A 123,942-nucleotide genomic window follows, 5' to 3' on the forward strand; every position below is an offset into this window, starting at 1 on the left:
GGAAACTTCAACACGAGGGGGGGGGTACCGATACCCCCTCCCCGATAACATTATTTTCCCATGTATATGTATGTCGCGCCGTTGTCGATATAACCCCCTCCCGGATAACTTCGACATGAGGGGCGGTCAATATATATACCCCCTCTCGACCGTGATAACTTATACCACGGCAATACCCCCCTCGGCCCTCTCGCTCGACCAAAACTCTCGAGGACACCCAATCCCTAGACAAAAAACAATGTTGGTCTCCTACCCCCTCCCGCCGTGCCCCTACCTGACAAATTCTCTCGAGGCCACCCAAATTTACCAATCTAAAAGAGCGTTGTCGTCGAGGCCACCCCAAACCCTTGAAGCGTTGTGTCGAGGCCACCCCAAACCCTTGAAGCGTTGTCTAGGCCACCCCAAACCCTAGAGAAGCAGCGTCGAGGCCACTAACATGATTCCTTATTGTGATTAGCTAGCTAGTTCTACGTTTGCCACTAATATATATCCATCTGTACCATGTTTGAATAATAATTGACATGTTGTAAATATTTGCAGAAACTATGGAGCACTCCCAAGACGAAGCAACAGAAACGATGTTGGGGGACATAATCGCACAAGGAAGTGATGTCGTTGCGCCATTTCTCAACGACACCGATGGTCAGGAAGGACTGGGTGAAGAAGAGGGCCATGTTCATGATGGCTCCGGCCCATTAATGCCGGTACAATAAGAGGGCTATGTTCATGATGGCTCCGGTGACCCAATGGAGGTAGAAGAAGGAGACCGTGCTGACTGCTCCGTTGACCGAACCGAGTCCTGCCAGGTATATATATATATATATTAGTTAAGCCCATGCTGACTAGTTAATTGATGCATTCATTGTTTTGGTATATGTACACATATTAATTAACTCTCGTCTTTCTTCCTTTTTCTAGCCCTACGGATCGAGCACAACTTAGGTAAGGAGACGAGGCCCGAAGAAAAAGTTGAGCTCGGATGAAAAGTTTGAGATCACAGCAATCACGCCCGACGGCGAACCGACACTAGTAGAAAAAGGGTCAAATGTGAGACACATTAGTCTCGGTTTGTAACAGAACCGGCACTAATGTGTCCATTAGTGCCGGTTCCAATGGCAAGGCGGGAGGAGCTCTTTAGTACCGGTTCATGGCGAACCTTTAGCACCGGTTTGTGCCACGAACCGGTACTAAAGGAAGTGGTGGCAGGATGTTGTCAGAGTGGGGCCCTTCCAGCACCTTTAGTACCAGTTCGTGGCATGAACCGGTACTAAAGGTCGTCCTATATAAACCCTTCGTCCACCCGCACTCTGTTCTTCCCCCTTTCCCCTCTCCCTCTCCTCTGTTCTTCCCTTCTTCCTCTCGAGTTCATCACAAAATTTGCCCCAAATTTGTCAAGATTTGCAGGCCCTCATCCATTCAAATGATCACCAAGGTTAGCAACTTTGTCCTTTCATCTCTCATTGCTAGATTAGCTCTTGCATTGGTTTATATAGTGATTAATTGTGGGATTTAGTAATTTGGGAGGAATTATATGTGGTAGTATTTGATTTATATGCAATTTGAGGTCAAAATAACACTTAGTTTGCATATGTAGGTGTGGCTTACCTAGTGCCTTCTAAATCTCCGTCGTAACCACCGTCGATCGCCCACACCGTCCCGTCGCCGGCACCACCTTGTGGTAGCCTCTTGTTCATGAAATTTTATATAAAAAATTGATGTTTGTGTGATTTGGATATATAGTTACTCGTATAATAATTATCTTACCCGTATGTTGTTTGTTATACATAGTGCCATGGTTTTGGTATCCGTCCCCGTCGGCCCTCGTCCTTGTTATGATTCGGATGTGGTATATTCTCTTTTAAAACTATTTGTTGCATTTCATGTTTATGACAAATTATGCCCATCAAGTTGACATAGATATTTTTATCTAGGAGGTATGTGAACCGGAAATTCCAACCGACCCTATTGTCGAGAGGTTAAATTTAGTTGAAAGAGAAAACGAGTACTTGAAAGTAAAATTGAAAAGAATTGAGGGGGAGAAGATGGAATTGGAGTTGCATGTTGCCGATGTCGTCGATGATCACAAGATCAAGATGGAGAAAATGCGCTTGAAGATTAGAAAGATTAGAAAATATGCCATCGATAGTGAGGCTTGGTATCATTATGCTGTTGGATCAATTGTTACCTTAGTTGCGATCTTGATCGCATTTGTTGTTGCATTTAAATGCTTTAGCTAGAGAGTTATTTGTTTGTTGCATTTAAGTGTTGTATGAACTTTATGTATGAACTTGTATTAATTTGGTCTATTCGGTGTTGTGTAACGAAGATGAGCCGGCAATGGATGTACGATGACTGATGCTCTCCCCAGTTTGTTGAGGGCGTGCATACTTTTCTGCTTGCGGCTGAGGCAAACAAGCGGGCGGATGGTTTTATGCCTTGTCCATGTGCTGGCTGTAAGAATGGTCGCAATTACTCTACGTCAAGAACCATTCACGTCCACCTGTTTGAGTCCGGTTTCATGCCCCACTATAATGTTTGGACCAAGCACGGAGAAAGAGGGGTTAATATGGAAGACAATGAAGAAGAAGAGGACGATGACAGCTATCCTGGCCATGGATTCCCTGAATACGATGATACAACAATGGGGGAAGAAACTGAGCCGGTAATGCGAGAAGAAGCTGAGCCGGCAATGCGGGAAGAAGCTGAAGAAGAGGCATCAGATGAGCCCGTTGATGATCTAGGTCGGGCCATTGCCGATGCAAAGAGAAACTGCGCAAGTGATTTGGAGAAGAAGAAGTTGCAGTGCATGTTAGAGGATCACAAAAAATTGTTGTATCCGAATTGCGTAGGTGACAAGAAAAAGCTGGGCACCACACTGGAATTGCTGCAATGGAAGGCACAGAATGGTGTATCTGACAAGGGATTTGGAAAGTTGCTGGTAATGATAAAGGATATGCTTCCAAAGGACAACGAATTGCCCGAGAGTACATACAAAGCAAAGAAGGCTGTCTGCCCTCTAGGGTTAGAGGTGAAGAAGATACATGCATGCCCTAATGATTGCATCCTCTACCGCGGTGAGTACGAGGATTTGAACGCTTGCCCGGTATGTGGTGCATTGCGCTATAAGATCAGCCGCGATGAGCATGGTGATGTTGAGGGCGAGCGCCCCAGGAAGAAGATTCCTGCCAAGGTGATGTGGTATTCTCCTATAATACCACGGTTGAAACATTTGTTCCAAAACAAAGAGCATGCCAAGGCGATGCGATGGCACAGAGAAGACTGTAAGAAAGATGGAAAGTTGAGAGTACCCGCTGACAGGTCGCAGTGGAGAAAATCGAAAGAAAGTACGGGAAGGAGTTTGCAGATGACGCAAGGAGCGTATGGTTTGGTGTAAGCACAGATGGCATTAATCCTTTTGGGGAGCAGAGCAGCAACCATAGCACCTGGCCTGTGACTCTATGTTTGTATAACCTTCCTCCTTGGTTGTGCATGAAGCGGAAGTTCATTATGATGCCAGTGCTCATCCAAGGCCCTAAGCAACCCGGCAACGACATTGATGTGTACCTAAGGCCATTAGTTGAAGAACTCTTACAACTGTGGAGTGGAATAGGTGTACGTGCATGGGATGAGCACATGGGGGAAGAATTTGACCTAAAGGCGTTGCTGTTCATGACCATCAATGATTGGCCTGCTCTCGGTAACCTTTCAGGACAGACAAACAAGGGATACCGCGGATGCACGCACTGTTTGGATGATACCGACAGTATATATTTGAATAGTTGTAAGAAGAATGTGTACCTGGGACATCGTCGATTTCTTCCGAGAAGGCATCCCGTAAGAAAGAAAGGCAAGCATTTCAAAGGTGAGGCGGATCACCGGACGAAGCCTCGCCACCGTACTGGTGCTGATGTACATGATATGGTCAAGGATTTGAAGGTGATATTTGGAAAGGGTCCTGGCGGACAACCTGTTCCGAAGGACGCTGACGGACGCGCACCCATGTGGAAGAAGAAATCTATATTTTGGGACCTGCCATATTGGAAAGACCTAGAGGTCCGCTCTGCAATCGACGTGATGCACGTGACGAAGAATCTTTGCATCACCCTGCTTGGCTTCTTGGGCGTGTATGGGAAGACAAAAGATACACCTGAGGCATGGGAGGGCCAGCAACGTATGCACGGAGAAGACGACATACATCAGGGTCATGCAAGCTACGCTCTTACCAAAGAAGAGAAGGAAATCTTCTTTGAATGCCTGCTCAGTATTAAGGTACTGTATGGCTTCTCGTCGAATATAAAGGGAATAATAAACATGGCAGAGAAAAAGTTCCAAAACCTAAAATCTCATGACTGCCACGTGATTATGACGCAACTGCTTCCGGTTGCATTAAGGGGGCTTCTACCGGAAAACGTTCGATTAGCCATTGTGAACCTATGTGCATTTCTCAATGCAATCTCTCAGAAGGTAATCGATCCAGAAATCATACCAAGGTTACAGAATGATTTGGTGCAATGTCTTGTCAGTTTCGAGTTGGTGTTCCCACCATCCTTCTTCAACATCATGACGCACGTCCTAGTTCACCTATGCGAAGAGATTAACGTTTTGGGTCCTGTATTTCTACACAATATGTTCCCCTTTGAGAGGTTCATGGGAGTCTTAAAGAAATATGTTCATAACCGTGCTAGGCCAGAAGGAAGCATCTCCAAGGGCCATCAAAATGAGGAGGTCATTGAGTTTTGTATTGACTTTATTCCTGACCTTAAGCCGATTGGTGTTCCTGAATCGCGGCATAAGGGCAGACTAGATGGAAAAGGCACGCTAGGAGGGGAACAAATAATATGTATGGACGGACATTCTCTCACTGAAGCACACTACACAGTCCTACAGAATTCCGCCTTGGTGGCTCCGTATATGGATGAACACAAGAATTTGCTACGCTCCAAACACCCGGAGCGGTCTGATGACTGGATTACACGTGAACAAACCAGGAGTTTTGCCAGCTGGTTGCAGACACGTACCATGCATGACACCTCTATTGAAGATGACATGTACTTGCTGTCCCAGTTACCATCTTCGAATATAATGACTTTCAAAGGGTACGAGATAAATGGTAATACATTTTACACGATCGCCCAAGATAAGAAGAGCACCAACCAAAACAGTGGTGTCCGCTTTGATGCAGAAACCAAGATGGGAAAGGAAACATATTATGGTTATATACAGGACATATGGGAACTTGACTATTGACGTGGTTTAAAGGTCCCTTTGTTTCGGTGCAAATGGGTCAATATGACACGAGGCGGGGTAACGGAAGACCCGCAGTACGGAATGACAATAGTGGATCTCAATAATCTTGCGTATGCAGACGAACCATTCGTCCTAGCCAATGATGTGGCGCAGGTTTTCTATGTTAAGGACATGTCTACCAAGCCAAGAAAAAGAAAAGATAAGGAAGCGAATGCATCATACGATGAGCCAAAGCGGCACATAGTTCTTTCTGGGAAGAGAAACATCGTGGGAGTGGATGACAAGACAGACAAGTCAGAAGATTATGAAAATTTTGATGAAATTGCTCGATTCACAGTGAATATTGACCCGAGCATCCTGTTAAATGATGAAGATTTTCCATGGTTACGGCGCAAAGGGACACACGCGAAGAAAAAGTTTCACACCGAAAGATCTGGGATGTGATCGGCTTCACTATCATCACTTTCTTCTGTGTTTCACACCTAGAGGGGAATCTCTGTAATAGTTAGGGTAGTTATGTGTTTTGGCATTTGAAACGCGAAGAAATTTTATGTGCAAACAAATTCTTTCATGCCTTTACTGATTTTTAAAGTTAAGTTATTCACAAACTAGTGATTCACATTAATTTCAAATAATTCAAAATTTAAACTATTCAAATTTGAAAACTACGGGAACTAACAGAAAGTTTGTAATATTTTGTACCTAAAGCAAAAATATTCACAAAGAAACTCTAAATACACAAAAAACAACACAAAAATAAATAAAGCAGAAAAAATAAAAAATAAAGCCCGCCTACTAGGCCAGAGCGGCCTGCATACGACTAGAAACCCAACCTGTTGTTGGGCCAGGATGTAGGCCCGCAAAGGCCAAGTGGGCCCACAGGGCAGCAAAGAACACGTAGGCCCAGTAGGCCTGCTTTGGAGAGGAGCTCGAGAGAGCGACCGCAAGGGGGTTTATAAACCAGTGCGGTCGCCCCTCGGCTAGCTAGGTCGGACTAAACTTGCCGCACCGCACCTGCGCCAGCGCACCCCCTTTAGTACCGGGTCGTGGCGAAGGGTCAAATGTGAAGCACAATAGTGCCGGTTGGAATTTCAGCCGGCACTAATGTGTACACTAGTGCCGGTTCGTGGCGGCGATCAATAGCACCGGTTCGTGGCAAACCTTTAGTACCGGTTCATGCCACGAACCGGTACTAAAGAGGCTGTGTAAGCCTCCGGTCAGGCTATGGCCCCAACATCACCATTTAGTGCCGGTTCGTACCACGAACCGGTACTAATGAGGTTGTGTCAGGTAAGGCTGGGGCCCCACGAGCACCTTTAGTACCGGTTCATGGATGAACCAGACGTAAGCTGTTTTTTAGTCCCACCTCGTGAAGTGAGAGGGACTAGGAGCGGTTTATAAGCCCTGAGTGCAGAGACGATGAAGAAGAGGCTCAATGCTCACGTTGCTTAGCTTCAAGCCTTCAGGAATACGGTAGACTGCACGGAGCTATGTGCAATGCAGTTTACACTATTCCAAAAGGCTTGAAGCAAATTAACGAGCATTGCACCTATTTTTTATTTTTAATAACTTATTACAACTCCGGACTTCTTCTGTTATGGCAAAAACTAATTGCACGTCGACATTTCTTTTTTTTAAGTTATAACTCCAGACTTTGACCATCAAGTTTTGCAGAAAAGAAAAATAGCAGAGAAGAAGAAAAACTATAGCTGAAAAGAAAAAAACTATATAAAAACTACTCAAAAATAAATAGAAGAAAATAAATATAGCAGAAAAGAAAAAACTACTCAAAAATAAAAAGAAGAAAAATAAAGTAGAAAAGAAAAAAAAATATTTTCTATTTTTCAATCGTTTACAAAATGACCGTGAAATTGAAAATCACTACAAAATGAACTCTGAAAATGTTGAATTTTGGCAAACTAGATGAAAAACTACTCACAAATAAATAGAAGAAAATAAATATAACAAAAAAGAAAAAACTATACAAAAAACTACGCAAAAATAAATAGAAGAAAATAAAGCAGAAAAGAAAAAAACTATAAAAAAAAATTGGGGCGCTGCCCTGTGGGCCTGATAGGCCACAGGTGTGTAATTATAGGCCTTAAAGGCCCAGCAGACTCACAGGGCAGCGCGCAGAGTTTAGGCCCACAAGCCTGCTATATAGAGGAGTTCGAAGTGGTAGCTGCGGCTGGGTTTATAAACCAGTGCGGCTGCCCTTGCCCGGCGAGGTGGGACTAAACTTTGGGATGGCAGTGCGAGGCCTTTACTACCAGTTGGAACCACCAACCGGTACTAAAGGGGGGGCCTTTAGTACCGGTTTGTGCCACCACCCGGTAATAAAGGGGGTCGCTTCCCGCCACTTGGGCTGGCCAAAACAGGCCTTTAGTACCGGTTGGTGGCTCCAACCGGTACTAAAGGTGCCTTCTATATATACAACACTTCAAAAAATTTCGTTCTCCCTCTGTTTCTTCCTCTGTTTCCCCATTGAAGCACCGCCCGCCCTGATCGATCGACGTCGTCACCGACCCCGTCGCCGTCGTCGCCCCCGTCCCCGTCGCCGCCCCCGTCCCCGTCGCTGCCCCGGGCCCGTCCCCGTCGCGCCGTCCCTGCGTCGCCGCCCCCGCATCACGCCCCGGCCCGTTGCTGCCCCCGGCCATCGCCTCGCCGTCGCCGTCGCCCCGCTGTGAGCTCTCCCCCTCTAACCCCTCTCCCTCGCCCTCGGCGGCCACCATGGGCGCCGCCCCTCCCCGAGCCCATACACACACACAAGCATGATGAACACACACACACACACACACACACGTATATATGTATGAATGCATGTATATATTAGTATATACGTATTTTGTATGTTTAATTAGATTAGATTATTTAGATTATTATTTTTTCACTATTATATATGTATGAATGCATGTTAGATGGATATAATTAGTGTTTAATTAGTATGGAATTTTTTTACATAATGTTGTTTTTCAGTTTTTTAATGGATGTATAGAAGTTGTGTTTTCTGTTTTTAGTGTTAGATGCTTAATTAGTATGAAATAGTATATAGATTTTTGACATATGCAATGATAGTATAATTAGTGTTATATAGAAATGTTAGAAATTTTAGTTATCAAAATCCAATCATTAAAAAAATGTTAATTTTTGCGGGCATATAGCTAGTATTTGTTCTCGACGATGCCCGGCCGCATCCTCGCCGTCGACCCGTCCGCGACGACGTCCGGCTGACCCATGTCCGGGACTGGGCTCCGCCGGGTTGGCACTGGGAGGTGCTTCCTGGAGGGGCGCGCCGCTTGATGAGGAACCCGGCCCCGGGTCCCGTCGTCGACCCTGATCTCATTTGGTGGCGTTCGCGTGGGCCAGTTTTGGTGCGGAGGGACCCGGCCCCGGCGGAGGTCGTACATCGCCGTGTCAGGGAGGAGGACGAGCACGTCCATCGCTACATGGTTGCGTTAGAAGGCGGCAGGTTCTCCAATACCTGGCAGTTTCTTCGGGGATCTCACTTCAGCTATGATCCTGTGAGGGTTCCTTCTCTTTGGGTGTCCACCGCCCGCGCCGCAGGAACCGCGAGTGTCCTAGATTCTTCTATAGTATTCGATGTTTAATTAGCTACCTAGCTAGTGATGTACTATTCAATATTATATATTATTCGAGACGATGTATTCGAGATTATATCTATTATTCTAGAAGATGTATTCGAGATTATATCTATTATTCAAGACGATGTAATTTGAATACTAAATTGTTTTATATTTCTTTTGGATTAGTTAAATAAAAGCTATGGCAGACAATACCGACAGAGAGGGAGAACAGACCATGTTCGATATGATACGCGGGCCAGATGATGATCAGAATGAAGAAGAAGATTATGACGGCTCCGAATTTCTAAACAACACCGGAGAGGGTGATATGATATTCGATCGCGACGACCGAATTGATGAAGTCATGAACTATGATTATGACGATGACGAAGAACATGTTGATCCTGAAACAACAAAGACCGGCGAGGTATATTTATATAAGCAGGCATCTGGTGATCATCGCATGTTTTAAATGACTTGAAGATATATTAACGAATTGATCTTTGTTCTTTCAGCCATCCGGATCGAGCAAATCTTTAGGCAAAAGGACGAAACGAGGCCCGAACAAAAAGTTGAAGGAGGGCGTAAAGTACAATATCGAGGCAGTCAGACCTAATGGCGAACCATTAGCGCCTAAGAAGATTGCGGACAAGTTCATTCATTAGTGCGGAGTTCTTGTGAAGGACCAACTCCCGATCAAACTTCAAGAATGGAGAGAGCCAGCAAAGCCACGTCCAGATGTTACTTTTGTCGACAAGAGTCAAAAAGATCTGCTTTTGAAATGAGCCGACGATGCGATACTTGTTGCAATAGAAGAGGCATGATCGGGGGTGTTCCAGCCCAACAGAGAGAACGACGAGCTTACGCGTGCCCTGGGAAATCCTGAACACCCGGGAAGAACACGAGGCAAGGGCTCTATTCCGTGGTATGAGGGGTTTTCAGACTGGAACACCGACTATAGAACCCGTGCGAGAAAGAAGATTGTGGAGGAGAAGAAGAGGAAGATGGAGGAGGAGCAGAGGAAGCGGGACTATGAACGCCTTCAAGGCCTAGAAGCAGGTCAAGCGGAATTGGCAGTCAAATTCCAGCGACAGCAGGAGCAGATCGACTCACTTACCCAGCAAAGGGGGTCTCAACAGCTGCAGCTTCTAGCGGATGATCCAGCATTGGATAGCACCGCCCCATCCATGCCGAGAAGTAGCATGGGTTCCGCCCCGGATGACGCAATGCTGGGTAGATACCCCGTGGATGACATCACGGAGAACACTAACTGCGAGCTACACGTCAAAATAATGAACATATCCATGAAGGTGGCGGACGCCGTTGCTTTTACAAATCCCCCCGAGGTAACCTTTCATTGCAATCCGATTCCAGCGGGCTATGCTCGTGTCTTGGTTGATGAGGTGGTGGACCCACCATATTTGGAGCTACAGCTTGACATTCCTGGAGGTGACGATGAGCGCTTTCTCGGAGAGGCCAAACATCGTATCATCCTATGGAAAAAGGATTGCATCATCTTTCGAAGGCCACCGACACCGCGTCAGCCGACTCCTCGTCGAAGTCCGCCACCGAGTCAGCAGACTCCCGCTCCTGCAAGTCCACCAAGTCCGGCAAAGTGTCAGGCCACTCCTCCTCCAAGTACGGCAAAGTGTTAGGCCACTCCTCCTCCTCCAAGTCCGCCACAGCGTCAGACGTCCACTCCTCCTCCAAGTCCGGCACAACCTCAGGCCACTCCTCCAAGTCCGGCACATCTTCAGGCCACTCCTCCTCGTCCAACTCAGCCCCGTCAGCCGTCTCCGCCACCTCAGCAATCACAGAAGAGACACCCCGCAGCTATGGTGCGTAGCGGTACGAGTCGAGGTAGTACAGGAAGTACAGGCGGAGGCAAGCGATATAAATATGGTCCAAGCCTCACGCCTCTTCCGCAGAGGGCTTATGACAAGTCCGAGGAGGAAAACACAGCCATATCGAAGGCCGAGGTGGAAGCCCATTTTGCACCGAAACCGCCACCGCCGCCAAGGGAGAAAGTGCCTGAGGAAACGATTGACCACTTCATTAGTATGGCTCAACCACCAGCTCCCAAGCCTGTTGACACAGACTATGAGCGCCACATCAGGAAGTTAAATTGAGCACGTCTACGTAAGGAGGCGAGCTCGGGATCGAGCAAACAACAAGCAGCTGTCAAAAAATGCGGGAAAACCGTTCCCCAGCTGGGAGAACAGGCGGCGCAATCGATCCCCTCACTTGTTGTGCCAACAACACGTGACAGTACGCGCGCCCAATATTATTGTGGGCAAACAGTTTACGTTCCCGAGGTGGGCAATGTGGTAATAACCAAGGACCATATAATGCAGGTTGAAGTTCTCAACATCACTGTTGGACAACTCCTCGAGATCGAGCCCATGCCTGTGCTTAGAGAGGATGAAATAAAATGGAAATATGTCCGGGGCCAACCTTTGGTCGAGCCAGACAAGGTCAAGAACCTCCCAACGAGAATGTATGAATTGCATCAATGGTACATGAACATTACCAAGATTTCAGATCGATTGTCCCTCATGGTGAATGTCAAGGAGGAGCATTACTTCCATGAGAAAGCTCTGTCCGTTGAGTATTCTGAACTGTTTTAGTTATACAATCAAGACGCACTCGACAAATCTATCGTCAGTTGCTATTGTCTGTAAGTGATTTCTTTCTGTAATTTAAGTCTCAAGCTAGCTGTAGTGATCCTTTTGATCAATCATTACCTGTAATTATCCTCACTATATTCTTTTCTGTGGTATTATGCAGGATGAAAATGTATGAAATGAGAAAAGGTGGACGCTATGGGATTGGGTTCATTGACCCAAACACCGTTAATGAATACACATGGAGGATAAATCCACATCATCAAAAGGACGTAGAGGACAACATGCTAGAGTTCTTGAAGCGCCTCAAATACAATGAAGATATACTACTTCCTTACAACTTCCAGTGAGTCACACTGTCTTGTACTACAAATTCTCTGTTTTTGCCTACTAGCTAGCTACATGTTTTTGCTTACATATGCCCGCTTAATTAAGACATGCAAACGTGTGTGCATGCAGATTTCACTGGGTCTTGTGTATCATTAAAGTTGACACCGGAATAGTTGAAATACTGGACTCACTACTCAACGTTAAAGCTGACTAAAACATCTTGTTTGGGATAGTCAACAGGTAATTTCAATCATTATTAACTATATATCTCGGCCTATTTAGTTCGTCATTTCATGATATGAACTATTTAATAACCCCTTTATTCATTTTCTTTGTCGGCGGGCAGGGCTTGGGCAAGGTTCATCAGCGTCACGGATGGCGAATGGAAAAAAAAGCTTCAATGGTTTCGACCCAAGGTAAGTAATTAAGTAGTACTAGCTAGCTAGCTAGCTGCCATCTCTTTAATTATCATGCTTGATTAATTATTATCTGATCAAATTCCATTCTCGTAAAGGCCCTGAAGCAGGCGCAGGGGACTGATCTGTGTGCATTCTGCGTTTGCGAGAACATTCGCATGATGGCGTCCGAAAGGAGCAGATCTCAAAGACAGGAATGGGTACGCTTGTCAGAACACTATTCACAATTTTTACACCATTATCGATATCTAGTCACACAACTAATACACATGCATATTGATCTCCTTCTTAACAGTTCAGAGAGGTGCGGGAGAAGCTCCTAGAAACGGAGCGCGTAGAAGCACTTCAAGAGGAAATAGCGGGATTTTTGCTCGACCAGGTCATAAATCCGAAGGGAGAATACTATTACCCGCTACCGCCCCCATGAAAACCACTTCCAATTGTCATCATGCTCTGAAGGCACCAATTAGGCTAATGCCACTGGCTCCGAAGGCAACATGCATATGTAGGAGAAATTGTATATAGCTATACATTTGTGTATGTTTGAATTAATTAATATGGTGGTTTGTGAGACATTGATGATATATATATGCATGATTGGTTCTACTAGAAATTCTATTTATATATATATATATATATATATATATATATATATATATATATATATGCATAACGTGTACAATGTGTAGTATCGTAAAATACCAGCAAACGAAAAAGAATTAAAATGGAAACACAAAATTAAATGAAAAAGAAATCATAAAACTAAAAAAACCAAACCTTATAGTACCAGTTGGTATTACCAACCGGTACTAAAGGGCTCCAGGCCCCCGGAGCTGGCTCATGCCACGTGGTTGCCCTTTACCACCGGTTCGTGATGAACCGGTACTAAAGGGGGGGGGCCTTTAGTGCCCACACTTTAGTGCCGGTTATGGAACCGGCACTAAAGGGCCTTACGAACCGGTGCTATTGCCCGGTTCTGCACTAGTGCGATTGAACTCATCCGGACAAAGAACGCATTTTCTGCTCAGTGCGGGGTTCTTGTTAGGGATAAGATCCCGATCAGCATCCACCAATGGTATAAGCCTAAGGAGGAAGACCCTGAGGTGTCTTATGTCAATGATATGCTGAAAGATGATCTTTGGACTGAGCTGAAGGCAAATTTCACCCTACCGCCAGAGGAGGATCCGGAGAAGCCAGTTAAAGAGCAATTAATCAAGTCTTGTGCTCTTAAGAAGATGGCAAGCCTTTTCAGGAGGTGGAGGAAAGAGCTGAACAAGTTTGTCGACAAAGAAGAGACACCAGAATTCATCGGCAAATATGAGAAGATCAAAGATCACTGGCCCACATTTGTGGCCCACAAGACATCGGAAAAGAGTAAGAAGATGTCAGAGACAAACAAGCAAAATGCTGCGAAGAAGAAGTTTTACCATCACACGGGGTCAGGTGGCTACCTCAAAGCCTGGCCTAAGTGGTCCAAGGCTGAGAATGATCTGCTTGATAAAGGGATCGAACCAGAGACAATGAACTGGCCAGACCATTGCCAGACTTGGTTATTCGGGGCTGTCGGAACCTTGGACCCTGTATCAGGGAAGTGCCGTTGGACGGACGAGCAACTCAAAATACCAGTCAACAAGCTTCGGCACTATATCGATGCAGCGCAACAAGGGACGTTCGTTCCAGACAGGGAGAAGGACAAGCTCATAATGGCCCTCGGGAATCCTGAGCACCTTGGACGGACACGAGGCACGCCAGGCTCCATTCCATGGAAGGTTGGTTTTCCGGACACAGGGGGTTACAAAACCCAGGAGAGGAGGGAGAAACTGGAGCAGAGCCAACTGCATGCGCTGCACGAAAGGGTAATGGGGCTAGAGGAACAAGAAGCAGATCGCAGCAAACAACCTGCCGAAGCTTCCCCCGAAGCTACCCTGCCATCTCAGCGAAGAAGCAGCGTGGCTTCCACCGAGCTGCTTCAACCGGAGCATGTCTTGACGGCTCCTGCCAGCTATCCCGTGGATGCTATCACGGAATCTCAAAATTGCCACATTATGACGCAATGGATGAATTTGAAGGTCAAGGCGGCTGTTGGCTCTGTTTATCCTACTGAACCCGGCGCAACTTTTCACTGCCGGCCGATTCCAGAAGGATATGCTAGGGTGATGGTGGATGAAATAACGGAGGGATTTGAGGACCTCCAGCTTGACCACCCTACCGGTGAAGGGGAGACTAGGCTGGGTTCTGCTCTGAAGACTCCATGCCTATGGCGGAAGGAGCTCATCAACCTTCCGAACTGGACGCCTCCGCCTCCTCCTCCTCCTCCTCCGGCGAGTCAAGGCACTCTACCTCCTGCACCGCCTCCTCCTCCGATGAGTGACGATCAGGGCACTGGGCCTCCTTCTCCGGCGCGTGGCGGCACTCCGCCTCCTTCTCCACCTGCGCCGGTGCACCCAAGCATCCAGCAGCCTCCTCCTTCTCCGCCTCGCCAGCAAGGGCGAAAGAGACCCACCACCGCCGCGGCTGCTCCGGCGCGTCGTAGTCCTTCTCCTCCGCCTCGTAAGCAAGCACGAAAGAAGACAGACACCGCAGCCGCTCCGTCTTCTCCGACGTCTAGCAGTACAGCCAGAGGCGGGAGGCAATACAGATACGGTCCTTCTCTCAAGCCTCTAGAGAAGTTACCATACGAGAGGACCGAGGAGGAAAACGCGAAGATCGTGCGGGCCGAAGTGGACGACTTCTTTGAAGGGTTGAAAGCAAAGAGACATCCACCTCAGAGAAGGTAGATCCGGTGAAAGCAAAGCGCACTCTCGATGCCCTGAGGAAACCAGCAAAGTCTCCACCGAGAACCAACTATGAGCGCATTACTGAACATACATATCTCCAAGCGGAGCGGTCGGGAAGTACTGTCAGACATCAAAGGTCAAAAGAACGAGCAGCTGCGAAAAAATTGCCCAGCTCGGCGAACAAGAAAATCAATCGTGCCCCCCGCTCAATGTGTCTAGCGGCGACATCGTCGCTAATGCTCTGGGGACAGTGGCTGGTTATGGCAATCTTGCAGATTACCTGCCTGACGATCAACTTCCTATTTTCATGGAGGTGGACGAACACAGATACGAGTACGGGAAGCCTCTCGTCAAAGATGAAAAACTCTAACAACGATGATGCGAAGATTCCATAATTGGTACATGAAAACCTGTAGAGAGTCTGGGGGACGAATAGTTTGTATCTGAGAATTAAACAGGAGCACGACCTCGTTGGAATTGATCTGTTGCCTGTTCCATTTGAGGAGTTCTTCGCGTTCTTCAATCAAAAGGCCCACGATAAATTAACGGTCTTTTGCTACTGTCTGTAAGTACTATTTCTGTCATTAAGTCTCTATATATAGCTCGGCTCTTTCATTGCATGTATTTATAATTAATTATCCTAAATATATTATGCAGATTGAAGATCGTCGAGTGCAGAAAACAAGAAATGTATGATATTGGGTTCATTAACACAAATATCATAGATGAAATTCAGGTTAAAAAGCATGCCGAAGAGGCCGAGGCCAACTTGCTAGAATCGTTGATCAAGAATCAAAACAAAGATACCACACTCTTTCCTTACAACTTCGAGTGAGTATAACTGTCGTGTGCATATTCGGTTTCCTTTATTACTCGAGCGAGGTTATAGTAATGTAATTGATGAGTTATGCATGCGTGCGCAGCTTCCACTATGTTCTTCTGGAGATTAAACTTGAGTGGGGACTAGTAACCGTCTTAGACTCGAGACGTCCCAAAACCTATGCGAACATGACTAAATTGATCAACAAGTAAGTTCAATCGATCATTATCGCACCATATCGGCAAATTTTCGTTCATTTCCTGATATCTCAAGTAATAATAATTATTTTCTTTGTCTTGCAGGGTTTGGAAACAGTTCACCGCAGAAGCTGCGGGACTACCGAAGGAGCTGCGATATACATCCCCGAAAGTAAGTACTACTGGCTAGCTAGTTTCGCGCATCTCCTGTTGATTCTATAGCTATACTTTCATCAATGCCATTTATAATGCTTCATTATCAGTTTGATTGACCTCTATTTCTCGTAAAGTGCTTGTGGCAGGAACAAGGGAATGATTTCTGTGGATACTACGTGTGCGAGTTCATCTACAACGCGACTTTGAAAACTAAGCGGGGCTAATCTAAAAGACAATATGAAGCGCGTAAGCAATAATATTCACAATTTCATTTTATTACACCATCATTTCTGTTGAGTTTCATTCATATATATTTATTAATTAACCCCCTTCTTCAAATTAGACGTGGCAGATGCAGAATGAACTCCTAGAACAAGATCGCATGAAATCAATTCAAGAGGAATTGGCGGGATTCTTTCTTGACCACGACATCAATAAAGCCGGAGAATACCATGTGGAAGTTGATTTCAATTGCTAGGGGATTGTAATTAAGAGATCTTACATATTGTATATGTATGTAGCCAGTAGCGTCAGATAGATAATACGAAAACTTGTTGTTTGACCAATCTCTCGGAGAAGGAGAGGTTGATCGATCACTTCTCTCGGTATGCATGATGAACTTCTGTACTTAATGGTTCCCTTCATTTTCTTACTAGCTAGCGTGTCGAGGGCCTCTCTATGTATAGTACGTAGCGTCGACCAAGCACGGACATAAAAGAGGACACTTCTCTCTATTAATTAGCTAGCTAACACAATATATGAAACACCTAAATTAACCCCCAACCCCCCTCCCTTTCAAAAAAAACCCCAGCCACTGAAATGCTCACGCGTGGATGCCTTTTGGTCCCGGTTGGTGCCACCAACCGGGACCAAAGGCCCTCTTGCCTGAGCTCGGCGCACCGGCCACGTGGAGGCCCATCTGTCTCGGTTCGTGTTAGAACCGGGACTAAAGGTCTAGGGCATTAGTAACGACCCTTTAGTCCCGGTTCAAGAACCGGGACAAAAGGCCCTCACCAACCGGGACTAATAGGTGTTTTTCTACTAGTGTAGGGGCTTCCAATCACTGTAAGCTCAACAACAGAAGGAAAGCTCTCAAGGTAGCTCAGGTGCTGGGCATATTCTATGTATAATATTTTCAAAGCTCTTGCATTTAAGGCAAGGCCTGTCAGAACATGCCTTAGTTTGAATTTGCTGACAACAAGCTCCTCCAATGGGGGCGTGGCTTATACTTCCTCCTCCCACTCCCAGTCATCCCATCGCACCATTTCTAATAAGGCCATCTCATTTAACCTCGAAAATGGAGCCGCCACCGCCTGTAAGAATCCATTTCCAACGTGCCTGATGCATGGAGTGCCATTTACCTGAAGCAACTGCAGGCAGGAGAGCTGACATAAGCAATTAGGAAAATTGTGTGCAACAAGCCATGTTAGAAAACGATAGATACTTCAAGTTGTTGAGGTGCACCGTTGACGTGGACATCATCAAACTCAAAAGTTGCCAGCCAAAATACGCATCAACCTTAAAGATTTTCTACACTAGGCAGAGGCCAGAGCTCATCGAACACCTTCTCGATTCGTCGATGCTATTCCTGAGAGACACCTTTCTCCTTGCCCAACCCATCATCTCCTAGTCTACTAGTGCAGTATAACAATAGGTTGGTTAGATGCATCTTATCATTGAGTCTAGTGTTAGCAGCCGATGAGGCAACATATACATTCTCAAGTTGATCTAATTGTAGCATTCTGAGTTGGGGAAAGAGTCTCCAACTCGTCAAAACTACACCAATCACCATCCATGTGTGCTTAAAACCCAACTACTTCCCTCATACTTGTTAGACATCAAGCCCTCAGGTATCATGCAAATGTTGGGTAGATAAAGTAACCTCATATTCCAAGCTTCACAATGGTACCAGCAAGACTAGCCAAATTTACACATCAAGAAATTGTAATAACTTCACCTTGCCAATGTTCCTTGGAAGTAAAGATATATCACTGATTACTAACATCAGATACCTCAAGTGCTTGAGTTTATGCAATGATTCAACCAAATGAACCACATCTACTGATTTTATATAGAGTCTGTGGACTACAAAAGATAGCCAATGAATCCCCATGCTTCATCACTGACTGCTGCTCCTATAAATATTTCCACTCAAGTTCGCTTGATTGCAATATGTTTGCTTCTATAGAAAACTGAAGAAACTTTTAGGAGTGAAGTTTAGCTAGAATATCGGTGTCTCTGTCGTGAGCTACGAGTGCTTCGTCTTTAGTTATATACTGAGCAAATGAGCGAACAACATCATGCATGTTGCAACGCGGTTGAGTAACATAGGATTTATCTAGCTTTATAAGATTCCTAGATATCAGCTCATTGTAGTAATTTTCTCCCAATTCCTATAAACCATTAGAGTTTTCATGAATAAATCCTTCGCTAATCCACATGGAAACGACTTTATATAAAATAAACTTTCTATTTTAGGAAGAAGAGAGTAGTATAGAAAGGACCACTTGAGAAAAGGAGGCATATCTTCATAGCTCAAGTATACTGCATAGTTGAGCGCTTGGGGCCCTTTAGTAATTGACCATTTGAAATCATTCAAAATCTGCTCCTAATTACGCCGTAGCTCCCCTCTTTTATGCAAGAGCCCTCCATCACTTTAATTGCAAGTGGCAACCCACCACATTTTTTCTAAGTTTTAATCCAATTCTTTTAGCTTATTGATGTGGTCTTCATTTATCTCACTTGAGAGCTGAGAGTGCCTGCAAACATGCACTTCAAAGGACCTATTACGTTAATTAAAAATGGAGTACTTGCAGCTGTTTCAAACAAAGGAAAAAAAGGAGGCTCAGGGTAAGTGGCAGCCGCCAATGTCTGGAATGATTAAAGTTAATTTGGATGGAGCCTACACGCATGGAGATTCCTTTGTTTCACGGGGGGTAGTAATCCGGGATGAAGCCGGGGATGTTATGCTGTCTCGAGCAGGAAAGAGGGATCAGGTCACAGACCCGTTTGGCGCCGAGGTCATAGCAATGAATGAAGCCATAGCTACAGCAGCAGACGTTGGGGCTCTTTGTGTGGTGTTTGAGACAGACTCCAAGTTATTGCAAGAAGCCCTCGATTTCACTAGAGCTGACTCCTCGCCGTATGCTGCTGTTATAGAGGATTGCAAATTTCAGCTCGAGTTGTGGTTCTCAAAGCAAAGTGTTGCTTTATGTCGCCGAAGTGCCAATTATGTAGCTCATGAACTAGCTAAGTTAGGTCGTTTATTGTTTGCCTAATGACAGCGAAAGCTGGAACACTTCTGTACCGTCCCAAGTGGTTGTCCGTGTTTCGGGTAATTTACCCGAGCACCGTTAAGTTATAAAAGCTTGGCTTTGCCTTTAAAAAAATGAACGCGCTCTTGTTAAGACGCTGAAATTTCTCCACTTAAGAGTGTCCGCAAACATGCAGTTTAAAGGGCCTTGTGTCACATTAAATCAATTTATGTCACCAAAAATGATCTGGTGACAGTTTTCGGCCGTCACCCTATGGACAATGAAGTGTCATCACAAAAATAAAATCTTGACAGCTACCACTCTTTTCTATCACATAAGATCGTGTCTTATGTGACGGTTCTTGGATATTTTTAAGGAAGGGTTCAGGGAAATTGAAAATAGAAAAGAAATATTGTGCTAGCTGCTAGGTGGTGGACACGTGCCACCTTGACCCATGTGTCACAGCCTCCTCTGCTTCCTCTGTTCGTCTCTCCCTTCACTCCACTAGAGCCGCCACCCGCTTGAGGAAGCACAACCGAGGGCGAAGCCTGCGACGGCGCTGTGCTGCTGCGTGGAGGCGACCGTGCCCCAGCCGCCGCCCCTTCATCATCTTCTCCGGAACTCCCCTTCACCTGCGGCGCGAAGGAAGAGAGTGCTTCCGGTCACCGGCGAGTCTGTGAGGCAAAGCCTACATTTTTTTCACCGCTTGGTGCTAGATTCCCTTTTTCCTTGCATAGAGAGACGTGATTCACCGATTTAGTGATGCTACATTCGACCTAGGGTTTTTCAACCGATTTGGTGATGCTCGTCTCTTTCCCCTCCTGCAGAAGGGTTTCCCACAACCTGTTCGACGAAATGCCCGCCATTGCTGCTGTCAGCGACAGGGATCACTTTGGCGACCTCACCGACGACCTCCTCAGCCATGTGCTATCCTTTCTGCCGTCGGACGACGCCCTGCAGACTTGCGTGCTCGACACCCGTTGGCGCGACCTCTGGAGGCGCACCACCAGCCTGCACTTCAATGTTGATGATTGCGAACTGTTCCGGCGGTTGGTGAAGCTCATCATCCAACTCCGCGGAAAGTCACCTCTCGTAAAGTGCGACATAATTACATGCCCTGATGATTATGCGGTGTTTGGCAAGTGGCAATACATGAACACTAAGCTGTTGATCGAGTTCGCTCTCATGTGCCAAGTTAAGGAGCTCACACTCAGCACTGTGGACTTTCATGCCATTGATCCACCAGTATTCGACGTGCCTTTCATCTCCCATCATTTGAAGACCATAAACCTTCATCGGGTTAAGCTAAAATGCCCCGCTCTGAATTTCTCTGGCTGCCCAATCTTAGAGGAACTAAAGATGCAAAATTGTAACATTTGTGCACGGAAGATATCATCCAAATCACTAAAGCATCTCTGCATCTCCGATTCATGTGTGATCCCTGTGGATTTCCGCATTCGGATTTTTGCCCCGGACCTTATCTCACTGCTAGTTGCTGATTTTTGTGGTGCGACCCCTTTCCTCGAGGACATGCCATTTCTAGTGACAGCCTCTGTTGGGCTTGACGATTCATGTTACGATTTGTGTAGCAGTGCGCAAAGGGGTTGTGGATTTGACTGTTGTTGTAATAATTATCCTACAGAGGGGGGTGTGCTTCTCAATGGTTTGTCCAATGCTGTTAATTTGGAGTTGATTTTGACAGCTGACCCTGTAAATGTACGTTTGCACTACTACCTTTTTACCCTCAGTGCCATTTTCCACCTCCAGTTTCTTTTGTGATATCCATCGTTAGACCTGCATATAAGCAGCTTGCTTTTTTTCATTATTTACCACAGTTCAGTAGTTTTATCTATACCAATGGCTCTCCAGTTAACGATTTATAAGATGTAGCGTATTAATTGGATAGATTGATATTTCCGGTGCTTGAGGTGAAGTTTTGTCTTTTTGTAGTTACTTTCAAAATAAGAAGTATCAACCTGAAGTTCCTACAAAGTAAAATTATTTTGTCTTGAGTCTGAGACTTCTTTTTTGTTCATTTGCAATCTGCGCAGTTTATCTACAGATGGGATTTAGAATGGTGCCCAATTTTCAGCAAATTAAAGACTCTGTTACTCAATGAGTGGTTCACAGCTATTGACCTAGCTTGCATTCTGCAACACTCTCCAATTCTTGAGATGCTCACTCTTCAGCTTGGTAATACGAAGGTATATTCTGTGTATAAGGTATTGTCATATATGTGCTATTGTCATACTGAATGTTTTCTATCATGTAGAGCCTCACAAGAGCAACGGCGGCCCAAGAAACAATAGATCAATCATTCGTGTGTGCGCACCTAAAGGTTGTCAACATTGAATCTGATGAGGTTCATGAGGAAATTCACAAAATTGTGAATATCTTGAGGACTTGTGGCATACTTCGTGATCACATTAGCATCAAGGCTCGATCATCACCCTCATGCTGTAAGTTAGCTGTTGTCATTCTTCATGCTTCATATGTTTGAGCAATCATCCTATTTTGTCCTAGCACATCTGCTGTAACTACACATCAGCTTTACAAATCGATTCATGTTCAGTACCCATTATCCTTCAATATTGATTGGATTCCTCGCTGGTGGGGTTCAGAATGTCCGTTAAATCCCAACAAATTTAGTTACTCTGTAAATGCTGCTTGGACTACATAAGCTAGGAAACATCATCATTCTTCCTATAATTTAGTATCATCCATGCAAAATCAGTTGTGTCGGTTTTCTTCTCTTTGCACTGTTTATTTACTTATGAAGATAGTAGTTGTTTTGTCTTAATAAAATGCAGTTTACTTTTGCTGTTGTGCCAGCTGATAGATTCAGTTTGATTGAGAATCTCCGGCTGATAGGGGATATAATCCTAGAATGTAGCGTTCCGTGTGCATCTAGCAAAGACAAACTGCATTTGCCTTCTTGTTTCCGCTGTTGCTGTCCATCCCTCACAAGGCTGAAGTCCTTGTTGATAAAGAAATTATAGTGTGTTAGGCAAGCTATTCTCCTCCCGTGTATGTCAACTGAGAACACCTTGCCATCTTGGTACCGAGCTTATTGCGCACCGTTATGCTCTGTGCAGGTTTCAGTTTCCAGAAGGATCCGCGGTCGCTGCTCCCTCCTCCTGCCGCACTGCGCCCTGCAGCTTCCACCACCGATGATGGCAACTAGGATGATCGCTCTGTCGTAATGTAAGGGTGGTCCTGCGTGGCCTGTTATCACTACATTGTCAGTTCCTATGTTTTGGTCCTTTTGCAGGAGATCTGGTTGCGTTGGTTCATCGGTGCGACTCACCAAAAACAGTTGCATTCAAGTTGGTTGACGTAGTGAAACTGTCATGGTTGGTCAGAAGACTGTTGTGTCTATGTGTTATCACCAGGACTGGAAATCAGGCCAGGACTTGGCTATGTTGAATGCAAACCGGGTCCAGGTGGTGCCCTGTTTGACTGCATATGTTTCTTTTGCAAGAGAGCCTCGCTTCATTTAATCTTAGCAGAGAACGTCTAGATGGTGGACACTGTCTAGGATGAGTTGCTGGTTCAAGGAGTCAAAAACTAGTCTCTGTTATGCATCTTTTTTTCTTCCAATCCATTGCAGTGATCAACCTTGTTTGTCCATCGGATCGCACCATCCAGAAATCCTGGCCGTCCTCCCATCTACGCACAGGAGGGAAAGAGAGATTGCTGGAGAAAAACAAAAGTAGATGGTCTGGTGAGCTAGCGGCGTCAGTGCCCGTTTGATATGCAGATCGACTTTGGCTTGGAAGTCAGTATGCATCTGCCGAGTCTTGGTGAAAAACTGAATGACATGATGCTTTTACTAATCATCAGGCAGAAACGGATGGAATGGACTGCCCACCGATCAATGGCCGCATGAGAGTTGCTGACGGTTTAATTAAGGACGCCGATAACTGCCACAGTGTGGTATATTTGACATGCGCCCACACACCGTGTGTGGTGTGAGCAGGAGGCAGCCCACACGAGCTGTGTGTGGGCGGACATTAGAATTGCCCACACGTGTGGGCGCAGCTACTTCGTGCCACACGCCAAGCAAAAATGCCCACACGTCCTGACGCAGCTACCTTAGGTACATGGGATGACGATTTAGTTGCCATCCTGGTTGGCAGATGTAGTTATGCGGGATGATAAATGTAGTTGTAAAAGTATGGCAACTCTATCTGTTTTGGTTAACTATATAGTTGCCATGTCTAAATTACGGTAGTTGCCGCGTGTAATTAAACCGTAGTTGCCGTGTGTGATTAACTACTTGCCACATATGGTCAAACAACAGTTGCCATGTGTGTTTTTCTAGTTGTCACGTGTGGTCCAACCATAGTTGCCATGTATTGTTAATCACAGTTGCCATGTTTGTTTATCTGGTTGCCACGTACGCGCAACTGCAGTTGCCATCTAGCAAAAAATCACAGTTGCCATGTGTGTTTACCTAGTTGCCACGTTCGCTTAACTGCAGTTGCCATCCACAACATAGGAGTGTGTGTGGGCGAAAAATAGTTCGCCCACACACGCATGAAGTATGTGGCTGACTGTGTGGGCAAAAACTAGTTCGCCCACACAACGCAGCTGGCAAACAGCATGGTGCGAGCGTGTGGGCAAACTCTCCAATGCCCACACACCAGCCCCATCCTATGTGGCACACCAAATTCACATTTTCGTGTCAAGATTCGTGCAAAAAGCACTGGACAACGATTGACGCGTGTGGGCGAGTTGGGGAACAACCACACGTGTGAGCGTTACTGTTTCCGTTAATTAAACTGCTGACGGCGGTGGGAAATGGGGCGATCAGTTGGCATGGTATGGTCAGGTCAACCCCTAGTTTTTGTGCATATATCATATGCATCTTCTTCCCTTTCCCGTTGAAGTGTCTTCGTCCGTTCGCCCGATCACACTGTCCACGGGTGAATGTGTGTACGCCAGTGAACGTATATTGCAGGTTTACAGGAAGGAAATACTCCTCCGTTTTAAAATAAGTGTCTCAAACTTAGTATAATTTTATACTAAACCTAATACAAAGTTGAGACAACTTATTTCGGACTGAGGGAGTAGTTTACTGTAGTAAATAACACCCATATAACATGAAGGTCCAGATACAAACCAACTGTCCAGTCGGAGAGGAACTTTTGGTCTATGGGTGTATATGCACCTTATATGAAAAAAATTAATAATTAAATAAAAAGTTAAAAATTCTAAAAATATTTTTAAAATAAACTTAACCTTTCATTGTTTGTAGAAACATTCCACAAAAATAAAATCCCCCGTTGACTTCTTTTAGAGAAAAATAAAGGTTTCTGCCAAAATAGTGTGAATAGTAATCTATAATAGCAATTATTATTTTTTGCCATGAAGTCAACGCTGATTTTTTATTCCTGAAAATTTACATACTAGAGCAAAAGAAAGTCAAGTTTATTCTAAAAAACTTCTAAACCTTTTTGCTTTCATTTTATTTATTTTTTCTCATATGAGGTGTATATATATACACCCAGGAACCAAAGCGTATTTCCCCTGTTCAGTGTTAAAAAAAAACCTGCTGCCCAAACGGTCCTGTGAGCCAGCGACGTCAGCTCCCTCGTCGTATACCGGCGTTGACAAGGATAGGGTTGTTTCTCTTGATCACAAGCTGACCTACTGATGTCCCGGCAGTCGGTTTGACAAAGTTGCACCTCATTGGTGATGATGTAGAGAGATTTTGACCTGTGGGATTATTCAGTGTACACATTTCTAGGAGCCCGCTGAATCACTGATCACAATGTATATCTGCCCATCTACCCTACCAGTCGACGAAAGATGCTCTCGTCTGCATGGCATCTCCTGCAAGTGGTTCTTCCCCCCCTTTTCGTGCGCGTGATTCTGACGCGATCAAACTTTGGACCTCTTGATACGGCGCTAAAAGAAGCGTTACCATGCGTGCAGATTCAGCAAGATAATAATAAGCTGGAAGTGCTTGAGATTGCAGCAAGCTTCGCATCATCTGCACATAAAGCCAGGCGACCCGTTCACATGCAAAATCGCGTTGACATTTTGTATGGGGGGACGAAATACCAGGGAACTTGAGAATGCTAACCGTTCTTATGCGGAGTGGGAGACAAGGGTTATAATCTTTTAAGTACAGTTTTCACAAAAAAAGGAGTAAAGGACTCTTTTTTTTGCGAGGAAACTTCCAATCTATTCGATCACGGTACAATTGCTGCCACGCTGCTTCCTCCTTTCTTAACACCAGCACTGAGAGGGCATGGACATCAATCCAACACACCTACAATAGCCGTCGCCATCTTTGGCTTTGAGTACCGCGAAAAGTATTCCTTCCGGAAGGAAGAGAACTCAAGTCATCCGACCGGTCCAGCACCGCGGCCGGGCCATCCGTCCGAACAAAGCAGGATCTCTCACCAGCATCAGTGCAGAGGAAGGAGAAGAACAACAGTAGCAAATCATACCGACAAGGAAGAAGAAGGGTCTTCGTCTCCCTGCATCCATCGCCCATCTGAGGACCCAAACGGCTAGTGTTGATGGACCTCCAGCCACCATAGCCCGTGACCTCGATGAGATCCGGGGATCCCCCACCCCGCTGGCTCCTAGACGAAGGCAGCAGCCTCGCCTGACCGCAAACAGAGCCAGGAGAAACTTATTCCGACGCGACACCACCGCAACGACCTCGGCAGCGTCTCCCTCAACCCTAACCCTACCACACACCCACCTAGCGAATAGACCCGAGGTTCCCCCTCCCTCCCGCCGCCGGAGCGGCCGACAGAGATAGAGGGAACCGGCGTCGCCACCGGCGGCGCGCAAGGGAACCCTCTCGCCTCCCTAGATCGCCTCGTGCGATCCTGTTGCTAAAAGTACGATACTTGTTTGTTAGAATAAAATTAGGGGAGATATTATGTTCTGCAAACCCGACTGAGCATATTCCTTTGAGGCGGACGGGCGTCGGAGCCTAATGGATAGTCCCACTAAGGCCTTGTACAATGCAAGATGCTTAGGGAAGGTGCTTAGAGAAATAAACCACGTTATTCTTAACACCGGTGCTTATTTGTACATGATAGACGTTTAACTAAGCGTCTCTCCGGTAGAAATAGGCACCGGTGCTTCATAAAACTCGGTTTATTTTTCTAAGCACCTCCCTAAGCATCTCCCATTGTACAAGGCCTAATCATGGGCTCATGGCACCTATGGCTGAAGTTGAAAACAACTACTCCATTTCAAAATATAGTATAAGCCACTTTGTGGTAAGCCAATCTTTATAACAATTATTTTGTACACAAAAATGCCAAAGGTCATACATTAAAGTCAACCAACCTTTACAGGGTTATTCTTATGAACATTAAAAAAATGCATATCGGTCCTGATGGAAATCGATGTTGTCTTCCTCCCACACTCATCAACGGCTAGCCAGACGTTGTTGATGGCAGGCAAAAAGTCATCAAAGTCAAGGCCCTACTGAGCCAATGCGCTGGAAAGGAAACTATCAAAAACGACGCAATCAAAAGATCACAAACCCAAGATTCCAACCTTCAAAGAGCTCATGTGCCTCCCGCTAGCAACGAAGGCCGCACCGATGTAACAGGGAGGAGGCTACAGGACAAACCTACAAAGTGATGTTGTTGTCGCCGCCACACCGACAAACTTTGAAATCATAGTTAGCAAGTCTAGACATGTATAAAAGATTGTAGCCAAACGATTCAACAAGCATGAAATTTTGAATGGAGCTATCATTGGATATGGCCATCTTACTAAAGCCAAGTAACTTACTCTTGGAGTTGTCTCCAAAAGTCACATACTTATGTGGACCATCATTTTTAGCAAGATCACGAAACATGTCTCTATCTCCGGTTATGTGCCCGGTGCATCCGCTATCGAGAACCCATTCCTTTCCTCCGGACATGTAATCTCGAAGATTTTCCATGAGACTAAGATTCGTCATAGTCTTCTCATATTCGATGTCGAATTCTTCACCCTCATCGAAATAGCCATGTTCAATATTGTCATCATCAATTGGTGTATGATCATCACCTAGGGCAACGAATTCATTAGTTCCATGATGATCACGACATTGTTCAAGCGAGTGAATTCGAATGGCTTCTATAATGATATTGACTGGTTCTAAGATCACCTTTAGCACGCATGAGATCACGAAGTTTAAAGAAACAATCATCAAATTTTGGATCACTAGGCTTCATCTTACGAAAAGCAATGGTTTTATGAAGAATCTCATCAAGATTCTTTAGAGAATAATTAGGATAGCATTTTTCTAAATCTTTCCATAAAGTATATGCGCACTCAAAGTTTTGCATACGAACAGGCGCAACTTTAGGTAATCATCTAATGATAAGATTTATGGCTTGAAGATTATGGAGCATGTCAATTACCTCTTCATTAGTGGGGTGCAAGGGATCAATAGGAGGCACATAGGGGCTATGAATATACTTGCTCAAATTAAATTCATCAAAGATATCAAGCATTTCATCTCTCCAAAAGTTATAGTACTCTCCATTGAGAATGAGCACTCTACATCTAAGACCCCCCAAAGTAGACACATCCATCTTCCTCCAATGGTGATTAAACCAAAACTCTGATACCAATTTAGGATCAAGGAGATGGCCCCTAGAGGCGGGGGGGGGGGGGGTGAATAGACACTTAACAAGGCAAAGGTGCACTTTCTAGTTTTCTTGATAGTTAGGCAGAGTTTAGCACTAGTTAAGTTACAACCAGTACTTTCTACAAATGCATATTTAGAGATGGGGTAGCGGAATAATAACAACATGCAAGTGCAAAAAATTAAAGAGGGTGGGGATAGGAAGATCAAACGCAATGAAGATATGGTGGTTTTTGGCGTGGTTCCAGTAGGTGGTGCTATCGTACATCCATGTTGATGAAGACTTCAACCCACAAAGGATAACAGCTGTGCGAGTCCACAGGCGGCTCCACCCACGAAGGGTCCACGACGAAGCAACCTTGTCTATTCCACAATGGCTTACGCCCACGAAGGACTAGCCTCACTCGGGGTAGATCTTCACGAAGTAGGTGGTCTACTTACCCTTACAAACTCCTTGGTTCAACTCCACATGATCTTGGAGGCTCCCAAGTGACACATAACCAATCTAGGAGACACTACTCTCCAAAAGGTAATAGATGTTGTTGATGATGAATCCTTGCTCTTGTGCTTCAGAAGATAGTCTCCTCAACACTCAATCACTCTCTCACAGGTTTGCCTTGGGTAGAAAAAGGATTGGAGTGAAAAGCAACTTGGGGAGGCTAGAAATCAAGGTTCAAATGGTTGGATTGGAATGCCTTGATCTCAACACTACAAGTGTAGGTGGTTCTCTCTCGAAAATGGATATGAGAAGTGTAGTTTTGTCCTGATTGCTCTCTCTAAGAGCGAGCGGTGGTGGAGGGATATATATAGCCATTACCAAAAATCTAATCATTACAAACTTTATGCACAACTCGATGACACCGAAAAGAATTCTCGGTGAGACCGAATGGTGTAAAAGATTCATACGTTAGGCTTTTCGATGAGACCGAACGAATCCACTCGGTGAGAGCGATTCACCTAAGTAGACTCCTCATCTCGGTAATACCGATCGGTTCAACTCGATAGTTATGTGAGGTCGATGGGTTATAGAAACTTGGTCACTGCACTTCAGTGAGACCGAATGGCATCTTGGTTGTACCGAGTTTCCAGGGTTTGGATTATGGCTTTGTCTTGGCTAACTCGGTGGGTCCAGATGTAAGTGTTTTAGTGGGACAAAGTTTGACTTTAGGGTTTTGACAAATGGAGAATGAGAATGTGGTTGAGGTTTTTTGGAGCAATATCTTCAAGCACTTTGAGCAATTGAGTCATGATCAAAACCTCATCCCCTTTTAATAGTATTGAATTTCCTACGAACTCAATGTGATCTTGGATCACTTAACCAAGAATGTAGAATCTTCAAGCTTTTGCCAATGTGTTTCCTTAGCATTTCGAAGGATCCACAATCACATGTCCTTGCCATGTCAATGTTGAACTTTCCTGAAATATACTAGATAAGAGTGTTAGTCCAACAACATGTGTGTTAACATAAATTACCAAAACCACCAAGGGAACAAATATGCTTTTAGCACTAAACATAGCTGGGGACTGCGCCACGACCAAAGTACAGCCTCCCAGCTGGAGCTGTCCTCTGACGGCGGAGTGGCTGAGTGACGACGACAGACCGGTGCCACTGACTATTGTAGAAGAAGAAGACGAGATAAGCTACAAGGAGAGATGGGAAAATGCTATGTGGACTTGCCGGCCATGAGGGTTTATATAGCATTCCGGTAAGCATTGGGGTTTCGAAAGATTTCGCCGAGTCGGGCGGAAAGCTTGAGCGGTTGCGCACGAGAACCTATGCGGTTGCACAGGAACAGGCTCACTGACAATTCACTAGCGCATCTCCCAACTGAAGCGTGGCCAAATGAAACGCTTGTGCGGTGCTCAAGCTTGCACTCGAATCCTCCGGTGGCAACGCGGTGACAAGACATGTGAGAGCAGGACGAAATGACACATACACAAACGGTTAATAAAAAACATTTGTGATTTAATTACCTATCAAACAGTTGTTCTCTACGCAGTGTCACGAACATTGTTCGCCCATGATGTGATGTGATACACGATGTCGTTTCACATCATGCCGCCAGCCGGCTTATTAACGACCATTCCCTGCGTGTTCAACTGCTCTATGTGTGTGATTGCTTGCGGTTGAGGTGGCCGCGGTGTGCTTTTCTCGTGTCACCCCACGCACGCTCTGCTCGCTCGTGTCCCTTCACGCGCTCTCCCCACATCCCTCTGCGCTCACTCTGCCGTGTCGCACCCCGCCGTGTGCGGTTTTCTTGCATCCTCCGTGTGCACTGGCAATGGTTGGGGCTAGCGCACGATTACGTATGTTCGATACGCCATATGCATACGGTTGCGCTGGGCGAGGCACCACGACGCATTTTACATGCGCCACCATGCAGTTACGCGCTGCAAAACTGCCATGCGGATGTGACAAGATTCCAGGCCTCCGCCCCCATTTATTTCTGCGGCCATTTACCTTAACCTCTCATGCCCCACAACACAATAAGCACACCCACGACAATACATATAGAGAGGATATCTAGCGGCGCTCCAATGGCGCTCCCAGCAGCTGACGACGACGATGAGCAGCAGTTCACCTTTTGTCGCGTAGTGGGCACCCACGTGAGGGAGAAGGACCTCTCGGTGCTTGCTGAGGTCAAGTACTAAGTGGTCGGCTTTGGCCTCGAGTACACCGACGATCGTGCTGGGTACCAGAAGGTTGTCGTTGCCCAGTTGTGCATGAGCCATCAAGTCCTCGTCTACCACTACTTCTTGGCCACAAGGCTTTGCGCGCGCTTCGCCAGCTTTGTCAACAACCCCGACTACAGGTTCTCTATGGTCGACGCCATGAACGATCTAAAGGTGCTCGAGGCTCGGCTTAGACTGCTAGAAGCTTGTCAACATCCAAGGCCAGTACAAGGTCTGGGGTAGCATGAAGGAGAAGGGCCACCTGTTTTACCTCGTCACGGACAATCGACCCCTACTACATGAACATGAAGGATGAGTGCAAGAAGAACAGGACTACCTAGCACAGGCCTGAGTGCAGAGATTGGATGAAGAACACGTCAAGTATGCGGCCAAGCACGCGTACACAACCTACAAGATGTACAGACGGATTGTTGACATAAGGAAGTGCCTTTGTCCTTCCCCAGGCAAGGGATCGAGCGACAAGCAGAGCAGTGGCGGCAAACGTCACAAGAAGTAGATAATCTGATGATCGTGTCTCCTAGTTTAGTATGCATGTAATTATTTATTGAGGTGTGTGTAAATGTTTTCTCTAGTCAGTTATGTAACTGAATTTTTATTTTGGTTATACAATCATGTTATTTTTCTGTAGATAATATAGATGTTGTGCAGACAAAGCAAATCACATCACATAAGGATTAAACTATGGAACCCGTTGGTGATGATTTCATCAATCACTGACAGTTTTTTATCAGCAAGCATTTGCCCACAACACACATAAAACTTATTAGTAGGAATCGTTTGTGTTATTATCGGTCATCCCACACAATCTAATGACTGACCTGTTTGTCGGGTATCGCACACATCTTGTAAGTCGAATCGTTTGTGTTCTTTTCTAGATCATCGTAAACAGTTCATCCGAGTGACCTATATGTCGTCTATCGCACACATCTTGTTAAGCCGAATTGTTTGTGTTCTTCTGGGTCATCACAAATAGTTCATCCAAGTGACATGTATGTCATCTATCGCAGACATCTTGTCCTAGTTAATCGTTTGTGTTCTTATGGCTCATCGTAAATAGTTCGTATGGATCAACTATGTACCATGATTCGCACACGCAATCCTAATTTGAATCGTTCTTGATGGACCGGCCATCGCACATAGTTCATTTTATTGGTGACGGTTTTATTACCATACCATTGGTGATTCATGGGTCGCACACAGTTTGGTCGATTTGTCTCTTATACATGTGTCGTGTTAGGACCTTGTAGTAGTGATATATGTGATGTTTTTTGAACATTTTGATATTTTCCATTTTTCTTAGTTAGTACGAATTTTTTATGAAGATTTCAAAGTGACAGTCAAACAGTCAAAGAGCAAAAGCATAAGACGAGCAAAGTGCTTTGGGCAGGAACAAGTGTTTTGGAAACTAGGGGTAAAATTGTCGAGTGTGACCCAACTAGGGGCATAAAACTAATTATCCCTTTAAAAATTATAATGGGAAAGTGAATATGATTAGCTGTCTGGACGACTGTCTGGCCTGCCCTCGCGACCTTAGCCGGATAACCTATTATATTTAATTAACACTCCAACGTCATCGGTAACACAGTCATAATAACGACAACTTACACGTTTATTGGAAAGTGTGAAAAGGGGCAAGATAGCTCAAGAATGGGATTTTCTCCTCCGAGGATGGAGAAATATTCTTAGGGCCTTCTCGGTGTGACGACATTCATCATCGTCTGGCCAGCCATTGGTGACTTACTCACATGGATGCTAGAACATGATAATGAGAAAGAAGAACAAAATCGATAGCGACGAGACCGGTATAATGAGATGAGAATGACTCAAGAGGATACCGCCTTATCTCACCTAGTGTTTTGTAAAGTACCATGAAGCAAAGGGAACAACATATGGTAACCATATGTTCATTCGGATATCATTTGTGTGAGTATAGGGGTCAATATGGATGTCCATGGTTCTGCAGTTGATCACTGAACGAAAGGAAGTTTTGTTCATATCTACATCTCACCAAACTTGCAGGGTCATGCACTTAAAATGAATTTGATCTTTTGAGTAGTAACTAACTTCAGAGTAATGAAGAATGCCACTGGAAATTTTTTGGGGACAACTAATATTGTTTCAAGAGAGAGCCAGATGTGTTTTGAGAAAACGGGAAACGTTTAGAGAAAGACGAGTTAACCGGATAGGTGGAAATAGTGTCAGAGGACCTAATATATATTTAGGAGGGCTCCGATATTAACCGGGAGCCCCCGGAGCATATGTAGGGGCCATGGGCTACCCAGTATAGGCTAGGCCTATTGGAGTGGCAGCCACATGGGCCTTTGGGCCCATGTAGGTGGCGACATACCTACCTTGCCTTCCCTCCAAGTGGAGGGTGCAACTAGGGTTGGGAGGAGTCCCACCTCCCTTGGTGGCCGCACCTAGGGGGGAGACCCTCCTCAAGACAGGATGCCTCCCTTCCACCTATAAATACCCACCAGGGCGCCCTCCTTTGTACACAACTTCCCTATAGAGCCTCAGGTCCCCTAGATCAAAGGATTCCTATGTGTGGAACCCGATAGAGGAGCCGTACGTTCGGTTCTAGTTTGAGGGATTAGTATGCGGGACGACGAGAACACGATATTCACCAACTTTTCTTCCACTGCAACTCGATAGTCCGTAAGACCATATCTAACCTTGTAAGCACGTTCTTCATAGTGATCCTAGGATATGCTAGGTAGGTCGATTTTTTTCTACTATGTTTCCCAACAGATCTAGCCCTCCGTCAGCCGGTGCTGCTCGAGGAGGAAGTGGTTGTACCATTGTTCCTCCTGCGTTTGTCGGAGCGCTGACACCAGCAGCGGCATCGGCTACTGCTCTGTCATGGCGCCGACTGTTGGGAAACGTAGTATGCAATTTCAAAAAAATTCCTACGCTCACGCAAGATCTATCTAGGAGATGCATAGCAACGAGGGGGAGAGTGTGTCTACGTACCCTCGTAGACCGTAAGCGGAAGCGTTTCACAACGCGGTTGATATAGTCCAACTTTCTTCGCGATCCACCGATCGAGTACTGAACGTACGACACCTCTGAGTTATGCACACGTTTAGCTCGGTGAGGTCCCTCTCCTTCTTGATCCAGCAAGTTGTCGAGGTAGTAGATGAGTTCTGTCAGCACGATGGTGTGGTGACGGTGATGGTGAAGTGATCCGCGCAGGGCTTTGCCTAAGCACTACGAAAATATGACCGGAGGCGTAAACTGTGGAGGGGAGCGCCGCACACGGCTAACAATTGATGATGTGTGCTTATGAGTCGCCTCCTCCCCACATATATATAGGTGGGAGGGGAAGGGAGGCAGCCAGGGTGCCCTAGGGCTTGGCCGCCGCCCCCTAGGGGCCCTGCCATGCCCCGCGCCCCCTTTCCTTGTATATGGAAGGGGGAGGAAGGAGGGGAGAGGTGGAAGAGGAAGGGGGAATCATATTCCCTCTCTTTCCTTTCCTCCTCCCCTTTCCTTCTCCACTTAGGCCGGCCCATAGTGGGGGCACACCAGCCCCTTGTGGCTGGTGCATTTCCCCTCTTGGCCCATAAGGACAATATCTTTTGCCGGGGGTGCCCGAAACTCCTTCCGGTGACCCGATGAGTACCCAATGTACTCCAGAACACTTCAGGTGTCCGAATACCATCGTCCTATATATCAATCTTTACCTCTCCACCATGTAGAGACTCCTCGTCATGTCCGTGATCTCATCCAGGACTCCAAACAGCATTCGGTCACCAAATCATATAACTCATATAATACTATATCGACAATGAACGTTAAGCGTGCAGACCCTACGGGTTCGAGAACTATGTAGATATGACCGAGACACATCTCCGGTCAATAACCAATAGCGTAACCTGGATGCCCATATTGGCTCCTACATATTCTACGAAGATCTTTATCGGTCGAACCGTTATGACAACATACATAGTTCTGTTTGTCCATCGGTATGTTACTTGCCCGAGATTCGATCCTCGGTATCTTCATACCTAGTTTAATCTCGTTACCGTCAAGTCTCTTTACTTGTTCCATAATACATCATCCTGCAACTAACTCATTAGTCACTTTGCTTGCAAGGCTTCTTATGATGTGTATTATCGAGACGGCCCAGAGATACCTCTCCGATACTTGGAGTGACAAATCCTAATCTCGATCTATGCCAACCAGTGGCGGAGGTAGAGGGTGGCCAGGGTGGGCCATGGCCCACCCTGAGATTTGGAAATAGGTTCTATACCATAGGAGAAATGCTAATTTTTCTTTTTAAAAATCAATGTATATGTACAGTAGTATTGCTGGCCCACCCTGGTTCAGTCCCCTAGCTCCGCCACTGATGCCAACCCAACAAACACCTTCGGAGAACCTGTAGAGCATCTTTATAATCACCCAGTTATGTTGTGACGTTTGATAGCACAAGGCATTCCTCCGGTATCCGGGAGTTGCATAATCTCATAGTCGAAGGAATATGTGTTTGACATGAAGAAAGCAATAGCAATAAAACTGAACGATCAATTGCGATGCTAACGGATGGCTCTTGTCCGTCACATCATTTTCCTAATGATGTAATCCCGTTCATCAAATGACAACACATGTCTATGGTTACGAAACTTAACCATCTTTGATTAACGAGATAGCCTAGTAGAGGCTTACTAGGGACACAGTGTTTTATCTATGTATCCACACATGTATGAAGTTTCCTGTTAATACAATTCTAGCATGAATAATAAATATTTATCATGATATAAGGAAATATAAAATAACAACTTTAATATTGCCTCTAGGGCATATTTCCTTCACCGACTACTCATTCTCACCACATCACCGTCCCGCTCCATGGTCAAGATGGCATGGAACGACGCGGGCAGGACTTCAGACTCATCGCCGAAGGCTGCCTTCATCGTCGGAGACCTTCCGCGAGCAGGCCGAAAGGCCGACCTCTATCCGCCCCGTATGGCGGCCTTGCTACTCCGTCGCAAGGGTGACCACCTCGTGCTTCTGCTCGTCAAGAGGCTGTCCCACAACATGCTAGAGCTCGCGGTCATGGTGGAGGTGGAGGAGGATGTGAAGCGGGATGGTGATGTGGTGCGGTTTGTGCCAGGTGTGGCCTCGTATATATATCGGATGCCGGTCGGGCCAAGCGGCAGGGTGTGTCAATGCCAATGCCAGAGTCGATTTATCCGCTGCGTGCATGTTTAATGCCGGCAGGTGGATGGACAGGCTGCCCATTTGAATGCACTAGATACTTGTCCTGTCCTCTCATGTCACTCTGACATTGAACATGCGCCTCGGCCAGAGCGACCTAAGAGGTCGCATCCGCTCTGGGACGACATGAATGCGGCACTGGCGCTCTTGAGCGGCATGAATGCACGGCAACCACTTCACGCAGGAGAGGGTTTGGACGCGGGAGAGGATTTTGAGTGGGTCTCAGGTGTCGGACATGTGTGTGTGACAGCAGTCTGGACTCCCACAAAGCCCCTCCCCTGTTTACTTTCGATTTGTGGAAAAATAGACTCTGGACCTACCAGGGGACGGATGGGATACCGCATCGAACGGCAAAACACATCCAGAAAGCTTGGTCCAGACGAATGCGGACGCTTGGAGATAGGGATGTAAGTGGCAAAATAAATTGCGTCCGCAATCCCGTTTAGTTAGTTTTTGCTACTATGATAGTTCATTTTTCTCAAACAAACAAAAAACCTTTTTGAACTATCGTATCATAAGTGGACTTTAAACGAGATTAAACAGGACCCACTTGACATCCCTAGTTGGAGATGCGCTAATCCCGTGAGATGTGCTAGTCCATACGTATAGGATTGCGTCTAATCGTCTCTATAATAGAGCAGATGCAGAACTAGTTGACGTATAGGATTGCGCCTGATCGTCTCTATAATAGAGCAGATGCAGAACTAGTGGACGACTCCCATCTTAGTACACAGTTAGCTAGTCACCCAAATGGTTAGGCTAAGTGTGCCTGTGGCTGTGGTCATGCCTTGGTTAGCTCTCCTGCTCATGGCCGTGCTAGCTGCCCGGCTGATCCATTTGCTATTGATGAGATGGAACAGCAGTAGCCCATACAAGGTAGCAGGGGCGGCAGCTGCAAGGCTGCCGCCGGGGTCGAGGGGCTTCCCCGTCATTGGCGACACGCTCGAGTTCTTCAGCCAAAGCCCATCGCTCGAGCTGGTCCCCTTCTTCAAGCGACGTCTTGAGCGGTACTCCCAAAATCATGCTTCGGACACTGCTTTAGTCGAACTTGATTCTTTTTTTCTTATGCTTGTATTACATGTATTTGACCGCTTGCCCCGTTTGGATGCAAAGCAATTTAAGAGTTTCTCTACATTACATATAATTTCAAAAGAATATTTTTCGTTTTTGGTGCTAATCAAGATTTCCTAAGGGGAATATAAGATTATAATTCAATTTTTTTAACTACTGTATTAATTAAGAAGAAAAAGTTATTACAATCTCAATTGATCAGGATATTGAAACTGTTCGTGTGTGTTTATAAATGGCCGTCCTATATTTGTATCACCTAATATGTATACAAATATTGACCGTGTATTCATATGAAAAAATCATTGTGTATTATGAAATGTTCATCGTGCATTTTTTAATTTTCATGGCATATATAAAATGTTCATTGCGTATTTCAATAAATACTCATCATGTGTATAAGAAAATGTTCATCGCGTATTTAAATAACTATTCATAATGAAGATATGAAAATGCCCATCACGTATTTAAAATATTAATGTATTAAAAGTAAAAACATGGAAAAATAATGAAGGAAAAAAAGTAAAACAATGAGACGTCCTCAATGTGCAGGCCCCTCCTAGTGGCAAGTTTGCCGCCGTCGCACCCTTGACAAACACCACAGAGTTGCAGGTCGGTGACACTTGCAGTTACATGCCTAGTGACAGGCATGCAATTGTCCCTTCCGACCAAACACCACAGAGTTGTAGTCGAGCGCGACAAACTATAGTTTCGCGCGTAGTGATAGACATGCAATTGTCCCCTCCACCAACAAAACACCATAGAGTTGCAGCGGCGTTGAAGACATGCGGTTGTAGAAGGCTGCGACAATTGCAGTTGCATGCTTATTGATAAACGTGCAAGACAAAACACCGGTTGATTGTGGTTGTGGGCGACACTTGCAATTGCGTATCTAGTGGCAGACATGCAACTGCCCCTCCCCGACAAAATACGACTAAGTTGCATGTGTGTTGAAGACATGTAGTTGCAGTTGGAGACAAAATATGCAGTTACATGCCTAGTGGTAGACACGTAATTGACCCCTCCCCTAACAAAACACCATTAAAATTACAGTCATATTGAAGGCATGCAGTCACAAATGTATGCCTAGTGGCAGATATGTAACAACCCCATCCCCTCCCCCAACCCTGAAAAAACACCACCAAATTATAGTCGTATTTAAGACATGAAGTTGCAGTTGGGCGACAAATATAGTCGTGCCGCTTGTCGTTGCATACGTGGTGCATCATATGTAGTTGCATGTGTGAGACGAACGCTCAAGTGGTTGCACATTTTCCAAAAGAAAAAACATAAACACTCATATTTTTAAAATAAATAAAAAGTAAAGACAAAACACAAAAGAAAATTATAAAAGGATTGAAAAGAAATATAGATAAATGAAAATCTTTAAAAATAAAAAAGTGAACCCAACAAACAAAAAATAAAATAAAAATAAGAACAAAATATATGTAAAAAATAGAAACAAAACAATTTAAATAAAAAATATGTCTACCGGTCTGCCGCACACACTCGACATCTGGTGACGCCCAGTTGGGTGCACGTTGTGCCGCTTGCAGTTGAATTCGCAGCGCAACAGATACAATTGCATGTGGGTGGCATGCAACTCAGGTCCGTCTTTGCAAAAAATGACACCTTATTTATAGTAGGAAAAAACAACCGAGGAACACAAAAAATATAAAATAAACAAAAATAGAAAAGAAAGAATATATAAACAATGATAACCACAACTACCGCACACCCCCTAGTTTCACACATCGCCTGTTTGGTACATGTCAGGTATCATACATGCAGTTTGCACATTGTGATGGCATGCAACCAAAGTGGCACGTTTGAAAAATAATAATCAAAACACCTCTATTGAAAAAATTAAATAAAAAATTAAATTAGTTTTTAATAATAAAACCACATAATAGGCCGTTCGTGCAATTAGCTGACTATACCCCCTAATTACAGGCAAACAAGAATAATCGAAATCACTAATTAAGGAGTACTCCTTGCGAAGATCACTCCAACTTCCCCAGGTTGCGACAAGTGGCGCGCTGTCTGTGCGCCACTTGTCGCAATCTGGGAGTTTTCCCTTTTTTCGTAGATCCGTTTATTTAAAATGTTTTATCTCTTAAACCGTGCGTCTAAATCTCGAACCGCTTTCGCCATTGGATTCCTCGCGTCGAGATCTTCAAAACTAGATCCCATGTTGATAGGTTTTGACGAACTTTTTTTTCACGAAAAAACCGGACGAAAAAAACCGACGAAAAAAACAAACCGGGAACACGGGTTTTTTCCCTTTCCGAAAGAGGCACGCCCGTGCCTCTCGCGAAAGCACAACCGTGCCTCTGGCGGAACCAAAACCGTGCCTCTCGCGAAAGAAAAAAAAACAGAAAATGCATTTTTTTCCCTTTCCGAAAAAGGCATGCCCGTGCCTCTCGCGAAAGCACAACCGTGCCTCTAAGCAAAACCGTGCCTCTCGCGAAAGAAAAAAAAAACAGAAAATGCATTTTTTCCTTTCCGAAAGAGGCACGCCCGTGCCTCTCGCGAAAGCACAACCGTGCCTCTGGAGGAAGCAAAACCGTGCCTCTCGCGAAAGAAAAAAACAGAAAACGCGCCATTTTTTCCTTTCAGAAAGAGGCACGTCCGTGCCTCTCGCGAAAGCACAACCGTGCCTCTGGAGGAAGCAAAACCGTGCCTCTCGCGAAAGAAAAAAAAATAAAAAACGCATTTTTTCCCTTTCCGAAAGAGGCACGCCCGTGCCTCTCGCGAAAGTACAACCATGCCTCTCGCGAAAACAAAATCGTGACTCTCGCGAAAAAAAATTTGCATTTTTTTGCGCAAAAAAGTTATTTTTTTTGAAAAAAAAATTTGGTCGAAAAGCTAGGGAAGACCGCTAGAAAACCAAAACGTTAAAAAACCGAAAAAAAAACTTTTAAAAAGCCGAAAACGCGTGCGTAAAAATTAAAAAAACAAAATCCGGAGGGAGTGCCCAGAGCGCGACACGTGGCGAATGGCTGTGAGTGCGTCAAGTGGCGTTGATCGTTGCGAGGCTCCCGAAGGAGCGCTCGTTAATTAGTTGTTCCGAAGAATAATGCTCTGCAAAAAATACAACCGTTTGAAGCAAAGCCCAGAAAGTCATAACACACGGAAAAAGGCCCATCTTGCACCTGCTCAACAAAAAGGAAGGGTGCTCCTGTTCGGCGCTCCTGTGCTGGCGCTCGCACGCGGTGCCTAGTGGGCCGGCCCGACAACATGCTGAAAAGAAAACGGGAAGAAAAAATTATGTCAGAAGGAGGAACCGAACTCAGCACCACACTGTCGAGTGATGCCCTGCCGTGGTTACTGGTAACCCTTTAAGTACTGCACATAACATATACTCCCTCCATAAAGAAATATAAGAGCATTTAGATCATCATAGTAGTGATTTATTTTTTGCGGGAAACTTCATATCTATCCATCTTCAATCATGGTATTACAACAAACTATAAAAATAATAAAAACTACAACCAGATCCCTAGAGCACCTAGAGACGACTACAAGCACTGAAGCTAGCCGAGGGTGTTTCGCTGTCATCGCCCCTCCCTCGTCGGAGCCGGGCAAAACATGTTGTAGTAGACAGTCGGGAAATCAAAATTTATACTCCCTCTGTTCCATCATATATTTCATACAGAATTTTTAGGAAGTCAAACTTTATAAACTTTAACCAAATTTATAGAGAAAACTATTTATATCAATAATATCAAATATATACAATGTGAAAGTACGTCTTTTGATGTATCTAAGGATATGGATTTGGTATTCTAGATGAATATGTTCTCCTTTACAATCTTCGTCAAAGTTTAAGATTTTAACATTTCAAATAATCTATACGCGCTACAATGTGGAACAAAGGGAGTATTTTCTTTACGGATGGAGTACTATATAACCAGTATAAATTAATTAAAAAGAGAAAGTTTAAATTTCAAAAAGAATTAATAAAAATGAAAACCACGAATTTAAAAAGTTCATTGATTTCGAAAAAAAAGTTTATGAATATGGAAAAAATGATCACAAATTGGAAAAGAGTTCTTCTATTTTGGAAAATTTTCAAAAAAATGTGAAAATGTTCATCGATTTTTCAAAAAAGTTAATTGAATTTGACAAAAGTTCATCGAAAAAATTCACCAAATTTCAAAGAGTTCATCGAATTCAAAGAAAAGGTTCATTGAATCTGAAAAAAGTTCATTAATTGTAAAAAGAGTTCATCGATATTGAAGAAAAGTTCATCAGTTTGGACAAAAAGTTCAGGCATTTAGCAAAAAAGATGAAATGAAAAGATAAAAAGGAAAAGGAAAAAGGAAAAAAGGTAGAAAGAAGAAAAGAAGGAAAAGATAAAATTAATCATGTGAGGTTGTGTGCCGGATGGTTAGTGCATCGTATTTCAAAAAAGGAGGTGGCCAGTTAGATTCTGAGCACACACGCACAATTATCGTGTTTTAAAAGAAAAGATACATGGGCCTGCCCAGCTTGCAAGAGAAGTGTGCCCTTCAAGCACCCGTTTGCAAAATGGCATATAACAGGCGCCTGAAGCGCCAAATTGAAAGCACCACAAAACAAACACGAAAAAAAAGAAACGGCATGTGTGTCACGAGAAGTTAGCACTCATGTTGGCTTCAACAAGAAACAAAAAAAACATACTATGCCTCTTTGCTTGGTTAGTTGGTATAATGCTCAAAGTACCAGCATAAAAAATACTCAAGCCCATGTTCAGAAGTCCAAGCGCATATTCATCTCCATCTTGGGTATAGCATGTTCCCAAAATAGCAAAACAAATGTGATAATGCCCATATGACATACCCCGTCTGCCATGGTTGTTTCTTACCCACGGGTTTTGCTCTTATTTTTCGAGCTTACTCAGTTTTATCATTACCCTTTTTATAGGGTCGCTCGAATGCACTTCCGTCACGGTTCCCTCTTTTCAGCGTCGTTTTTTCCAGTGTCAGACGTTGGTTTTGGATGGTTTTGCCCTCCTTACATGTGGTACACATCAAATAAAAAAAGAAAAAGAAAAACTCTGTTTATAAAACTGGAAGGTAACCGGCCCAAGCCCAATTAGTAGCCAACAGGCCCAAGTCCACCTCACGTTTCTTCCTCCTCGCGCAAGTACAACCGCCGCGTCTCTGGTGCTCGCAGCCAGCAGCCTCCCTATGCCTAGAAGTAATGTCGGGGAGGTCCACCACGCCTCCCTCGTTCACCCTGACTAGTCCATGGGCGCCGATAATCCCCCAACTAAGCCTACCGTCACCGTCAACCACAACTCCACCCCACCGGCCGCCCGCCCGATTCGTCGCCGTTGTCGCGCTCCGGCTTCCCTTATCTTCTTCCTAACGCCCATTAGGTACTCCTGAATCCCCTGGGCAAGACCTTGTCGAGTCGGATGTCCCTTCTCCCCCTCCTCGCGAACTCCGAGCTCGGCCACTCACTGCCGTCGTCGGAGACGTTGCTCCCAAACTGCAGTCGCCTCTCCGACCTCAGATCCGTGCTCTAGATAATCTCCTCCTCCCTTTTCCCCTCTTTCCCGAGCCTCTCGTGCCTTCTGTCGTCGTTGCACCTTGCGCCGCCCGTTTCCCCCACTAGAGCTCGTCGTCGACGAGCCGTCTGGACTCGGGACACCCGCACTTCGTCCCGTAGCCATGCGCTCGTCTGGACTCGGGACACCCGCACTTCGTCCCGTAGCCATGCGTTTGGCAGCTCAGTATTTTTCAAGTTTTACAAGGATACCATGGTTTTGAGAAAAAACACTGGTTTTAAATATTTTGACATGTTTGGCATAAGTTAATACTTCAGTTTTATATAAACCGTAGTATGTTTGATAATGTGGTTTTTTTTGCGGTATTTGGAAAAGAGGTCTTGACCTCTTTTTTCGTAAACACAGAAACGCTTGCTTGACTTTTTCTTCATGTCGTCATTTATCCGCCATTGCTCCATCTTCCCTGCAGCCATCCTGGGAAGAAAAGTACGTGCTTTTCTACATTGACTACTCTGCCATTCCAACGACCTACCTCCACTTGACGACTCCGCCGTTGATTTATTTAATCCGTTGCCTATTGTTCCATTGCAACAAGGGCAGCCCGTAGAACGATTAGAGTATCTACAGCTGGACCTTTTATACCCGTCTCAAACGTCCGGACAGGTCATTCGGTCATTGACCGGTCAAAAAAATCAATCCAAGCGGACCTCTCAAACCGTGGACAAACGTCCGGATTGACTAGCACCCCTCATATTCAGCTCAAATATAGGACGGATATCGGGCGGCCCAGTCACGTCCGCAGGCCCGGCCCATCATCGACCCCACAAAAAGCCCCAATCCGGGTGGCGAGCTCAAACCCTAGCTCACTCTGTCCCTCTCTCTCACTCCATCCACTCCTCTCCCTCTCCCTTCCCGATCCCATCCACCACGATGAGCAGCTCCGGCAGCTACTCCAACTCGGAGCTCGACTACGAGGAGGAGAAGGCCCTCCGCATCAGTGGCAGATCCAGGATTTGAAGTTACCTGGGGCGGACTTTTGAAGGGAAAAAAATGAAGCCATGATACAATCAAATAAGACAATCAAGAAAATTAATTGGCCAATAGTCTGCATTTAGGCAAGATGATCAACACAATGAAATGTTCAATGTAGTCTCATTCTAAAGAACTAGGCAAAAAATATATATTACTTCCTCCGAACAAATTTTAACTAAACCATGACACTTATTTTGGGATGTAGGAAGTACAAACAATCGTATAATGTCTAACTTGGAATCCTCTTGGCTGAATCTTAACATCAAATTTGTAATTAATATCAATATTCAACTTTTAAGAATTAGGTCTACATGGGAACAAATAAAAAAATGATAGAACGGAAGATTAGGGGAGAGCAAAAGGACATGCTCGTTGCTGTCTCAGTTGACTGCTGGCTTGCAGTTTGAAGGAAGACACCAGGTCGTGGCCTTGGCGATCGTGCCTCCTGTACGGATGCACGAAGAACAAGTGGACCCCCTTTCTCTCCATCGGACGCCATGGGTTGGAAGCGCCGCCGCGCAGCAGCCATGGAGATCGGTTTCGATCGATAGGAAATTGGGAACGTCCAAGGCTGCTTATAGAAAACGGAGTGGGTTGCGTAAAAAAAAGAATGGTTCATCTCAGGTTATATTGGGCCTTCCTTATTGGCCCATGTCCTTAGCGAAGCGTTTTCTTCTCTTCTCGTCTTCGTACTCGAAGCGTTTTCTTTCTTCTCTGTAGCATGCATATAGAGAACCTACAGAAGGAAGCTCCTCTCGTCTCCCATGGTGCCCAAGACTGGCCAAAGCAAAAGAGGGCTATATTAGTTCCCAGAATTTACCTGGGGCGGCCGCCCCTACAGGACCCTACACTGGATCCGCCCCTGCTCCGCATTGCACTGGAGCGGTCCAAGGTGGAGACCGGTGGCAACTCCGGATCTGGAGCATCGCCGCAGCTCTCGGCCGGGGCAGCGCGGACGCCGGAGCTGGACCCTCCAGGCCCGCCGCAGCGACACAAGGACAACACAGTCCGCGTCGGCCCCGCACCATCTCCTTCCCCCGCCAGCCGCTCTTCCACGCGCGGCCAGCGCTGGGTGCTTGTACCCGCACCTCCGGCCCGCATGCACACTCTGGAGTCGAACTTGTCCGGGGACGAACTATGATCTTTTGGATGGTGGTGAAGTATGTTAATGTCCGTTTGCACCCGATCTTTTGTTCCTCTGCAGTCGATTTTTATTGTCCGTCATTTGATCACGTAGGATAGATCAACGTCTGCGTCTCTAGTATGAATATAAGGCGCCGAATATGAGATACACAGATGCAAAGTGGCAAATAGGAGAGGTGCCCGGTCAGTGCCCACAGACGCTTGAGGGTCCGTATTTGTCCGGCTTTAGATGCTCTTAGAATGGGAAGTTGATTGATTGATCCTGACTTCCCGATACAAGGCGTACTAAGCTAGCTAGCCAATTGATTGTGTGAATGGCCCTACACACAGCCCGATTGATCATTGTAACTCCTTGTCCTTCAGCGCAGCTGTGTTCAATTCAGCTCGACGATGAATGCACAGTTAAACCAGGAAAAGTGAGGAATACTGCATTTGCCAAACATCTTCATAGTTTTGCTAAAACTGAGAAAAACTGTGGTTTCTAAAAACTGAAGTATCCATTGCCCACGCATTTGAATACTGAGGTTTTCACTTACTACGGTTTTGGAAAAACTGTGTATTTGTACGTGTATGTCCACCTCTAGCCGGATAGAGCGATCGATAGCTATCGATTTATGTATCACATGGGTTGATGGCCAGAAGATGGACACAGAGGCCAAGCAGCCATCGTTTCTCGGTTTTAGAAAAAAGAGGTCAGGACCTCTTTTTTATATACTACAAAAATACCACAGTTTTAGAGATACCACGATTTGTTAAACTGAGTATTGTTCTCATCCAAACGACTCAAAGTATTGAATACCAAGGTTTTTTCAGAAACCACGGTATTTCTAAAAAACTACAGAAATACTTTGGCTCCCAAACGCACCCTAAAAGATAATGGATTTGGGTGATTTGTATCTGAAAAAATCCTATCATAGAATTTCACATCAAGAGCCCATGCACTACTTGAGTGCTCTAAGCGCTCCTACAGAGCATTTACCGCACATACCTTAACTATGAAGCATACATGTATGTCTAATTATGAGGAATCAAGAACCTTGTTAAAAATATTACGTGTTCCTATGTCCGAATGGGGTTGTGGGTTTAATAATAGGTGATGAATGTATAGAAGACTAAATTATTATCAGTTGGTTCGTCTAATCACAAGATGGTACTTTTTTTAGGGCCAAACATGCTTGACTTTATTGATCAACGCTAATAGTTACAGAAATGTTTACAGCTCCATTGAGATTGAGATAAAGGGGCCACACATGAAGGCCTTCAGCTAACCCGGAGTATATTTAGCTAGGCCATCTGCCTGCTCATTTGAGGATCTTTCCTCAATGATGGTAGAACAATCTTGGAATTCATGCGGTCATAATCTTGATCTCAGGAGATGAGACAAATCAACATCGAGATCTAACTAAATCATCGGCTTGTGTCCATAAGGTCGATTATATCTAGTATTCCCTCGGTTCCTAAATATAAGTCTTTCTAGAGATTCCACTGTGGGCTACACACGGATGTATACAGACATGTTTTAGAGTATAGATTCACTCATTTTACTTCGTATGTAGTCCGTAGTGAAATCTCTAAAAAGACTTATATTTAGAAACGGAGGTAGTAATACCTGTTTGATAATTATTAGTGTTACCACGTTAAAAGATAATAGTGTGCTTTTCTCCACCACTGATTTGCAGCAAAAGCCGTAAAGTTTTCAAAGAGGAGGGTGCACAAAAACATGTCTTTAAAAGTTTTTTAGATTGTCACACACCAATTCACAAATCGGTGATTGCGCAGCCAGCCAAGGAACCACACTGGCATCGCCTGACATACTTGATAATCAAAAGACAGACCTATACTAAAAAAGAGGCTTACAAAGCCATTGTGGCTTGTTTATTACAGCACCGCGATAGTTTGCATTATGGTAAAGTTTAACAGTAGCGGAAGACAAACTAGGGGCAGCACGTACGTACTTGGAGCTACACCACTTCCATAGGGAACTGGCTGGAAAAATCTCCTAGCAAATGAACACTTGGACTTCACGCTAGTGGAAGATGTCTCCTTACCTGAATATGGCCAAAACAACGAGCAAGTGAGTACTTTAATACTCGCAAGATAATGAAAATAATATATAACACTAAATAAAGTAGTGTATGACATGTCACATAATCATATAAATTATACTCCCTCCGTCCGAAAATACTTGTCATCAAAATGGACAAAAAGAGATGTATCTCGAACTAAAATACATCTAGATACATCTCCTTTTATCCATTTTGGTGATAAATATTTTCGGACGGAGGGAGTAGCTATCATGGCATAGGCGCATAGCCAACTTTATCTAGCAAGTATAATGAATATATAGCATATAGATATAAATGTATAATGATTCAATTAGTTCTCATGACCATTCCAATATCATAAAAAAAATTCTCATGGTCTTCGATACCCACATTTCCACAGCCCTTTCATGGCTCACACCTTCATTTCTTAACATCACATAACCGACAATCCAACTGTCATTTCAGTACAATACATGCACTTCCCAACATCACAGATCATCTTTGTCACCTGCTCACAATACCTTTCTTGATTTAATTTACATGATGTGTTTTTATTTACGATTTAACCTCCAAGTTTGGCAAGGACCAAATAGTGTGACTTATCCTGACTCGTCCATGACCAAGGACACAACTACTCAAATAGTTTAACTTAGTAGATGTCGCACACTGTACCCATATATACGACGAAGCATCTCTTATGGGGACACCCACCAAGATCGTCTCAAGTCATACATTTTGTTGGGATTGTATTAATGAAATCTATCGGCTGGGAATTATCTTAAAATTTGTTAGAATCAAAGGTCTGATGTTTCTAATTTATGTGGGATTTTCTAGCATATTTTTTATGAGACCGTACATTACTTTTAGTATATAAGAGATAGATAATACAGTAGAAGATTTCATATGTTATAGAATAGCCTGACAAGTACTCCCTCCATCCCATAATATAAGACATTATGCATATAATAGCGGACGCGGATTTGTAGCACCTGGGTGCTCCACAACACTATACAAACATTAAATTCAAAAAACAAATACCAAGATATTTGAAAAAAATCTGAGATTTTGGGATATCAAACCTGGATTTCCGATCTACTCCCGTGTGAAATTTCTTGAAAAAAAATACTAGGAAACATATTCGTGGCAAAAAGACAAAAAAATTTCCTATGTATGGATAAAAATTGTTTGGATAGATTTTTGTGTGGATAGTATTTCCTTCGCCACAGATACGTTTCATGGTATTTTTTCATGAAAATTCACACCGGAGTAGATTGAGAACCCAGGTTTGATATCCCCAAATTTCAAATTTTTTACTTTTCTGGTATTTTTTATGTTTAATATTCATATAGGGGTGTGGAGCACCCATGAGATCATGTGTATTTTATTATAATAACGTCTTATATTAGGGGATGGAGGATGTAGTAGATAAAAAGAAGATTGTAAACAAATAGCAGTTTAACGTGTAAAACTCTTGTAGAAATAACTGCATACTCATGAAAGAGTTAGGTTACGTGTGACAGCACAATTGTTTTTAGAGTATTGGGAGAATTTTGGATGCAACAAAAAATATCCATCCAAACATAACAAAATGGAAACTTGCTTCGATGCTCGTGTTAAGACAAACTTAACAGTGAAGATTAGTTGTTTGTAATATAAATCATTTTAAATTTTAAGATATCGAATCAATGATGGTGATATCAGCATGCAAGCATCCCATGTATTAGTTAGAATAAAATTAACGAATGGTTCAAATTTCAGGTATGGTCCAATTTTTAGGACAAGTTTGTTTGGTGAAGACCTCATAGTTTCCATGGACAAAGAGCTGAACAACTTGGTGTTCCAGCGAGAGGAGAAGCTATTCCAAATCTGGTACCCGGAGTCGGTCATGAGAATCTTTGGAGCCGACAGCATCATCTCAAAACTTGGGTCCTTCCACAGGCACATGAGGAGTCTAGTCCTTAGGCTCTTTGGCCCTAAAAATCTCAGGCTAGTCATGCTCCATGATGCTCAGCGAACGGTCCAGACCAGCCTGCTCTTGTGGCTCAATCAACCCAGCATTGAACTGAAAGAGGCAACTGCAAGTGTATGTCACTGTTAGCTTCTTCCTAAAATAATCATGTTGTGAGAAAAATGAGCAAATTAAATCTAAGTTATGAGCACCTTGTCATCTGACTTCTCTCTGTAATGCAACAATTTCTTATCGTAGATGATATTCAGCATCACATCAAAGAGGTTAATCAGCTATGACTCCTCAAACTCAGATGGGAAGCTCTGGAAGCAATTCGATGCATTCTTTCAGGGAATGCTAGCATTTCCACTCTACATCCCTGGCACGGCATTCTACAAATGTATGCAGGTAATTGACAAGTATACAATAGCAAATTCTTTTAAGGAAAAAGGAATGCAACGAGGGGGCAACCTTGTCGTGGGGTTAACACGGCAAGTTTCCTCATAGGAGAACTTAGTTGTGAGGCCATGGCTGTGAGGTGAAGCCTTGGATGGGGTTGATTGAAAACGAGAGACACAAGTTTACCCAGGTTTAACCCCTCTACTAATGGTAAAACCTACTCCTACTAGATTGCTTACTGAATATGCTGGTCTCGATTACAATGATGCTATTCTTTCTACCTCTCTCGAGAGAGCTAAAAATCTTGTCTATTTGCACGACCCAGAAACCCTCTTTATATAATAGCCGGGTCCCTGGGGTTACAAGAGATTCCAGGTTTCACCCACAATCAGAGTCCTACTCTAAGCCCTCTAGGTCCTTCGTGTACTGTCTTCCAAGTTGGGGGTCTCCATCTTGTATTTGGACTCCTTCACAGAACCTCGCCTAGGTTCAGGTCCTTCAGGCTGGGTCTTTCTTCAGTCCGGGTCCATGTAGCAGACCGGGTCCTTTCCAGGTCGGGTCTTTCTTCAGGCCGGATCCTTCCCAGGCCGGGTCTAGCTGGGGCCTGTAGCAGGCCAAATTCTTCAGGGTCCTCGTCCAGTGTAGGTCCTTCAGGGACCTGCTGGTTTCTCTTCGTCTTATTGGCCTACCTGGTTGGGTATTCCCCATCACAACCCTCAGACCGATCATTTAATTAGACTAATATGCATCCTTAGCTGTCTTAGTATATCTTATAGATTATTCTAAGATACTTCTACACAAGTACTCCCTCCGTCCGAAAATACTTGTCATCAAAATGGACAAAAAGAGATGTATCTAAAACTAAAATACATCTAGATATACCCCCTTTTATTCAATTTGATGACAAGTATTTCCGGACGGAGGGAGTAGTATGAAAAAAGATCACCACGTCCTAAGTTTTTTTGTATATGGATTCAAATTATTATTATTATTATTATTATTATTATTATTATTATTATTATTATTATTATTATTATTATTATCTCTTTAGGGTCTCTAGTAATAACTAATGAAATATAATTTAGAGTATTCGCCTATGTGGTATACGAGGGACGCAAGTAAAAACTCTTAGGAGCATGTAATCATGTCTCTATATGTATACATCCTATATAAGTATAATCCATGTTTTAGTTTCACACTATGCATATATAACAATTTCAATGCCAGGGACGAAAGTATGTCATGGCGACTTTGAGGAAGATGCTAGATGAGAGGATGAGGGCATCACATCAAGAGAGCGCCGACTTTCTCGATCTACTGATCGATGATTTGAAAGAGGAGAAGCATTTAATGAATGAGAAAATTGCGTTGGATTTGCTCTTCTTGTTGCTCTTCGCCGGCTTTGAGACCACGTCATCCGCGATAACTGCCACAGTCAAACTCCTAACAGACAATCCGAAAGCGCTACAGGAACTTACAGTAAGTGAAGAAAAGGCTAAGGAAGTGGACTTCAGTGTTTTGATTTTCAGTCTAAAAAACCCTTCCTTTCATAGTACACTCTCACCTACCTACCACACATGAACTTACAAATAGCACTTTAGTCTATAATAATTGAACAACATATACTACTAGAAGTCTATGTATAGTTGGATAAGTTATAATCATGTTGAACATGTTACCCAATCAATCAGTGTGATGGTTCCAGGAGGAGCACGAGAACATCCGGAAAAGAAGGGTTGACCCTGACTCCGAAATCACATGGGAGGAATACAAGTCCATGAAATTTACGTCTCATGTATGTCTCGTTTACACCATTCATCGACCATGCAAACTTCTAAATTGGTTCATGATTATTATCATAAGCATCCACCTCTACAATGTGCATTTATCTTCTCCACTGTTGATTTCTAGGTCATACACGAAGCATTAAGGCTGATTAACATTGCTCCGATAATGTTTAGAAAAGCTACAGAGGATGTTCATGTAAAAGGTAAAGTTTCTTGTAAGGAAAACGATACATGTAGGATTAACCTTTTGTTCATTGTTTTTGAGATAGCTAACCACACGCATGCCAAGTGGTCATGTAGGACTAACATGTTATATACATGGACACAATTATAGCTGTGGCAAGTTAACTATATGAGATCCTAGCTATATATATGCCCTAATTAGTATTGATATGTATGGTCGTGATCTGTGCAGGTTACATTATACCAAAAGGATCAAAGATCATGATTAACCCTTCTATTGTTCATCTGGATCCTACAATTTACGAGGACCCCAATGCATTCAATCCATGGAGGTGGAAGGTATGTGAAATTTAAAGCAAAATAACATATGCACATATTTTAAAGAGTAAAGGACGAAAGAAGATTCTAGGTTAGATCTCGCAAATAGAGAATAGCCTGGCCCTCACATCCCCTCTCTCGGGTGACATGGGGGAACACCACCGCCAGCGCCACCACTACCCTCCCTCCCATCCTCATCTCGTCTTGCCACCGTCAGAGAAGCACACCGACAAAGCTAATTCCTAGGAAGGTGGCAGTGGGGAATCTCGTGAGGGTGTCATGCATCTGTCCCATCCATTGGGTGATGTCTTGGTGGCTGCTCTTTGTGCCATTGTGGTGGTGACTCTGGTTCGGCGGGGGTCCTGAGCATTGAGGCGTGGTCTGATGCGATGACAGCGGTGCCCGAGGATGCCATTTTTTCTCCATGGAGACGTTTGTTAGATCTGCTTCTACCGCCACGATGTCATGTGTCTCCCGGGCGAAAGCCCTAACTGAGGTGGGCAGCGATGGAGCCATCGGTGTCATACCCTTCTTGACGGCACCGCCTTGGGAGATAGTTGGCTGGTGGACACCATTAGGTTGGTTTTGGCGGCGATTCGGATCTGGAGGTGGTGCGATGTGGCATCTACCGCGTCGGCCATGACGGGTCTCGGCGGCGTGGCGCAAAAGGGTCTCAGCGTTGGGCGTCTGTTGATGGACGCGTGCAGAGTGGTGACGTTGACATGCATCATGGTGGTGTCTACGGTAGTTAGGCTTAACAAGGTCAATGCGTTGATCTCCTCTGAAGTTGAGACGTCGGAAGATGACGGTGGCGGATTCCGGAGCGTGCGGATGCATTGTACGCTAAGGGTATGCTAGACTGGTTGGTGCCAGCTTGGTGAGGCCACATATTAGATGTTGTGCGTTGGTGCAAGATCAAGGCACATCATTAAACTAATAGGTGTAGCGAGTCAGGAAGCTGGCTTTGAGTTGATCCATGTATTAATTTTGTCAGATGGTTGTGTGCATGGGCTTATCCTCCTTTTTTAAAGGGCCAAAACAGGCCGGTGGATAGAAAAGGCTTCCAGAATAGATGATACTATATTGTATCTTTATTTTTCCTATATTAATACGGTTGAACTTCATGTCATGAAAGGAGAAAATTAGCTCAAGAGCTTCCATAGAAAAATAGAAAGTAGCTCATGCATGATGTGTAGCATCCTAACTAAGTGAAGTTTGAATTATTAAAGACGAATTATTTATGCAGGCAGTAGTGATGTACAATGTTTTCTTTTAAAGAAAAATATAGAAGAATCAAAAGTTAATTAACATGTTCATTCATTTTACCCCTATGATTTTTCAAGTCGCGGAAAAGGCTAAGGGATCTAGCTATATTTTAATGCAAGGGAGTAATATTAATTGTTGCACAAACATAGTACTTATCTCCCTGAAACCTAGTTACAACCTGCGTGTACAGGGTACTGCTGAACCAGTTAGTGGTGCCCCCAAGGAATTCATGGCTTTTGGAGGCGGGCTGCGGTTATGTGTTGGTTCAGACTTTGCTAAGCTACAGGTGGCTATCTTCCTTCATTGCTTAGTTACTAAATACAGGTAAAGTTATATTTCTTGTATCTGAAGTATTTTGATAAATAATAATTACTCTAGCAACAAACACATATTGGAGCGAGGGTGCTACTAGCGTACTTATATATTTCCTTTGGTATATAAAAAAAACACCTCTATAAGTAAAATTGTCCGATCGTACCTCTCCTGTCTCCTGAAACAAATGTCTTTCTAGTCATCGGTCCACATCGAAACTGATGTCCAACAGGTGGTTAGAATGTGGGACTAACGAGTTCCATAGGTCGGAGATCGGTGGGATCTTGAATGAGGTTAAGGAGTTGAGTGCCAACTTCTCCTTGTTCAAATTGTGCTGTATAGGAAGGGGCGCTAAGAGCATCTCCAGCCGCGCCCCTAACACAACCTCCCCAAGCAATTTTTTCGTGCCGGTGCCGAAAAAATGGCTCAGTCGCGTCCCCAGGAGCCCGTTTTTCGCCGGCTTGGGACGAAATCAGCGCCGGCGGACCCAGGCCGAACCCGACGCGCTGGGGGGCGCCGGGGCGAGTGTTTTGGCGCGAAACAGCCGCGGGCCCGCCGAGTCAGCGAGACAGCCGCTTCGTCGCCCTCATCGCCTCGGTTCCCACGGGAATCAATGCCAAGGCTGCAGCGCTGCCGCGCCGGTCAGCCTCCATTGATGCCTCACGGGTGGCGCAGTGAAGACGCCGCCGACGCGCGTCCCGCCCGCTCCCGCCACGCGTCCTCCCGCATGCCGCCTCCCCACCGCCCCGGTTCGGCTATAAAAGGCGCCACTGCCCGCCGGTGAGCGCCACAGCCTCCCCCTCTCCCTCTCGCAAAAGCCTTCTCCCCGCAGGCGAGCTCCCCCACCACCCCCTTCCCGCCGACGAGCAAAGCATGGCCGAGAGATTCCCAGGCGACGGCGCAGCGGCGAACGGCTTTGGCCGCCGACACCTCCAAGAGCCGGAGGCGCGCCTTCTGTACGGCCGAGTACCCAGCGCCCCCCGACATGCGCGTGCCGGGGGCGTGGAGAATGAGCGCCGGCGGCGTCCCGGTGCCGCCGGTGCCCGAATGAGCGCCGGCGGCGTCCCGGTGTCAGGACCCCGACTCAATGCCACATCGATCTAGCATGTAACACCTCATATCACTTTGCGGCCTCACGCACGGTATTCCACGGGTGTCGCCTTACCTTAGCCCGGGACCGTTTGCGCCTTTTGGCACACGTATATGACAGTGTCGCTAGCATCCATATGATAAAGAGCCCGGGCTGACATGGCTAGTCGTAAACCCAAAGTGGCACAGACTTACAGGGACAGGCATCCATGACCCAGCATCGAACGTGTCGGTCATCAGCGAGTGAAACCAGGCTGTAGCACTGGGCTAGCAGGACTCCGGTGAACCGGGCTGTAGCGGGCTAACAGGACTCCGGTATTCATCGCGTGACATTTCCCCGAAGGGACAGACACAGGAACGAAGAAGGACACATGCCGGCCAGCCTAAGTGTTCCAGAGCAGTAGCAAGCTACCATGGCTCAGCGGTAACACTAGGAGACATTTCCCGGTAAGAGAGGCTACTAAAGATAAACAACTAGATAGTCAGATCCCACACATACCAAGCATTTCAATCACACACACAATATGCTCGATATGTGCAAATACAACGAAGCATCACAACATGACTCTACGACACAAGTACTTTATTCATTAGGCTCCGAGGAGCGAGATATTACAAACATGGGTCTCATGACCCAATACTCAGAGCATACAAGTCAAAGCACAAGCGGAAGCTATCATGTCTGAGTACAGACATCTATAAATGAAAAAGGCTGAGAAGCCTGACTATCTATCAGATCCTGCCGGGGCACAAGATCGTAGCTGAGGTATCAAGCTAAACGTCGAAGTCCACGTGAAACTACTAGCGAGACCGAAGTCTCTCTGCAAAAACATAAAATAGGCAAACGTGAGTACAAATGTACCCAGCAAGACTTACATCAGAACTATCTACATATGCATCATTATCAACAAAGGGGTGGTGGGTTTTAACTGCAGCAAGCCAGCTTTGACTCGGTGGCTATCCTAATCTACGACTGCAATGTAACTCTTTTGAGGTGGCGCACACGAGTCCACATATTCACCATATCAATACACCACTATGGATCCGCTCCCGTCTCCCTACGAGAACGCCATCCATAGCACTCACGCTTATCTTGCGTATTTTAGAGTATCCACTTTCACTTGTCTATGAACTGATATAAGCAACCCAGAAGTCCTTTACCGTGGACACGGCTATTCGAATAGATTAGGTTAACCCTGCAGGGGTGTACTTCTTCACACACGCTCTCACCACTTACCGCCGTTTACACGACATGTACTCGGCAACCTTCAAGCGGAAGCCCAACGTGGGTGTCGGCCACGGCCTGCCTAAACACTCAAGTCTCTAGTCCAGGTTTATCGCCTATTCGGGTTCCATCCATGAGGAGATCCGGCCGGAGTTTCGCTCACAGCCCCAAACGATGTGTACAGGGTTCCGTGACACCAAACGGGTGCCCGGTTTACCCGGCCACGTGCCTACCGCATCACAGCCCACCCCTACGGTCAGCGCTGCGCACGGCCTCCAGCATACTACAAACACCAGAAACTACTTGCAACTCCTGGACAGAGGACAAGGGTGATTAAGAAGCCGAGAGGGTCCATTGGTTTCGGGCCCAATGCGTGGTAGTAGCTGAATCATGGATCACAAACACAGAACTCAGTTCCTGAGGACGGCTGCAATGAGACAACCCACCATGTACTCCTACATGGCCTCTCACCGCTACCTTTACCAAATCGTATTCACACACTTAGCTCACACACAGTAGGACATGTTCACACACCTCTGATTCATCCCGGATGAATCAGACCTGACTCGACTCTAAGCAGTAGCAGGCATGACAAACAAGCATGAATGAGTAGGCACAACAGGGCTCAAGCAACTCCTACTCATGCTAGTGGGTTTCATCTATTTACTGTGGCAATGACAGGTCATGCAAAGGATAAAGGGGTTCAGCTACCGCAGCAAGTAACAGATGAATCGGTGTTGTCCTAATGCATTAAAAGAGAGCAGGAGCGAGAGAGTAGGATTGTATCGGAATGAACAAGGGGGTTTTGCTTGCCTGGCACTTCTGAAGATAACATTGAGTCTTCATCAGTGTCAACGATCACATCATCGGTATCACGTCTATCGAGAGGGGACAAATACCGGCAACACAGAAGGAAACACAATCAATGCAATGCACAATATGATGCATGATCATGACATAGCAAAATGAATGTGTTTTGGGCTAATGCATCTAGCAACAAGTTAAATGAAGTTGGTTTGAATCCCAGATTCAAATTCAAACTCCATATGTGGTTATTTAAATGTCATTCACTTCATTTGCCCTAAACAGTAGTGATAAGTTGTTCTAACATGCATGAAAATGGTACAGATGGATTCCTTGAATTTTTCTGATAATTTTTCATATATAAATTATTTAATTTGGAGTTACGGTTAATTTTCTATGATTTATTGAAGTTTTAGCTATTTTCTGGAATTAATAAATCATTTAAGAATTATTTAAATTCCAGAAAACATTTACTACGTCATCAGTGCGTCGCCGTGACGTCAGCAGGTCAATAGACGCTGCTGCTGGTCAAACCTGACGTGTGGGGGCCACACGTCAGTGACACAGGGTTGTTTTAACTCACTGACAGGTGGGACCGGTCAACGGCCACGTCAGCTAGGTCAATTCCGACGCGTGGGGCCACTGTGGTTAACTTAAACTAAACAGGGGGTTAACCGTGGTTAGTTAAGGGCGTGGGGCCCACAGTCAGTGGCCAAGGCCTGGGTTAGCGGGGGTGGTTAGGCCCTAATGACCGGCCACATCAGCTCTCGCCGGAGTGTAGCCGGCGACGACCACAGAGCACGGCGGGGGACGCCGGACTTGCGCTAGGGGCATCGGATCGACGCGCCAAGGGCACCAGGAGGTAGCCCGCGCCCGTGCGCATCTAGGGGGACCAACGGGAGGTGCGGGGGTGGCCGGAATCAGCAACGGCGGCGAGCGAGGCGGCGGCCGGAGCTCGGGCGAGGTCGGGTTTGGCGTTCGGGGGCACGGGAGGGAAGCTAGTGGCGGCTACGGGCTCCTGGAGACGTGTTGGGTGCGGTGGTGTGCTCGGCTTCGAGCTGCAACGACTCCAGCCACGGTGGTGACGAGGCACGGCGGCGGCGAGCTCTCGGGTCCGGCGGAAGCAATGGCTAGAGCGGCCCAACGGCATGGGAAGAAGAGGGGAACGGTTCAGTGGCTCACCGCGATTCTTCTGGTGCTGCTGGCGAGGCAGGGGAGGCTCGGGGTCCGGCGAATCGACGGAGGGGAGCTTCGGTGGCCGGCGACGGAACGGCGATGGTGGCGGCGTTGCAGGGCTTCCGGAGGGCCGTGGGTCGGTGGGGAGGAAGGAGGGGGTCGAGGCGGAGCTCGTGGGTGTGTCGGAGAGGCTAGGGGTGGCCGGTGGCCACGAGAGAGCTCGTCGGCGGCGGCGGGTGTGTTCGGTGGCTGCGCGCGAGAGAGCCAGAGGAGGAGAGGAGCTCGGGGAGAGAGTGAGAGGCCTGGGGGGGTGCGTGGCGTCGCGGACGGGGTCCAGGGCAACGAGAGGAAGCAGGAGGTGGCTAGGGGGGAAGCAGGAGGTGGCCGAGGCAGCGTCGGCGAGCGCCACGCCTCGCCTCTGTTCGTCCTCCTGGCAGAGGAGGAAGAGGACAAGGGAGGAGGAGGTGGGCTGGGCCGGCTGGGGAAGCTGGGCCGGCTCTGGTGGGCTGCACGGTGAGGCCAGGTAAGCTCTGTTCTTTTTATTTTTTTCCTGTTCTGTTTGTTTTATTTAATATCTTTTGCCACTGTTTTCAATTCCAAAATAATTTCATACAGTGCCAAAACATTCTGAAATATTTTATGTTACCTCTCTGGACTATTCCAAAAGTACATAAAACATTTCAAAGCATTTGAAAATATATTCATTATATATTATGAATATATCCCCAAATTCAAATAGATTATTGATTTAAATTCAGAGACCAAATAATTCCTTAAAAATATTCCAGAATTTTGGTTTGATATATAACTCTTGCCAAAATTCACAAAACTATTTTTAGGGCATTTTGGATTCACAGAATGCAATTTAAAGGGTGCTTTCCCTTCTTTTAATTAGGGTTTTGAGGCTTCTGAATTCCTCAGTTCAAATTTCATTTGAATTTAAACATGATGCAGCAACCAAGCTAGTCCATGGCCAGGGTAAAGCTAGGGATGTGACAACTCACCCCCACTAAACAAGAATCTCGTCTCGAGATTCAAGCGTAGGGTAAGGTGAAGGGTAACGCGGACTAGTATAATCTTCACGATCCAGGGTGCACTTCATAGAAACGTTGATTCGAACACCATCTTTGTCTTGTCGTCTTGCTCTGAGAACTCCAGCTAATCATGAAAAGAAGAGGAAAGGAAAACTCTAGAACAATCGATCTTCGAGAAGACCGAACAACTTAGGATCAACTCATGGGATGAGATATAGCAACATCTCTTGAGCTGAGAGACGAAGCACAGATCTGAAGAAATGGAGTAAGACAAATGACGAGGGTTCGCTAAGTAGACAACAATTCCAGACTTAAGAATGTGGCGATCGGTTGTCAACGTAGCGAGGAGTTGGATTGCCATGATACCATAACGATGCACCTTAGGGAAGGTGACTCGTAGAAATATCCCCTTAAGTGGCAAAAAGAATTACCTTTGATTCAGAGATCATTGAGACTCTTTAAGCCAGCCTAAGACAATTCACAACGATCGTTTGGAGGGGGTCGGTAGAATGGCATACTCGGACTTGGATGATGTGGATTACCTTGTTGAAGACAACGTAATGGATGATTTTACTTATCACCGGAAATGGAAGAGACCCATGGTAGAATGGCACATTGGTGGTGCAAGCTGGGAACAAAATGCAAATGCTGGGAATGATTCTGGTAACTGGGGGAGAACCCAACAATAGAGGGTGAATTCACTGTTTGAAAAGGTCATAGCATTGCCGAGGAAATCTGAGAGCAAACCCAGTTAGTGCCGATGATAACACGTAGCGCTTGTGCGTGCTCTCAAGAACTTGAGCATTTCCATATCCATCAAGATTTTACCAACATCCGTGTCAAGGATCCTGGCAACACAACTTGCTACCATGACGAGTGATGATGGATGATGCAGATGCAAAGGAAGATAACACTTTCTCAGATTACACCTTAGCGAAGCCAAGGAACAAAATCTGGATGATCGACCGAGAGACATTTAGCACTCCGCTTATAATGTTCTCCTTGATGTGCTAGTGTAACCCACCCATAGATATGGTTTGATATCTAGAACATCAAGTAAAAAGGTCGGACTTCGGAAACACAAAGATCCATAGGGGCAACTAGAGAGTAAATCCTACGAAATCCCTATGGGGAGGTGGCCAATTCCATCAAATAAGATACTATAATAATAGGTCTACCGGATGGGTGTGTTGGCCACGACATCCACCTTGCCGGTTATTGAGAGACCAATATTATAATTCTTGGGAAATGTTCCAACCATCACATCTGCCTGAGATTCAGATCTGGTTGGTGTCAGGATATCCCAGACTCATCAAGTCTAGAAAGAAAAATGAAAGTTTGCAACACAAATCGACGAGATGACGTTGCGAGATTCTCGGGAAATGAACTATGATAGTAAGCTCCAAAACATGAGCTGGTTCTGCTACAAACATGTGAACACGTTGTCCCAGACAAGCATGACCACAAAGTAGTCTTATAATAAAACACTACCGAGTTCAGGAGGGGGAACCATCAGCGAGGATATCGAAGTTTTGTACGAATCCGTCTGGTACCTTCGGGACTAGCACTTAGAACTTATTAATCTTGAACAAATCAATCAGTGGCTTGGTGTGCTAGGGACCCATATAGAATGGAGGTTGCAAGTCTCCGAACCACAGAATACTTCGCACGTATGCATGACTGATTTGGGATGATTCCAAAGGAAACAACATTGACTTTCTCGAATCCACGGCGGCAACTTGCAGCAAATGCACATGGACTGGAGGAAGTCACTTCTTACATTCGAACATATGCTTCATGAACTAGCATGAAGAAATGCTTTCAAAAGTTTTCAACACTAACTTAATGTTCAACAAATCATGGAGGGAATAAGGATGTTGTCAATGGGCTCAACAACAATTCATCTAGGTTTCCTTTTAAAAGGAATTCCATAGTTGAGTGAACACGGTGATAGCATTGGTCAGACCAAAGATGTAATGGTGTATGCTCGAGGGATCAACCACGAATAAGACAACATTACGAGCATCGTTGGTACTGATTTGATTTGACGATAGCCCACACTCAAATCAAAGGATTGATAAGACAATAGGTCCAACAACTGATCACAAGGACCAATCGATGAAGATATCATCTTTCTTCAACACACACTACACAAGAATATCCCTTTGGAACGAACTAAGTCAGGCAAGCTTTTATCTTCCAACTCTCTCCAAGTTGTTGTCTAGCTTAACCAACTAGCTCAGGGATATCTAACACCGATTCTTGGAGAGAAGGTGGTTCACAAGAAACCAACTTGATCACGAGCTCAAGATAACAGTCAGGTGACAGCCTGGTGATACTTTCGAGAAGATATTCGGAAAATCACGAACCACCGATATGTTACTAAGCTCGAGAACAATCTTGCTTTTCAGGGCAAGATGATATGATCAAATGAGCGAGGACTTGACAAAATCCTAACTCATCAATCAAAGAGTGCACCAGGAAATAAGGACTAGGTAGCACGATCAATCTTAGAATGATGATTCAATAAACAACACGCTAAGAATGAAATTATTGTCCTTTAGCTACCAAGCAACAAGGTTGCTAGGAGTATTGATTTCACACATCACGATTCACTTGTCGGCATTCCGGTTACAATAATACAGGAACCGAGGAATGAACAATGATGGCAAGAAGTATCACTGTACCAAGAGTGCATAGGATGGTGTGCAATTCCTATAACAATCTCGATATAAAATATGTAATACTCCAAGGTAGAGCAGAACAAAAGCTGGATTAGCAATTTGATCTGCGGAGCACAACTTCTTTGACCCAATCCTGGATAGGGAAGAGGTACTGGAGTTTGTTTCTCCTAGTCATTCTGCGATAGAATGGCTTGACGGACCACAAGAGTAATAGGTATCGATGAACGATTGCACGCATACTCTTGACTATCAATTGATAGGCGAGGGTCGGAAACAACTAAGATGGGACAACTCAAAAGAACATATGATTTTCTGAGTTGTGGATGCATGGATTAGCATGTCGAACGAATTCCACATGTTTCTTCCGGATAACCCATGCAGAAAAGTAGAACTGGCAGAGTCGCAATATATAACGGAGAACTCATCAAGAATAATCCTGTTGTGATATTTCAGTTCAACGAGGAACTTCTGCCATAAGTAGTTCATGGTATTTGGAAGAAGAAGATACCACGGACTTCAAGGACTATCGCAAAGGTTACTAATATCCTAAAGGCACTAGCAATTACTATCAACATGAAGTAGGTAGAGTGAATCTCGGGTTCAGAACCCAGGAGTAGAATACCTACTACTAAGTAGCATCACGGGATGCTTTCGAGAATAAAAGCCAGAATCATCACACTGGGACACAAAACATTGCTAGATTACTAGGTGATCCCCTAAGACACCTAGGGTTATAATAATATCTCCAACATATATGTCAAGGTAACGGAGTACCTCAACTCACTGATTAGTGTGGTTAAGCTGGCATAAAGGAACATCGAAACGGGAAGAAAGGATTTGCAAATGCATCAGACTACTTAGAAACCTGGGATGACTCGGACAGCATAACGGCTGTAAATGCTCAGAAAAGATTTGAGACATTCACAAAAATGGTGGCATAACCACTCAGAAGCACAATATCAAGGTCTCGAGATCAATAATTAACATACAGAAGTACTAGGAGCTGAAACGAGGCTTAAGTCCAACAATCTATAAGTCTACGGTTTAGTAACACGTGATCCTGATAGAAAGAAGAGATAGCCTAGTTCTTAATCCCCGTAGAAGAGAAGATGATGACTCAGATCAGAAGGCCATGAGGTATAAGGAGTAAAAAGAGCCTTACGTTCCATCCCACAATCAATTCCCTTATATAACTAAAGAATTTCTAGACTCAACTTTGACCAGTTTGGCTCGGTAATCCTACAGGCAGTCAAGCTCTGATACCAACGCTGTCAGGACCCCGACTCAATGCCACATCGATCTAGCATGTAACACCTCATATCACTTTGCGGCCTCACGCACGGTATTCCACGGGTGTCGCCTTACCTTAGCCCGGGACCGTTTGCGCCTTTTGGCACACGTATATGACAGTGTCGCTAGCATCCATATGATAAAGAGCCCGGGCTGACATGGCTAGTCGTAAACCCAAAGTGGCACAGACTTACAGGGACAGGCATCCATGACCCAGCATCGAACGTGTCGGTCATCAGCGAGTGAAACCAGGCTGTAGCACTGGGCTAGCAGGACTCCGGTGAACCGGGCTGTAGCGGGCTAACAGGACTCCGGTATTCATCGCGTGACATTTCCCCGAAGGGACAGACACAGGAACGAAGAAGGACACATGCCGGCCAGCCTAAGTGTTCCAGAGCAGTAGCAAGCTACCATGGCTCAGCGGTAACACTAGGAGACATTTCCCGGTAAGAGAGGCTACTAAAGATAAACAACTAGATAGTCAGATCCCACACATACCAAGCATTTCAATCACACACACAATATGCTCGATATGTGCAAATACAACGAAGCATCACAACATGACTCTACGACACAAGTACTTTATTCATTAGGCTCCGAGGAGCGAGATATTACAAACATGGGTCTCATGACCCAACACTCAGAGCATACAAGTCAAAGCACAAGCGGAAGCTATCATGTCTGAGTACAGACATCTATAAATGAAAAAGGCTGAGAAGCCTGACTATCTATCAGATCCTGCCGGGGCACAAGATCGTAGCTGAGGTATCAAGCTAAACGTCGAAGTCCACGTGAAACTACTAGCGAGACCGAAGTCTCTCTGCAAAAACATAAAATAGGCAAACGTGAGTACAAATGTACCCAGCAAGACTTACATCAGAACTATCTACATATGCATCATTATCAACAAAGGGGTGGTGGGTTTTAACTGCAGCAAGCCAGCTTTGACTCGGTGGCTATCCTAATCTACGACTGCAATGTAACTCTTTTGAGGTGGCGCACACGAGTCCACATATTCACCATATCAATACACCACTATGGATCCGCTCCCGTCTCCCTACGAGAACGCCATCCATAGCACTCACGCTTATCTTGCGTATTTTAGAGTATCCACTTTCACTTGTCTATGAACTGATATAAGCAACCCAGAAGTCCTTTACCGTGGACACGGCTATTCGAATAGATTAGGTTAACCCTGCAGGGGTGTACTTCTTCACACACGCTCTCACCACTTACCGCCGTTTACACGACATGTACTCGGCAACCTTCAAGCGGAAGCCCAACGTGGGTGTCGGCCACGGCCTGCCTAAACACTCAAGTCTCTAGTCCAGGTTTATCGCCTATTCGGGTTCCATCCATGAGGAGATCCGGCCGGAGTTTCGCTCACAGCCCCAAACGATGTGTACAGGGTTCCGTGACACCAAACGGGTGCCCAGTTTACCCGGCCACGTGCCTACCGCATCACAGCCCACCCCTACGGTCAGCGCTGCGCACGGCCTCCAGCATACTACAAACACCAGAAACTACTTGCAACTCCTAGACAGAGGACAAGGGTGATTAAGAAGCCGAGAGGGTCCATTGGTTTCGGGCCCAATGCGTGGTAGTAGCTGAATCATGGATCACAAACACAGAACTCAGTTCCTGAGGACGGCTGCAATGAGACAACCCACCATGTACTCCTACATGGCCTCTCACCGCTACCTTTACCAAATCGTATTCACACACTTAGCTCACACACAGTAGGACATGTTCACACACCTCTGATTCATCCCGGATGAATCAGACCTGACTCGACTCTAAGCAGTAGCAGGCATGACAAACAAGCATGAATGAGTAGGCACAACAGGGCTCAAGCAACTCCTACTCATGCTAGTGGGTTTCATCTATTTACTGTGGCAATGACAGGTCATGCAAAGGATAAAGGGGTTCAGCTACCGCAGCAAGTAACAGATGAATCGGTGTTGTCCTAATGCATTAAAAGAGAGCAGGAGCGAGAGAGTAGGATTGTATCGGAATGAACAAGGGGGTTTTGCTTGCCTGGCACTTCTGAAGATAACATTGAGTCTTCATCAGTGTCAACGATCACATCATCGGTATCACGTCTATCGAGAGGGGACAAATACCGGCAACACAGAAGGAAACACAATCAATGCAATGCACAATATGATGCATGATCATGACATAGCAAAATGAATGTGTTTTGGGCTAATGCATCTAGCAACAAGTTAAATGAAGTTGGTTTGAATCCCAGATTCAAATTCAAACTCCATATGTGGTTATTTAAATGTCATTCACTTCATTTGCCCTAAACAGTAGTGATAAGTTGTTCTAACATGCATGAAAATGGTACAGATGGATTCCTTGAATTTTTCTGATAATTTTTCATATATAAATTATTTAATTTGGAGTTACGGTTAATTTTCTATGATTTATTGAAGTTTTAGCTATTTTCTGGAATTAATAAATCATTTAAGAATTATTTAAATTCCAGAAAACATTTACTACGTCATCAGTGCGTCGCCGTGACGTCAGCAGGTCAATAGACGCTGCTGCTGGTCAAACCTGACGTGTGGGGGCCACACGTCAGTGACACAGGGTTGTTTTAACTCACTGACAGGTGGGACCGGTCAACGGCCACGTCAGCTAGGTCAATTCCGACGCGTGGGGCCACTGTGGTTAACTTAAACTAAACAGGGGGTTAACCGTGGTTAGTTAAGGGCGTGGGGCCCACAGTCAGTGGCCAAGGCCTGGGTTAGCAGGGGTGGTTAGGCCCTAATGACCGGCCACATCAGCTCTCGCCGGAGTGTAGCCGGCGACGACCACAGAGCACGGCGGGGGACGCCGGACTTGCGCTAGGGGCATCGGATCGACGCGCCAAGGGCACCAGGAGGTAGCCCGCGCCCGTGCGCATCTAGGGGGACCAACGGGAGGTGCGGGGGTGGCCGGAATCAGCAACGGCGGCGAGCGAGGCGGCGGCCGGAGCTCGGGCGAGGTCGGGTTTGGCGTTCGGGGGCACGGGAGGGAAGCTAGTGGCGGCTACGGGCTCCTGGAGACGTGTTGGGTGCGGTGGTGTGCTCGGCTTCGAGCTGCAACGACTCCAGCCACGGTGGTGACGAGGCACGGCGGCGGCGAGCTCTCGGGTCCGGCGGAAGCAATGGCTAGAGCGGCCCAACGGCATGGGAAGAAGAGGGGAACGGTTCAGTGGCTCACCGCGATTCTTCTGGTGCTGCTGGCGAGGCAGGGGAGGCTCGGGGTCCGGCGAATCGACGGAGGGGAGCTTCGGTGGCCGGCGACGGAACGGCGATGGTGGCGGCGTTGCAGGGCTTCCGGAGGGCCGTGGGTCGGTGGGGAGGAAGGAGGGGGTCGAGGCGGAGCTCGTGGGTGTGTCGGAGAGGCTAGGGGTGGCCGGTGGCCACGAGAGAGCTCGTCGGCGGCGGCGGGTGTGTTCGGTGGCTGCGCGCGAGAGAGCCAGAGGAGGAGAGGAGCTCGGGGAGAGAGTGAGAGGCCTGGGGGGGTGCGTGGCGTCGCGGACGGGGTCCAGGGCAACGAGAGGAAGCAGGAGGTGGCTAGGGGGGAAGCAGGAGGTGGCCGAGGCAGCGTCGGCGAGCGCCACGCCTCGCCTCTGTTCGTCCTCCTGGCAGAGGAGGAAGAGGACAAGGGAGGAGGAGGTGGGCTGGGCCGGCTGGGGAAGCTGGGCCGGCTCTGGTGGGCTGCACGGTGAGGCCAGGTAAGCTCTGTTCTTTTTATTTTTTTCCTGTTCTGTTTGTTTTATTTAATATCTTTTGCCACTGTTTTCAATTCCAAAATAATTTCATACAGTGCCAAAACATTCTGAAATATTTTATGTTACCTCTCTGGACTATTCCAAAAGTACATAAAACATTTCAAAGCATTTGAAAATATATTCATTATATATTATGAATATATCCCCAAATTCAAATAGATTATTGATTTAAATTCAGAGACCAAATAATTCCTTAAAAATATTCCAGAATTTTGGTTTGATATATAACTCTTGCCAAAATTCACAAAACTATTTTTAGGGCATTTTGGATTCACAGAATGCAATTTAAAGGGTGCTTGCCCTTCTTTTAATTAGGGTTTTGAGGCTTCTGAATTCCTCAGTTCAAATTTCATTTGAATTTAAACATGATGCAGCAACCAAGCTAGTCCATGGCCAGGGTAAAGCTAGGGATGTGACACCCGGTGCCGCCTGTGCCCGAAGGAGCGGCACGGTGGGCGGAGATCGCTCGCATCCGCTCCTCGCTGATGAAGGAGCAGCGGAACCAGCCGAGGTACGCGCCCGACAGCGAAACGCTATGGACGTTGTACTTCCAGCGCCGCCGCGAGGAGCAGATCGCCTCCGTCAACGGCATCATCCCCCGCGGCCGCCTCAACTCCGAAGGACGGCGCGAGTGGCGAGTGGTGGGGCGTCCCCGGCCGCACAGTCGATGTCGTCCTCGACCACATCGAGACCGACAACGTGTCGCGGCTGGAGTACCCGACGCGGTCCTCCTTCTCTCGCCGTCGCGACAGTTCCTGGATGCTGCGGCGAATGGAGCCGGGGTCGTCCTCGTCGTTGGGCTCCGGCTCGCCGGCCCTCCGCCCCATCAAGCCCAAGCCGGAGGGGACACCGCTCGGGCGTCGCGCTCGCAGCGGCGCCCTCGTCATCAACGAGCCCTCACCATCTGCGACGGCGCCAGCGAGGCGCTCCCTGCGCCTGGTCTGGCCGAAGCCCGAGCCGAGCTTGCTCCCCATGAAGCCCGAGCACACCGACATGGTGGCCCCCCGACGACGAGTCCGCCCTCAAATGGGCGAAGGAGGACTATGTCCGCCAGCAGGTGCGCCGCCAGCGTCAGGCGTACCTGGAGACCCAGGCCCGTCGCCGCGCCGTGGAGGACGATGTTATCGTCATCGATAGCGACAACGAGGGCGAGGCCGGGCCGTCAAGCGCCCCACCACGTGTCGGCAACCCCGGCCAGGGCTGCAGCAGGGACGCCGCAGGCGAGGCGCGCGACGACAGCGACGACGACGGCGACGACGACGACTACACATGCTTCTACAGGCTTCTCAGCATGTAGACGACGGCGGCGGCGACCGTGACGGCGGCGGCTAGGCTTTTTAGTTTGTTTTTTAAGTTATTAGGTGTAGTTCTTGCATGTTTTAAGTTTTTGTACAAATTTCGACGAAGCATGGCCGTGTTCCTGCAAAAGTCGCCGAGTTTGCAAAAAATTGAAACGAACTTCGTCGAACCCGTGGCGACCGTGGGCCTATGACTGGGAGCGAACCGAACCCCAGGGGCCAATTTAGCGCTTGTTCGCCCCAGGCCGCTTTGTTTCAGCGCCGTGGGGGGCCGAACGCTGGAGATGCTCTAACACGGCAGCTCATTGGTGTGCAAAGCGAGCTAGTGAGGCTAGACGTAGGTGTTTATGGTTGAACTATGTTCGCCCCTCCTTGTTGAAGTGCTTTAGCATGATTGTAATCCTATGGAGTAATCAATAAAGTTCATTTAGTCACACATACACAAAGAAAGATCCCTTGTAGTACCTTCAAGAAAATAGATATGGTGTCCAACAAAAGGAAAATCGTTAAAAAACTTCAGTGCTACAATATGTCGTGCAAGACGTGACTAAATTTAACATTTTTCAATGGAAACAAACCAAAAATTGTTTCATAAAAGTGAAAAATATAGTATGCAAGAAACGCAAACAAGGAATGAAACATGCGACAAATCCTACAAAAAGGTTTGCCGTAAAAAACATGGGAAAACATTTCATACACTTTATGAATCAACCAGATGAAATTCATGCAAACACAGCCGGATTTCATATAGACATGACGGATTTTATACAAACATGACAAAAATGGTTACATTTTAAACATATTTTAACTAAAAAGGGAAAACTATGTGCACATACACGATCGCGCGCGGAACTCCACTCCCATGACACGGATTAGTCTACGACCGGCTGCGGTGGATCCCTTTGTATTTTCCATGTCTGGAAGCCCGCTCACCGGACTGCCGGGAGCCCCGGAGGTATATTTTTCCACCGTATCTTCCCTATGTCTGGTTGTGCTGCTCATCAGAGTGGCAAAGAGGGTGATTCAGCAGGAGGGGAAGGGGGGACTCCTCCATTTCGGTGGAGCCCAGACGGGGGACGAGGATGGTCTGACATAAAGATCCGGACATGCCATCGGATGTACAAGCCGGTGACGTGCCGACGATGGCCTTACTGGGACCCAAGCTGCGGCAGCCTCCCATGTTCTACTTTTCCCTCGACGTTGGCGGTGGACGCGCTGGCCGCCGACCCGTCAATCTTCGCGCAGCTGGCTTCTTTCTCTGCCAGCAGGGCACGGTTACACGCGCGTTGACGGTGGTACGACGCGATGTCGTCCACGGAAGCGACGATGCCCGTGTCGCCGTGCTCCCCCTCGCCCCATGTGCCGGCTTGGAGCGGCGAGTTGCTGAAGCACGCACCGGCTTGGGGCGGTACTTGCTCCATTTGACTAGGCGAGGAAGGTGGAGCAGCGAGATGCGTCGCTCGTATCCTACAGCCTCCGCGGGCCTCCCAGCAGGCTTTTATGCCGGAGAACTGCTCTTCCTTTTCGTCGGATGCCATCAAAAGGGTGGAGGAAATGGTGAAAGAAGGAGATGGGGAGCGGCGGAGTGGTGCGATTCTTGCCCAGCATTTGGCCTCCTTTAAATAGCAGGCGGACAGAAGGAGCTTGTCTGACGTTGTGTTTAATACCAGCCTGCTTGTGAACGGACGTGTGGCCGAAGTAGATTTCTCAGCTTCCATGTGGGTTTAATAGAGGCGTTTAAATGCGGCGACGAGGTGTGTTCAGCCGGGCGTGCAGCGGGCGACGCCCTCGGCCGGCGCGTCGCTTCAATGGCGGAGGCAGTGAGAGGTCGTGTCTGCCCTGAGCTGTCTTCAATATGGAGCGGCCCACTCTATAGCGGCATGAATGCAGACAGCTGGCACCGAGCGGGAACGCGCGCGAGCGAGGGATGAGTGGGTTTGGGTGGGCCAGGGTGGTATGCATCAACGTGTGGTTGCTGCCCGGATGCCCACACCCCCCTCGCCCCACGTTTATATCTGGTTTGCGGGAGAAAGTACGCCCAAACCGCGCCACTGGCCGACATTAGATGCCCGCATTGGATGGCTTTCGCGGTCCGGACAGCACGGTCGGACGTATGCGGGCGATTTGAGTGTCGGTGTACATGTGCTCAGTAGAAGAAAGGAAAATAGAATATGATATAGCTTCAATGCAAAACATGAGACTGTAAATAAAAGAATTGTGAGCTCTTTTGAGTCGTAGGATTATGCATACTTTTTTTTACAACATTGTACATAAATCCTGACAAACTAAACTTTAAACTTCTGCCTAGCGCAGATGGAATGTGATCAAGGGAGGAACCATGGTGCTTTCTCCTGGACTACAATTTCCTGGTGGTTTTCACATCCAACTTCTCCCAAAAGCTTGACTCGTGGTGTTGATTTCTGCAATATGGACGATGTTTCTATGCATGGCACCAGAGGATATGCAATGTTGTCATGTTACTATTATGTGGCTAGTAATTGACTTATGGAACGCAAGATTGATAATAAGCCCTTTTTTGAGTTGTTAATAAGCTTCTCCTATGTAGCATAAACTAGACTCAATTTGTTTCTGCTTCCCATATTTGGTATATGCCGGAAAAATGTATTTGTGGTTTGTTTGATGCAACTTGGCAAGACGTTTTCCACTTTTTCAGGAATCTGCCGGGAATCTAAATGATGGTTAGAACGTCGCTATGTTTCTGCCGGTAATCAAAATGATGCTTGCATACATATTTTGTAGATCATCAATACATTACCAGTATTGTAAATGCATCTCTTAGACTAGCCACAATGGGTAGTAACATAGACTAGTAACATGCCTATGTTACTAGTCTGCTAGATCGGAAACGCGCCTTGGCGCGCATTGTCCGTCCAAGCGTCGTGACCCGGCATGTATAAATCTTGTACATCCAAAGGAAATTACAGCACTCTTTCAGGACTAATGAGTTTACTATAGATCACAAACAGTAGAGATATACCAAAAACATGGTAAACTGAGAATACTAAGTCAATAGGGTAATTAATTTGCAAGCACATGACAAAATTTGTTCCAAAAAGACTGAGTGGCAGTGCCAGATAAGACAAACTGGTTTGCATCAAGTTTAGTACAAAGCAAAAAGGTTCAAAATATCAAAAGCCTAAATGTTAATCTCCAAATTCAAGAACCATGCATCATCGACAACATAATATAATCAAAATAGGAAAACTTTATATATAGATCATTTCATTATTACTTATAAGAGATACACAGAATAGGTAGTCCCATATCAGAACATTCAGTAGCATGACAAAATAAAAGTTGATTCATGTAGATATTAGAACCGAGATTCTCCAAATGTCATGTCTCGGTCATGAAATATATTCTTTATCAGATTTGAAGTACCACAATGGGCTAACAATCACTGTCAATGTAATGTACTGTATGCCTTTCTTCTGCTTCATATGAACTGGATTTCTGTATTAATTTGATGCATCGGTTTTCTCTTCACTTTGTCACAGTAGAGAATTGCCCCGTTTTGATTTTAAAACTCCGCTGCACAAGTTAATATAATGAAAATATAAGTGCCAAAGATAATGAAAATGTTTGCTTCCTATAAACTTATAAACATAGGAGTGACAACTTAAACATGCGGTGCCCTGAGTGTATTCTATCTTTAGGCTTGCAAAGATAGGATGGCTTGCATGAGAATATCAATGCCAAAATCATCTGCGACTCACAAAAATGACAGATCATAGATAAAGTAAAGTGCCTTGGTGCAAAGCTATATACATTCATGCATTTCGTTGTTATAATTATGGGCAAACTATTAACAAAAGAACATAGGAAGGTGTAGCGGATGCCGATGCTACTGAAGCTCATACCAAGTAGGCAACTTCCCATGCAGAGTATATGTCCTGGCAAGAAGAGAAAAGGAGGTGGAGCACCACAATACATAATTTATTAGACTAAAGAGCACTACAATATCCCAATAATTGGAAGGAGCAATTGTATGCTTGATCATGGTCTCAACAGATGTGACTTTGGTACATGTATTTCTTTGATCATATCATTTGAATAATCACGATCTTGAATTATGATGGTTCATATTGATTATAATCAAAGAAATCAACCAGCTATGTAAGCATGATAGTTATCAATAGAGCCACATCACACCAGTTCTAAATTTCATGATAGGTGCTTACTATATTTTCTAAGATTGCCATGCATCTTGTTAGAATCAAGAAATACATCTATACGCCAGCAGCTAGTGCTCCCAAGGGAACTGAATTATGCTTGTGCAGCGCCATGAATATTGAATATATATGATGGATTACTTGGTTTTCAGCTGTCATGGTCAAAGTTCTAAATCATACTTATATTCTACGAAAATATTTACCTGACGTGATCCAGTGTGTTGTTACAAATACAAATATATATTTTTAATCAATTATTTGTACATCTCTAACCTCTACGCTCTAGCCATGATTACATTGTATCTATGAAGTTCTTAACTTTCTCTTCATTTATAATTAGAACACAACACACTACCTTGATATATCCCCTTATTGACAGAGATCCTAAAAAACATCAGGCACATAAGCCTAAAACAAAACAGTGGTGATTACCTTGGAAAAAGATCACTTTGACCCCTGTCTTTCTACATTAATCAATGAACCAAATTCTACTCTAGATGGCCACATCTTGCCCATTCATATTTTTTATAAGGTGTGTTGACTGGGTAACCGACTTTTAGTTCTATTAGGTACTATAAGCATTAGTTGATGCAACACCAATGAGAAAAAATGGTTCCTTAAATAGATAGGCTTTTTGGAAAATTCACATGGAGAAAGCAAGGAATCTCATCATGCTGCCGAGGTAAAGCATCTGATAACCCAAAAGGGACAACATAATAATCATGAAGGAGAAATGCCAAATGAGACCATAGAAAAGGAATGCAGAAAGAGAAACCAATCAACTTAAGAGGAGAGGCAGGTCTCGCCTTGGCGTACATTGCCCGGTCCATCCCGTTAAGCGGTGAGGCGGAGGACCACAATACATAATTTATTAGACTACAGAGAACTACAATATTGCAATAATTTGAAGAAGCAATTGTATGCCTAATCATTATCTCAACAGATGTGACTTTGGTACATGTATTTCTTTGATCATTTTTTATCTGAATAATCACAATCTTAATATTATGATGTTTTAGTTTGATTATAATCAAATAAATCAACCAGCTATGCAAGCATCATAGTTATCAACGAAGAGCCACATCATGCCAGTTTTAAATTTCATGATAGGTGCTTACTATATTTTCTAAGATTAGCTGCATCTTATTAGAATCAAGAAATACATGTAAAAGCCAGCAGCTAGTGCTCCCAGGGGAACTGAACTATGCTTATGCAATGCCATGAATATCTATGAATATCTAAATATATATTATACTGACTATATATCATGGATTTACTTTGGTTTTTCAGCTGTCGTCATCAAAAATTCTAAACCTGACTTATATTCTACAAAAATATTTACCTGACGTGATCTAGTGTGTTGTTGCAAATACAAATATATATTTCCAATCAATCATTTGTACATCTCTAACTTCTACGATCTAGTCATGATTACTATGTATACTATACCGAAGCCATAAATATGAACAATTTCAGAATTGAGCGAGTGCACTTATGCTCTAGTTATCAATGTATAGAAAGCTGGATCCTGGTTAAAATGTTTTCGAAAAGATCTAATTTATGCAGGACACAATTGAGCTACTCCCTTTGGACTAAACGGAAGCACTAAACATGGCTATAACACACACACAGACACACACACACATACACACACACACAGAGAGAGAGAGAGAGAGAGAGAGAAAGAGAGAGAGCAGCATCCATAGATAAAAATATGGGCAGAGGGGGGTAGTAAGTCACAAATGGATCTTTTAGAATGATTTATAGAAAAGGCATTTGGGCATGACTGAGTAAAATGAAAGTGGATCTTGAAGAATAATATACTAAGAAAAGAACTCTTGAGAGACTAAATATCAAAATGGTTGAGCGATTTACATTTGTACCTTGGGTCTAGCTGCTTGCTCGGGTGTATTTCCTTACTTGGTAATCCCTCTTTAATTCTGCCCACCAATCATCTGAAAGAAGAGACAAGTAACACTTTTGAGTAAAACATATATAGCAAACATCCACAAGATTTCTTACAGTCCAGGAACGCAAAAAGCAGAGAAAAGCATGGCCCATCAAGGGTCTACAGCAAACAAGTAAACATCAGCGGCTTTGCCTATCTAGCTAAACAATTTTTCTTTGTTCTTTTCTTTTTGCTCAATTTTGTAAAAGAACAATCAATTAAAAAAATAAGTCACCAACATAAAGAGTACACTTACAAAAAAGAACTCAACCATACTGAAATAGTTCCAAAACAACAGCAAAGAATATGTGATGGCATGCTTTGGCTAATGCAAGGAAATTGAGTTTCAGTTTGATATGGATGTCTCATGGAGTGGCAACTGGGGTTTGTGGTGATTCTTCAGCATGCTCTTGAAGGCGATCCTAAGAAACCAATATGAATAACTTCCAAGTACATATCATGATAAGTAAATGAGATATAGACATGAGCTACCTCAGGTGATGGTGTGTTTGGCATTGTCGTCGTCATCCGAAAGCAGCATTGGTGCATTATAGCACATGGTTCCTAACCAAGACAGAAAATAATAGCAAATATAAACCCATCCGACAACAGCAAACATAAACCCATCCGACAACAGCAATGGAGAGACTTATGTATCCAGTAAGGCAATGGACAGGGCTGGTTCATAATACATACATGCACACAAGCTTAGATTTCAGTGTAAGCTACAAACAAGAAGTAAATCATTGTGCAATGTTAAAATTAGATAGAGAGAAGGGAAAAGATTGATTAGTAAATATATATATAGCTGCACACAAATTTAATTGGATTGTTGGCTGAACAATTTCTCTAATGTACATCTTTAAAAATACATTACAGTAACCTGGCCTAAAACTTAGATTCTGTGTGATGTTGCTTTGTTCATTAGTGAACTTTTGGGATGCTTGCCTGAATAAATTGGGATTGCATAGGACCATAAGTATGCAGTTCTTGAGAGCTAAAATTGATCCATAATTCCATGTCTACGGATGCAACAATTCAGCTTAGACATTCAATTGTAGTCAGGTTCAGGTTCAGTCTATTTCATATAGTTAGCAAAAGCAAGACAGGAGTATAAGGTGCAGGTTTCTGTACACCTCACACTTTATGCATATTAATCTTTGCCGCACCCCACCCGCCCCCGCAATATTCAACCTGGTATGAGACATTTTTTTTATTTCATACATTTATACAATGAAAAGCAATGGTGCAAATGTTCAGTATGTTACAACAAAAGTGCAAAGGTTCAGTAGTTCACAATAATACATTCAGCTATCTAAGCATAGTTCTCACGAAGAATACTTGTGTGGGATAAGGGAAGCTAATGATGCATGTGAGGCCGCAAATTCAAGCACTCGCCTACAATGAACCCCATTCAAATCCACTGAAGCATCCAATTGCTGCAATAGACCAAGAGGAAAATACCAAATTAGCTCACCGGCTCACCAAAAGGTAAAAAGAAAAACAATAAAATAAAATCCAAGAACACGAACCTACACTACCATGGGTGAGTAGATAACGAATAAATTATCTCATATTTTTAGTATAACTAACAATTACTTTTACACATAGTAATCAATAGAGTATTTGTAACCAAATGCATCTTTATTCTCGTATGTAGTGCAATGGACATAAAGCAAAATGTTAGAACTCTTTTCAGTTCCTAGACATTCTCATTTGCTAGGCAAATTGTTATGTACATACTTTCACGTTGCTGCTACAATTCACCTTCTCTGCCACATCACCGATGTTTTTGCACAAATAAGAATCTCAAAGAACTGAAAGTACCAACACAAAAGCAATAAATAGGCATTGCTTCAGAGAGAGAAAAGTTACATTGGGCTTGGGCTCATTTCTTCCATGTCCGGCGGCCTTCCGCTTGAGTTCCTTCCAATATCATCCCAGGAGTCTTCAAAAAGAGCATTGTATATTTATACAAATTTCTTTCGCGTAGAGTGTCCACGACCACGTGCACAACTTTGTTCGGTACCGTCGCATGGGCATGGTTCCCCTGCAAAAAATATAGCAATACGAGAGATTACATAATCATGTAGATATAATATTGTAGAAAAGGACCTAGCATCAATGCATACCTTTTGGGAACGGGACTAAAAGGCAATGATATATAACAATTGCAAGGGCACAATTCCTCCTATGAAAGGTACATGTGCCTAAGGTAGCTTCTACAATTTTCTAAAGCTAACAACATAGAAAAGGGCCAGCCACCACTTGCGTGTTACCACTGAATAAGTCTATAATTTTGTAACATAAAAGGATCAGGCACCCTTTCCCACATCAGTTTGGCCATATTAACCAGGGCTGCTAGAATCAAGCGGGCCTTTTTCTTTCTTTCAGCAATGCTAACACTAACATGAATGCAGGTGGATATTTTATTACCTTAAATGGAAAAGAACATTTAGTAACACAGGATCTAGCAGCACCCAGGATCAAGAGATTCGATACTGTACTTCCCCTAAGCTGGTACTGAAGGCATATAATATATTCTTCAAATTTAGGTATTCTGTGATGGCCAGGTTATCAATGTAGATGATTTACAAATGTGTCAAAAGTGTTCTGTCTCAATGTAGATGCAGTAACATATATGTATTCTGCACATGCAATATTCTTCATATATTCTGCAGATACATCAACCCTATTCTTATTATAAAGATGGCCAGGTTATCAGTATTCTTGTTTTAACACAAGTTCAGTCAAATGAGTACAGATAGACGTGAGCTACTAAAACATGGTGGTGGCATCTCACCTTTAGAACAACACAGAGCATGTTGGACTGCCATCCCCACTGGGATCTGGGCGACCACCATGAGTGCCGGGAGGATCTCCTCTTCCTCCTTCCTCACCCTCTCTTCTTACCACCCCATCTCCCTCTCTGCCTCCTACTCTGACACAACAAGAAGTTAACAACATCAACACTGCAGAATCCAACCAATATATCTGCATCGTCAAACAAACATCCTACCAAAAATTTTAACTGTCAGTCGGCTAGTTCAGTAAATAAATCATGAACCATAACTTTCTATTAATTACCTTCCATTAGTAAGAAAAATGGCCCAGTTACCATCATAAGAACGGTAGGCTTGAGCCCCAAAAAATTTCAAGCTTGACCAAAGAGTGCCACCAAATAACAGGTTCCTAGTACTACAGCAAAAACTAACTTCAGTCGAGGACAACAATGAGAAGCAGCACCAATTGAGACACACAACCACACAGATTCTTGTAAGCCGGAAACGACAACACTGAACCTCACAAGCTTATGCAGAGAACGCCCTGTAAAATGAGCAACGATTACCGCTACAACACTGAACCTCACACGCGTATGCACGGAACAATATACAGAATGAGCAAGCGCTACTACACACTGATTTGTACAATTTCCATCCACACTTGGCCTCAATGCCAAAATTCATGGCTGGAAAGAACTGAGCCTGGCACTACTCCCCTGAGCCGGAAACAACAACACCGAACCTCGCAGGCTAATGCAGAGAACAAGCTTGGCACACCCAAGCCGAATTCCCGGTCTACAGAGCTCAAATCAAGCAAGAAAAATTAGCAAGAGGGGGGAAATCAACCTTCTGGTCACCACCTCCCGTGGCGAAGCGGAGGCCGCTCGGCTGGATGTTGATGGAGAAGATCTGCAGGCCGTCATGGTGAACCCAGCTGGGCTTCTCCGTCAGCATCTCCGTGCCCTCGAGGTAGGGAAGAGGAGGAGTCTTGTCTACACGGGTGACGGACGCGTGCCGTTCTCGGTGAAGACACAGATGCGGCGGCCGGTGTCACTGGAGAGCACGTAGCGCGCCCGGCCAGCATGGTGCGCCTCGAGGTGGAGCACGGGGGCGCCGTCGAGGCCGCGGACGAGGAGCCGGGAGGAAGCCGCGGTGAGGCACGGGCGGGAGGAAGAGGAGAGGGGGCGACGGTGGCGGCGCGAGTGCGGGCGGGTGCCTGGGCGAGCGACGGCCGCGGCCGGCGGGGCAGGGAGGCGGGCGAGCGGCTGGGAAGGGGAGAGAAGACGGCGAGCGGGATGGGCGAGGCGGGACGGCGGGGCGGGGTGGGCGAGGCGGCGGGGCGGGGAAAGGCGGGCGAGCGGGGCGGGTCGGGCGAGGGAGGGGGCGCGAGTGCGGGGAGAGGAGGAGGTTAGGGTTCACCAGGGAGCCGGCCCTTTTATACCCCCACCACGCGAAATTACCAAAATGCCCTGGTGAGGGCATGTTATTTACAATATGTTGCCATTACTATTCATTCCAGCAGTGTTTCTTCCAGATCCGACGGCCCAGATCCTCCCACCTCTCGATCCAACGGACGAAAACGCATCAAGGGAACCGATCCAACGGCCCAGAGTCGCGATCGCTGAGGAGGCTCTGTGATCCATCCTTCTCTTATTTCTGGATGTTACTACCTCTATAGTGGAGAGTAACATATGTGTGGTAACATGCAACACTTTATTTATTAGGCTATAGACTCATCTTGCCTTGATATGTGTGATGTTACTCATATTAGTAGTAACTAGCTATGTTACCATTTTTCTCTCTTCATTTATTGTTTGCCACATCATCTATTTTATCTAGATATGTGTGATGTTACTACCTACGTTACCCCCACTATGGGTAGTCTTATGTCCCCGTGCGTCATCAGTATATACCTGAGTTGTACATGCATCAGAAATCCTCGGTGTCCAAGTGATAATCCTGCAAAAATGGTACACCTACGGGGACTATTTTGGTTGATAGTGGCCACACATTTTTCTTGGGGTGTTAAAATGAAATAGCAGTTTTCACGTCTTGAAATGGAACTCGTGTCTGCTATCTGATCGTAGATTCCATTTCACTGAGAATCTTGAACTGATGGGAGCAAAGGAGAAACTGCCTTGGCCTCATTGTTTGCAGTTTCATTGTTGTTCATAGCCTGCTCTCAGTTTGATTAATAGAGATAGATGGCGCATGCCACACTACTGAGCTTGAAGGCCTCTTGAGTCTTGAGGCGTCTAAATGGTCATATAAATCTTGCTCTCACATGGCTAAACTCCGTGTTAACGAAGAAATTTGCTCAAGGACACTTTAAGTAAAACAAATCAGTAATTTGGTCATGGTCACTCTTTAAGTAATTTTTATTTAGAAATTTGGTCAAGTTAGATGATAGTTCATCTACATCAAATTGCTACCCAAGCTATTCTCCTCTTGAAACCGAACTTATTGGAATTGTCGTCGTTTGTGCAGATTTCTGTTTCCAGAAGCCTCCACATAACTGCTGCTGTGGCCCTAGTTGCTGCCTCCATTGACAGTGCCTTAGATGCCTGCTCGCTTAAAGCCTTTTGTGTTTCTCAGAACTAGTCTGTTATGGTGGTCCTGTGTTAGCCTTTATGTTTGCATTAGTTTCTTGTTTTCTATCTTTTGGTCCTGTGCTGGAAATTAGCTTTGTTTGTTGTTTGGTGCAATTCGGCAAACGGTCCATTGAACTCGTGACGTGTCATGGTTGGTCGGAACATGACTACGCCTACGTTAGCAAGAAATGGCGAAATGGGGATTGGGCTGGAGAATTGATAAGTTTGAATTGGAGCTACCATTTTTCTTATGCGGGACGGTTTGAGAGACGCTGATGGAGTTTTTTTTAGACAGAACAGTGCCGACTGGACTAGAATAGAAAATGAAATATATGATCATGGTCAGAGCATTGATATGTCCCGTAGTCGATATTAATGGAATTCGCACTACTAGAAAAAGGCCTGCTAGTGGCGCACCTGTTTTCGCTACTAATGGCACACTACAGGTGCACCACTAGAATTTTTTTTTATTTTTTTCGTCTTTTTCTTAATCTCGGGTCACTATGGCTTAATCTCGGGTCAATAAATCACACTCCGTGGTCAAACTTCCCGAAAGGTCACCCATCCTCATGGTCAGAGCATTGATATGTTCTGTAGTCGATATTAATGGAATTCACACTACTAGAAAAAGGCCTGCTAGTGGCGCACCTGTTTTCGCTACTAATGGCGCACTACAGGTGCGCCACTAGCATCTTTTTTTATTTTTTTCCGTCTTTTTCTTAATCTCGGGTCACTATGGCTTAATCTCGGGTCAATAAATCACACTCCGTGGTCAAACTTCCGGAAAGGTCATCCATCCTCACACTACTCCAGCCCAAGCACGCTTAACTTCAGAGTTCTATCCAACCCCAGCACCAGCTCACTTCACAGGCACTTGTTGATATATCTAGCATACTGATCCTATTAAACCTTGTTGATGTTTAGGACTTTGTTCATGTTCATGAGTGTGATGAAATTTTTCAAAATTATTTCAAACTTCCGTTCATAGTACGTATCATATTCTGAAAAAAAATTCCTGAAAAAATTTTCGAAACTAATTTTTTTTCTATTACTAGTGGCTCACCTAGCAAACGGTGCGCCACTAGTAAGTTTGAAATTTTTTGAATTTTTTTGCCTCCAGATCTTAAAAGCCCGTAACTTTTTTTCTGTTAGGTTTTTGAGGATTTTGAAAATTTTAATGGGGTTCCCCCTGTTAAATTTGGATATAACTTTTCAAGTAGATGATTTTTCATATAAAAACGTTTTCATCCGAGTTAGTATGCAAAAGTTATGCCCATTTTACAAATTCTCGAGAGATTTTGCAAATAAAGTCAAAATTCATATTTGCAAATTTTCCCAACAACTAGACCACATATCACATGGAAAACTTATTTTCTTTTATTTTTTTGACATTTCCATCATTTTCTTTTATTTTTTTAAAACTGAAAAGGCGGTCCAGTGGGGGGTGCATTCGGGGGAATTTTGGGTCAAAATTAGTAATGGCGCACCGTGGGTGTGGTACGCCATTACTAGTAAAACTAGTAATGGCGCACCACACCCACGGTGCGCCATTACTAACTTTGAAAAAAATAAAGAAAATAAAATAAATTGTTAGTAATGGCGCACCGTGGGTGTGGTGCGCCATTACTAGTTTTAACTAGTAATGGTGGTGCGCCATTACTAGTTTTAACTAGTAATGGCGCACCACACCCACGATGCGCAATTACTAACTTTGAAAAAATAAGTTTGAAAAAAAATAGTAGTTGCGCACGGTGGATGTGGTGCGTCATTACTAGTTTAACTAGTAATGACGCACTATCCCCTGGTGCGCCATTACTAGTTTTGAAAATAATAATAATAAAAAATTGTTACTAATGGTGCACCGTGGATGTGTGGTGCGCCATTTCGTGTGCCATTAGTGTTCATATCATCTATAGCCCTTTTTCTAGTAGTGTCAGGTCCGTGTGCCTGGTTTGACTGCATGAGTTTCTCACTTTCTCTTGCGTGGAGTGTGACACCCTTTATGAATGTGTTAAATATTCGGTTTCCATTATCCTTCAGTATAACTGGACTGCATGTTGTTGTAGTCCAAAACAACTGTTTAACGACACTCTTTTGCAAAGAAAAGAAAACAATTAATTTTGCCGTTTGGCAAGCTATTCTTCTGTGTATATCAATCGAGGGCATCTTGGTACCAAACTTATTGTGCATTGTCATGTTTTGTGCAGTTTTCAATTTCCAGAAGGACCCACAGCCAGTGCTTTCTTTGTAGGCGCTGCACCAGACCCTGCTGCTTATACCACTCCAGGCAACTAAGATGTGGGCTCGGTCGTATTGTAGGCGTAAAGCCTTTTGTTAGTCTGTAAGGTTGGTCCTTTGCTGGCCGTTATTGCTACATTTAGTTTTCTCACTTTCTACCTTCCGTTCCTTTTCCTGAAAAAATATGGACGTGTTGGATGAGATGCTGGACCTGAACCCCGTTCCTAGTTTTTGTGAGTATGCATCTTGTTCTTTTTCCTGTCGTCGTGTGTTTGTCCGTCTGATCACACGGTCCACACATCCTAGGATGTTTATGTACCCAACTAAATAAATGTTGCAGGTAATATCCTGGTAGTTGTCTTCGATCGATTTTCAATTAATGTTTCAACTATGAACATAGGAAACGTCTGACGACGAAAAGATTTCGGTACTTGCAAATACTGCGAAGACGAGCGCGACCTGTGCGACGGAATCTTTCTAGATGATGATAGGCGCTTCAGCATCAAGCTGGACGAGAACTTCGAAGTGGATACAGTAAGTCACAATGACAAGTTCTTTTTCGTAATTAAGCATGACATCTGCTTCATTTGCTTCAACTTATAATTTATTTATTTTTACTATTCTACTAGCGTATCCCCTGCCATGCAAGAGTTTTTGTATTGGATAAGATAGGTTTCAGTCGTACTATGGAGGTAAAAAAAGTTTACTTGAAGACCGAGCATGGTTATATTTTCCACGCAAAATGATACAATTCAGACGACTACACCTATTTTGGATGCAAAACATGGCGAGCACTATGCAAGACTTATGCATTTGAGCCTGATATGGTTATCACCTTTGATATTCGTCCGGGAGATGATATTGAAGGTAATACCGACATCTGGGTCGATGTGCAGACGCCTCCAGTTATACCATTATGTAAGTTTCTCAACCATATTTATGTCTTTGACATTGTTTATTCAAAAATATTTGACAACTAATTTATATTGTCAGCTTATTTCGGTGCAAGCAAACATGTCCAGCGCTTTGTAGACATGACCTACTACTGTATTGGGGTTGAACTCAATTGCGAGGAACTCAGTCATTATGTTTCATGACTTGCGGATCTTGATACTGTCAAGACAAATTTTCTTCCTGCATTTAGAAATGTTAGTACTGAAAACGTGCGACCAATAGTGTTCGTAATGAACTACGGTCCCATCTATTTAGGAAGGATGGTAAGATTTTTACTATTTGTTCTCAGTGCATCTTTTCCATACATTATTTTTGAAGCTAAACTTCATTGCTAAGTATGTTACCATATGATGTTCTTCAACAGGGACTCCCGATGAATGTTGTGCCTTATGGGATCGAGACTAAAGGTACCATGAGTATTGTTAGCTTACGGCCAAGATATCCTACAGATTACTTTAGTGCATTCAGGATTAGCGACGGATTATTAATAGTGCAAGACTGGACCAAATATGTGATGGGGGAGCGCAGAGAAGTACTAGGGGGGCAAACAGATGCGCTACCCACGATTAGGAGACATGTTCATCTGCATGCTCCAACTTGATGAAGGAGGAGAGCTATACATGTTTTATGTTATTTTACCCAAGAGAGAGCAGGAGGAGTGATTAGCTAGCTAGAAATGTGTTTGAAGATGATGATGTGCTACACTATTACTATGATGATAAAATAACTAGTGTTGGTGGTAATGACTATGATGATTATTATTAGCTAGTGTTAGTGATGATTAAATAAATACTGTTGGTGGTAATGACTATGATGATGATTAAATAGCTTGTGCTGGCGGATTAGATTCAAGTGGAGACAACATGTGATGCACATCGAAAGTACTACTAGTCCAAACTAGATCAAGTTTGGATTAGTAGTATACTTTTGACATGCACCACATATTGCCTCCACTTGAACCTAACCCACCTTCATTTGACACACTGTTATGGACATAATGATATAAACCTCATAATTGGTATTGTACCAAAATTTGTATAACGGCGGATAAATACACTAAAAAAGGAAGAAAAAAAGAATACTAGTAGCGATTTTAGTAAAGATGATGTAACTATCCAGATTAGCAGCAGCGTGGGACAGAAGAAGCGCTGCCGCTATGTGTCTTAACAGTAGCGCGTGTCACACGCGCTACTGTTAAGTAATAGTTGTAGCGCCTTATTAGTAGCGCGGCAGCGCGCGCTACTAGTGGGCTTAAAACCCGCGCTACTACTAGGGTTTTCCCTAGTAGTGAGTCATTATAATGACAACTTACATGTTTATTTGAAAGTGTGTAAAGGGGCAAGATAGCTCAAGAGTGGGATTTTCTCCTTCGACGATGGAGAAATATTCTTAGGGCCCTCTCAGTGTGACGACATTCATCATTGTCTGGCCAGCCATTGGTGACTTACTCACAGGGATGCTTGAACATGATAATGAGAAAGAAGAACAAAACTGCTAACAACAAGACCGGTATAATGAGATGAGAATGACTCAAGAGGATACTGGCTTATCTCAGCTAGTGTTTTGTAAAGTGTCGTGAAGCAAAGGGAACTACATATGGTAACCATATGTTCACTCGGATATCATTTGTGTGAGTATAGGGGTCAACATGGATGTCCATGGTTCTACAGTTGATCACTCCACGAAAGGAGGTTTTGTTCATATCTACATCTCACCAAACTTGCAGGGTCATGAACTTAAGATGAATTTGATCTTTTGAGTAGTAACTAAGTTCGGAGTAATGAAGAATGTCACCGGAATTTTTTTGGGGACAATGAATATTGTTTCAAGAGAGAACCATATGTGTTTTGAGAAAACAGGAAACGTTTTAGAGAAAGATGAGTTAACCGGATAGGTGGAAATAGTGTCAAAGGACCTAATATATATTTAGGAGGGCTCCAGTATTAACCAGGAGCCCACGGAGCATATGTAGGGGCCATGGGCTACCCAATATAGGCTAGGCCTATTGAAGTGTGGCAGCCACATGGGCCTTTGGGCCCATGTAGGTGGCGCCATCCCTACCTTGCCTTCCCTCAAAGTGGAGGGTGCAGCTAGGGTTGGGAGGAGTCCCACCTCCCTTGGTGGCCGCACCTAGGGAGGGAGCCTGTCCTCAAACCAGGATGCCTCCCTTCCACCTATAAATACCCACCAGGGCGCTCCTCCTTTGTACACAACTTCCCCGTAGAGCTTCAGGAACCCTAGATCAAAGGATTCGTATGTGTGAATCCGATAGAGGAACCGTATGTTCGCTTCTAGTTCAAGGGATTAGTATGTGGGACGACAAGAACACGATATTCACCAACTTCTCTTTCGCTGCAACTCGATAGTCGGTAAGATCATATCTAACCTTGTACACATGTTCTTCATAGTGATCCTAGAATATGCTAGGTAGGCTGATTTTTTTCCTACTATGCCCAACAGATCTGGCCCGTCAGCTGGTGCTGCTCGAGGAGGGAGAGGTTGTACCATTGTTCCTCCTGTGTTTGCCAGAACGCCGACACCAGTAGCTTGCATCGGCTACTGCTCTATCATGCCACCGACTGTTGGGAAACATAGCATGCAATTTTAAAAAAATCCTACGCTCACGCAAGATCTATATAGGAGATGCATAGCAACGAGGGGAGAGTGTGTCTACATACCGTCGTAGACCGTAAACGGAAGCGTTTCACAATGCGATTGATGTAGTCGAACTTTCTTTGCGATCCACCAATCGAGTACCGAACATACGGCACCTCCGAGTTCTGCACACGTTCAGCTCGGTGACTCCCCTCACCTTCTTGATCCAGCAAGTTGTTGAGGCAGTAGATGAGTTCTGTTAGCACAACAGCATGGTGAAGGTGATGGTGAAGTGATCCGCGCAGGGCTTCGCCTAAGCACTACGAAGATATGACCAGAGGCGTAAACTATGGAGGGGGACGCCGCACACGGATAATAATTGATGTTGTGTGCTTGTGAGGAACCCCCTCCCCACATACATACATACATACATACATACATATATATATATATATATATATATATATATATATAGGTGGGATGGGAGGGGAGGCAGCCAGGGCGCCCTAGGACTTGGCCGCCGCCCCCTAGGGGCCCTGCCGTGCCTGCGTCCCCCTTTCCCTGTATATGGAAGGGGGGAGGAAAGATGGGAGAGCTGGAAGGAAGGGGGAATCCTATTCCCTCTCTTTCCTTTCCTCCTCCCCTTTCCTTATCCACTTAGGCCGGCGCATATGTGGGGGCGCACCAGCCCCTTGTGGCTGGTGTGTTTCCCCTCTTGGCCCATAAGGCCCATATCTTTTGTCGGGGGTGCCTGAAACTCCTTCCGGTGACCCGATGAGTACCAATGTCCTCCAAAACACTTCCGGTATCCGAATACCTTTGTCCTATATATCAATCTTTACCTCTCGACCATTTTGAGACTCCTCGTCATGTCTGTGATCTCATTCGGGACTCCGAACAACATTCGGAAACCAGATCGTATAACTCATATAATACTATATTATCAACGAACGTTAAGCGTGCGGACCCTATGGGTTCAAGAAATATGTAGACATGACCGAGCACTACTAGGGAAAATCCTAGTAGCAGCGCGGGTTTTAGGCCTATCAGTAGCGCGGGCAGGAGCGTTACTGATACGACGCTACAGCTAAAGCTTAGCAGTAGCGTGCCTAGACCCATGCTACTGCTAAATTGACTTAGTAGTAGCGCTTCTCCAGAGGAGCGCTACTGGTAATTAGTAGTGGTGCTTCTCCTTGCCCGCGCTTCTACTATTATTTAGTATTTTATTTCTTTTTTATTTCATGTTGTATTCATACACCTTTACACAAGTTTTCATACAACAGGAATTTAGAGATTGTTTTTACATTATAATGAGTTATTACATCACGGGGTGAAAGAACCATGGACTAGTTTCAAGTGGATGTCCATCCACTTGAAACTAATCCGCGGTTCTTTCACCCAATGATATAATAATATCATCATCATCATCATCATCATCATATCATTAACAACTTATCATCATAATACATCATTGTCATATAACACCTCCTCAAGATCATCGTTTTCATCAATGACATCACATAGCAAATTGGTCACTAGTCATAATCACAAGTACTCCTCATTATCAACTCTAACACATTACCACATAATAAACATATTGTACCTCATAGACCAACTACATTCTCTTAGAACCTACTACATTTTCTAAGGTAAAATAGCAAAAAACAAGATAGCCCCTGACTCTCCATTATGGAGAATGGATATTATCCTATCTCCAATTCTTGCCTTTCGCTGAATGTTACTTCCAAGAACCTCCTTGCGAATGTCCAAACATTTTTTCCATTCTTTGATGAGCATGTGTTCACCGGTTTTAGAAATCCGATATGCACAGGTGAGCTCCCTAGATTTACCTGGCAGTATGTTCAGAACTGTAAGGCGACCATTCAGATACATCAGATGAGGCACACAATCCATCGAGAGTTTCTGTTAAAAACATAGTAATAAGTTCGTAGTTAGCAATGATGTACTAGTTTTAGAAGTATGCAAAAGATGCACGGATGTCGTAATAGTAAAAAATCTTACCAGGTTATCTCCAGAGAAGTTACCGTGGTTCAACACGTGCACTAGTGGCACGTATTCACCATAATTTGGAGGAGTTTGATAATAGTTATTGTAATCCTCAAGAAGAGTACAAAATGCGATCAGATGATTTTTCTCCTTATAAGTTAATTCGGAGCCATCGGTGTAGTTGGTTTTGTCTACCATCTTCCGCACAGTCTTTGAAGAATCAAAATAAGCTGTCAATGGAAATAAGCTGTCAACTATTTTGAAATAAACAATGTAAATTAGTTAATAACTATGTTTGAGAAACTCACATAGTGGTACAATCGGAAGCGTATCAACAAGGACCCAAATGTCCATATTGTCTTGCTCGATGTTAGGATCACCCAGATCCATGGTGACAATCATACCCTCATAAAAACCATACATTTTGCAAAGTGCTTCCCAATTTTGGCAACCAAAATGGGTTACGCTCTGAGCATTGCACAGATTTACTTCAAAATCCATATCATGATGGGTCCTTAGGTGTATTTTCTTTGTTTCTAAATTTTCATGGTTTTCAAAACTTATCCTCTCCAAGATATAGCATCTTGCATGGCATGGGATAAGCTAGTCGAATTGTAGAAGATGAAAATTAGACGTTGAAATAGTTGAAGTCATACTTAATTACGAAAAAAACACTTGTCGTTGTTGCGTACCATTTCAACATCGAAGGTCTCCTCGAGCTTAATGTTGAAGCACTGATCTTCATCCAGCTCAACGAACCTGTCGCACATACCTCGATCATCGTGGCACCAGCTGCACTCCCCCGGGAGACTGTCGTCGTCCGAGTACGACATTTCCAACATTCATAATTCAAAGATTGAACTTGTACAATTAAATATATGTATAAAAAACCAAAATTAGATCATTATTTTTCGAGAAAATCCAGGCAACTCAATATTTCCGACTTAAGCTAGCACAAGTCATGGCAGAATTCACGGAAAAATCCGGCATGACCTTTGCTAAAAAAGGACATATCGAGCGCATGAAATTTGCCGGAGAGGAAATTAATCAACACTCCGGCAAAACATAGGCCACTCGGAGATGTAAACTGAACATGAACGACCACTTGGGCAACCACATATCCTATTTGAGCAACACAAGATATACATGGATATTTGGCTGGTCTCACCTCGATGTCGGAGGGGGTCGGTGATGGGGACGACGGCGGGGATGATGGAGGGGCTACTTGATTTCTGCAAAAGCAAAAACTGTATAAGTTATCACTAATACATCCCGAATAATTACTTAAACTAAAAAAATAACAACAAATATGACATGTTCAACTAGTTTTATTAATTCAACTAGTTCTTACTAAATATAAACTTACTATAAATAGAAAAAACTAGTTCTTTCTAAAAATAAAGTAGTTCAACTAGTTATATTAATTTTCTTACTAAAAATACATTAGTTCTATTAATTCAACTAGTTCAACTAGTTTATTAATTTACTTACTAAACTAGTTCAACTACAACTAAAGTAGTCCAACTACAACTACCATTAATCATACTGCCCTAGTTAACTAGTACCATCACTACTACTAATTAACATCTACTACTACTAAAAATCATTATCTATGAACCCTAAATTAACATCTACTACTACTAAACAACATCTATTACTAACTAAGCAGAGAGAAAGGGGGTGGGGGCGACGGAGAGGTAGGGGCGGCGAGGGAGGGATCGGGATGGGGAGCGACGGTGCTGGGTGGGCTCGGGTGGCGGCGGTGAGGTCGAGGGCGGTGGGAGGAGGGCTGCCGACGGAGGAGGGAGGAGGGGCGGCCGCAGACGGAGGGAGGAGGGCGCGGTGCGAGGAGGAGGGAGGAGGGACGGAAGGAGGGAGTACCTCAGCGGTGGACGGACGAAGGCGGCGGCGGCGGCGGACGGACGAAGGCGGCGGCGGCGACGCACGACGACGGTTATCGGCGTGGGCGAGAGTGACTGAGAGGGGGAGAGTTTGAGTGAGAGAGAGGGTCGGTCGCGCGCGTGGGGATAAGGTAGGGTTAGTTGCAGCGCGTTTGCCAAAATGCGCTACAGCTAATCTGAATAGCAGTAGCGCTGTGTAGTGTTGCCGCTACTGCTAAGTTGGACTAGCAGTAGCGCTTTTCAGTTAAAAGCGCTACTGCTAAGTGTAAGTATAAATGCAAAAATACATTGGCCATTAATGATCTTTTCGTGTACAATCTGAATTGTCAATATGAGTCGTCTCTGGTAGGTACCAGAGAGGACTCATATTGCGGCCACAAATTCTACACAGAGAGTTCAATGAAGACCAACTTGTTGTGATTGTTTCATAAGTAACATATTTAAGGTGGTAAACACCATGTTTGCGGAGCGAGGTGGGACTAAACTTGTGGGCTGATCTTAGCGGTAGCGATTTTCTTAGAAGCGCGATGCTGCTAACTTCTATAGCAGTAGCGCGGTTCAATATAGGGCGCTACTGCTATAACTAGCTGGATGGCGAGTGTCGTGGTAACGATTCCGACAGTAAGAGAGGGGTAGGATAACGGAGCATGATCTATCGAGATGCATATGGGTGACACGGTGGTTTTAGCGAGTTCGGGCCTCTCACGGTGGAGATAACAACCCTACGTCTCGTGCTCCCGAGAGGCTTTGTTTTATCTGAGTATATATCCGGAGATTACAATGTGTGTGTGAGAGAGAGGAACGGATCCCCATGCCTGAGCTAAGTCCTGAGACTAATGGTGAAAAGAGAGAGAGAGGTGGAAGAAAAGACCCCCAAGTCTAGTGGTGGGGGTGGCTTATATAGAGTGCGCCACCCCCTCACCTCCTATGTTACAAGGTGGAGCATCAATGCCATAATGCCTGCCCACAACAAAACCGTCATGCTGACTATTGGTCCTCGCATATCCGAGTGAGTTACATGGTTGAGTGGAATGAGCTCGTCGAGTGGAGTGCCGTGCTCCGAGTGGTTGTTGCCGTCCGAGTGACTTTCAAGTTGCAGTACATCTGGGCAGCGATCTGGCCCAGGGGCCCAGTACAAAGTGTACGGTGTCCATGGGTAGGGTCTTTAGGTCAGGCATGTTACCCTACCCCTAATACATGTCCTCGTCATTAGCCCCCGAATCGGTCGAGGTTGAGCGGGTCGAGTCGAGGTGTATTCCCAGATGAGTCGAGTGCTACGGAGGCACTTATGAACTTGCTCTGGTCACCTGACGGTCTTATCTCCGTGTGTTGCCTTGACGGATTCCAGACTGCATGGTGTCCAAGTGAAATGAGCTCAAACGGGTCCGTGGAGGAGCGTTGAACTCACCTTATAGCAATTTTTTTGGAGTGATTTGGAGCTGGTCCTGCATCGAGTAACCGATTACTCGGAATTTCTTCATGCCTGGAACATGTCTTTTTTTGTTGTTTGGCCGTCACTTGGACCGGGCGGACCGTTCTGAGTGGATACCATTCTAGTGGGGGCACGCTGAGTGCACCCACTGGGTGTAGTCCCCGAGACTGCCGTCGACTGCGGGCAGTCGGCGGGAGTCTTAGAGCCTGTGTTTTTTTGTTTTTGTTCATCATTCGGACTGGTCAGGCCATACTGAGTGGAGATTACTCCAGTGGGGGCACGCTTAGTGCACCCACTGGGTGTAGTTCCCGAGACCGCCATCGACTGCGGGCAGTTGGCGGGGGTCTGAAAGAACTAAAACTCTTTTTAGCTAGTACTGATTGAACTTGTTCTTCTCTCGGATTGGTTTCTGTTTGCTTGATACAGCTTCCGAAGAGGAATCAGTAGTCGACCAGTTGGATGATCCTTGAGCAGCATTGATCAGCTCATCAGCAAGGCCCTCAACAATGGTCTTGACGTTCCTGCCTCAGCTCACCAGCAAGGCACTCAGCAATGGTCTTGATGTTCCTGTCAGCCGTCTGCTTTGGGTTTCCTTGGCGACATGCTCAATCTCGTCCTTCTTCTTGATGGTACAACTCTGAGGTGGTGGTCGTGGCCGAACCACACTTTGCTAAGCCCCCGAGTGGGAGGATCGCTCACCACTCGGTAAGATTTTTCAAACTTAGGCGAGTACTGGACTGCCGCTAAGCCTCCGACTGGGAGGATCTCTCACCACTCGGTAGGATTTTTTAAACTTAGGCGAGTACTGGACTGCAGCTAAGCCCCCGAGTGGGAGGATCGCTCACCACTCGGTAGGGTTTTTCAAACTTAGGCGAGTACTGGACTGCCGCTAAGCCTCCGAGTGGGAGGATTGCTCACCACTCGGTAGGATTTTTCAAACTTAGGCGAGTACTGGACTGCAGCTAAGCCTCCGAGTGGGAGGATCGCTCACCACTCGGTAGGATTTTTTAAACTTAGGTGAGTACTGGACTGCAGCTAAGCCCCCGAGTGGGAGGATCGCTCACCACTCGGTAGGGTTTTTCAAACTTAGGCGAGTACTGGACTGCTGCTAAGCCTCCGAGTGGGAGGGTTGCTCACCACTCAGTAGGATTTTTCAAACTTAGGCGAGTACTGGACTGTAGCTAAGCCCCTGAGTGGGAGGATTGCTCACCACTCGGTAGCATTTTTTTATTACTTAGGTGAGTATTGGACTGCAGCTAAGCCCCCGAGTGGGAGGATTGCTCTCCACTCGGTAGGATTTTTTTATTACTCAGGCGAGTACTGGACTGTAGCTAAGCCCCAGAGTGGGAAGAAGACTCACCACTCGGTAGGATTTTTCTTCGACTTAGGCGAAACGGATTTGCAGCTAACACACCCACTGGGGGGTTTTAGAACATGTAAAAATGAACAACAATCATTCAGAAGACTGTAAAATCATGTCTTTTCATAATCAAACTAAAGGGTACTTCTTTCTGAGTTCGAGTAATTGTGGAGATGGGTTGATTGAATGGGCGTAACCCCTGAGGGCGGCATGGCCAACGGCTATGCGTAGCCCCCGAGTGATGCTCGAAAGAGGCAAGCTTGCTACAGAGTGTGATATGAGGTTTGAACATACGAGTAACTTAGTTGTTCCTGTGTTGGGGGTGTAGAGGTGAGGATGAAGGAAATATGCCCTAGAGGCAATAATAAAGTTATTATTTATTTCCTTATTTCATGATAAATGTTTATTATTCATGCTAGAATTGTATTAACCGGAAACATGATACATGTGTGAATACATAGACAAACATATAGTCACTAGTATGCCTCTACTTGACTAGCTCATTAATCAAAGATGGTTATGTTTCCTAACCATAGACATGTGTTGTCATTTGATTAATGGGATCACATCATTAGGAGAATGATGTGATTGACATGACCCATTCCGTTAGCCTAGAATTTGATCGTTTAGTATATTGCTATTGCTTTCTTCATGACTTATACATGTTCCTGTAACTATGAGATTATGCAACTCCCGTTTACCGGAGGAACACTTTGAGTACTACCAAACGTCACAACGTAACTGGGTGATTATAAAGGAGTACTACAGGTGTCTCCGAAGGTACATGTTGAGTTGGCGTATTTTGAGATTAGGTTTTGTCACTCCAATTGTCGGAGAGGTATCTCTGGGCCCTCTCGGTAATGCACATCACTATAAGCCTTGCAAGCAATGTGACCAATGAGTTGATTACGGGATGATGCATTATGTAACGAGTAAAGAGACTTGCCGGTAACGAGATTGAACTCGGTATTGGATACCGACGATCGAATCTCGGGCAAGTAACATACCGATGACAAAGGGAACAACGTATGTTGTTATGCGGTTTGACCGATAAAGATCTTCGTAGAATATGTAGGAGCCAATATGAGCATCCAGGTTCCGCTATTGGTTATTGACCGAGAATAGTTCTAGGTCATGTCTACATAGTTCTCGAACCCGTAGGGTCCGCACGCTTAAGGTTTTGATGACAGTTATATTATGAGTTTATGAGTTTTGATGTACCAAAGGAGTTCGGAGTCCCGGATGAGATCGGGGACATGACGAGGAGTCTCGAAATGGTCGAGATGTAAAGATCGATATATTGGACGACTATATTCGGAGTTCGGAAAGGTTCCGAGTATTCGGGTATTTTTCGGAGTACCGGAGAGTTACGGGAATTCGCCGGGGAGTATATGGGCCTTATTGGGCTTTAGGGGAAAGAGAGAGGAGAGGTTGGGAGCCCCCCAAGGCCTAGTCCGAATTGGACTAGGGGGATGGGCTGCGCCCCCTTCTTCCTTCTCTTCTCTTCCCCCTTTCCTTGACTCCTACTCCTACTACTTGGAAGGGGGGGAATCCTACTCCCGGTGGGAGTAGGACTCCTCCTTGGCGCGCCCTCCTTGGCCGGCCGCACCTCCCCCCTCCCTCCTTTATATACGGGGGCAGGGGGGTGAAGGAAATATGCCCTAGAGGCAATAATAAAGTTATTATTTATTTCCTTATTTCATGATAAATGTTTATTATTCATGCTAGAATTGTATTAACCGGAAACATGATACATGTGTGAATACATAGACAAACATAACGTCACTAGTATGCCTCTACTTGACTAGCTCATTAATCAAAGATGGTTATGTTTCCTAACCATAGACATGTGTTGTCATTTTATTAATGGGATCACATCATTAGGAGAATGATGTGATTGACATGACCCATTCCGTTAGCCTAGCACTTGATCGTTTAGTATGTTGCTATTGCTTTCTTCATGACTTATACATGTTCCTATAACTAGGAGATTATGCAACTCCCGTTTACCGGAGGAACACTTTGGGTGCTACCAAACGTCACAACGTAACTGGGTGATTATAAAGGAGTACTACAGGTGTCTCCGAAGGTACATGTTGAGTTGGCATATTTCAAGATTAGCTTTTGTCACTCCGATTGACGGAGAGGTATCTCTGGGCCCTCTCGGTAATGCACATCACTATAAGCCTTGCAAGCAATGTGACCAATGAGTTGGTTACGGGATGATGCATTACGTAACGAGTAAAGAGACTTGCCGGTAACGAGATTGAACTAGGTATTGGATACCGATGATCAAATCTCGGGCAAGTAACATACCGACGATAAAGGGAACAACGTATGTTGTTATGCGGTTTGACCGATAAAGATCTTCGTAGAATATGTAGGAACCAATATGGCATCTAGGTTCCGCTATTGGTTATTGACCGAGAATAGTTCTAGGTCATGTCTACATAGTTCTCGAACCCGTAGGGTCCGCACGCTTAAGGTTTCGATGATAGTTATATTATGAGTTTATGAGTTTTGATGTACCGAAGGAGTTCGGAGTCCCGGATGAGACCGGGGACATGACGAGGAGTCTCGAAATGGCCGAGACGTAAAGATCGATATATTGGACGACTATATTCGGACTTCGGAAAGGTTCCGAGTGATTCAGGTATTTTTCGGAGTACCGGAGAGTTACGGGAATTCACCGGGGAGTATATGGGCCTTATTGGGCCATACGGGAATAGATGAGAGAGGCCGAAAGGAAGGAGGCGCGCAGCCCCCCTCTGGTCCGAATTGGACAAGGGGTGCGGCCCCCTTTTCCTTCCTCCTCTCCCCCTCTTTCCCCCTTCTCCTACTCCAACAAGGAAGGAGGGAGTCCTACTCCCGGTGGGAGTAGGACTCCCCTTGGCGCGCCGCTCCTAGGCCGGCCACCCCCTCCCCCCTTGCTCCTTTATATACGGGGGCATGGGGGCACCTCTAGACACGAAAAAATACAAGTTGATCTACGGATCGTTCCTTAGCCGTGTGCGGTGCCCCCCTCCACCATATTCCATCTCGGTCATATCGTCGCGGAGTTTAGGCGAAGCCCTACGCTGGTAGAGCATCATCATCGTCACCACGCCGTCGTGGTGACGGAACTCATCCCCGAAGCTTTGCTGGATCGAAGCCCGGGGATCGTCATCAAGCTGAATGTGTGCTGAACTCGGAGGTGCCGTACGTTCGGTGCTTGGATCGGTCGGATCGTGAAGACGTACGCCTACATCAAGCGCGTTGTGCTAACGCTTCCGCTTACGGTCTACGAGGGTACGTGGACAACACTCTCCCCTCTCGTTGCTATGCCATCACCATGATCATGCGTGTGCGTAGGAAATTTTTTGAAATTACTACGTTCCCAACAGTGGCATCCGAGCCTAGGTTTTATGCGTTGATGTTATATGCACGAGTAGAACACAAGTGAGTTGTGGGCAATACAAGTCATACTGCTTACCAGCATGTCATACTTTGGTTCGGCGGTATTGTGAGATGAAGCGGCCCGGACCGACATTACGCGTACGCTTACGCGAGACTGGTTTGACCGTTACGAGCACTTGTGCTTAAAGGTGGCTGGCGGGTGTCTGTCTCTCTCACTTTAGCTGAATCGAGTGTGGCTACGCCCGGTCCTTGCGAAGGTTAAAACAGCACCAACTTGACGAACTATCGTTGTGGTTTTGATGCGTAGGTAAGAACGGTTCTTGCTCAGCCCGTAGTAGCCACGTAAAACTCGCAACAACAAAGTAGAGGACGTCTAACTTGTTTTTGTAGGGCATGTTGTGATGTGATATGGTCAAGACGTGATGAGATATAAGTTGTTGTATGAGATGATCATGTTTTGTTGAAGTTATCGGCAACTGGCAGAAGCCCTATGGTTGTCTCTTTGTTGCATAAGATGCAAGTGCCAAATAATTGCTTTACTTTATCGCTATGCGATAGCAATAGTTGCAAGAGCAATATTTGGTGAGACGACCATGTGACAACACATTGATATAGATCAAGATGATGAAGATCATGGTGTCGTGCCAGTAACGATAGAGATCATGACAGTACTTTGGAGATGGAAATCAAAGGCGCAAGATGATCATGGCCATATTTTGATTGCATATGATGTTTATCTATTATACATCTTATTCTGTTTTGTTTGACGGTAGCATTTTAAGATGATCTCTCACTAATTATCAAGAAGTGTTCTCCCTGAGTATGCACCGTTGCAAAAGTTCTTCGTGCTGAGACACCACGTGATGATCGGGTGTGATAGGCTCTACGTTCAAATACAACGGGTGCAAAACAGTTGCACACGCGGAATACTCAGGTTAAACTTGACGAGCCTAGCATATACAGATATGGCCTCGGAACACGGAGACCGAAAGGTCGAGCGTGAATCATATAGTAGATATGATCAACATAGTGATGTTTACCATTGAAAACTACTCCATCTCACGTGATGATCGGACATGGTTTAGTTGATTTGGATCACGTGATCACTTAGATGACTAGAGAGATGTATGTCTAAGTGGGAGTTCTTAAGTAATATGATTAATTGAACTTAAATTTATCATGAACTTAGTCCTGGTAGTATTTTGCAAATTATGTTGTAGATCAATAGCTTGCGTTGTTGCTTTCATATGTTTATTTTGGTATGTTCCTAGAGAAAATTGTGTTGAAAGATGTTAGTAGCAATGATGCCGATTGGATCCGTGATCTGAGGTTTATCCTCATTGCTGCATAGAAGAATTATGTCCTTAATGCACCGCTAGGTGACATACCTATTGCAGGAGCAGACGCAGACGTTATGAACGTTTGGCTAGCTCTATATGATGACTACTTGATAGTTTAGTGCACCATGCTTAATGGCTTAGAATCGGGACTTCAAAGATGTTTTAAACGTCATGGACCATATGAGATGTTCCAGGAATTGAAGTTAATATTTCAAGCAAATACCCGAGTTGAGAGATATGAAGTCTCCAACAAGTTCTATAGCTAAAAGATGGAGGATAATCGCTCAACTAGTGAGCATGTGCTCAGATTGTCTGGGTACTTCAATCGCTTGAATCAAGTGGGAGTTAATCTTCCAGATAAGATAGTGATTGACAGAATTCTCTAGTCACCATCACCAAGTTAGTAAAATTTTGTGATGAACTATAGTATGCAAGGGATGACGAAAACGATTCCCGAGCGCTTCGTGATGTTGAAATCAACGAAGTTAGAAATCAAGAAAGAGCATCAAGTGTTGATGGTTGACAAGATCACTAGTTTCAAGAAAAAGGGCAAAGGGAAAGAAAGGGGAACTTCAAGTAGAATGACAAGCAAGTTGTCACTCCCATGAAGAAGCCCAAAGCTGAACCAAAGCCTGAAACTGAGTGCTTACACTGCAAAGGGAATGGTCACTAGAAGCGGAAATGCCTTGAATATTTTGTGGATAAGAAGGATGGTAAAGTGAACAAGGGTATATTTGATATACATGTTATTGATGTGTACCTTACTAGTGTTTATAGTAACCCCTGAGTATTTGATACTTGTTCCGTTGCTAAGATTAGTAACTCGAAACAGGAGTTACAGAATAAACAGAAACTAGTTGAGGGTGAAGTGACGATGTATGTTGGAAGTGGTTCCAAGATTGATATGATCATCATCGCACACTCCCTATACTTTCGAGATTAGTGTTGAACCTAAATAAATGTTATTTGGTGTTTGCGTTGAGCATGAATATGATTTGATCATGTTTATTGCAATACGGTTATTCATTTAAAATCAGAGAATAATTGTTGTTCTGTTTAATGAATAAAACCTTTGATGGTCATACACCCAATGAAAATAGTTTGTTGGATCTCGGTCGTAGTGATACACATATTCATAATATTGATGCCAAAAGATGCAAAGTTGATAATGATAGTGCAACTTATTTGTGGCACTGCCGTTTGGGTCATATCGGTGTAAAGCACATGAAGAAACTCCATAAAGATGGATTTTCGGAATCACTTGGTTATGAATCATTTGATACTTGCGAACCGTGCCTTTTGGGCAAGATGACTAAAACTCCGTTCTCCGGAACAATGGAACAAGCTACTGACTTATTGGAAATAATACATACCGATGTATGCGATCCAATGAATGTTGATGCTCGTGGCAAGTATCATTATTTTCTGACCTTCACAAGATGATTTGAGCAGATATGGGTATATCTACTTGATGAAACATAAGTCTGAAATAATTGAAAGGTTCAAAGAATTTCAGAGTGAAGTGGAAAAATCATCATAACAAGAAAATAAAGTTTCTACGATCTGATCGCAGAGACAAGTATTTGAGTTACGAGTTTGGTCTTCAATTAAAACAATGTGGAATAGTTTCACAGCTCACGCCGCCTGGAACACCACAACGTTATGGTGTGTCCGAACGTCGTAACCGCACTGTATTAGATATGGTGCGATCTATGATGTCTCTTATTGATTTACCATTATCGTTTTGGGGTTATGCATTAGAGACAGCTGCTTTCACGTTAAAAGGGCACCAACTAAATCTGTTGAGACGACACTATACGAACTGTGGTTAAGCAAGAAACCCAAGTTGTCGTTTCTTAAAGTTTAGGGCTACGATGCTTATATGAAAAAGTTTCATCCCGATAAGCTCAAACCCAAATCGGAGAAGTGCGTCTTCATAGAATACCCAAAAGAAACTGTTGGGTACACCTTCTATCACAGATCTGAAGGCAAAACATTCGTTGCCAAGAATGGATCCTTTCTAGAGAAGAAGTTTCTCTCGAAAAAAGTGAGTGGGAGGAAAGTAGAACTTGATGAGGTAATTGTACCTTCTCCCTTATTGGAAAGTAGTTCATCACAGAAATCAGTTCCAGTGATTCCTACACCAATTAGTGAGGAAGTTAATGATGATGATCATGGAACTTCAGATCAAGTTGCTACCAAACCTCGTAGGTTTTCCAGAGTAAGATCCGCACCAGAGTGGTACGGTAATCATGTTCTGGAAGTCATGTTACTAGACCATGATGAACCTACGAACTATGAGGAAGCGATGATGAGCCCAGATTCCGCGAAATGGCTTGAGGCCATAAAATCTGAGATATGATCCATGTATGAGAACAAAGTATGAACTTTGATTGACTTGCTCGATGATCAACAAGCCATGTTAAATAAATGGATCTTCAAGAGGAAGACGGACACTGATAGTAGTGTTACTATCCACTAAGCTCGACTTGTTGCAAAAAGGTTTTCAACAAGTTCAAGGGGTAGAATACGATGAGATTTTCTCACTCGTATCGATGCTTAAGTCTGTCCGAATCATGTTAGCAATTGCCACATTTTATGAAATTTGGCAAATGGATGTCAAAACTGCATTCTTGAATGGATTTCTGGAAGAAGAGTTGTATATGATGCAACCAAAAGTTTTTGTCGATCCGAAAGGTGCTAACAAAATGTGCAAGCTCCAGCGATCCATCAATGGACTGGTGCAAGCATCTCAGAGTTGGAATATACACTTTGATAAGTTGATCAAAGCATATAGTTTTGTACAGACATACGGTGAAGCCTGTATGTACAAGAAAGTGAGTGGGAGCACTACAACATTTCTCATAAGTATATGTGAATGACATATTGTTGATCGGAAATAATGTAGAATTATTCTGCAAAGCATAAAGGAGTGTTTGAAAGGAGTTCTTTCAAAGAAAGACCTCGGTGAAGCTGCTTACATATTGAGCATCAAGATCTATATAGATAGATCAAGACGCTTGATAAGATTTTTCAATGAGTACATAACTTGATAATTTTTTTTGAAATAGTTCAAAATGGAACAGTTAAAGAAGGAGTTCTTGCCTGTGCTACAAGGTGTGAAGTTGAGTAAGACTCAAGACCCGACCATTGCAGAAAATAGAAAGAGAATGAAAAGTCATTCCCTATGCCTCAGTCATAGGTTCTATAAAGTATGCTATGCTGTGAACCAGACCTATTGTATACCTTGCTCTGTGTTTGGCAAAGGAATACAATTTTGATCTAATAGAAGATCACTGGACATTGGTCAAGAATATCCTTAGTGAGGACTAAGGAATTATTTCTCGATTATGGAGGTGATAAAAGAGCCCGTCGTAAAGAGTTACATCGGTGCAAGCTTTCACACCGATCCAGATGACTCTAAGTCTCAATCTGGATACATACTGAAAGTGGGAGAAATTAGCTAGAGTAGCTCCGTGCAGAGCATTGTAGACATAGAATATTTGCAAAATACATACGGCTCTGAATGTAACAGACCTGTTGACTAAGCTTCTCTCACGAGCAAAACATGATCACACCTTAGTACTCTTTGGGTGTTAATAACATAGCGATGTGAACTAGATTATTGACTCTAGTAAACCCTTTGGGTGTTGGTCACACGACGATGTGAACTATGGATGTTAATCATATACAGATATGAATATTGGTGTTAAATCACATGGCGATGTGAACTAGATTATTGACTCCATTGCAAGTGGGAGACTGAAGGAAATATGCCCTAGAGGCAATAATAAAGTTATTATTTATTTCCTTATTTCATGATAAATGTTTATTATTCATGCTAGAATTGTATTAACCGGAAACATGATACATGTGTGAATACATAGACAAACATAACATCACTAGTATGCCTCTACTTGACTAGCTCATTAATCAAAGATGGTTATGTTTCCTAACCATAGACATGTGTTGTCATTTGATTAATGGGATCACATCATTAGGAGAATGATGTGATTGAAATGACCCATTCCGTTAGCCTAGCACTTGATCGTTTAGTATGTTGCTATTCCTTTCTTCATGACTTATACATGTTCCTGTAACTATGAGATTATGCAACTCCCGTTTACCGGAGGAACACTTTGGGTGCTACCAAACGTCACAATGTAACTGGGTGATTATAAAGGAGTACTACAGGTGTCTCCGAAGGTACATGTTGAGTTGGCATATTTCGAGATTAGGTTTTGTCACTCCGATTGACGGAGAGGTATTTCTGGGCCCTCTCGGTAATGCACATCACTATAAGCCTTGCAAGCAATGTGACCAATGAGTTGGTTACGGGATGATGCATTACGTAACGAGTAAAGAGACTTCCCGGTAACGAGATTGAACTAGGTATTGGATACCGACAATCAAATCTCGGGCAAGTAACATACCGATGACAAAGGGAACAACGTATGTTGTTATGCGGTTTGACCGATAAAGATCTTCGTAGAATATGTAGGAACCAATATGGGCATCCAGGTTCCGCTATTGGTTATTGACCGAGAATAGTTCTAGGTCATGTCTACATAGTTCTCGAACCCGTAGGGTCCGCACGCTTAAGGTTTCGATGACAGTTATATTATGAGTTTATGAGTTCTGATGTACCGAAGGAGTTCGGAGTCCCGGATAAGACCAGGGACATGACGAGGAGTCTCGAAATGGTCGAGACGTAAAGATCGATATATTGGACGACTATATTCGGACTTCGGAAAGGTTCCGAGTGATTCGGGTATTTTTCGGAGTACCGGAAAGTTACGGGAATTCGTCGGGGAGTATATGGGCATTATTGGGCCATACGTGAATAGAGGAGAGAGGCCGAAAGGAAGGAGGCGCGCAGCCCCCCTCTGGTCCGAATTGGACAAGGGGTGCGGCCCCCTTTTCCTTCCTCCTCTCCCCCTCTTTCCCCCTTCTCCTACTCCAACAAGGAAGGAGGGAGTCCTACTCCCGGTTTGAGCAGGACTCCCCTTGGCGTGCCCCTCCTAGGCCGGCCACCCCCTCCCCCCTTGCTCCTTTATATACGGGGGCAGGGGGGCACCTCTAGACACGGAAAAACACAAGTTGATCTACGGATCGTTCCTTAGCCGTGTGCGGTGCCCCCCTCCACCATATTCCACCTCGGCCATATCGTCGTGGAGTTTAGGCGAAGCCCTGCGCCGGTAGAGCATCATCATCGTCACCACGCCGTCGTGCTGACGGAACTCATCCCTGAAGCTTTGCTGGATCGAAGCCCGGGGATCGTCATCGAGCTGAACGTGTGCTGAACTCGGAGGTGCCGTACGTTCGGTGCTTGGATCGGTCGGATCATGAAGACGTACGACTACATCAACCGCGTTGTGCTAATGCTTCCGCTTATGGTCTACGAGGGTACGTGGACAACACTCTCCCCTCTCGTTGCTATGCCATCACCATGATCATGCGTGTGCGTAGGAATTTTTTTGAAATTACTACGTTCCCCAACAGGGGGCACCCCATAACACAAGTTGATCTACGGATCGTTCCTTAGCCGTGTGCGGTGCCCCCCTCCACCATATTCCACCTCGGTCATATCATCGCGGAGTTTAGGTGAAGCCCTGCGCCGGTAGAGCATCATCATCGTCACCACGCCGTCATGCTGACGGAACTCATCCCCGAAGCTCTGCTGGATCGGAGCCCGGGGATCGTCATCGAGCTGAACGTGTGCTGAACTCGGAGGTGCCGTACGTTCGGTACTTGGATCGGTCGGATCGTGAAGACGTACGACTACATCAACCGCGTTGTCATAACGCTTCCGCTTATGGTCTACGAGGGTACGTGGACAACACTCTCCCCTCTCGTTGCTATGCCATCACCATGATCTTGCGTGTACGTAGGTAAATTTTGAAATTACTATGTTCCCCAACAGTGGCATCCGAGCCTAGGTTTTATGCGTTGATGTTATATGCACGAGTAGAACACAAGTGATTTGTGGGCGATACAAGTCATACTGCTTACCAGCATGTCATACTTTGGTTCGGCGGTATTGTGAGATGAAGCGGCCCGGACCGACATTACGCGTACGCTTACGCGAGACTGGTTTCACCATTACGAGCACTTGTGCTTAAAGGTGGCTGGCGGGTGTCTGTCTCTCTCACTTTAGCTGAATCGAGTGTGGCTATGCCCGGTCCTTGCGAAGGTTAAAACAACACCAACTTGACAAACTATCGTTGTGGTTTTTATGCGTAGGTAAGAACGGTTCTTGCTAAAGCCCGTAGCAGCCACGTAAAATTTGCAACAACAAAGTAGAGGCCGTCTAACTTGTTTTTGCAGGGCATGTTGTGATGTGATATGGTCAAGACGTGATGCTATATTTTATTGTATGAGATGATCATGTTTTGTAACCGAAGTTATCGGCAACTGGCAGGAGCCATGTGGTTGTCGCTTTATTGTATGAAATGCAAACGCCCTGTAATTGCTTTACTTTATCTCTAAGCGGTAGCGATAGTCGTAGAAGCAATAGATGGCGTAACGACAACGATGCTACGATGGAGATCAAGGTGTCGCGCCAGTGACGATGGTGATCACGACGGTGCTTAGAAGATGGAGATCACAAGCATAAGATGATGATGGCCATATCATATCACTTATATTGATTGCATGTGATGTTTATCCTTTATGCATCTTATCTTGCTTTGATTGACGGTAGCATTTTAAGATGATCTCTCACTAATAATCAAGAAGTGTTCTCTCTGAGTATGCACCGTTGTGAAAGTTCTTCGTGCTGAGACACCACGTGATGATCGGGTGTGATAGGCTCTACGTTCAAATACAACGGGTGCAAAATAGTTGCACACGCGGAATACTCAGGTTAAACTTGACGAGCCTAGCATATACAGATATGGCCTCGGAACACGGAGACCGAAAGGTCGAGCGTGAATCATATAGTAGATATGATCAACATAATGATGTTCACCATTAAAACTACTCCATCTCACGTGATGATCGGACATGGTTTAGTTGATTTGGATCACGTGATCACTTAGATGACTAGAGAGATGTCTGTCTAAGTGGGAGTTCTTAAGTAATATGATTAATTGAACTTTAATTTATCATGAACTTAGTCCTGGTAGTATTTTGCAAATTATGTTATAGATCAATAGCTTGCGTTGTTGCTTTCATATGTTTATTTTTATATGTTCCTAGAGAAAATTGTATTGAAAGATGTTAGTAGCAATGATGCGGATTGGATCCGTGATCAGAGGTTTATCCTCATTGCTGCACAGAAGAATTATGTCCTTAATGCACCGCTAGGTGACAGACCTATTGCAGGAGCAAACGCAGACGTTATGAACGTTTGGCTAACTCAATATGATGACTACTTGATAGTTTAGTGCACCATGCTTAACGGCTTAGAATCGGGAGTTCAAAGATGTTTTGAACGTCATGGACCATATGAGATGTTCCAGGAATTGAAGTTAATATTTCAAGAAAATACCCGAGTTGAGAGATATGAAGTCTCCAACAAGTTCTATAGCTAAAAGATGAAGGAGAATCGCTCAACTAGTAAGCATGTGCTCAGATTGTCTGGGTACTTCAATCACTTGAATCAAGTGGGAGTTAATCTTCGAGATAAGATTGTGATTGACAGAATTCTCTAGTCACCATCACTAAGTTACTAGAACTTCGTGCTGAACTATAGTATGCAAGGGATGACGAAAACAATTCCCGAGCTCTTCGTGATGTTGAAATCGACGAAGGTAGAAATCAAGAAAGAGCATCAAGTGTTAATGATTGACAAGACCACTAGTTTCAAGAAAAGGGCAGTGGGAAAGAAAGGGAACTTCAAGTAGAATGACAAGCAAGTTATCACTCCCACGAAGAAGCCCAAAGCTGAACCAAAGCCTGAAACTGAGTGCTTACACTGCAAAGGAAATGGTCACTGGAAGCGGAAATGCCCTGAATATTTGGTGGATAAGAAGGATGGCAAAGTGAACAAGGGTATATTTGATATACAGGTTATTGATGTGTGCCTTACTAGTGTTTATAGTAGCTGCTGAGTATTTGATACTTGTTCGGTTGCTAACATTAGTAACTCGAAATAGGAGTTACAGAATAAACAGAGATTAGTTGAAGGGGAAGTGACGATGAGTGTTGGAAGTAGTTCCAAGATTGATATGATCATCATCGCACACTCCCTATACTTTCGGGATTAGTGTTAAACCTAAATAAATGTTATTTGGCATTTGCGTTGAGCATGAATATGATTTGATCGTGTTTATTGCGATACGGTTATTCATTTAAAGTTAGAGAATAATTGTTATTCTGTTTACATGAATAAGACCTTCGATGGTTATACACCGAATGAAAATAGTTTGTTGGATCTCGATCATAGTGATACACATATTCATAATATTGATGCCAAAAGATGCAAAGTTAATAATGATAGTGCAACTTATTTGTGGCACTGCCGTTTGGGTCATATCGGTGTAAAGCGCATGAAGAAACTCCATAAAGATGAATTTCCGGAATCACTTGGTTATGAATCATTTGATGCTTGTGAACCGTGCCTTTTGGGCAAGATGACTAAAACTTCGTTCTCCGGAACAATGGAACAAGCTACTGACTTCTGGGAAATAATACATACCAATGTATGCGATCCAATGAGTGTTGATGCTCGTGGCAAGTATCGTTATTTTCTGACCTTCACAAGATGATTTGAGCAGATATGGGTATATCTACTTGATGAAACATAAGTCTGAAATAGTTGAAAGGTTCAAAGAATTTCAGAGTGAAGTGGAAAAATCATCGTAACAAGAAAATAAAGTTTCTGCGATCTGATCGCGGAGAAGAATATTTGAGTTACGAGTTCGGTCTTCAACTAAAACAATGTGGAATAGTTTCACAGCTCACACCACCTGGAACACCACAATGTTATGGTGTGTCTGAACGTTGTAACCGCACTTTATTGGATATGGTGCAATCTATGATGTCTCTTACTGATTTACCATTATCGTTTTGGGGTTATGCATTAGAGACAGCTGCATTCACGTTAAAAGGGCACCATCTAAATCCGTTGAGACGACATCGTATGAACTATGGTTTAGAAGTAAACCTAAGCTGTCGTTTCTTAAAGTTTGGAGTTACGATGCTTATATGAAAAAGGTTTTCAACCTGATAAGCTCGAACCCAAATCGGAGAAGTGCGTCTTCACAGAATACCCAAAGGAAACTGTTGGGTACTCCTTCTATCACAAATCCAAAGGCAAAACATTCGTTGCTAAGAATGGATCCTTTCTAGAGAAGGAGTTTCTCTCGAAAGAAGTGAGTGGGAGGAAAGTAGAACTTTATAAGGTAATTGTACCTGCTCCCTCATTTGAAAGTAGTTCATCACAGAAATCTGTTCCTGTGACTACTACACCAATTAGTGATGAAGTTAATGATGATGATCATGAAACTTCAGATTAAGTTACTACAGAATCTCGTAGGTCTTACAGAGTAAGATCCGCACCAGAGTGGTACAGTAATCCTGTTCTGGAAGTTATGTTACTAGACCATGACGAACCTACGAACTATGAAGAAGCGATGGTGAGCCCAGATTCCGCAAAATGGCTTGAGACCATGAGATCTGAGATAAGATCCATGTATGAAAACAAAGTATGGACTTTGATTGACTTGCCTAATGATCGCGAGACATTGAGATTAAATGGATCTTCAAGAGGAAGACGGACGCTGATAGTGTTACTATCTACAAAGCTAGAATTGTCGCAAAAGGTTTTCAACAAGTTCAAGGTGTTGACTACGATGAGAGTTTTTCACTCGTATCTATGCTTAAGTCTGTCTGAATCATGTTAGCAATTGCCGCATTTTATGAAATCTGGCAAATGTATAAACAAAACTGCATTCCTTAATGGTTTTCTTAAAGAAGAGTTGTATATGATGCAACCAGAAGGTTTTGTCAAACCTAAAGGTGCTAACAAAGTGTGTAAGCTCCAGCGTTCCATTTATGGACTGGTGCAAGCATCTTGGAGTTGGAATAAATGTTTTGATAGTGTGATCAAAGCATATGGTTTTATACAGACTTTTGGAGAAGCCTGTATTTACAAGAAAGTGAGTGGGAGCTCTGTAGCATTTCTGATATTTTATGTAGATGACATATTATTAATTGGAAATAATATAGAATTTCTGGATAGCATAAAAGGATACTTGAATAAAAGTTTTTCAATGAAAGACCTCGGTGAAGCTGCTTACATATTGGGCATCAAGATCTATAGAGATAGATCAAGACGCTTAATAGGACTTTCACAAAGCACATACCTTGATAAAATTTTGAAAAAGTTCAAAATGGATCAGGCAAAGAAAGGGTTCTTGCCCGTACTACAAAGTGTGAAGTTGAGTCAAACTCAATGCCCGACCACAATAGAAGATAGAGAGAAAATGAAAGATGTTCCCTATGCTTCAGCCATAGGCTCTATCATGTATGCAATGCTGTGTACCAGACCTGACGTATGCTTAGCAATAAGCTTGGCAGGAAGGTACCAAAGCAATCCAGGAGTGGATCACTGGATAGCGGTCAAGAACATCCTGAAATACCTGAAAAGGACTAAGGAGATGTTTCTCGATTATGGAGGTGATAAAAGAGCCCGTTGTTGAAGTTACAATGATGCAAGCTTTTACACCAATCCAGATGACTTTAAGTCTCAATCTGGATACATATTTAAAGTGGGAGCAATTAGCTAGAGTAGCTCCGTGCAGAGCATTGTGGACATAGAATATTTGCGAAATACATACGACTCTGAATATGACAGTCCCATTGACTAAGATTCTCTCACGAGCAAAACATGATCATACCTTAGTACCCTTTGGGTGTTGATCACATGATGATGTGAACTATGGGTATTAATCACATGCAGATGTGAATATTGGTGTTAAATCACATAGCGATGTGAACTAGATTATTGACTCTAGTGCAAGTGGGAGACTGAAGGAAATATGCCCTAGAGGCAATAATAAAGTTATTATTTATTTCCTTATTTCATGATAAATGTTTATTATTCATGCTAGAATTGTATTAACCGGAAACATGATACATGTGTGAATACATAGACAAACATATAGTCACTAGTATGCCTCTACTTGACTAGCTCATTAATCAAAGATGGTTATGTTTCCTAACCATAGACTTTGTGTTATCATTTGATTAATGGGATCACATCATTAGGAGAATGATGTGATTGACATGACCCATTCCGTTAGCCTAGCACTTGATCGTTTAGTATATTGCTATTGCTTTCTTCATGACTTATACATCCTCCTGTAACTATGAGATTATGCAACTCCCGTTTACCGGAGGAACACTTTGGGTACTACCAAACGTCACAACGTAACTGGGTGATTATAAAGGAGTACTACAGGTGTCTCCGAAGGTACATGTTGAGTTGGCGTATTTCGAGATTAGGTTTTGTCACTCCGATTGTCGGAGAGGTATCTCTGGGCCCTCTCGGTAATGCACATCACTATAAGCCTTGCAAGCAATGTGACCAATGAGTTGATTATGGGATGATGCATTACATAACGAGTAAAGAGACTTGCCGGTAACGAGATTGAACTAGGTATTGGATACCGACGATCGAATCTCGGGCCAATAACATACCGATGACAAAGGGAACAACGTATGTTGTTATGCGGTTTGACCGATAAAGATCTTCGTAGAATATGTAGGAGCCAATATGAGCATCCAGGTTCCGCTATTGGTTATTGACCGAGAATAGTTCTAGGTCATGTCTACATAGTTCTCGAACCCGTAGGGTCCGCACGCTTAAGGTTTTGATGACAGTTATATAATGAGTTTATGAGTTTTGATGTACCGAAGGAGTTCGGAGTCCCGGATGAGATCGGGGACATGACGAGGAGTCTCGAAATGGTTGAGACATAAAGATCGATATATTGGACGACTATATTCGGAGTTCGAAAAGGTTCCGAGTGATTCGGGTATTTTTCGGAGTTCCAGAGAGTTACGGGAATTCGCCGGGGAGTATATGGGCCTTATTGGGCTTTAGGGGAAAGAGAGAGGAGAGGTTGAGCGCCCCCCCAAGGCCTAGTCCGAATTGGACTAGGGGGAGGGGCTGCGCCCCGTCCTTCCTTCTCTTCTCTTCCCCCTTTCCTTGACTCCTACTCCTACTACTTGGAAGGGGGGGAATCCTACTCCCGGTGGGAGTAGGACTCCTCCTTGGCGCGCCCTCCTTGGCCGGCCGCACCTCCCCCCTCCCTCCTTTATATACGGGGGCAGGGGGGTACCCCATAACACAAGTTGATCTACGGATCGTTCCTTAGCCGTGTGCGGTGCCCCCCTCCACCATATTCCACCTCGGTCATATCGTCGCGGAGTTTAGGTGAAGCCCTGCGCCGGTAGAGCATCATCGTTGTCACCACTCCGTCGTGCTGACGGAACTCATCCCCGAAGCTTTGCTGGATCGGAGCCCGGGGATCGTCATCGAGCTGAACGTGTGCTGAACTCGGAGGTGCCGGACGTTCGGTACTTGGATCGGTCGGATCGTGAAGACGTACGACTACATCAACCGCGTTGTCATAACGCTTCCGCTTACGGTCTACGAGGGTACGTGGACAACACTCTCCCCTCTCATTGCTATGCCATCACCATGATCTTGCGTGTACGTAGGAAAATTTTGAAATTACTACGTTCCCCAACAGAGGTCATGTCCAACTGATGGTGACGCGCGGGGCGGCCTAGGGGCGAGGACGTGTACAACTGAGTGGCGACGCGCGGGGCGGCTGAGTGGTGAAGACGTGCAGAACCGAGTGGCCACGCACAGGGTGACCGAGTGGTTAAGACGGTCACAACTGAGTAGCGACGCGTGGGGCAGCCGAATGGTGAAGACGCGCACAACTGAGTGGCGACGCGCAGGGCGGCCGAGTGGTGAAGACGCGCACAACCGAGTGGCGACGCGCGGGGGAGCCGAGTGGTGAAGAAGCGCACAACCGAGTGGCGACACGTAGGACGGCCGAGTGGTGAAGACGCGCACAACCGAGTGGCGACGCGCAGGGCGGCCGAGTGGTGAAGACGCGCACAACCGAGTGGCGACGCGCAGGGAGGCCGAGTGGTGAAGACGCGCACAACCGAGTGGCGACGCGCAGGGCGGCCGAGTGGTGAAGACGCGCACAACCGAGTGGCGACGTGCGGGACGGCCGAGTGGTGCTAAACGAGGTGGTCGAGTGAAGGACTAAGTCTCCAGCCATGTGGCAAAAATGGTCCTTAGCCAAATGCTTTCGAAGCTGATGTAGCGGCGAGGTCGGTGTCGTGTGGCTGCAGTGCAACAAGACTGGCGCGACAACTGAGCCTGAGTAGGAACGAAGATGGCGCACGGAATGTATGGGTGATTATGAAATTTGTCAATGTGACGGATCGAATGTACTTGTTGAAGTAAAGGATCTGACTGGTGATGAAGTACTCGACCACTTAGGAGAGTGTCATTCTGAATGAGCTGCAGCTCCCGAGTGCGGCGTAGCCCCCGAGCGTACTATAGGCTTCGACAACAAACATACCGAAATACGAGAAATATAGTTTTGAATGGATAATTTGCAATTAATCGAGTCGGACTCGGGTAAAGATGAGGAGAAGCTTCCGAGTGATGCTCGAAAGAGGGAAACTCGCAAGGAGTGAAGTGTGTAGTTTAATTATAAAGGGACTTATCAGTCCCATGCCTGACGAGGTCTATGTCATTGATATGATGAAGAGGATTCCTCCGAGGGGTTGGCCAAATGTGTTTGAAGCCAATAGGTGACAAGGTCGGTGTTGTGGTGCGCTAGGACCGGTATGGTGATTGATTTCGAGCAACGATGAAGTTGGCGCATAGGGTCGTCGAGTGATCGCGTAACTTGTGTAAGAAAAATGGCACAAGCCAACGAAATAATTTCTCGAGGAAATTTGATATGTGCTGAAATGATTTGTGTAAATAACACCCATAGACACCCACTGGGAGTGCAAGGAGCTTGCTGGTTCAAAACCAACAAGATTCTAAAAGAGTGAAGGATCTAGTTGAACTTGACGAAGTGAAGGATCCAACTGGACATGTTGGAGTGCTGGCTCAAATGAAACGGAAGTGTAGTGTTCCGACTGAGTTGCAGCCCCCGAGGACTGATGCAAACTCGAAATGAAGAACACATGGTGTTCGTGACTGACGTATGCGTTAAAATGGAGGTTGGACTCAGGAGTGAGTACTAAGCAAGTATGTGAAAATAAGAAACCGAGCGTAGGGGGACACTTGGTGGCGTCGCCTCCGAGTGAGCATGATTTGTGAATTATGGGATACTCAGACACTGGAAAATTAGAATGTAGTGCTAGAATGACTTAGCTGTCTGAAGGCGCGCGAGTGGCCGAGTGGTGAAGATGTGTTCAACCGATGGCAGTGTGAGGGGCGACCGGTTGATGTAGATGTGTCCAACTGAGTGGCGACGCACGGGGTGGCCGAGTGGTGATGAGGTGACCAACCGATGGCGACGCGCGGGGCGGCCGAGTGGTTATGAAGTGACCAACCGAGTGGCGACGCGCAGGGCGGCCGAGTGGTTATGAGGTGTCAACCGAGTGGCGACACGCGGGGCGGCCTAGTGGTTATGATGTGACCAACCGATGGCGACGCGCAAGGCGGCCGAGTGGTTATGAGGTGACCAACCGATGACGACGCGCGGGGCGGCCGAGTGGTTATGAGGTGACCAACCGAGTGGCGACGCGCGAGGCAGCCTAGTGGTTATGAGGTGATCAACCGATGGCGACGCGCAAGGCGGTCGAGTGGTTATGAGGTGACCAACCGAGTGGCAACGCGCAGGGCGGCCGAGTGGTTATGAGGTGACCAACCGATGGCGACACGCGGGACGGCCTAGTGAAGTACACGCGTGCCGCAGAGTGACGACGTGTGGGGCATCCGATTGAAGTAGACACGTCCTGCGGAGTGGCAACGCACATGTGTGCAAGTCAGACAAGTTGATGATGACGCGAGCAGCTTCACATGCAGGACGACTGAGGACACGTCCGATCGAGCGATGATGTACGGGTGGCCGAGTTATGGCGCATGAACGTCTGATTGCCAGTGATCCGGTTTGGTCCGAGTGAGCTAGTCCCATCCGAGTGACGATGCCGATGCCGATTGGAGGGAGTTGCTGCCGAGTGCAATAGTTTTCCGAGGCGATGGACTTGACGCCTTACGTGAATGAGGCTGTCGGAGGGCGCTGGAGAGTAGCTCGGGATGTGGATCTTGCTGACATCATGGTCTCCGATGGTGCACTCGACATGGAGCATCACGTTGGCTGACTTGGCAGCGTTGGCAGGCATGATGAGCCTTTTTTTTCATGGAACTTGTGAGAGCTTTATTCTTCTATATCTAAATAGGGGAACTCTAGTACTTGATTTTCTTGCCTTCACACGCGTCCACGTCACCACAAATTCGCTCATCCATTTGATTGACCATGGGTGGCCAGATCTGGAGTTCAGGGTTGGAGGGGTTCACTCGATCCGCTTGTGTCGCCTCTCCACCTTCGTCGGCTCCTCACCTCCCACGAACGAACCAACGCTGTCGTCCCATTTCCGTTCCCCTTCCAATTCTGCTTTTAATTCCCGACCAAGCCGGCCACCTCTGCTCCAGCTTCTTGGTATCCACCCATTCGACGTCTCTGCCCTCGGCAATCCACAACAAACAGTCGGTAGCTAGCACATGTACCTGCGCCCAGCAGCCCATGCGTATCCCTTCAGCCTCCCTCAGATCCGAGAGGGAGAGATGAGAAGTATATGGCGTGTGGCGGTTCTGAGGGATCTTCGAAGGCAGCAGACCATGGCAGAGTGTGGCAGCGGAAATTAAGCTAGATGTGATCTGATGAATCCACTAATGTATCAGGTTAGTCCAGAACACCCCCCCCCCCAGCGCTGGCAGGCATGATGAGCCTTTTTTTTGCATGGAACTTGTGAGAGCTTTATTCTTCTATATCTAAATAGGGGAACTCCACTACTTGATTTTCCTGCCTTCACATGCGTCCATGTCACCACAAATTCGCTCATCCGTTTGATTGACCATGGGTGGCCAGATCTGGAGTTGAGGGTTGGAGGGGTTCACTCGATCCGCTTGTGTCGCCTCTCCACCTTCGTCGGCTCCTCACCTCCCACGAACGAACCAACGCTGTCGTCCCGTTTCCATTCCCCTTCCAATTATGCTTTTAATTCCCGACCAAGCCGGCCACCTCCGCTCCAGCTTCTTGGTATCCACCCATTTGACGTCTCTGCCCTCGGCAATCCACGGCAAACAGTCGGCAGCTAGCACATGTACCTGCGCCCAGCAGCCCATGCGTATCCCTTCAGCCTCCCTCAGATCCGAGAGGGAGAGATGAGAAGTATATGGCTTGTGGCGGCTATGAGGGATCTTCGAAGGCAGGGGACCATGGCGGAGTGTGGCAGCGGAAATTAAGGTAGATGTGATCTGATGAATCCACTAATGTATCAGGTTAGTCCAGAACACCCCCCCCCCCCCCCGATCCACCTATTGTGTTACTGGTTTGCCGCCAATCTAGGTAGATAAGATGCCATGTCTCGTGTTTTTTTTGCCATTGTTCATACGTGATACATCCACTATGGAACCATGTACATAAATTAGTTGCAGTCCCTTGCATCTGCGAACTATGAACTCCTATTGGCTCGAGTGAATGCATAGGCCCAAATATGAACATTATTTGATTGATTTGGCACACCCACCAGAAAATCTAATCCTGGCTGGATTGAGTGAAAACATGCAGTTCTTAAGATTCATGAAGATCTCATTTAGACTTGAGGTACTAATCCTTCTTATTCTCCATGCACCAGTTTCCTCTGTGATACAGCCGTTTATTTATTTCTGTGTTACCTTCAGATGGTTACAACTTTACTGTCCTTTGTTTCAAGGATCGACATAAGCATCTGGTAGATTGGTCAATGATGCCAAGTTCCTTTTTGGATTATTCAGGATCTTTGCTTGCTGGCATTGCACATGGTTGTTTGTTATTGGTAGATACTGCAACATTTCAACCAAGTCTATAGAGGCAAGTAATTTGATTTTCTAGATATATCTACACAGGGAATTATAGTTTGGGCAGTTCATGTATATCAGCGTGTGTTCCTCTTTTTTCATAGATAGTCATCTTAACGGGTTCAACACACTGGCAAGATTTTCGTCAACCATTTCAGTTTACCATCTGTTGCTTTTTATGGCTGTCACATATTGGCCTCACAACAGTTTGGCACTTCATTGCTATACAAGATTCCTTCAGTTTGAATTGTGGTCTTTACATGTAAGATTTGGTCAGTATGCTCTCATTAGATATGCTATCCAAATCTGAATTTTGTATGTCCTCGGTAATAACTTATACTTCTCACACCATTTAAATCGTTTGTATCCAGTGATATCTTTGTCAACAATGCTATCACCTGTTATTTTCTTCATATCCAGGAATCAACAACCTGGAGACATTCACAAATACATGCTGATGACCGCCAAATTTCAGCTTCATCCACACTGTTGTAAATCATGACAAGAAATATTCAAGTAACCATATCAGTAGCCAACTGCCCCTCCTCAACTCATATTGCGTTTATTGACTTCTCACATTTTCAGTCCACCATTTTTTGAAAAGTAACAATTTTTAGATTTTTTTATGCCTGGAGCAAGTGCAATCGATTCTCCAATCACAAGATACATGTTTCATGTCTTTCAGCTACTCTTACAGTAGCTTACGCTGGGGATATGGAGTATGTGCATCTAGATTTGACAAAATTTCATAATTGAAGGTATAGTTGTTGGTCCAAGTTATGCTTACACACACAAATGCATGTGAATATATTTTCTCCCATTAATAATGATACATATGAGAGTATCTTTTCTTTTGTAGCACGAGAGGACAATGGTTAGTGTGGAACAGGTTAAAGGGGAGACTAGATCAATATGAGACAAAAACATTTTCTTGAATGTTGCCTTGGTAATATACTCTTTGGGTGTATAGTTGAGTTTCATCCACATAACCAATCAACTCATATAACCAACAATACGCGTATTATTATTTTTGCATGTTCAGTGTCACTCTATTAGCTGTGAATTTGTTATAGATATGAATGATTTATTTAAGATAATGTGTGGATTTTTTTTGTGTTGTCATGGACGCTATTTGTTGAGTGCCAGAGAATACCTTTATACTAATTGTTTTATTTTTGATAGAAAATTGTATTTTGTTAACTCAAAGTTTGGCACTTAGATAAACAAGGATTTTTTTTTGCTTTGCATTAGGTTTACTTAATTTTGTAGCACCTATTTATACACTTACTTATTTAACAACATTTCCGCAGCAACGTGCGGGGTATCATCTAGTTCAACAAACGCATTCGCCGAACAGTCCGCCAATAGGCTACTGATCAGGAAGCTAGGAGTAGAGTCTAGCCAGCTTTCAGTCACTGTAAGCGTCAACCCACGCTTAGCACAGAGATGTGCATGACCGTTTGCTGTTCTTATTACATGTTGAATAGAAAAAGAGATAAAACTAGGAGCTAGCTCTCCAATTTCTAACAGAATAGGTGCTATCACCGAGCGGCTGGTATAGTGAGAGTTCCAGAGGTTAACTGCCTCTAGACAGTCGGTCTCCATGATCACATGAGTGTAGCCTTGAAGTGTAGCAAATATAGCTCCTTCCTTCAGCGCAAGAGCCTCCACAATTAGAGGCATGAAGAGCCTGACCGTGGCGGTTACGACGGACAGATGCGCTGCATGTGGAGGTACGGCCAGCCTTATCCGAGTGTATCCTGCATGTTACCCGAACATTCAGGCAACAGATTAGGCTGGTTGTAATGGGGAGTATTATATACTAGTATCATGCATATGATACTAGTGTATGATACTACTTACGTAATGCATAGTATCATAAGTTAGTATCTTAAGTTTGCGGCGGTTGCCATTGATAATGATCCGTTGAGAAGGCTAGAAAGATGAGGAGCGACTCGTCCTGTTCTCTTCTCCTCTGCTTCATGATAAACTCATGGCTAGATAATGTATTGTAAAAAGACTAGGTTCAATGGAAACTTCCCTGATCCTTTTGTTTGTACGAATGGCACGATGACCAAAGCGCCAATTTCTCTGGCGATCGTAGTTGATCCGTTGTTGAAGATTGAAGAAAAAACCATTTGCACCATGGTTCGATAGATGCCATGCCCCAAGGTGGGCGCCAACTGCTGTGGTAACAATTACGATAGTAAGAGAGGGGTAGGATAACGGAGCATGATCTATCGAGATGCATATGGGTGACACGGTGGTTTTAGCGAGTTCAGGCCTCTCACGGTGGAGATAACAACCCTACGTCTCGTGCTCCGGAGAGGCTTTGTTTTATCTGAGTATATATCCGGAGATTACAATGTGTGTGTGAGAAAGAGGAATGGATCCCCATGCCTGAGCTAAGTCCTGAGACTAATGGTGAAAAGAGAGAGAGGTGGAAGAAAAGACCCCCCAAGTCTAGTGGTGGGGGGTGGCTTATATAGAGTGCGCCACCCCCTCACCTCCTATGTTACAAAGTGGAGTATCGATGCCATAATGCATGCCCACAACAAAACCGTCATGCTGACTATTGGTCCTCGCATATCTGAGTGAGTTACATGGTCGAGTGGAATGAGCTCGTCGAGTGGAGTGCCGTGCTCCGAGTGGTTGTTGCCGTCCGAGTGACTTTCAAGTTGCAGTACATCTGGACGACAATCTGGCCCAGGGGCCTAGTACAAAGTGTATGGTGTCCATGGGTAGGGTCTTTAGGTCAGGCCTGTTACCCTACCCCTAATACATGTCCTCGTCAGCGAGGTCATGGCAATTAGAGCAGTAGTGCGTTTTGGTGTGCACGCGCTACTGCTATTTTCCTTTCAGCAGCGCGTTTTGCCTTCACGCGCTGCTGCTAAATAGCAGTACCGTCGTATTTTGAGGAGCGCTGCTGGTAAGATTCTGTGTATAGGCTTTTCCCTAGTAGTGGAGACACCTCTCTGGTCAATAACCAATAGCGGAACCTAGATGCCCATATTGGCTCCTACATATTCTACGAAGATCTTTATTATTCGAACTGTTATGACAACATACGTAATTCCCTTTGTCCATCGGTATGTTACTTGCCCGAGATTTGATCGTCGGTATCTTCATACCTAGTTCAATCTCGTTACCCGCAAGTCTCTTTACTCGTTCCATAATACATCATCCTGCAAACTAACTCATTAGTCACTTTGCTTGCAAGGCTTATTATGATGTGTATTACCAAGAGGGCCCAGAGATACCTCTCTGATACTCAGAGTGACAAATCCTAATCTCGATCTATGCCAAACCAACAAACACCTTCGGAGATACCTGTAGAGCATCTTTATAATCACCCCGTTATGTTGTGACATTTGATAGCACACAAGCATTCCTCCGGTATCCTGGAGTTGCATAATCTCATAGTCGAAGGAATATGCATTTCACATGAAGAAAGCAATAGCAATAAAACTGAACAATCAACTGCTATGCTAACGGATGGGTCTTGCCCTTTACATCATTCTCCTAATGATGTGATCCCGTTCATCAAATGACAACACATGTCTTTGGTTACGAAACTTAACCATCTTTGACTAACGAGCTAGTCTAGTAGAGGCTTACTAGGGACACAGTGTTTTGTCTATATATCCACACATGTATCAAGTTTCCGGTTAATACAATTCTAGCATGAATAATAAACATTTATCATGATATAATAAAATATAAAATAACAACTTTATTATTGCATCTAGGGCATATTTCCTTCAGTCTCCCACTTGCACGAGAGTCAATAATCTAGTTCACATCGACATGTGATTTAACACCAATAGTTCACATCTTTATGTGATTAACATCTAGTTCACATCGCCATGTGACCAACACCCAAAGGGTTTTCTAGAGCCAATAATCTAGTTCACATCGCTATGTGATTAACACCCAAAGAGTACTAAGGTGTGATCATGTTTTGCTTGTGAGAGAAATTTAGTCAAAGGGTCTGCCACATTCAGATCCGTATGTATTTTGCAAATTTCTATGTCTACAATGCTCTGCATGGAGCTACTCTAGCTAATTGCTCCCACGTTCAATACGTATCTAGATTGAGACTCAGAGTCATCTAGATCAGTATCAAAGCTTGCATCGACGTAACTCTTTCCGATGAACTCTTTATCACCTCCACAACCAAGAAACATTTCCTTAGTCCTTTAAGGATAATTTTGACCGCTTTCTAGTGATCTACTCCTGGATCACTATTGTACCCCCTTGTCAGACTCATTGGCAAGGCATACAACAGGTCTGGTATACACCATGGTATACTTTATAAAACCTATGGCCAAGGCATAGGGAAGGACTTTCATTCTCTCTCTATCTTCTGTCGTGGTCGGGCTTTGAGTCTTACTCAACTTCACACCTTGCAACATAGACAAGAACCCTTTCTTTGACTGATCCATTTTTGAACCTTTTCAAAACTTTGTCAAGGTATGTGCTTTGTGAAAGTCCTATTAAGCGTTTCGATTTATCCTTATAGATCTTGATGCTCAATATATAAGTACCTTCACCGAGGTCATTCATTGAAAAAAAAATACTCTTTTTCAAGTATCCTTTTATGCTATCCAGAAATTCTATATCATTTCCAATCAACAATATGTCATCCACATATAACATCAGAAATGCTACAGAGCTCCCACTCACTTTCTGGTAAATACAGGCTTCCCCGTAAGTCTGTATAAAACCATATGCTTTGATCACCTCATCAAAGCATATATTCCAACTCTGAGATGCTTGCACCAGTCCATAGATGGATCGCTGGAGCTTGCACACTTTGTTAGCACCTTTAGGATCGACAAAACCTTCTGGTTGCATCATATACAACTCTTCTTTGAGATATCCATTAAGGAATGCAGTTTTGATATCCATTTGCCAGATTTCATAATCATAAAATTTGGCAATTTCTAACATGATTCAGACGGACTTAAGCATCGCTACGGGTAAGAAAGTCTCATCGTAGTCAACTCCTTGAACTTGTCGAAAACACTTTTGTTACAAGTCGAGCCTTGTATATAGTGATATTACCATCAGCGTCCGTCTTCCTGTTGAAAATCCATTTATTCTCAATGGCTTGCCGATCATTGGGAAAATCCACCAAAGTCCACACTTTGTTCTCATACATGGATCCTAACTCAGATTTTATGGCATCATGCCATCTATAAGAATCCGAGCTCATCATAGCTTCTTCATAGTTCGTAGGATCACCATGGTTTAATAACAAGACTTCCAGGACAGGATTACCGTACCGCTTTGGTGCGGAACATGCTCTATTTGACCTACGAGGTCCAGTAGTAACCTGATTTGAAGTTTCATGATCATCATCATTAACTTCCTCTCTAGTTGTTGTAGGCATCATGGGAACAGATTTCTCTGATGTGCTACTTTCCAAATTGGGAGAAGGTACAATTACCTCATCAAGTTCTACTTTCCTCCCAGTCACTTCTTTTGAGAGAAACTCCTTCTCTAGAAATGTTCCATTCTTGGCAACAAAGATCTTGCCTTCGGATCTGTGGTAGAAGGTGTATCCAATAGTTTCCTTAGGGTATCCTATGAAGACGGACTTCTCCGATCTGGGTTCGAGCTTATCAGGCTGAAGCTTTTGACATAAGTGTCACAACCCCAAACTTTAAGAAACAACAGCTTAGGTTTCTTACCAAACCATAATTCATACAGTGTCATCTCAACGGATTTAGATGGTACCCTATTTAATGTGCATGCGGCTGTCTCTAATGCATAACCCAAAAACTATAGTGGTAATCGATAAGAGACATCATAGATCCCACCATATATCCAATAAAGTACGGTTACGATGTTCAAACAGACCATTTCGCTGTGGTGTACCAGGTGGCGTGAGTTGTGAAACAATTCCACATTGTTTTAAATGAAAGCCAAACTCATAACTCAAATGTTTGTCTCCGCGATCATATCGTAGAAACTTCATTTTCTTGTTACGATGATTTTCCACTTCACTCTGAAATTCTTTGAACTTTTTAAATATTTCAGACTTGTGTTTCATCAAGTAGATATATCCATACCTACTCAAATCATCTGTGAAGGTCAGAAAAATAATGATACCCTCCGTGTAGTTCAACACTCATCGGACCACATACATTGGTATGTATTATTTCCAATAAGTCATTAGCTTGCTCCATTGTTCCGGAGAAGGGAGTTTTAGTCATCTTGCCTATGAGGCATGGTTCACAAGTATCAAATGATTCATAATCAAGTGATTCCAAAAGTCCATCTGCATGGAGTTTCTTCGTGTGCTTTACACCAATATGACCTAAACGACAGTGCCACAAGTATGTTGCACTATCATTATCAACTTTGCACCTTTTGGCATCAATATTATGAATATGTGTATTACTACGATTGAGATTCAATAAACCATTCACATTGGGTGTATGACCATAGAAGGTTTTATTCATGTAAACAGAATAGCAATTATTCTCTAACTTAAATGATTAACCGTATTGCAATAAACATGATCTAATCATATTCATGCTCAACACAAACACCAAATAACATTTATTTAGGTTCAACACTAATCCCGAAAGTAGAGGGAGTGTGTGATGGTGATCATATCAACCTTGGAACCATTTCCAACACACATCGTCACCTTGCTTTTAACTAGTCTCTGCAACTCCTATTTCGAGTTACTAATTTTAGCAACTGAACCGGTATCAAATACCTAGGGGTTACTACGACACTAGTAAAATACACATCAATAACATGTATATCAAATATACCTTTGTTCACTTTGCCATCCTTCTATCTGCCAAGTATTTGGGCAGTTCCACTTCGAGTGACCATTTCCTTTAAAGTAGAAGCACCTAGGTTTAGGCTTGGGTCCAGCTTTGAGCTTCTTCACGGGAGTGGCAACTTGCTTGCCATTCTTCCTGAAGTTTCGTTTCTTTCCCTTGCCCTTTTTCTTGAAACTAGTAATCTTGTCAACCATCAACACTTGATGGCCTTTCTTGATTTCTACCTTCGCCGATTTCAGCATCGCGATGAGCTTGGGAATTGTTTTGGGAAAATTTTGTTTTTACCACTCTAGATTTTGCCAATTTTCCTTATGCCACTCTAGATTTTGACGTTTCACTTTCGCCACTCTTAGTTTTTGACAATTATCACAATTGCCATTCCCGTGGCAAAAGCAAAATTTTCAGAGTGGAAATTGTGATAATTATCAAAAGCTAAGAGTGGCAAAAATGAAATAAAATTATTTTGATTTTGCCACAAAATTGCAATTGTGATAATTGTCAAAAACAAAGAGTGGCAAAAGTGAAATGTCAAAATCTAGAGTGGCATAAGAAATATTTGCAAAATCTAGAGTGGCAAAAACAAAATTTTCCCAATTATTTTTGTCATCCATTGCATATTATAGTTCATCACGAAGTTCTAGTAACTTGGTGATAGTGACTAGAGAACTCTATCAATCACTATCTTATTTGGTAGATTAACTCCCACTTGATTCAAGTTATTGTAGTACCTAGACATTCTGAGCATATGCTCACTAGCTGAGCTATTCTCCTCCATCTTGTATGCAAAATAATTATGTGAGGTCTCATACCTCTCGACATGGGCATGAGTCTGAAATACCAATTTCATCTCTTGGAACATCTCATATGCTCTGTGGCATTCAAAACATTTTTAAGTCCCTGTTCTAAGCCGTAAAACATGGTGCACTAAACTATCAAGTAGTCATCATACCGAGCTTGTCAAATGTTCATAACGTTTGCATATGCTCCTGCAATTGATATATCACATAGCGGTGCATCCAGGACATAATTCTTTTGTGCAGCAATGAGGATAATCCTCAGATCACGGACCCAGTCCGCATCATTGCTACTATCATCTTTCAACTTATTTTTCTCTTGGAACATATCAAAAATATATAGCAGCTATATCGCGAGCTATTGATCTACAACATAGATATGCAAAACTATGAAGACTAAGTTCATGATAAATTAAGTTCAATTAATCAAATTAATTAAGAACTCCCACTTAAATAGACATCCCTCAAGTCATCTAAGTGATACATGATCCAAATCAACTAACCCATGTCCGATCATCACGTGAGATGGGGTAGTCATCAATGGTGAACATCTTTATGTTGATGATATCTACTATATGATTCACATTCGACCTTTCGGTCTCCAGTGTTCTGAGGCCATGTCTGTACATGCTAGGCTCATCAAGTTTAACCCAAGTATTCCGCATGTGCAAAATTGTCTTGCACCCGTTGTATGTGAACGTAGAGCCTATCACACCAGATCATCACGTGGTGTCTCAACACGATGAACTGTAGCAAAAGAACACTTTTACCTTGAAATTTAGTGAAGGGATCACCTTATAATGCTACCGCCATACTAATTAAAATAAGATGCATAAAAGATAAACATCACATGCAATCAAAATATGTGACATGATATGGCCATCATCATCTTGTGCTTTTGATCTCCATCTCCAAAGCATCGTCATGATCTCCATCGTCACCAGCTCGACACCTTGATCTCCATCGTTGCGTCGTGGTCGTCTCGCCAACTATTTGTTCTACAACTATCACTAACGCACAGTGATAAAGTAAAGCAATTACATGGCGTTTGCATTTCATACAATAAAGAGACAACCATAAGGCTCCCGCCGGTTGCCGATAACTTACAAAACATGATCATCTCATACAATAACGTATATCACATCATGTCTTGACCATATCACATCACAACATACCCTGCAAAAACAAGTTAGACATCCTTTACTTTGTTGTTGTAAATTTTACGTGGCTGTTACGGGCTTTTAGTAAGAACCGTTCTTACCTACGCATCAAACCACAAGGGTGTTTCATCAAGTTTTCTATTTTAACCTTCTTCACGGACCGGCCATAGTCAAATTCGATTCAACTAAAGTAGGAGAAACAGACACCCGCTAGCCACCTTTATGAAAAACTAGTTGCATGTCTGTCGGTGGAACCAGTCTCATGTGCGTGGACATGTAAGGTTGGTCCGGGCCGTTTCATCCCACAATACCGCCGAATCAAAATAAGATGTTGGTGGTAAGCAATATGACTATCACCACCCACAACTCGTTGTGTTCTACTCGTGCATATCATCTGCACATAGACCTGGCTCATGATGCCACTGTTGGGAAACGTAGCATGGAATTTCAAATTTTCCTAAGCTCACGCAAGATCTATCTAGGAGATGCATAGAAACGAGGGGGGAGTGTGTCTACGTACCCTCCTAGACCATAAGCGGAAGCGTTTCACAACACGGTTGATGTAGTCGAACTTTCTTCGTGATCCATCGATCGAGTACCGAACGTACGGCACCTCCGAGTTCTGCACACGTCCAGCTCGGTGACGTCCCTCACATTGTTGATCCAGCAAGTTCTCAAGGTAGTATATGAGTTCCGTCAGCACGACGGCATGGTGACGGTGATGGTGAAGTGATCCGCGTAGGGCTTCGCTTAAGCACTACGAAGATATGACCGGAGGCGTAAACTGTGGAGGGGGGCGCCACACATGGCTAACAATTGATGTTGTGTGCTTGTGAGGCGCCCCCTCCCTAAATATATATAGTTGGGAGTGGAGGGGAGGCAGCCAGGGCGCCTTAGGGCTTGGCCGCCACCCCCTAGGGGCCCTGCCATGCCCCCCCCCCTTTCCTTGTATACAGAAGGGGGAAGGAAAGAGGGGAGATGTGGAAGGAAGAGCGAATCCTATTCCCTCTCTTTCCTTTCCTCCTCCCCTTTCCTTCTCCACTTAGGCCAGCCCATATGTGGGGGCGCACCAGCCCCTTGTGGCTGGTGCGTTTCCCCTCTTGGCCCATAAGGCCCATATCTTTTGCCGGGGGTGCCCGAAACTCCTTCGGTGACCCGATGAGTACCTGATGTCCTCCGGAAGACTTCCGGTGTCCAAATACCATCGTACTATATATCAATATTTACCCCTCCGCCATTTCAAGACTCCTCGTCATGTCTATGATCTCATCGGGACTCCGAACAACATTCGGTCACAAAATCATATAACTCATTTAATACTATATCGTCAACGAACGTTAAGCATGCGGACCCTACGGGTTCGAGAACTATGTGGACATGACCGATACACCTCTCCGGCCAATAATCAATAGCGAAACCTGGATGCCCATATTGGCTCCTACATATTCTACGAAGATCTTTATTGGTCGAACCTTATGACAACATACGTAATTACCTTTGTCCATCGTTATGTTACTTGCCCAAGATTCGATCGTCGGTATTTTCAAACCTAGTTCAATCTCATTACCGGCAAGTCTTTTTACTCATTTCGCAATGCATCATCCTGCAACTAACACAGTAGTCACTTTGCTTGCAAGGCTTCTTATGATGTGTATTACCGAGACGGCCCAGAGATACCTCTCCGATACTTGGAGTGACAAATCCTAATCTCGATCTATGCCAACCGAACAAACACCTTCGGAGATACCTGTAGAGCATCTTTATAATCACCCAGTTATGTTGTGACGTTTGATAGCACACAAGGCATTCCTCCGGTATCCGGGAGTTGCATAATCTCATAGTCGAAGGAATATGTATTTGACATGAAGAAAGCAATAGTAATAAAACTGAACGATCAATTGCTATGCTAACGGATGGCTCTTGTCCATCACATCATTCTCCTAATGATGTAATCCCGTTCATCAAATGATAACACATGTCTATGGTTACGAAACTTAACCATCTTTGATTAACGAGATAGTCTAGTAGAGGCTTACTAGGCACACAGTGTTTTATCTATGTATCCACACATGT

At 44.6% G+C, this 123,942-nt stretch overlaps 2 protein-coding genes and 1 long non-coding RNA gene across 7 annotated transcripts; 2 read left to right on the top strand and 1 right to left on the bottom strand.

Annotated features, from left to right (window-relative positions):
• The first annotated feature begins 19,862 nt into the window (after window positions 1–19,862).
• On the top strand, window positions 19,863–23,097 carry LOC123134905 (F-box protein At4g22280-like). Its single transcript, XM_044554054.1, has 4 exons — window positions 19,863–21,121; window positions 21,457–21,609; window positions 21,678–21,864; window positions 22,501–23,097. The coding sequence occupies exons 1-4, from the start codon at window positions 20,207–20,209 to the stop codon at window positions 22,587–22,589; spliced, it is 1,344 nt and encodes a 447-aa protein (XP_044409989.1). The 5' UTR covers window positions 19,863–20,206; the 3' UTR covers window positions 22,590–23,097.
• Window positions 23,098–35,564: 12,467 nt separating this feature from the next.
• Window positions 35,565–69,902, top strand: LOC123139640 (cytochrome P450 87A3-like). The gene is made up of 12 exons (XM_044559384.1): window positions 35,565–35,829; window positions 36,730–36,940; window positions 44,251–44,608; window positions 45,168–45,235; window positions 48,477–48,801; window positions 48,925–49,074; window positions 50,293–50,544; window positions 50,771–50,860; window positions 50,977–51,055; window positions 51,268–51,374; window positions 52,810–52,943; window positions 69,629–69,902. The coding sequence occupies exons 1-12, from the start codon at window positions 35,565–35,567 to the stop codon at window positions 69,717–69,719; spliced, it is 2,130 nt and encodes a 709-aa protein (XP_044415319.1). The 3' UTR covers window positions 69,720–69,902.
• A 639-nt stretch (window positions 69,903–70,541) lies between these two features.
• LOC123139317 (uncharacterized) lies at window positions 70,542–77,574 on the bottom strand. 5 transcript variants are annotated; one of them, XR_006469528.1, is made up of 7 exons: window positions 77,086–77,574; window positions 76,544–76,654; window positions 76,260–76,392; window positions 75,332–75,506; window positions 73,949–74,895; window positions 73,392–73,463; window positions 70,542–70,867 (listed from the first exon to the last, which is right to left on the bottom strand). It is a non-coding gene; the product is annotated as an uncharacterized lncRNA (long non-coding RNA). The 5 variants fall into 5 exon arrangements; XR_006469527.1 differs by having other exon boundaries at window positions 76,260–76,397; XR_006469529.1 differs by lacking the exon at window positions 76,544–76,654 and having other exon boundaries at window positions 73,949–74,020; window positions 74,798–74,895; window positions 76,260–76,397; window positions 77,086–77,573.
• Window positions 77,575–123,942: the final 46,368 nt, after the last annotated feature.

This window comes from Triticum aestivum, chromosome 6B (genome assembly GCF_018294505.1).
Source record: "Triticum aestivum cultivar Chinese Spring chromosome 6B, IWGSC CS RefSeq v2.1, whole genome shotgun sequence".
NCBI classification, from domain to species: Eukaryota; Viridiplantae; Streptophyta; class Magnoliopsida; order Poales; family Poaceae; genus Triticum; species Triticum aestivum.

Coding starts and splice junctions, on each gene's coding strand:
- LOC123134905 (XM_044554054.1), top strand. CDS start 20,207: ATGCTCGTCTCTTTCCCCTCCTGCAGAAGGGTTTCCCACAACCTGTTC. Junction 21,610..21,677: donor TTCAGCTTGGTAATACGAAG/GTATATTCTGTG, acceptor TCTATCATGTAG/AGCCTCACAAGAGCAACGGC. Junction 21,865..22,500: donor TCGATCATCACCCTCATGCT/GTAAGTTAGCTG, acceptor TGCTCTGTGCAG/GTTTCAGTTTCCAGAAGGAT.
- LOC123139640 (XM_044559384.1), top strand. CDS start 35,565: ATGGTCAAGATGGCATGGAACGACGCGGGCAGGACTTCAGACTCATCG. Junction 48,802..48,924: donor TGAAAGAGGCAACTGCAAGT/GTATGTCACTGT, acceptor TTCTTATCGTAG/ATGATATTCAGCATCACATC. Junction 51,056..51,267: donor AGAGGATGTTCATGTAAAAG/GTAAAGTTTCTT, acceptor TGATCTGTGCAG/GTTACATTATACCAAAAGGA.